The sequence below is a fragment of the Martes martes genome (assembly GCF_963455335.1).
Source record: "Martes martes genome assembly, chromosome: 2".
NCBI lineage: Eukaryota > Metazoa > Chordata > Mammalia > Carnivora > Mustelidae > Martes > Martes martes.
Window position 1 is genome coordinate 180,341,688 of NC_137889.1, and position 144,179 is coordinate 180,485,866.

General features: G+C 45.3%; 1 protein-coding gene and 2 long non-coding RNA genes across 3 annotated transcripts; 1 reads left to right on the forward strand and 2 right to left on the reverse strand.

The window, feature by feature from the left end:
* Positions 1-17,179: 17,179 nt before the first annotated feature.
* On the reverse strand, positions 17,180-70,482 carry USP46 (ubiquitin specific peptidase 46). The gene is made up of 9 exons (XM_080795438.1): positions 70,324-70,482; positions 47,215-47,295; positions 44,510-44,723; positions 42,866-43,095; positions 30,225-30,301; positions 23,698-23,781; positions 21,374-21,571; positions 20,206-20,284; positions 17,180-19,335 (listed from the first exon to the last, which is right to left on the reverse strand). The coding sequence occupies exons 1-9, from the start codon at positions 70,357-70,359 to the stop codon at positions 19,234-19,236; spliced, it is 1,101 nt and encodes a 366-aa protein (XP_080651564.1). The 5' UTR covers positions 70,360-70,482; the 3' UTR covers positions 17,180-19,233.
* Positions 70,483-103,528: 33,046 nt separating this feature from the next.
* LOC308338807 lies at positions 103,529-105,623 on the forward strand. Its single transcript, XR_013966435.1, has 3 exons — positions 103,529-103,597; positions 103,879-104,011; positions 104,809-105,623. It is a non-coding gene; the product is annotated as an uncharacterized lncRNA (long non-coding RNA).
* Positions 105,624-110,748: 5,125 nt separating this feature from the next.
* Positions 110,749-113,985, reverse strand: LOC308338808. The gene is made up of 3 exons (XR_013966436.1): positions 113,870-113,985; positions 112,841-112,979; positions 110,749-110,855 (listed from the first exon to the last, which is right to left on the reverse strand). It is a non-coding gene; the product is annotated as an uncharacterized lncRNA (long non-coding RNA).
* Positions 113,986-144,179: the final 30,194 nt, after the last annotated feature.

The following is a 144,179-nucleotide window of genomic DNA, read 5'->3' on the forward strand; positions in this document are numbered from 1 at the left end:
ATTGCCAAAGAAGTTAGGACTCGGATACTTTAGGACTCGGATACTTCTTTTTGGGAGATACATTCAATCCTATGCAAAGGAATAACCACTTACATTAGAAAATACAATTGCAGGAAACTGATTTAGAGAGTTTTCTGGGTTTTAAGGATGTACATAGACATACACCAGCTTTCTCTTTGCAGCTAAGAATTAATTACTAGACTCTTTTTTCCCTTCCTGAAATGCCACAGAGAAGAGGAGAGATTTCAGTAGTTCCAACCCACAGTTTATGTATAAACAGAGGAAACAAAGGATTTGTTTCTTTGTGCCTGGCCTTGGAGATATATACAAATTCTTTCAAGCTAGGACTAATTGTTTAGTTTAAAGGTTGATAATTTATTTGCCAAGGAGTCAGAAAATAACCAGAGATTAAAGAACAGCTGTGGATGAATTAATTTTATCCCCAATCACATGAACGAGATCTGGAAATGTACCAGGAGGAAAAGCAAATAAATGAGTTGAAAATCCTCGCCATGTACATCAGACTTAAGCTGATCGTTTTCAATCTGTTTCCCACTGCAAAGCACAATAGCAGCTCAAAACACGGAACACTGACTTTGTGCTTGCCAGCCACTGTTCAAAGCACTCTGCATGCATGAGCTCATGGGATCCCCACCACCATCCTCACCCCCATAGTGCGGAAGAGAATATTGAGGCAGCAGGGAAGTCAGTAACTTGCTCAAGGTCACAGTCACTCAGCAGTAGGGAGGCCAGGATTTGAACCCAGGCACACATCAGAGCACCTGCTTTTAATCAAGATGCAATTTTTAAAGTCTTTTTTATTTCAAAACTATACATATCAGAGTGGTTATTTTTCTGCTAAAGGCAAACATGTTGGGTAATACCCTGCCAGTCTCTACCAAGCACCCACACTTCTAGTCCCTCATCTTCCTACTTTCCAAAATGATCACTGGAGTGTATTTAATGTCTTTCTCCAAAGAATGATAGGTGTAAAAATGTCTCTTATGGCAGGTTATCTCTATTTGCACAGCTAGCTGGGGTATCCAAGGCTCCAGGCATTAGGACAAGATCACGTGAAGGACACCGTCCAAGATCAAAACCAAGAAAATCCAGATTGTGCATTTTGTTGGGCGTGGGGGGAGGATAAGACGAAACTTTAGATGAAAAGAGCCTGAAAAGACACAACCGTTTTTTAAATGATGAACACTAAACAAACTGTAATGGCCAAGGATGGACATTGGGTAATCAACCGATTGTGAAAATACAAGAAAGTGATAGCAGGAAAAGGCAGCAGAGGGGGTCCCTCAGGGAAAGGAGGGACAGTGATAAGGATGGGGCCCATGGAGGGGTGTCTGGGTGTCTCACAAAGTTCTCTTTCTTGCTTTGGGTATAATTACAAAGCATCGGACTCACTGTATCCCATTACACTGTTCATTGACTTTGTATTGGTATTTTATTCTACCTTAAGCACATTTTAAAATTTTAATAATCATTTAAGCATATTATTTACAAATATAGAGGCAAACACGGGGAGAAATGGTTAGATCATGTGAGGTTAGATTACTTCTGGCGGGCTGCATGATCTATGGGTGATGAACGCCTATATTTCACTGCAAATCTTTGGACGCTGATTTCTGCTTAAAACAATAAAGTAATATTTTTTAAGATTTTATTTATTCATTTGAGAGAGAGAGACAGAGCAAAAGCAGGGAGATTTAGGCACAGAGAGAGGAAGAAGCAGACTCCCCACTGAGCACAGAGCCCGACACAGGGGTCCATCCCAGGACCTGGTCCGGATCCTGACCTGAGCCGAAGGCAGACAAGCTTAACCATCTGAGCTACCCAGGCGCCTCAATAAATTAATTTTTAAAAGAAAATAAGCCAGGGGTAGTAAAACCTTACTCATGGGACTGTCAAAAGATTTAATTATGAATATAGAGCGCCCAGAACCCAGTGTCTAGATTATAAAGACACTCACTTCAGTAGGTGGTCATGACAATATTTATTTTCCCACGCCAAACAGCAGGCTGCAGAAATGTGTCCATGATTGCCCAGCCCTGCCTGCCACGTAGTATGCACTCAATAAATATCTACTTATTAAATGAGTATGCGAGTTTCTTTATAAAATTTTAAAATATTTCAATACAAACTTCCTGGCAAGACCTTCCTGGTTATGAACCAGCTAGGAAATGCCACATCATATGAAGGCATTTGCAATTAGCATTAGGGAGGTATTGAAGCAGGGTCTGATTACAACACTTCAAAAGAAGATAGTCCCTTTGCCCCCAGGAGGAGTTGAAAGGGAAAAAAAACTATTTAGATTCTAAATTGCAAACCTAGCATGGACACTAAAATTTAATTATTTAAAATAAGGCGAAAAAATTGCAATCAGTAAATCTCGGTAAAGGTATACGGGTGCTCATTATTCTATTCTTGCAGATTTTCTGGAGGTTTGCAATTTTTTCAGAATAAAAAGGTAAAAGAAATCCCTCAGGCCGCAGTGTCATGAATAGGTTGGAGAAAGCGATCAAGAAGGTTGGTCCCTGAGCACCTGGATGGCTCAGTGGGTTAAGCCTCTGCCTCTGGCTCAGGTCATTGTCTCAGGGTCTTGGGATCGAGCCCCACATCAGGCTCTCTGCTCGGCAGGGAGCCTGTATCCCCCTCTCTCTCTGCCTGCCTCTCTGCCTATTTGTGATCTCTCTCTGTCAAATAAATAAACAAAGTCTAAAAAAAAAAAAAAAAGGAGAAGAAGGTTGGTCCCTGCAAGACAGAAAAGAGGCTTGGACTAGGCATTTGACCATGGATGTGGGGAGACACCTGTGTGGTTAATGTTTGTCTTGGAGGTAAAGGAACGGGCCTGGGGAATGAAGAGACAGAGGTATCTGATGGACATTTGTCATTATCACAAGTCTATATGTCAGTTTCTTTCAGGTTGATCTATTAGCATAATATTATCTCTCAATATATTACAATAACCATTCAAGTCGCCACAAGCATAAATATAATAAGCGTTATCATTAACATAATTATTACAGACTACATACTAATAACTTGTTTCCACTGATGTAACAAATGCTCAAGGATGAACTATAAGCACTGCAGAAGGGGTGACGAGTTAAACGTGGGCTAAGTGGGCACGAGACCCGGAAACGATGCTGCAGAGAGCTGCCGGCTGGGCCTGGGGCACACTCAAGGGGGACAGCCACTGCTCCAGGTGTAGTTGGGGTCTGGATTCCTGTCTCTGACTCCTGGCGCATTTGCCTCTCTCAGAATTTTGGAGCAACCGTCCACTCAGGCTAGAGGAGGTTTATTTAATCATCGTCCCAGCGACGGTCCGACAGACCAACAAGATTATTGAAGAGGCTTTAAAGTCAAAGTAAGGACTGAAGTCATCACTTTCGTGAAGATTTTAAAACAGTTTCTTCTAAAGTCCCACCTGCTCTTTTCCAAGTCCTGCCCTTCAGATTTCAGATCTCTACGTTTTATCTCGGGAATAGCAGCAGGAGAATACATTTTGTGGCATTTGCAATTTAAATCATGTGACTTTGGCAACTGTTAAAAAACAATCCCAAACCAAGGGAAAAGCACTTCAGCAAAAAGACAAGTTTCACAAGTGAACCAGTTGGAAATTCTAGACCCTGGTGAAAGGGTAACAATGGAAAAACACACATTATCAACTTTCAAGCCTCTCTTGGCTGTAGGATACTTGAAAGAATCCCAAACACCAGATGAGGATAGACGTCAAGTGCATTTTACACTGTCTTCCAGAAAATTTAAAATTATGTCTCCAATTACTCCCCTTAGATGATGGTTCCCGGGTCTGTGTGTGTTAAACACACGTGAAACTAAAAAAATCTCTCTGGGCATTCGTAAGCCCAAGGAGTTCTGAAGTTCAGTGTTAGCTCTTGTCCAAGAGGTTTAATAAAGGGCGCCTGGCTGGCTCGGTCGGTACAGCACGTGATGCTTGATCTCGGGGGTCTTGAGTTCGAGTCCCATGTGGGGCAAAGAGATTTCTTAAAATCTTACTACAAGTTTGCTTATAATAGCAAGTAAAGAACCTAAATGCCCTTTAAATAAGTTATGGTACATTATGTTATACAATTATATGCAATTTTTTTAATGAAGTAATTCTCATATAGAAAGTTCTTCAAGACAATTGAGTTGGGTGAAAACAAGCTGCAGAATAATGTTTAATAACATTTAAGTTTTCAAAGTCAAAAGCAAACACACATGCATGTTTATACATTTACGTGCATATATATGTGCGTTAATGCAAGAAAAGGTCTGGAAGGGCCTTCTAATACCTCTCATTACTAGCTACCTTCGGGGAAGGAAACGCAGTTGGAAAAGGGGACTCAGTTTTTACCCTATTTTACCAGGTAGTTTTGAATTTTTAACTGTAATTGTGATTTGTGTATTACTTATGTAAGTTGAGCATACAAAAAATAAATATCAAATGCTCTTTATTTTAAAAATAACTCAGTTTTGGGGCGCCTGGGTGGCTCAGTGGGTTAAGCCTCTGCCTTTGGCCCAGGTCATGATCTCAAGGTCCTGGGATCGAGCCCCACATCGGGCTCTCTGCTCAGCGGGGAGACTGCTTCCCCCTCTCTCTCTCTGCCTGCCTCTCTGCCCACTTGTGATCTCTCTGTCAAATAAATAAATACAATCTTTTAAAAAAAATTATTTAAAAAAACCCCTCAGTTTTTTGGTGTTTTTTTTTTTTTTTTTTTTCCCAAAGAAAAGGTAAACACGTTGCAGGACTGGAGCTAGGGGGAAGCCTGGTGTTTCAGAATGAAGAAAAAACAACCCAGGGGGCCATCCCTACAGGGCTCTGAAAAGGGGCTGCGAAATTCCTACTGATCTGGAGCAGCTGATAGGCTGGGCCAGTCTTCAGTGGCCGGGCAGCCTGCGTGACTGTCCCTTTGGGCCCAGGAGAGATAGCAGTGTCTGTGAGTCCGGCCACCGCAAGGCTGCTGAGCCCCACGTGCAGCTAGCAAGCCCTTTGTCCTTTTGTCCTTTTGTCCTTTCGCAAGTGCAGAAACGGGGCTTTTGGAGAAAACGCTGACTGATTTAGACCTCAGCAGCCCGAACAGCTCCCAGGGGGCAAAAATGTGTCCTAAAGCTGCTTGCAGACGAAGTTCACTCAAAGTGCAGGAATGATGATGACTCGATGTTCTCAGCTCCTCCTGCTCTCTCATTGGCTGGCCGGAACCTTGCGCATCTATGCCCAGACCCTGATCTGCTGACTTTGTTGCCCTAAAGGAAAAGAAGATAGGAAACACTAATCTTATGTTCTCTGACATCAAGTCTCTGCTCTTTAGGCTTAAAATACATGAGGCAGGGAAAGTGGGGAGGGAGAGGGTGAGAGTGGGGGGCACGCATTCTTGCTAGCAGGAGTAGCTTCATTATTAACCTGTTTGGGCCTCGAAGTGTTCCTCATCTATAAACGCAATGTAAAACCTAAGGTATGAGTGTTTTATTTATTAAAACAAAAGGTTTACATGAAAGAAACCAAAACACACATACACCAACCTTAGAAGCAGGCCGCAGCAGACACAAAACATGAGCTAGTGTCTCTCGGAGAAGTGATCAGACCTCAAAAGAGTGAAAGAAGTAATCTAAATGGCGTTGGGGCACCTGGGTGGCTCAGTCGGTTAAGCCTCTGCCTTCGGCTCAGGTCAGGATCTCAGGGTCCTGGGATCAGGCCCCACATAGGGCTCCCTGCTCAGCGGGGAGTCTGCTTCCCCCTCTCCCTCCACCCCTGCACTCTCACCCTGCCCCCTCCGCACTCATGCTCTCTTGCGTGTGCTCTCTCTATCTCAAATAAATAAATAAATAAAATGTTTTTTAAAAAATCTAAATGGTGTTAGCATAGTCTTACTTCTTATCTTAAATTAATCCAGGCGTCTTCATCTGTTTCTATTTTAAGTATGTTCCTCGGTTGAAGATTTGACTGGTACCATTGTGTTCAGCTACCCCAGACCTATTCATGAATTAATAATGACAAAATAACAACTAATAATTTCTGAACACTTATAACATCGAATGTATTGAATGCACTGAACACGAAGGCAAGGGTTGTGTTACGTGTCTGATATACTTCATCTCATTTAATCCTCATGACTCTTACACATAAGTACTATTATCATCATCATCCCCATTTTACAGATAAGGAAACTGAGACTGACCAAGAATACACCAGTGGTAAGTGGCAGAGCCTATATCCTCATTCATGTTAATTTGATTTCAAAATTAGTGTTCTTCACTGCTGTGTTACTTATGGAAAATCTATTCTTTCAATGAACCAAGCTGGGTTCTGAACCACCTCACCATTTGCACCTGGAATTCAAACCAGGTGGCTTTGGTGGTATCAGAACAAAGCTTCATAAGTGTCAGCCTCAGTTTCCCCATCCCTCGATGGGAATGATACTACTAGACCCCCGTGTCATGGGGTTGTTATGGGAACCCAAGGAGGTAACCCATGTAATGTGTTTAGCGTACTATCTCACACATAGAAATTGCTCAATAAATATGTAATACAAATAACTAGTACTTGCAAAAGACTACCAGTAGACTGTAGTTGAACTGATTTACCAGTATAGCCAGTAAACACCTTGCAGAAATAGGGTTTGAGTCATGGGATACTGAACAGAGAGGGAGAAGGTCTGATAGAAGGACTGAAGGAGCCATGAGAATTAAGCCCACCTACTCGATGATTTTACTTGGCACTGGAACCCCACCCCGGGCGGGGGGGGGGGGGACAGAATGGGCTGGCTACTTTGGCCTCCTTTCTATCCTCTGACCAACAGTGCTATTTTAGTGAAACAGAGTTAAAATGAGCTCAATCCTATTCGAAAGTTGCTAGGAGAGTAGATCTTAAAAGTTCTCACAACAAAAAAACAGAGCAAAACACGGTAACTCTTTGAGGTGATGGCTGTTAACTAAGGTAATTGCGGTAATTATTTTGCCATATATATGGACGTCATATCATGACCTTGTACGCTTTAAATGGATACAACGTTATATGTCAATTACATCTCCATAAAGATGGCAAAAAAAAAAAAAAATCAGCTCAATGTGCTTTTTAAAGGGGGAGAAAGCCATGAAAGGGCAGTTTTAAATACTGAAAGATGTTTGGGTAAGGAAATAAAGGAAGTCTTACCTTTTGAGACTTATTTATTTAAAGAGACAGAGAGAGAGTTGAGAGAGAGAGAGGTCATGCATGAAGGGGAGGGGCAGACAGAGGGAGAGAAAGAATCTCAAACAGACCCCGCTGTTGAGCTTGGAGCCCGACATGGGGCTCTATTCCAGGACCCTGAGATCATGACCTGAGCCAAAGCCAAGAGTCTGATGCTTAACCAACTGAGCCACCCAGGCGCTCCATGGAAGCCTTACCTTTTGAATACCAGATTGGTAGTTTTCAAACCGAAATCCATGAAACCCTGTTTTAGGGGTTCCAGAAACGTTTTCATTAGGATTTCACTTTTTAAAAATAGAACTTGGTTTAATAATCAACAGACATACTCCAGTGTGTTTTAAATCAAATTTAAATTCAGGGGTGCCTGGGTGGCTCAGTGGATTAAAGCCTCTGCCTTAGGCTCAGGTCATGATCCCAGGGTCCCGGGATCGAGCCCTGCATCGGGCTCTCTGCTCAGCAGGGAGCCTGCTTCCCTTCCTCTCTCTCTGCCTGCCTCTCTGCTTACTTGTGATCTCTGTCTGTCAAATAAATAAATACATTTTTTTTTAATTTTTTAAATTCATTGGAGACTTCCAACTGAGTTGACTTGGCAGGTTAGCTTGTTTTTATGAAGATTTCAAAAATAAAAGTTCTCCACTCTCTCTCTTTACTGAAAAGAATCCTGGAATTTGCAAGGCAGTTTTTAAAAAAACAACAGAAAAACAATAAAACAAAATATTATTTGTATATATATATATATCTGTGTGAACTTGGATTTTCTTAATTCTGTGTGAGCAAAACCAAATTCATAGCTGGGAGCTGAGACCTATAAAACACTGCCACTTTCAAAACATCATGGTCATCAATAGCCTCCTCATTGTTCTCCCTCATCATATAAAGTTAGCTTATAAAATGTACATTAATAAAATGTGACATAAAATACTATGTACACCCTTAGTAAGGTTCTACATAAGATTTTGTTTATCAAAGAAGATCGTGCTACTAAATGAAAAGTTTTTTTAGAGAGAGAGGACAAGCAGGCAAAGGGAGAGAGAGAAGCAGGCTCCCTGTCAAGCAAGGAGCCTAATGCGGGACTCCATTCCAGGACCCCAGGATCACAACCGGAGCCTAAGGCAGCTGCTCGGCTGACTGAGCCACCTAGGCATCCCCTAGATGAAAGGTTTGAAAACCTCAGCCTTAGCTCATTTGGACAACGGGGTGGGGAGGGTGAAGCTCCATTCCTAAGACCCTCAGGTTTTTGCTCTAGCCCTGATGGCTAAGACCACCTGTTTCTCTTGCCCTGCCCAGAACCCTGCAGCTCTGAGGCCCTGTCAGCGGGCAGAGGTGGAAATGAGATTTGGAACACTAACATGGAGCTTGTGGCCCTTTCCTGCTCCAAGGGTCCACCACACGCAATGGTGGCTGTTCTTCAATGCCAAGGGGACCTCCGCCAACCCCTCCTTCCTTTCTCTAGGTCATACCAGCTTGGAAAGCAAAGCAAGCAAGTCTTGTTAAGATCTTAGGGCTTCCTTGTCTCAGCTTTGGAAAATTTGCACTGCTAACTGGGAACTTCCTTTCTGCTTTGGCATTCCTCGATTTAATCTATTAACCAATGAAATCTGTTCATGACATGCCAGGAGGGAAAATACCAACAAGAAAGGGCGGAGACAAATACAAATACTGAGCCTGGCCCCTTCCCTCTGGGAAAATTCCAGAAAGATAAGGGGTAGATGGAAAGGTAGACAACCTAGAAGAGAAGGCATATGGGACAGATGTGAGCTGTAAAACTTTGCACTTCTTAATTTTTTTTTGAAGTAGGCTCTACACCCAACATGGAGCCCAACGTGGGGTTTGAACTGATGACCCTGAGATCCAGACCTGACCTGAGATCAAGAGTCAGATGCTTAACTGACTGGGCCACCTACATGCCCCAAAACTTTGCACTTTTGCTTAAATATTTGTAAGACTATGCTCTATAATCTCGATTAGTTTACAACTGATAGAAGAGCCATTACTGATATTCATTATAATTTTCCAAATAAATGTGGTAATCTTCAAACACCTCAGCTTCATTTTCATTATATTTCATGTGATTTAGCCACTATGCAAGTTAAGACTACTTCAACCATAAAATCTCTGTAGTACAAAAATGCTTCCACTTTATGCAGAAACATTTCCCCGGCTCAAGGAATGACACATCATTTCTTTATTTTATTTTATTTTATTTTTTACTTTTCAGCGTAACAGAATTCATTGTTTATGCACCACATCCAGTGCTCCATGCAGTACGTGCCCTTCATAATACCCACCACCTGGCTCCCCCAACCTCCCACCCCCCTGCCCCTTCAAACCCTTCAGGTTGTCTTTCAGAGTCCATAGTCTCTCATGGTTCATCTCCCCCTCCAATTTCCCTCAACTCCCTTCTCCTCTCCCATCTCCCTCCATGTTATTTGTTATGCTCCACAAATAAGTGAAGCCATATGATAACTGATTCTCTCTGCTTAACTTATTTCACTCAGCATAATCTCTTCCAGTCCTGTCCATGTTGATACAAAAGTTGGGTATTCGTCCTTTCTGATGGAGGCATAATACTCCGTAGTGTATATGGACCACATCTTCCTTATCCATTCATCCGTTGAAAGGCATCTTGGTTCTTTCCACAGTTTGGCGACCGTGGCCATTGCTGCTATAAACACTGGGGTACAGATGGCCCTTCTTTTCACTACATCTTTGTCTTTGGGGTAAATACCCAGTAGTGCAATTTCAGGGTCATAGGGAAGCTCTATTTTTAATTTCTTAAGGAATCTCCACACTGTTCTCCAAAGTGGCTACACCAACTTGCATTCCCACCAACAGTGAAGAGGGTTCCCCTTTCTCCACATCCTCTCCAACACACGTTGTTTCCTGTCTTGCTAATTTTGGCCATTCTAACTGGTGTAAGGTGATATCTCAATGTGGTTTTCATTTGAATCTCCCTGATGGCTAGTGATGATGAACATTTTTTCATGTGTCTGATAGCCATTTGTATGTCTTCATTGGAGAAGTGTCTGTTCTGTTTTCTGCCCATTTTTTGACATGATTATCTGTTTTGTGTGTGTTGAGTTTATGACACATCATTTCAAACTAGAGGGCTTTGAAATGCCCTTTTGTCATTTAGATACCCAGAGGAGTTGGAGGCCTCTGAGTTTTGGTCACTTTGGAGAGCAACCTGAAGATTCTATCCTTCTAATACAAGATCGGCTGTAATTACCTGTTGAAGACGAGTTGCGGGTTCGTGCAGGTCCAGTACTCTGTTCCCTAGACTTTCTTATCATACAGTTTAAATATGTGTGTGTGTGTGTGTGTGCGCGCGCGCGTGTGTTTATGTATATAATCTGCTCTCCCTGAAATCGAGTTTAGAATAGATCCTGTCAGTCAACTTCCTCTAAATCTTAGTGTGACAGAAGTCACACACTAACCAGCCATCCCTAAGGAAAATAACCACCGTCTCTCCCTGATCCCTTCGGCTCTGTTTTGCAACTTTTCTTCTTGGATGTGTTTCTCACATGTGCCTCATTCCATCATTCCCAGTTCCTGTTCTCTAATGTCACTATAGACTTTCTGTCCGTTCATCACTCCCTCGCATATCTAAATGGAGAAGAGAATAATCCTGAGCCTAACGTAATTAAAATTCTATGATCTATCCTATAGTTTGGAGTCAGCGGACATAATTACAAATACACGCCTCTAGCAAGAATAATGGAAGTCTGCTCCAAAATGCAAAACGATTTCCCAGAAATTCAAAAATAACAAATGAATCCCTAACTCAGTATCACTCTTACAGAGGTCTTCTAGCCTGGGTGCACAAAAACCAAGAGCTTGTGAAGAATTTTAACCAAATTGTGGGGGCCCCTGGGGGGGCTCAGTCGGTTAAGCATCTGCCTTTGGCTTGGGTCATGATCCTGGGGTCCCGGGATCGAGCCTTAGTTGGGCTCCCTGCTTCTTCCTCTCCCTCTGCCCCTCCCCCGCTTCGGTGTGCATGCTCTCTTTCGTTCTCTCTCAAATACATAAATAAAATCTTTCAGAATTTTAACCAAATTGCGAATAGCGGAGCGGGGGGAGAACAGTATGTTTGCCCTTAAGCAAAACTGTGAAGATTAAAGTTATGCCTTGTCATCTTAGCTGGCTTGCTGTGGGGCACTCTCCCTATCACCTTCCAGAATACCAAAGAAGCTGTCAGATGTTTCACTTAACTTCACTTTGTATCAGTTCCTTGATGATGCCATTTTCTACCCCTTTCTTCTATTCTTCTTCTGCCTGCCTGTAGCATGAACGAGCTAAATGGGACCTGCAGTCAACTGTCCTCCACTCTTCTTAGGTTCTACCCCTCAAGCCCCGGCGTGGTATCAAGCACTTGTTTTTGCTCCAAGACCTCTCCTAGACGTGAAGTTTCGGAAGGGAAAGGGACAAAGGAGAGAAGAAATGATCTCTTTGAAGACAGAGAGTGTCCCTTTCACGTCTGAAGCTTCATGCCTGTCAGAGGTCTTTATTAATGGTACAAGACCTACCATACTTTCCAGCAGTTTCTGCACTTCACAATCCTGTTCTAACTTCATTTTACAGGTTAGGAAAACCTGAGTCCAGATTTATCCAAAGCTCCTTGTAAGAAGCCTCCCTTGGCATCCAGACCAACACCACCATCCCCCCCGGGGCAGGAGTCTCCATAGATCAGCTAGGTACCAGTGACAACCTTGAACGTGTGTGGCTCATTTTTCTTCCAGCCATGAGCATAGCAGATCCGGGCTGACCCCAGGAAGTGGCTTATCTCTCAGTCTAGCGCACTCCTCTGTGGCTGCTCTCCAGCTGTACCAAATGGGAACACAGCAGTGGTTGAGCAAACCGTGTTTGATGTTCGTAGCGGTGAGACCACACATGGTGGGGAAGCACGGGGCATCCCAGTGCTCCATGAACCTGCAGAGAGAACCTACGGATTGCGGCTTCGGTTTGGTCATTTGGGGGACGGCCCGAGGAAGAGGGCTTAGCTCCGGATTGGGTGCTGTCCGGAAGTGGGGATAACTCTCCGATCGTCGCTGACACTGTAGCTCAGCTGGGACCGAGGAGAGCACAGCTAAGGCCATCACTGGTAAAGTGGGGGCAGGGACTCAGGTTGGTGGGAGGGAGGAATGTTGGGCAGTCTGTGGTCTACAGGGACCTTGTTTTCGCCTGTGCTTAGATAAAACTCCAAAGGGGTCTTGTTTTGTGTCACTGCATCACAGCATGACCTTGACCGAGGTTGGTGTTCCGTGACATTGCTTACGTCCAGCTGGAGAACACCGCAGGCCAGCAGGAGCACTGGGTTAACCACATCCAGAACGTGGCTGTCGTGAGCTAGTTCCCACCTGCCGGGGCTGTTTTTCTTGTTCTCTGCTCTGTTTGGTCTTGTCTTTCAGGCCTGGGGGATGTGGGGAGGATCAGGTCAGAGGAAGCAGGAGAGCACGCTGCCCCAGGTCCTCATCACAGACACGAGCTCCTCTAGGCTTTCCATTGTTTCTGGACGTTGTGTTTTTATCCCCCTCGAGGACCTTGCAGAAGGGCCCCTTTGCCAAATACCATGCATTAGCACCTCTAGTGTTTTGGGGGTTCACTGGGGTTCAGCTAACCCTGCAGGGCAGACGTAGGTTGGGCCAGGAGCCGCAGTGAGATGCAGGCTAGAAGCTAGAACCTGAGTCCCCTCCTCTAAGGCCTCTGAGAGCCCCATGCTCTGCACAGATTCCCACTTGAGGGCGGATTCTGAGGTGAGTTTGCTCTGCATAAACTTTGGCTTCTCCAAGAATGTAACTTAGAGCCAGAGCCATCAGTGAACATCCAGGAAGAGGGATCCTCTCCAGCCCACAGCCTTTCCCCCTCCTTCTGCTGACTCCTCAGACCAGCACAGATGACCTACATTCGCTGGCAACTCATCCTTATTTTTGTTCCCTGGCCTTTGGGGGGAGGGGGTGGGGGTGGGGCTGAAGGGATGGAAAAATATGCAGAAGCAACTTTTCAGTTTTTCAAATAATCCTGGGGGAGGGGGAAAGAGAAGGAGTCTTCACACAGATTTCATAACCCATTAGAAAATATTTCTCTACCCCTCAGCGTGGGATAGAGGCAATTCTCAACCTGGAGACGAGCTCTCCGGGAAAGAGACTGAGCTTGCTTCAGGAGGGACGAAGACTCACTCTTAAATTGTTCCCGTGTTTATTTTCAGTTACCTTAGCACAGAATGTTCTCTCAGGCAAGGTCTACTAAGACACTCTTTAATACAAACACAGTTGAGTTGGATCAGAGGAGAACTTGCTTAAATACATAGAAATGGTGGCTTCAGCTATTAAAATGTTTTGCCTCCTGCCAAGTCAGATCTACAGCTCCGTTTTCTTCTCCAAACTCTGTACGATGAGGAGGAGGTAAGAACAAAATAGGGCTTCAACCCACAGCACAAGTGCCCAACCTCTCTCGGGAGAGCCTCGGCGGAACCCCCCACGGAAGCCGTGCGCTCAGTCGAGGGAGGGGAGAAAGCGAAGATGCAGCCACGTAACTCACAACACAGACAGGATACCCCCGGGTCGTTAATAAATACTTTATTATGAACCACCGTGTGGGAAATGAGCACAAAATTAGGAATTCTTTTTACAACATTGAATGTCGCTTCTGACTCTGGTGTCTCGCAACCAAAATGAAGCTTCTCATTTGTAAGCTCCTCACGTGCTTTGTTCAAAGCACTTTTAAAACATAGGGGAACTCCAAAAGGGGAACACAGGTTGGTTAAGTCCATAAAGTCATTTAGTCACATAGCTTAGAAACGCTCATGCCCAGACTGGTTTGGCTAACGTTTGGACAGGCTGTTAATTATTTGGTAACAATGTAAAAGGATTGTTTATTTTATTCATAAAACCCTCTGTTAAGACTTTCAATATTCTGGCTCTTCTGACATGAAATTAAGAGGCAAAATGTTCAAGGCCATTGTTACAATGTAACAGATTTACACTGTTTTTTAAAAATGGGCTGTCCCTTGGAGAAGCAGGCAAGGACTCAAGTGGGACTCCAAGAGGGGGTCCCAAGGGAGAAAGGGACCGGCGTCCTTTATCTAACTGCCCGTCTGCTCCGCGAGACCCCGGCCAAACTGTGCTCAGCTGTGAATTCCCCTCAGACACAGTATTTCCGTTTAAATTTCTTTTCCAGAGACACTTTTCTTTTTTTCCTGAGGTAAACAATGAGAAAGGGGGTCCTGTCTGCTCCCCTTTGTTGTCCCCTGACTCCCAACAAATCTGGCACATAATAGGTGCTGAACAGTCACTTCATGAGAAATCTCTCCACTTGGAGCATCTCTAGGACAAGTCTAAGTGGTCTGTCTTTAGTACCATCCCTGGTCAAAATCTTCCCTCAGGGGGAAAACGACTTCAATTTTTATGTTCATGTAAACAGAAGGTAAAGGCAGGCTTCCTACTGTTAAAGGTATTTAGGTGTCAATGTACAGAAACAGAGGATAAATGGAGAACACATCTAATTCCCCAGAAATGGGTTCTGCTGGTGGGGACACACCTATCCTGCACACCCCACTTAACCAATGGGCAGAACCAGGCCTAGAAAAGAGCCTTTCCTAAGGTCCTCCCTTCCTACAACACTCCTGGCGGCCCCTGGCGACCTCCCAGTTCAGTTGGGTTCAGCTGACTTGCCCCCGAGCGGAGACGGACGGAAATTGTTCTGTGGGTTTTTAGTTCCCATCATTGGGCCCAAGCAGATGCATTCAGATGAGGAGCTCCTGCCCACACGCGGACCCCCTGAAGGGACTGGCCTGCAGCGGGAGGGTGGTGGGGGGTGGGTGGCATATGGGGGCAAGCCTAGAGCATCTTAACAGCAAGCCTGAGTCTCGGGAAGGAGACAACATGCTGCCCCCCACCTGGCAGGCCCCTATAGGGAGTGGGGTGCATCCCGCTGAGGGGCCCCACAGCTCAGAAACCTCCAGAAACCCCAGGCTGGCTGTCAGTACAAGAGGGCCAGGATCACACCCCCACTCGGGCCTGGAAGTCAGAGGCTGGAAGCCGCATTCTTATATGGGGAATGGATCTTCTATTTCATAACTGGTAAAAGGAGATTTTTATATGCAGAGCTCTAGCTAAGGAATTCACTGTGATGTCTAATATACCTGATCCCCCCCGCCATTTTTTTTTTCCCCCTGAGAGCCTCAATTTGCTATTTCCCAAATACAGGTTTCTGGATTACTTCTGTTGATCTGTTTGTTTGTTTGTTTTTTTAAACTCAGAAACGACCAAGTTACCTTCAGAACACCGACTTTATCAACCTTGACAGTAGCACTGCAATTATATATCACCAACGACCAGAAGGTTCTTTACATTTCCACTGCTTCGAAATTAAGTTTGGAATGATTACCGGGGCAGGAGACTTGCCAATAACTCCCATTTTATAAAAGGGGTTTTAAGTCCATGTGTATAACATTACCAAGATATAATTCTCTAGGAAGAGAATTCCTATTACATTTATTTTTTTGCAAACAATTTTAGACGCAGGGTGTTTAACTGATTGAACTTTCACAAGATTGACGTTATTGCTTAAAGTGCTTGAATTGGTTACATTAAAAGAAAATTAAGGTACAGATTATTTTAAATAAAAACTAAACTTTCTTTTCTTTAGCAACAAAATCAAATGAATGCCACACAAATGCAGTAACTACTTTGGTTACAAAAAAATGAAAGCCAAAAATAAATTAATGTAATACTGGAAAACAGAAATTTAATTAGGCAGAAAAGTGGGAAATAATTTTCTCTGACCCATGCCATTTACATGAGTTATTCACAACAGTGCTCATAAATGCCTTGACCATATAAGAGCAAATGAGGGCAAAACATTTAGTGCACGATATTTTAATACATGTGAATACACAAAGTTGATCAAAATGCAGTTTAAAGATAAAATCCATCTGTAATAAAGCTACACTCCAATAGCTAAAATAAGTCCTAAGCCCCAGTTAGAACATAGTTCGTGGTTAGGCATGCCCGTGAAATTAAGCACATTCATGAAAATAAATGTATAGGGACCATTCCTATCATTTTTCCCCCCTATTTCATCTGAAATCCAAAATATGCCAGGCCGTAATGCCAAATACGACTGGCTTCTGATTCAAGCCAACACCTTCTCGTATTGTTCCTTGGCTCTCTGTGCAGCAGCCCACTGCTGCCTTGGAATGGAAAATGCACCCGTGTAACAGGACTGGGGGTCAGCATTTTGCCAAAATTGGTTTTTAAACAAATGCCTTTTTAGCAAACTGTACCGAAACCTAGGTACTCAGCTAGTAAGTAACCAATAAAGCAAACATGTCTTCTCTCATACAAGTGGGAAACACTGTAACTTATTCTGAAACCGCAGCAGTTAAAAGAATACAGCAGGCCCTCTCACTCCCCACTAGAAAATGACACACAAAACCCCTGCGATTTGAGGGAATATTGCTGAGCCTTTGTGCTATCGTTGACCTCAGAATGGTCGTACACATCTCACACCGTTCTCTGCTTTACACGATGAATGAGGGATGAAAAATGGAAGTGTTTGCATGCTACTGTCTTTACATGAAGTGAAATTATACAGGGGAAATGTAGCTGCCTAGTGTTTGTCTCATTTATTAAAGAGGAAAGAAATGATCAGCTAGCTCTAAAGTTTAAAAATCTGATGGAGTGACTGCGGATAAGTGTGATTTGGTCTTTCTCTAATCTTTTCTTGCCTCACACAACCATTTTAATGCTTTTATATTACCTTCCATACTTGTTCTTTATTCCTAACCTCTATCCAGGAATACTGAATTTTAACCGACCCTTTCAGTTTCTTCTGTTAAGTCACTGGGAAAAACTCTAACACATACAAAAGAAGTAATAGTAGTAATAAAGAAAATGCACTAAATCTATGACTTAGCATTTAGATATTACTACTGTAGGCTTCCAATTGAAAAATTTTTTCTAATAAATTAGCTTCAAGAGTCATTTCAAAGATAATTTTAATAGTTTTTCTTATGAATCAGTTCCAAATATATTAGATATGAACCATCATTTTTTTCTTAAAACTTTGCACCTGCAGTCAAATATATGGGTTATATATAGTACAAACAATTCCTTGTATCAGTCACCTTCAATTGCAAAGTGTCTCTCCTTAAAAACAGAATAAATACTCACCTTCCAGGTAAGTGATTACTGCATGTGTTTCATGGAGGAAAAAAAAAGACAAAATATTTATAAATACGAATTTGCCTCTAAACAAGGCAAGGTATATTTTCGTCACTTGTATAAAACAATAACATGAAGATCACCCTGTTTTTGTCTTCTCCAGTGAAAAGCAAAACGTTTCACTACAAGCATGAACAAATGAAGTGTTGGCATGCTTAGTTAAGTTCTGAGCAATAAACAGTTCAAGATATCTCAAAGACAAGAAATCCAGTTTTCATCTAGATAAAGTGCTATGCTCTCCATTGTTACAAAATGGCCGCTAACATGTTCGATTTCAGTTTTAGTTCACATTATGCCAAACATCTGCATGTTCACTCGCCGATTTATTAGGTAACAAAATAATACGTTCACAGTATGTTAGAGTGTATGGAAGTCACTGGCTTCCCAAAGGAAGCCAAGATCTAGGACCCATAGTTACTTGTAAGAATCCAAAAACCAGCTCGACAGCAAAACACCAAACTGACCCTTTCAATAAAAGGTACCAACACTCGTATGATCTAATAAATACATATATAACAAAAGTGAAAAAGGTAAAAGTAACTCTAGTGAGATGAGGTTCTTCCAGAAAGCGGTCCTGTCAAGCATTCTAGGAGTCTGAGCCAAAGAGACGCCACCATTTTGTTCCTTCCTCCGCCCACCCACTCGCACTTCCTCTGACCCACCTTCACACCCAGCTAACTCCAGTAACCCCTCTTGGGAAGGTTCCACGTCAGCCCCGGGGCTCGTCAGTGCCTGGGCAAACAGCCGGAAACGTGACAAAGCCGACAGCTGGGCAGCAAGGCCGATGGCGGGGAGGGCGCAGCGCCGCCGTCCTCACTGAGCGAGAAGGATGTGGGTGCTGCCCGGCCACGGAGGCTGGGCCGGAAGCAGTGACCGCGGTGTCCCAGCCCTGCGACCACAGACCGCACGACACCGGCAGGCCTGGAGTGACACCCGTGACAACGCTCAGCAGTGCCACAGAGAGGACAGACAGAACTCACGGGACCTCACGGAAGTAGAGGGTCCCTAAAGACAAACAGCGCAGGGTTATTTTCCTGCCGCGTGGTTTTGGTAGAAAGAGAAGAAAAGTAACTTCTCCCTGTCCACGGACGCTTCCTCCTCTGGGCTTCGCCTGCCCTGAGCTCTCTCCCTTCCTAGCCTCGGGGGCTCTCCGGGCTGGGACAGCACAGCCCCGAGCAGGCGCCAGCCACCAACCACCAGCCACCAGGAACAGCTTCTCGTCACCCTGTTCCGCCTGGAGGCTTTGCGTACTGAGGTTACTCACTTTGAAACGTTTTCATTTGCACAAACTTAAAGCTATGATTGCAGCCCCTAAACGGTGAACATCTACCCAATTCTTCTGTCCTTCTGGCGGGAAAGAGGCAGAGCAGCAAACACTGGGTAGCAGTGCGTCTGGGACAAGGGAAAGGAATGCACTGAGACGCGATCCCGGGAGGCATTTAGGCCGTGCGGCAGAGACCCAAACAGACTGCAGACATTCGCTGGAAATGTCACTCGGATTCAGCCAGACACGGCCAGTGGTGGGGTGTTTACCCGATCCTAAAATTAGCAACTGTTACTCATATGAATCTTACTACAATCTGATTGCAGTTAACTCTACCTCAGACTAAAATAAAACCACAAGTAGTGCTGCATGTAAAAAACAAACAAACAAACAAAAAAACCAAAGGGAGAGAAAGTCTAACACAGCCAGACCATCAGACGTGGCGTCCTACCCCTGGTGGGCCGCTGGGGAGGAAAGGGTGCAGGGAAACCACGTAGGAGTGCTTGGAACATTTCCCCCCATTTGAATGAGTCCCGCGGTTCTTTAAGTTATTCTCTTGACTGATAGAATAAAATATATCCAGATTCTGAATTTTTTGATATATCTGATGTCAGGCCATAGAATTCTTCAATAGCTTGGGCATCTATTTTCTGCAACAGAAGAGACACAAAACAATACCACTGTTTAACGTGCGGATGGAGAGAAGGAGAGAAAAGTGAACAGGATGGACAAGAGAATGTAAGGAACACAGTCCTAAAAGCACAACTGGGAACTCTCAGCAGCCACCCGGCAGTGCCCCAGACTTGACAACGGGCCACAGTTAACGTAAATTGCAAATTGTTGAGGAGGAAAGTGACCCTTTAATTTATGAGGCCACCATATGTGGGCACTATTTGAAGAAGCCAGGGCTTCTGCCTTTCAAAGGATAGACCGGGGCGGGGGGGGGGGTCTTGGGGAAAACCTTAATTCCTCAGGTCATCAGAGTTCATTCCCTTTAGTATCACCCTGTGAGCTAAAATGGGCCTCGTCCGAGAGTGGCGTTCTCTCCAGCTAGTACTCCTTTACAACAAAATCAATACACGGAACACTTGAGCGTGATGGAACGATTTTCAGGTCCAACAGACTGAAAAGGTATTTTTAACAATCGATAAAAAGAAAATTTGGTATAATGAAAGAATTCTAATAGAACTTTATTTTTAAGGCTTATTATTTGATCTGTACCAGACAGGGCTTCAGTCGTGGTGGAAAACAGGGCTTACACATAAATATGATTTCAGGGGACACAGAGATCTCACGTCCATGGTGGACCAGTTAACAGGAACACAAGATCAGTGAGCCCCTATCACAGCCCTTTCTCTCTTTCCACAGAGAATGAAGAGCGGCAGAATTTGTTTCAAGAGATACGTAAACTGTTTTAGGGGAAAACAGGCCTGTTGTAGGAAGTGCCCGCTCCCACCCCCACAAACTCCCCCAAACACAGTCTGTGCCCCAGCCCCACTCAGGGTAACCGGCATACCAACCTCTACAATGTCATCATCAAACAACAGCCAGAAGCCATGACTCTTGACAATAGTAATATAATGCCCACGGTTGGGACCGCTGGAAAAGAACAAAAGTTGTCAGGTTAACATTTACTTCTTTAAAAAGACTATGTCGATCTATGTAAGCAGTGATTAACGAGAACAAACTCTCTCCTTGGGACAGTGAACCGGCACAGGTCACGTCTGTGCCCACAGTGGTTTGGCGGAAGTGTAGGGAGGGAGAGTCACAGGGCATGCTATGGGGCACGTGAGGGAATCTTCTGCGAAGATGCAAAGACACGGGTCTTCTGAAGACCCACAGTCCCGTGGGGAAAGCAGATACTCAAACTCGACAGTGACTGGACACCTACTGTGTGCCAGACTGTCTCGAGTCTCAGACAAAAGAGCAGCAATGAAAATAAAGTTCCCACCTTCTCAGGGTAAGGCTTGGCTAGGCAATGAATGAACTAAAATATAACTATTTCAAGGGGTAATGAGGGCCACGAAGAATAAAGCCAGAGTGGGGCGCCGGGGCGGCTCAGTTGGCTAAACTTAGACTGCCTTCGGCTCAGGTCATGATCCTGGAGTCTCAGGATCGAGTCCCGCATTGGGCTCCCTGCTCGGCGGGGAGCCTGCTTCTCCCTCTGACCTTTCCCCTCTCATGCTCTCGCTCTCTCTCTCCCAAATAAATAAATAAAAATAAAATCTTTAAAAAAAAAAAGAAGAAGAAGAAGAAGAAAGCCGGAGTAACAGCATGGGAAGAGACCACACAATCCTGTCCCAGCTGAGGATAGAATCACAAACGGATGAATTTTCAATGGACTTTTCTCCATGCTTCTACCTATAGCTAAGGAATAAAAAAATATTTGCTCAAAAGGACTAAAGGACTTCCAGCAAAACACTCTGCATCTTTATTATCTAGGGGCTTTCTCTCTTACTCTGTTTCTGATTGGGTATAGACTACAAACAGCATAAAGAATATTTTTAAGAGTACATGTAAACAAAAAGAAATTTTTTTAAAAAGTACATTTCAGATTTATTTTGCAGTAAGGAGGAACCCGGAAGACATTCTCGAAAGTACCATCAACACAGAGTCTCACCCCCAGGGAAGGCACAGCTGGGGCTACCTGGGCATGAGCAGAGCCTCCCGCTGGCCCGCAGCCCTCACCTGCCGCAGTGAACCACCACGGCCACCAGGTCGTACATGCGGTCCAGGTTCACGGCGTCGCTGGACGTGTTGAAGAGCCGGAGCTCCAGCGGGAAGACCACCCGGTAAGACAGCTTGGTGTACCTGTGCAGCTGCTCCATGTACTTGAACCGCTTCAGGTGCAGGGCCAAAATCATGGGCAGCTTCTTCACTCTCATCCTAGGGAACCAGGAAACAGACCGTCAGCTGTCCCCCACGGCCGTCAGGGGGACACGAACCCGCTGCCACCACCCCAACGGACAGCAGGAGGGCTCTCATGGGCTCCGGTCCCGCAAACACGGGGACCGCTCGTAAGAACGAGAGGAGTGTGTGTGTAATAAGCCAGCTTCCCCGACTCTCAGCAAACCCGGGCACAGCCGGCCAGGGCAAAGGGCCACGGTGGGTCTCTGCTTCGGTTTGGGCAAAGGAGCCCGTCCTGAGTTTGTACCAGTAAAACCCAGGACATGCGACTCTCTCCATGACTGCCTGCTGCCTTCCAGAAAGGAACAGTCTTTGGACAACCACAGCCCCCTCCACCCCATCTGGAAACAGTGGAGAGGAGGGGGGACAGCTCTTGAGAGAAGCGGGGGGACGGACAAGCAGAAGGCTGAGGTTTGGACTTGCGGGTTCTGAGGACCGGCAGGGACGCTTCCCGACTACACTGCCAGCCACCGGGGAGCCCGGAGCACGAGGCTCACAAGGCATTCCCCAGTGTGGCCCTCGGTGTCGCCCCACCGAAAATGCAGGGGTTGGCTTCGGGTTACTCTCCCCAAAATGGGCTTCCTGGAGCACCGCAGGTGTTCACCGAGCCGGGGTTTTGGGGGGGTGCTGGTGTGGACAGGATTACTTTCTATTTTGAAGTTCTGCTGTGCACGGCATGCTGAAGGGCTGGAGAAATCCTACAGTGAAGGAACTGTTCTCCTTTGTTGGATGCGGCCTTCCCCAAACTTCCATGAACACAGAACGCTTTTTTCCCTAGGTGACCATGAATATTCCTCAGCAAAAAATTCACACAAACAACAGTTTATGCAGGTAACTCTGCTAGAAGAGAGGCCCTTCGGTCACCTTCCAGGACCCCCTTCCTGGGTCCGCGTCAATGCCGTTCAGCTTGTATATGCTGTCAAAGCATATTATTTGAAAAATAATTTTAAAGAGACTACAAATTTTAAGAGACTACTGTTCAGGATTCTACTGAAGTAAAACCCTGTTCATAAAGATAAGAAAATAGTAAGGCCAGCAGAAACGTTAAGAATCATGGGGAACCCCATATTTTGCAATTTTTCAAGAATCATGGGGAACCCCATATTTTATAGGAACACACACTATTTTAACCAATAAAACCTCCAAGGCTGAGCGGGACACATAGTGGGAGGCCTGGGCTGGCCGTGGGCAGACAGATTCTGAGGACAGGAAGTAGAAACGAGCTCGCTGATCACTCCCAAGAGTTCACCACCTCTGCCCTCCATTCCCATCTGCCAGAATGACTGACCTTTCGTGAGTTTTGACGCAATGAGGACAGACGTGCATGTCTGGGGGGCAAGAAGAGCCAGGGAGGCTGGGCACAGGAACTATTTCCACCTCGGCTCTAGACCCTGGGAGGGTTCAGACAGCAGTAACGAGCTGCTATGAGTTATTCTGAATATTCCACAACTACAGGCTGGGTAAGTTTAACTCAAGGGAAAGCCTCACGGGCTAATTAAAACGTCAAGTTTCCTGATATCTGGGGCAGATAACAGAGAAGCCCTGACTACTGTAGACTGTCCAGGGGCTGTAACCGGCGGGTGCTGGTCAAGATAGGCGAGCTTGCATCCAGTATCAGTTCAGAAAGTGAAGACTTCTTATCGCCTATCCATTTAACTGACGCGCTAGCAGGTCCTCCGGTTTCCACATTCAATGATTAACTTTTTTCACCTTCCGCGTCTCTGAATAAGAAGTTCCAACACTTAGGCAATCCCAACAATATTACTAGAGATCTACTAGGTGTTGTATGCCCTGTCCTTTTCATAATCTGACTTTCATCCCAAGAGGATAGTAATTACACTTGATCTCACTCATTTACCCAGCACAGTATCTGGCACATGGCATGCAATAAATATTTGTAAAATGAATGAACGAACAAAGGATCCCACAGTCAGACAAATGGACAAGTCCCCAAGGGAGGCATTCTTATCCTTGTTTCTCCAATGAGGAAGGCAACTAACTTCTCCAAAGCTACTTGGCCACCAGCCCATGAACTGGGATACAAAATCAGACATGGTTCCTTCCCTCAACACAAAGCCACCCTCTGGGCTAAATCCTTCACGTACCTTTTCTGGGCCTCCTGTTTGCTGCAGCACGTTTCACAATAATATTTCTGTTCACTACACAGTGTTTCTGTGTTGCTGAAGTCTCTGCGGAGAAAAATATTTTCCATCTCAAAACGCAGTCCAAAACGTACTTGCTATACACCATGTTTTAAACCCTTTATTACCCGTAGGGTAATTTTTAAAAAATATTTTCCTTATTTCTGAGAGAGAGAGAGTCGAACTTGCACAAAGAGAGGAGAAGCTGAGCAGAGAGCCAGCCTGACCTGGGGCTCGATCCCAGGACTCTGAGATCATGACTTGAGCCGGAGGCAGTCAGTCAACCGACTGAGACACCCAGGCGACCTGTAGGGTAATTTTTAAGTGTGTGGGGAAGAAGTGATGAGAAAAGATCTTTCTGTTGAGTCAGTGCTATGATTGCCATTAGACCATGTCTGCCGGACTGGGTTATGATTTCACCACTGGAGATTTTCAAAGACAGCTTTATTTCATGGGACATGGATGGATATAAATGAGAGTTTCCAATGGATTCGAAAAACAAATCTCAAGGTTTAACAAGACTACCTATACCCCGGCCATTAAAAATTAGGACAGAAAAGTACTCACTACTATAAAAGCCCATTGTTACATTGTAGTCAGGTCCAAAAAAGTCAATCACATAAAATAGAAGGTGACATTATCATGTAATGAAAAACAGTGTATCTCGGGTGATCTGTATTTTCAAAGGGCACAAAGGTAAAGATAATGGTATTTAAACCATATACAACTGCCCTTAGATTGAACTAAGAAAATCCCTAATTACCAGGAGATGCCGGCTTCCTCCAATCCCCTCTCCCCACCCTGCACCTTGGATCCTTTTGAGGACAAATGCCACTGCAACGTTAGATCTGTATTCACCCCATCATGAGGTTTTACTGCACTACTTATGGTTTTCATTTTTTAAATGTCACGGCTTTTCATTCTTTCCCGGTCATTGAGATTCTACTTAACATTCCTGAGGTACTGCTTCAAAGGCTGAGGAGAACATCCAGAATATAATACCCTGGAGTCTAGAGAGAGCCTGTGGTACTTCTTTATACACAGGGAGCGTCCTAGCACCAGAATGATCAGATTTTATTAAAGAGAAAATGTTATTTACATGGTGTTATTGACTCACACACTTACACAGAGCTTATCAAAAGAAACCGTAGATGGCTCATGCATTCGCTACTCAGACATTAAGCGACGGTCCCCTGGGCTTGGTGCAGGGCTCGCAGCAGCGCCTGCTCTTCAGGCTGCCCTCAGTCTGAGAGACACGTGCAAGTGAGCCGGTCACCACAGACAGGGCTCCGGACAGGTTAAAAAAAAAAAAAAAAAAAAAAAAAAACACACTGCATACACTTCTCGCACCTAAAGCCCTCCAGCCGGTCCCCAATACGCTTAGGGATAAAACCAAATACCTTGCCAAGGCCAACAGGCCCTCGGGCTTCAGACCCCTGACTGGTCTTCTGACCCCTCCTACCCTCCCTCCGGAGTGCCACCAAGCCCTTCTGCCTCAGGGCTTCTGCACGTGCCGCTTCCCCAAACAGCTCCTTTCCAGATGTGTCCACGGCTGGCTCCACTTACTGTTCAGAGCTCAGAAAAAATATCACCTCCTGGGAGAAGACTTCTCTGTCTACCTTCTGCAAATCCACCCAGCCTCTACCCTGTTGGCTGTCTTGCTCTCTTCTGAGCACTCAGCACTATCCGAAACTCTCCTCCTATTTACTTGATCGCTTGCCTCCTCTCTCTGCGGCCAGTGGTTCCATCTGTCTCACTCACTGCCACGTCCTCAGCCCCGAGGACAGGCCCAAAGCACCAAGGCACTCCATTTGTGGGCTCAGTGAAGACAGAAGCAGGTGTATCAAGTCCAGGGGAAAGCACCAAGGAAGGAGAAATGAACCTGAACTGGGGTGATGGCCGCCATTTCCACGGGGTGGTGCCGAAGTCACGTTCTGAGGGAAAGTGTGCCGGGTGGGTAACAGTCCAGGAGTCCAGACAGAAGGACTGCTGCCCCACAGGGACATGGAGGCGAGGTACGGATTGTGTCCTAGAAGCTGGCACGGACCCTTTGGCTCTAGAATTCCACTAACAGGTCTCAGCAAGGAAAAGACATAATCAGACAGTGCTTTTTGAGAAATAGCATTTCTGGTAGCACTATGGAGGAAGGACTGGAGGGGCTAAGAGGCAAGAAAACAATTTAGAAGGCAATTAAACTCAACGTGCAGATCTCAGGTGCTTGGGGCCTAACAGAGACTCAGACTTAGCTGAATGAACACAGGCTAACTGTTCAGCGAGGCAACTGAGGCGAATGCTGTTCTTGGCCTACACAGGATTGGGGTGGAGCTGGTGGGGTGGGGGGCAGGAAGGGGGAGAGGAGAGTTTGGGTGACGGTGGAGATGCACATCGTTGGGGATGTCCACTACAGCTGCACCTCTGCGGCTAAAGAACCAGAATCATGAAGGCAAGCCCAGCAGTGAATAAGGAATTAGACACTTTCTACTCTTGTTCTTCAAAGAAAGTTCTCTAAAGTGTTTGCAGACCCAGATAGGTAGAAATATACCAAAGTTAGTATTTACTTGAAAGGACCAATTTACAAGCAACCACCATCCTGCCCCACCCCAGCGGGCTGGAGGCTCACCGCCCCCCCCCCCAATCCACTCTTTAGAGGGACACGGTAACGCTCCCAGGGCATCTGTGGGTGGAGAATGGGACAACGAGGCTAGGTCAGGAGAAGGGGCTGACCCCAGCAGGTAACTGAGGTACAGCTGCTCTGCCCCACCTCCCAGGAGCCGAGGGGATCCATACACACCGGTAACCTCCTTCCTGGGGCACACCAGTTGGGAAGCTTTGTTCCAAGGCTGCCATCAGCAACACCAGCAGTTCTCCTGGCTGCCCATGAGAATGACCTGGGGAGCTTTCAAAGCAATCTCAGTGCCTGGTCCCTTCCCCTGGCCCACACTCAATTACACAGAAGCTCTCCGGCTGGAGCGGGTGGTTTGCGATACGCTTGGAAGTGTAAGTAGCCACTGTTTCCAGTGCTTTGTCAGCCTTGACATGCACCTGTGCCACCCAGAGATCTCATCAACATGCAGATCCTGGTCTGCTCATTCATTCTTGGGAGAGACCTAAGATGCTGTTCTAATGAGCTCCCGGGGGCGTCAATGATGCTAGCCCACGGACCACTATCTGAGCAGCAGATCTCAAACTTCGGTGGTATTAGAATCACGTAGAAAATTCATTAAAAATAGAGGCCTAGGCTCCCTGAAGTTGAATACAGCCAGGGCCGAACTTGGAAGCAGCCCAAGCGTCCATCGGTAGGTGAGTGGATAAAGACGACGTGGGGTGTGTGTGTGTATCACTCAGCCATAAGAAAGAATGAAATCTTGCTATTTCCAACCACATGGAGCTGGAGAGTATAGTGCTAAGTGACGTAAGTCAGTCAGAGGTGACTTAAAAGAGGCTTCTCTAAGTAAGTAGAAAAGGAACTCGTTTTAGAGAAGATCCATCTTTAAAACAGAGCTACGGGACAGCGAAGCGCTACTTCCCTCCCAGCGGACCTCCCCAGCACCGGGAGAACGGGCACTTTAAATGCGAGGAGGACAAGGCAGGGAGAGTGGTTTCCGAACGAGGCACTTAAAGAGGAGGTTTCTGTGAAGGAGCCGCGGGGAGGGAACTCAGGCGCTGGAGTGAACAGCAAAAAATACCCAGAAGGCTATGGAAGGATAATTAAGATAAACTTCACGAGTCTGAAGTTTCTGCCTGAGGCCATCCTTGAGCTTTTCAAAAAGAAGAAAAGAAAAAACGTCCTCGGTATTCACTTGTGATACAGATGGTTCACCCTGCCTGAGACACGGTCCTGACATTTGAAACGTGAGGATTCTAGTTCAGTTTCCGTAGCCCTGTATCCTGCCTGGAACCACTATTTATTTCATCATTCCTCTGGGACAAAAGCTGGGAAACCATAATGGAATTAATCATCTGGAAGGAGGTGGCAGAGACCTTACATTCAAATCCTACAATTTTAGCTCGATTTTTAACTTCTTTTTCGCCACCAAAATGAAAGAAAGATAACATATGACACCAGAAGACAAATGCAGACATGGTAAGAAGAAAATTCACAGTTCTAATTTTAAAAACAAACCCTTAAGAATGCAAACCAAACTGAACCATGAAAGGGGTCCCCCCCCCCCCAAATGACTGTACTCATCCCTTTTCTTTTGCCTCAGATGGAAAACGCTAATGGGTCACCCAGGCATCACTGATTCCCGGGCCTTTCTCAGCACTTTGTTCTTCTGGGATAGGTTAGAAAGCGGCCACTCCCAGCCCTGCACCCTGGGAGTGTGAGGGTGAGTGGCAACACCCAGCCCAGACCAGTCTTCCTATTGGAGAGGTGAGATCTCGGGCACCTGTGAGGGCAGGTGTAGGTCAGTCAGTCAAATCGAATGTAGTTTAAAAAGCATCCAGGGGCGCCTGGATAGCTCAGTCCATTGAGTGTCCAACTCTTGGTTCGGCTTAGGTCATGATCTCTTGTCCGTGCTTGGGGGGAGTCTATGAGATTCTTTCTCTCCCCCGCCCTCTGCCCCTTCCCCTGCTCACTTGCTCTCTCTGGAATAAATGAATAAATCTTGAAAAATATTAAACATTTAAAAATTTTTTAAAAAAAGGCATTCCACCAAAGCTCTTTTGTACTCTCCTACCCCAGCTTCAACATCTTCAAATGTCCCCAGCCTGCCTTCATCACGTAGGCATGACCAATACACACATTTCTCAAATCCACTAATCAATCAATCAATCAATCAAGGTAACATAAATCTGAGTTACATTTCTTCATAACAAGTTTCCCCAAAGATTAAAATCATAATTCACTAGTAAGCCCTCTACCTGGCTGACAGATCTCAAAGCTACAGCCACTGCCAGCCATCTGTCCTTTGGAGCAGCCCAGGAATTTCTTAGAAGGGAGGAGAAGCAGTCAACCTAACCAAATTCTCCCTAACACCAACTCGTTTGGGGGAAAAACAAAAACAAAAACAAAAAACAACGGTGAGGGAATAGGCAAGTAGTATCTTTCCTCCCATTTTTTCACGTGCAACTGAAGTTGGTAAAACCATGGCTTTTTCCACTCCCTGTGATCATTAGACCTTGGGGAAATCAAAGATGGCTTCCTGTCACAGGACTATCAGGAACCCACGCTTACACAGAATCTTCCAGAACAAAGGCCACCCTGGCCTACAAAACACTTTGCCAACAAAGAGTTAACACACTCGTCCTAGACACCTGGACCTGAGGCACTTGGACACATGGGCTGGTGCGCCACACCCACAGAAACGTGGGGTAACTAGCTCATCAGTGTGGGGAGCTGAGGGGGCCCTGGGAAACCAGGGAGCAATCAGTGCCCCCAACACCCACTCACGCAACACGACAGCAGGCGCACGAGCCAAGAAGCTCTTCCGTGTCGGCATTGGTGCCATCGCCCCGCAAGACGACGTTCTAACAGCCAACCACCACCGCCAGTCCCCTTAAGCTCTCCTTCTGAAAGGTTCCAAGTAACCTGAACTCCTGAAATGACACTTCTGTCACCCAATCGCCATTGATAAAGATCCACTGTGCCTCATCAGACACTAGACAATGTCCAAGCTATGGTACCTTAAGCAACGGGAGGCCGGCCCTGACCATGAGGTACCCCCCTGGCATCCCCACAACCAAGCACTCTGGAGACCTATTTAATGTCCTTCAGGGCACCGATCGTCGCCTGTGGAGTCCTCCTAGGCTATAAGGGCTGTGAGAGCCTCAACGTGTCTGAGGCTTGCTCTCCATGCCCAGTGCCTAGAGCAGGGCTGGGCTGCTTCTGAGCCCTCACGAAAGCAGGGTGGGGGTCGGGGGTTGCGGGGGTGGAAAGGGAAGGGATGGAAGAAGGGAAAAGGGAATCATGTCCCTGCGTCGACTCTGGGCACATTTCCAATGTTCAAGTCAATCCACAATACGCCTGGAAATCCTGGGCACGTGGCGTTCTGCGCTCTGGGTTCCGTACCTTCTCTCGGTCCAGACGAGGAGGCATATCTTTCCATCACTCATCTCCACAGAACACTGAAAGATGGAGGAACAGACGGTTCCCCCACTGGTTCTCAACTCAAAAGTATGTAATTTTTCAAATTAGCTTAGAAAGAGTAATGGGAGGCATGGGTAGCGTGTGTTAATCATGTGTGTCAGAGACGAAGAGGAGAGAGAGAGACACTGATGGAAGCCAGAGCCCACATCTGTATTAAAGATTAAAATTTATTTTTAAACTTCAGGACTAATGACTTGATCCTCTTTCTTCTCAGCACGATCCTTCTTCTCTAGACCACACATACTTATTTTTAATCTCTCGGGAAAGAAGAAATAGAAAATAATAGGATTATATGGGTTTAACTGAAAGGAAGATTACCTCCCGAGGAAATACAGTATTTTCCCCCCACGTATTTACTGGCCTGATCAAAAGCGCAGATCATGGTCAGAATTCATGAGGTTACCTCAGACAGTGGGTAATAGATGTATTCTGCTCCACATCGACAGAAAGGTCAAGAAAATCTTCATCTTTGCTACTAACCTGAAGCAAAGAAAAAAGGGAAAAAAAGGATTAGGTACAAAATACATAATAGATACAGTAGATAAAATTCTGAACGCTTACAGGCAACTAAAACCCAAAACCGCAGGCATAGTCATGCGTGGTTTTGGATGCTCACTGACAACAACTTACACTGAAAACAACCCCATCTAGAGAAAGCCCCAAATTCTCAATGTACCTGTATTCCTGTTCCAGCTTTCTTTCAGAACTTTCAATAATTAACACTCAACCAGATTTCGCTTCCTCTCCATTCATTTTCCCCATCGTTTCAAAGTAGGAAGGATCAGACAAAACACCCATAGACCCCAAACTGGCAGAAGGAGAAAAAAATGGAAAAAAAGACAAGAGACTTCTAAAACTCCCTACTCTGATGGCCGACCTCTGCGAGGCCATGGGTGGCGCCTTCAGCCAGTCCCCTGAAAACACTCGCTCAGGAGTGCGTGGGGCCAGGGAGATAACGGGGGCCGGGCTGGAGGTTACACTGGCTGCAGGTGCACCTGTCCCCTCCCCGAGCTGGGGAATGGCCTTCATCTGGCCTTCACGGCAGAGCCCTGGGCTGTCTACAATCAGCGGGAGCGGAGCTGGCCTGGAGCGCTGGCTCACGCGGGCCACCCTACGGCCGACTGCCTCGGAAGCCGGCTCATGGGCCCAGCTGTGCCTCGGCACCCACAGGTTCACTGGCAAGCCTGGCGTTTTACTTCCTTGCAGTGGGAGGGACAGATTAATTCAGCAATGACCTTGAAGTGCTCAATCAATTGGCAGGAAAGTGAGAAAACACTCCTTTAAGTGGGACAACTACCCTATGACCCGATACTCCACTGTTAGGTCATTTTCTAAAGAAATACTCAGAACGCAATAACAATCTGTTATACTTTCATTACTGCACACAAGAGAGGGTGCGGAGACACACTTTCCAGTTCCATCCCCTGTCTCTGCCACTTAAGCACTGAATGACCGCAGGCCAGTTACTCAGCCCTGCTGTGCCTCAGTCTCCTCATCTATAAAGTGGGGATAGTAAAAGTAGCTATTCCATCAGGTTGTTGTAAAGATAAAATAATACATGTAAGGTGCTTTCAAAAGTGAACACTCAGTAAGTTGGGGAGGGGTATAAACATTTTAATGGCCTCAAATGAGCCAAGAGCTGGGAATGGTTTACTACGGGGTGGTATTGCATCATATTAAATTAATAAGTAGGCTAAACATCCTTACAGAAGCGACTTCCAGTTTTGTATAAAAAAGGCATGTATACATTTACACACACATACACACACTTCGTCATTCTGCAACCACCCCCCCTTTTTTTTTTTGTAAATGGCACTTGTTACTGCTATTGTAGAATGCGTGAAAGGCCCCAATCTTCGCCACTGCCACACTGGCTTCTTTGCTGTAGGACTTTACAGATCCTCTCATCAAGAGATGTGTTTCTCAACCTGATTCTGAGTTCAGCCATATGACCTGCTTTGGCCAGTGGGATGTTAGAGGACATGTCACAAGCAGAAGCTTGAACAGGCACTTACGAAACTGCTCTCTTGCATTTCTGTTGTCACCATAAGACAGACAAGCCCAAGCTAGCCCACTGTGTGTGTGTGTGTTTTTAAAGATTTTATTTATTTGAGAAAGTGTGTGCCTAAGAGGTGGGAAGGTGGGGCAGGCAGAGGGAGAAACAGATTCCCCACTGAGCAGGAAGCCCGATGTGGGGCTCAATCTCAGGATCCCCAAGATCATGACTGGAGCCAAAGGCTGCTGCTCAACCGACTGAGCCTCCCAAGGGCCCCCAGGGCTGGTCCGCTATTCCCAGGAAGAAGATGAGAGACCCATGAAAGAGAGCTGTTCTCACCAGGGTGCCCCAGCCAAGCCCGGTCTAGAGCAAAATGCCTAGGCAGCCTGCAGATACGGGAGTGAGCCTGCTGAAATACTAACACATAAATTCAGCACAGGTCCAGCCTAGACCAGGGGGCCCTCGGCCACCCCAGAGTTGAAGGAACTGTAATAAATGACACTGATTTAAGTCTCAGGGTTTTGGGGTGGTTTGTAACAAAGCAACAGATAACCAATACAATGACTTCATATTATAAATGTCTCACTTGTATTATTTTACTGTCTGACTCTCCCTCACTAAAATGAAAGACTGGCTCCGGTAATGACTAAGATCTTGCCATTCCTACACTCCTCCAGAAAGCTATGAAACTCAGCTACCTGTAAATACAAGTAGCTACCTGAAGGTGCTGGAGAACAAACACAGACGGGGAGTGCATACCGGGAGGAGAAGAGCTGCACAGAGTAAGTTCATGGTTTCACAGCCTTTAACTGGGCATCTGGAGGGGAACAAATGCAGTCTGTCTGGTCTTGGAACCAGAAAACTAAGTCTGGAAAACCATATCTATGGGCCACAGGGGTTGGAATCTCAGCGGGTATTCCCAACTCTGTCTGCCCATGCTTCTGGTTGCCCACTCAACCACCTACGCACAGAGTAGACTCAGCAACTCAGCCAGAGACGAAAGGGCTGACCCAAGGGTCAAGCTGCTGCCTAAGAAACAGATTTGTAGTTTGAGCCCACCCAAGATGAACTGCCTGTCAGGACTCAAGAAAACGTAACACTCACTGAAGAAAAATAACAGAACCCAGAGTTGTCTCAAGTTTTACATCCTCAGTGGCCTAGATAACATTCAAACTTATAAAATGTGTGAAGAACCAGGAAAAATGGGAGACAGTCTTTTACTTTTTTAATTAACACAGAATGCATTATTTGTTTCGGGGTACAGGGCTGTGATTCATCAGTCTTATAGAATACCCAGTGCTCATTACACCACGTACCCTCCCCAGTGTCCATCACCCAGTTAATGGGAGATATTCTTAAGACAACTGAAACCAGTCCTCAGAGGATGCAGTTGTTGAAATTAGCAGACACAATTATTTTTTTAGCAGATAAGAAATCTCAGTAGAGAAATAGAAAAAAAAAGAAAGAAAGAAAGAAAAAAGAATGAAATGGAAATTCCAGAAGTAAAAAATTAATATACCAGATGTACTTGACAATGAACTGCAGATGACAAAGGAAAGAAAAAGTGGACTTAAAGACAAATCGACAGAAAATTATCCAAGGAGAATAAAGGAAAAAAGAAATAAAAATTAACAGATACTCAGAAAACTGTTAGAAAATACCATATTTATAACTGGAGTCTCAGAAGAGGAAAGAGAATAGGGCAGAAAAGCTATTTGGAAAATAATGGTGAACTATTTCCTAGTTTGGTGACATACATACATTTGTAGGTTCGAGATCCTCAACAAACACCAGGTAGGATAAATACAAAGAAGGTTAGCCAAGGTACATCATAATCCAACTGTGACAAGTCAAGAGTAAAAAGCAAATCTTAAAAACATTGAGAGAAGAATGATGTATAACAAAAGAATGGTTCAAGTGGGAGCTGATGTTGCATCAGAAATCATGGGGGGCAGAGACAGAAGGACAACATCTTTAATGTGCCAAAAGAAAAAACTGTCAATAGGCCATAAATTGATCCTTCAAGAATGGAGACAAAATAAGGAGAATTCATTATTAAAACACCTGCACTGCAAATAAAACGTTAAAGGATGGGGCGCCTGGGTGGCTCAGTGGGTTAAAGCCTCTGCCTTCGGCTCGGGTCATGATCCCAGGGTCCTGGGATCGAGCCCCACATCGGGCTCTCTGCTCTGCAGGGAGCCTGCTTCCCCCTCTCTCTCTGCCTGCCTCTCTGCCTACTTGTGATTTCTGTCTGTCAAATAAATAAATAAAAAAATCTTAAAAAAAAAAAAAAAAAAAAAAAAAAAAAAAAAAAAAAAACGTTAAAGGAAGTTCTTCAAGCCAAAGGGAAATGATTCCAGATGGAAATCCAGATCCTCAGGAAAGAAACAATAGTAATTTTGACACTGCCCTGTGGGGTTTGTAATATACATAAATGTAATACATACAACAGCTACAGCGTAAAGATACAGTAAGGCAGGGACAGCCAGAAGGAATATGCACCTGTATGGTTACAAGCTGTTTTATAGGAAACAGTGACATTATTAACTGTACGTGGACCATGAAGAGTAAGGAATGTATATTGTGATCTCTAGACAAACACCCAAACAATACACACACAAATACATATTAAGAGGAAGACTAAAATGGAATTGTTTATACAAATATATATGTATGTATATTTATACAAATATATATGTATATATGTTAATATTTTTTCAAAAAAAGGAGGAGGAACATAAAAACAAAAAATGAGGGGAAATGAATAGAAAACAAATAATAAAGTGGGAGCCCCAAACCCACCCATACCAGTAACTACATTAAACATTAATGGAATAAACATGAGTGGTAGCCTGAGGCTTGCAACAGAGATTATTGGCTGGGTACACGGGATCATTCTGGGGTAACAGAAATGTTTTAAATGTTTTAATACTGGAATATGGATTCCAATAAAAATTAGAAAAAACTGGATTATGATGATAGCTATACAACTCACCAAATTACTTTAAAAACTACTGAAAGGATGAACTTTATGGCATATAAGCTATACATCAATAAAGCTGTTTTTTTTTTTAAAGTAAGAGGGGCGCTGGGGTGGCTCAGTCAGTTGAGTGACCGATTCAGGATTTTGGCTCAGGTCGGGATCTCATGGGTTGTGAGACTGAACCCTGTGTGGTCTTGTCAGGCTCCACACTCAGTGGGGAATCTGTGATTCTTTCTCCTCCCCATCCCCCAACTCATGCTCTAAGATAAAGAAATCTTAAAAAAAAAAAAAAAGGCGGTGCACCTGGGTGGATGGCTCAGTCAGCTGAGCGGCTAACTCCTGATTTTGGCCCAGGTCATGGTCTCAGGGTCCTGGGATCCAGCCCTGCATTGGGCTCCGTGCTCCGTGGAGAGTCTGCTTCAGGAGTCTCTCTCCCTCTCTCTGTCCCTCCCCCTGCTCTCTCTCTCTCTTAAATAATCTTAAAAAAAAAAAAAAAAGGTAAAAGGTTCATGAAGCAAAAACTGACAGAATTAGAGGAAGAAATAAAATTATCCCACAATTGTAGTTAAGTTTTTTTTAAGGTTTATTTGTTTGAGAGAGAGACACGGCATGAGCAGGAGGGGCAGAGGGACAAAGATTCTCAAGCAGACTCCTCGCTGAGCGTGGACCCCAACAACGGGCTCAGTCTCACGACCTGAGCTGAAACCAAGAGTCCAGATGCATAATCAACTGCACCCCCCAGGTGCCCCCCACAATCACAGTTAGGTTATTTTAATACCTCTTTCTCAGCAACTAACAGAAAGACCAGGGGGAAATCAAGGAAAACACGGGAAATCTACAGAGTATATATTCTGTTCAACCCTGGGGTTCTCAGCAAGGGAAACTTTTCCTTCCGAGGGACATGTGGCAATGTCTGGACACATTTCCACTGTCACCTCCTGGGGGCTGCTACTGGCGTCTAGTAGGTACGCTAGATGTTGCTAAGCATCCTATGATGGGCAAGAACACACAACAAAGAATGATCTGACTTTAAACAGTTAAGAGTTCCAAGGTTGAGAGACCTTGTTTTAAAGTACACTTACTGGAATAATCCATGTGTTGGGATATAAAACATGTCACCATAAATTTTAAAAGACTGAAACAATACAGAATATATTCCCTAGCCACACAGAATTAAATCTGAAGTCGATCAAATTAAGCTATCTAGGAAAATCCCAAATAACTGCAAGTTAAAGAACATACTTCTAAGTAATACATGGATCATGGGAAAAAAGCACAAGAAAAATTAGAAAACATTTTGAACCAATGACAAAGAAAAATCAGAATTTGTGGGATGCGGCTAAAGCAGTGCTTAAAGGAAAATGTGTAGCTTTAAATGTGCATATTTGGTAAACAGAAGAGCAGGGACTACCTTTTCTGTTTTTTTGTTTTTTGTTTTAAGATTTTATTTATTTATTTATTTATTTAACAGAGAGCAAGAGAGCACAAGTAGGCAGAGCAGCAGGCAGAGGGAGAGGGAGAAGCAGGCTCTCTGCTGAGCAGGGAGCCCGATGTGGGGCTCGATCCCAGGACCCTGGGATCATGACCAGCCGAAGGCAGTCACTAAATCGACTAAGCCACCCAGGCGCCCCTTCTGTTTGTTTTAAATGCTATATCCCTTGTGCATAAAATAATTTCCAGCATTTAGTGGGGACCCAATAAATATGTACTAAATGCATGACCGTGTAACTGAACAAATGGAAAGATTTCTAATAGCCAATGGTGGCATCTGATAGCAGAAGTATAAATGATTTTCTTTTTATACATTCCTGTGTCCGATTTGTAAAAGATAATCCATAGGTATTGTATTTTTTAATGAGTAAAACTTTTTAAACCTAAATGGTCCTTCTCTAGGAGAAAATAAAAGGACCAGAGCCAACTGAAGTCCTATATAACTTAGACAGCGAGGATCAGGTTCTAGGAAAGCTTTTACCGGAAGGGTGCAAAGACAAAGAAACATTGTCTCCTGCTGGACACACATCTTTTCTCTTCTTAATTATTCTAGGGAAGGGAAAAAGGTACAAACCTAATTAACTGAATGAAAAAAGTTACTGTAACTTCCCCTAGTGCCCAATGTAAACTGCTTCCAGAATTCAGAGTGTGAGCAAACACCGCTCAGGGAGATCACCCCCTTGGCAGATTTGAACCCAGGGCTCTAAACCCTTCCATTAGGATTTTTCTCTCCCCCTGACTCAGAATGATACAGTCAAAAACAACAGGTGATCGAGCAATTTTTTTTCCTATTTCTTTTTTGCCTTTCTGTCTCCCCAGAAAGCTGCCAGATAATGAAACCATTTTCTTCCCACACACAAGGATCTCATTCTGGTCTAAGTGAAAATACAGCTTGTCTCCAAGGAAACATATATGTCACTAAGACTCCAATACTCTCAGCAAGCAAGGACTACGTCTTATTCTTTCTTCTCTCCAGTTCTGGGCATGGAGTTCTCCCAAAACTAGCTTAAAAGGTATCTAGGAAAATTTAGTGACCTTACCTGTTCTTCCTTTTATTTAATTAATTACAAATCAACTAATAGGACAAATCAGTATGTGGGACATACATACAAATCACGAGCTCTCCGAGGTCCTGAGTAATTAACATCGTATTCAAATGTGCTTCGAATCCTTCGACTCCTTTCCTTGGCTCAGCAGAAAAGGTGGCCAGGCGGCTGTTGCACAATGATCAGCCGGGAACTGAAAATGTGCTGTCTCAGAGCAGTGTGACAGAGCAGTGGGCTTAGGAAGGCGGGAATAACAGCCCACCTGAGGGACTCAGAGTCAAGGCTTAGTGATCTTACCCGGGCACATCACTTGTCCCCATTCCTCGTCTCTAAAGGGCTCAGAAGCTCTACTAAATCCATTTTAACCTCTGCAAATGCAGCAAGGAGGAGCTGTACAATTGGCACTTAATAAAGCAGCTCCTTAGACCGACTTTGGCTCCAGTGATAGATTTAAATGTGCCTTAAAGCCTCCGGGAAGCACTAAAAGCCACAGGTTTGCAAAGCAGAAACTCAGCTTACATGGAAAGGGGGGAAATTAACAACAACCACCACAACAGAATTAAGCTCCAAGTGGCCCCGCAAATCTTAGGAACCATGTGAGGAACAGCCGAAGGAGCACCGAGGCTAGGCTGGGAAGTCCCCATGCTGCAATCCTGAAGCGCCTGATCAAGGTTACATGGGCAAGTGCGCACTGAATTACCCCCTTAAAATAGTCTCTGCAAGTGTATTGCAGAGTGAAACTGTTCGTCTCCATAAATCGCTCGGTTGACATTTGCACTGCAATCACAAGCAACATTTACAAAGGGTGAGACCAAGAAGAAAAAAATTCATGTTTCCGGAAAGCATGAAGGCTGGCACAAAGAGCTTTGCACAACTGCAGAACTGGCGGGTGAGGTGGCTACAGTGGCAAGGCTCCTTGCTCCCCCAGGGGCTAATGTGCAGCTCAGGACCTCGCGCAGCGGAATCCCACTGCGAGATGCACGCTGCCACAGAAGCACCATCTAAAGGCTGTTCACCTTGGGCCGGACATTACTCAAGGGGGGGACCCATACTTCTCACCCTGTGAAGGAAAACTTAAATGTTAGGTCTTCTTTTACGCTAAGTCCTCAAAAACAGCCTGCCGGCTATGTATTTTCTTCGAAAGTAGCGGGCCTGCCTAACAATTAGGGCTTTCTAAAAATGGAATGCTTCGCCAGGAGATTGAGTTCCCCATCTCTGGCCAGAGGACAGCAGATGCTGGTGACCGACTGGCTAGGATGTCACAGAAGGGACGCAGGCACTGGCAGGGAAGGATTGGATGACTCCTAGGAACCCATCCAGTTAAAGGATCTAAGAAATGGAGGTGATGACCTAAGTAGCTCCCGAGAAAACTCCTGCCTCAAGTCTAATCCCTTGAAGAGACAAAAAAATACAGGGGCGCCCGGGGGGCTCAGTTGGTTAAGCATCCGCCTTCAGCTCTGGTCATGATCCCAGCATCCTGGGATCAAGCCCCATGATGGACTCCCTGCTCAGCGGGGAGTCTGCATCTCCCTCTGCCTTTCCCTCGCTCATGCTCTCTTTCTTTCAAACAAATAAAATCTTAAAAAAAATTAAAAATTACAGGTTTTTCAGAGTGTGCCATCCTCCATAAAGACGGACTCATACATTTGTTCTTACTTCCACAAAGCAAGTATTTTTAATGGCTGGAATCCCGTTATAACAAGCAGCAGAGGGAGAGGGAGAAGCCCTGAGATCACGACCTGAGCTGAAGGCAGATACTTAACTGGCTGAGCCACCCAGGTGCCGCACCATCACCCCGAAGTTAGGTTTCGGAGTGACTCTCTGGGCCCAGGCGTCACATGGGATCCTCCAGGAAAGTAACAGGATGGTGAGAGTTTCTGCCACACAACTATTTGAGGGCGCATTAATTGCATTTGTTGGGATCGAATAACCTGTTCACAGATAAAAAAAGAAACTACAGGTGTGACTAAGCCTCTCGTGTGAGCCTTCCTGAAAACTCCTACCGAGTTTTCCACGGGATGGCTTTAGAAACCACGTTAATTTCCATGACAGCCGAAAGGACGGCCCAGCTACACCGTCTGCTGTGGGTTTCCTGGCCGGCCACAGAAACGGACCGCCCCAGCGTGCTGGCTCCCGTGCCACAACCTCACAAGGGGACGCCACCGCTCCTTCACACCGTTTTACAATGGTCGTGACAGAACTCACTATTCCTTTTGTTGTTAAGGTCTGCCTTCCACGTCAAAGTTCCAGAAAGGCAAGGGTCTCGCTGCATCCTCGGTATCCGTGCTTTTACGCAGCAGGTTGAGGCGGGGTGGGGGGAGGGGCACTTACAGAACGAAATTAAGACTCAGCTCCACGGCCACCATATTACCCAAAGTGAAGCCATCTAAGAATAGTAGGTAGAGACAACAATGTGGAGAAATAATGATCATACACTCCATGTGTGAAACAGGGCAAGAAGTTTTCTGATAAGCTACCACAGGACCTAAAAAAATATATATAGAGAAAAAAAAATATATATATATAGATTTATGTACACTGGATTATATGAACTGGAATGTTCATAGCAGCATTGCTCATGGCTGCCCCAAACCGGAAACAACCAAACATCCACCAACAGTGAGATGAACTAGTGGACTGGCCCCTATTCATGCGTGGACTACTATACAGCAATGAAAACGAATGCCTGCATCCCCCAACAGCACAACTGAATCTCACAAGGGACACTCGACAGAAAAGCAAAACCAAAACACAGTACACAAAGAATACATATTGTATTATTTCACTTACATGAAGACAAAAAACAAGCCAAACTGAATGATGCATTTGAGTTGCAAGTTCATCAAATACTCAATAAAATAAGTCGCAAGTTCACCAAATGTTCAAAGAACAGACAGACTGTTATGAGTTGGACAGGAGAGTAACACGGAGGAGGCAAGAGAAAGGGCAGAAAATCCAGCAAGAAGTTACTGCAATTCAGCTGAGACTGGCAGTCAGAGCTGCAGGGGGAGGGTGGCTGAGCCAGGGCGTGAGCAGTGGGCACTGAGAGAGGCGGAGGGTGGAGAAGAGATAAGACACACAGAACCTGACGACGGAGCAGATTCGAGAGCTGAGGTGAAGACGGTGCCAAGGAACGAATCCCTTATTAAAAAGAGGGAAGAAAGAAGAAAAAAAAAAAGACTATAAATCTGCAAATTATAGTATTTACAATATAGACCTGATTTTGATGTTTCAAAGGGAGTGAAGTTGGGCTAAAAATACATTCAGTATCAAGAAGAATAAAAAACTGCAATGGATTTAAAACACATTAAATGCTAAAAGTCACGAGTTCATCACAAAACAATAGAACAGAAGAAGGAAAAGGAGGTGAAGTAGTCCACGAGGTCTAGCGATGCTGGGGAAGTGGTGAAAAAACATTAACTAAGGCAAAGATGTATACGGCAGTCTCTAGAGTAAACGCTAAAAGGATCTGGAACTAACAGTACCGCAGATGCCCAAATAAATAAATAAATAAATAGTGTCACGGGTACAAAAGAAGGCAAGAAAGGAAAAATAATATAAAACAGGAGGTTAAATACAGACAGAGTAGGACGGCAGAAACATACTGCCATTTTACCGTACCTGTTAATGCCACGGGATGCTTCCAGAATGTGGGAAATTCTACAGGACAAACATGATTTCTTCAATAACTAAACTGCAAGGAAAAAAGGAAGGGAGGGGGAGCAGTGGGCGGTAACTTCTAGACTGAGACAGAACTGGCGGGAGGCAGTGTGTGAATGATGTTTAGATCCTTATGTGAATGAACCAACTGCTAAAAAAGAAAAACGGCATAATCAGAAAAACCTGAACACTAAGTGAAGAGCGATGTAAAGGAATTATTTTTAGGTGTGATAATGGTAAAGTACTTTTGTTTAAAAAAAAAAAAAGATGTCTTACCTTTTAGAGATCTCTAACAAAGTGGTGAAGAAACTATAAATGAAATGATGAGTTTTCTGAGATTTGCTTAAAAATGACCAGGTTGGCAAGGGTGGGGGAGGGGGCATGAAACAAGAAATGATCGAGATGGGCCGGCGTGTTAACAGTCGTAGTAATGCCCATATGGGATTTACTCTACTCTTCTACTTCTGTACTCATTTGGATTTTACCGGAATATAAAATATAAAGGGACAGAAGGAAAAATCTCTAGATAGAAAAGTATGTGTAGAAAATGTTTTGGCAGGATGTATCTCAAAATGTTCAAGCGGTTCTCTCTGGGCAAATGTGATCACAATTTTTAGAAAATGTTACAAATTCATCATCTCTGGGTGGGGAGATCACTGGTAAACCTTTACTCTCTTTTTTTCTCTTTTTGCTTAGCTATGTTTTCTAGCTGTTTCTACAATGAACAAATCAGGACGTTGATTCAAAAACTGTTTAAAAGGACAGGAGAAAGACTGCCAAAAAAACAAAGAGCCTCCCACTCAAATCCACATTTCTTAATCATTTCCGGGTCCTAGTTTCTTTGCAGAAACTAATGAGAGGTACTCTTCTCCCTCCTCCAGAAAGATGCACATAATCCTACAGAATTTTTCTGAGCGATGTGAAGAAACGGAGAGACTGCTAATGAACTCAGAGACTTGCTATGTTGTTAGTAGTTACAGTACATAATAAGAGCTGACAATTTATTGCATATTTGCTATGTGCCAAGCACTGGCACACAGGCTCTGTTTGCTTTCCAACTATTAACTCATTTCATCCTCCCAAACGACTCGATGACATAGGTGCTCTCATGGTACCCAATTTACAGATGAGGAGAGTGAAGACAGAGAGGCCAAGTAATAAATATGCCCAGGGTCCCATAACTAAGGCACGGCACAATCGGCATACGAACCTAGTAAGCCTGGCTCTAAAGTGGGCTTTTAACCACCAAATGATGAGGCCACTCACAGGGTTAAATCAAAGACACCAAGCAAACGTGACATCCTGAGTCATTCGTGCTCTGGAGACCGTGTCTTTGAATTCAACTACAGGAAGAGCCTACTGTGTGCCAGACTCATCCAAACACATGAGCCCCCCCACACCCCTCCCAGGCCCTGGCAACAGCACTGGGAGGGACTCGCCCGCACGCCCAGGGAACTGTGGCGGAATCAAAAGCCAAGCCCGACTTCCAACGTCAAGTTCACCAACCCACGGCTGATTCCTTTAAGTAGGGGGGATGGTTTAGTCTACGTCTCACATGACCTCTGAGTGACCAAAACCTTTTCAAGGTAACTGGTGAAGGTCAATTCACGGACCCTCCAATTTGCCCATGACGCACAGCAATTCAGTTTTTGAGATTGTGCCCTCATCCGTCTGCTTTAGCCAGCTGAGACACCCTGGATGGGGACACGCTTCCCAAAGTTTGCCCCCGGGGCTCACAGACATCAGCAGAATCGTCTGCATCTGCTTCAGACAACTGCCAGGTGCTACAGCCCACAGCACACTCATGCCCAACAGAGCCTGGACAAACAGGCACATGCCAGCTCCACGAACACCCTCCCAGTGCTTACAGTTTCACAGTTCAAGCATCGAGTTTCATTGGTCAGCGTTCCCTGAAAGATCTCATGGACCCAGGTGAGTTCCGGTTTATTACTCTCTGCAGGTTCATTCATGTTGCCATTTTTTAACTTTCCGTTTTGTTTTTCCTGTTTCTTCTCTTCCTGCAGGATATCCGCAATGGTGTTTAGCAAATAATTTAAAAACTCATGAGCATCCTGCTGCATGTAGTTATCAAAGAGATCTGGAAAAGAGAAGGTTATTAGTTCGATCTCCGGTTCTTGAAAAGCAAACACAAAACGCTTCATTTTACGCGCACACTTCAATTTTTATACTGAAATGTCAACTGGACGGGTATCACATAGAGCCATCTCCATTCTGCAACTTTAATGGGTAAACTTTGGAAGAATTTTTGTTCTTTATCCTTTTTTCTACCACCCACCAAGAACTACACTTCCCCTAGCTCCCTAAAGTCATCCCATATATAAAATGCAACCAGAATTTTTATCCTACAGGAAACCCCAGAAATTACTTCATACACTCCCTGATAAAATATCAATACTTAATATGATGTGACCACCAACGATCCATTATTCATTCTGTAATTTATCTAGAGCAACTGGGGTCTCTTCCCAAAGATCATCTTACACCCTGGCCCAGACGGGAAGCAGCTTAAAGGAAACACATATGGGAGATGGGGGATCCCTGTATCTGACAGAGTCTGAAACCAAATACAAAGGATTCCAGAAGCCTACTGCTGCTCCCTGCCATAAGGACAAACAATCAGGAGGCGAACGCAGCTGGAAAACTTCATTATTAATCATGTTCGCGACGAGACTCGGGAGTGCTCTGCTTCCTGCTCAGATTATTTTTATTCTGGTACATATAAACTACAACAACTTTAAAAGACAGCAATCAAATTAAATGAGACTTTATAAAACAAACATCTGATTAACTGTGCAAGTCTGCTGCAGTAAGGCTGGAATCTAGGATAAACACAAGTTGCTGTATCAACTATTTCTAGTCGTAGAAATTACCAATGCGAAGCTTCCGGAACAAGCTCATCTCTACTACCACTTTTCCCGAAAAGGAAGATAGAAAAACCAGGGGGAAAAAAAAATCAGGTGACAACAGGACATTTTTATAACATAAAGATACCAATTTAATATCCTTCAATTGTCTTAGGCAAAAGTCAGAGGTATTATTTTTAAAACAGCAAGGCTCTGATTAGAAAATATACTTCTACTTTAATCACTTATGACAAGTTTATATGAGTACTATTTTATTCAATTATTGCATCAACCTATGTATTCCTATCAAGCGTTCTGCTTACAAGGCTGCCTTGGGCAATTTCTCTCTCACAAAGGTCCTACCCAGAAAAAACAACTCCCAAGGTGGAACAAATAAAAAACCATTCCAAAATGGAATGATAAATCTGAATGTATACGCATGTTTTTTATGCAGTTTTATTTTATGTTAACAGGGTGGAAATGGAGAATTACATCTTCTTTTTAAAAAAAAAAAAAAGTGATTTTCGAGTTGGCCAGACTTTTTTTTTTCCCTTTCAAAAAAAAAAAAAAAAAGGCAGAGGGGAAAGTTCTTTGGGGGAGCCACAGAACGATGAATTCGTATTTCGGACCCTTAAACCCAGGACTCACCGTTCTCTTTTCTCAGCCGCGAGATGAACTTCTTTGGTGGGATCACGCCAACCTTCTTCTTCTGCGTGGCGATGCTGTGGAAGAGGTCTGCCAGGCACGTCAGTAAGTTTTCCTTCTTTTTTTGCTGGGCCTTGTAGGCCAGCACATTCTCCCGGAACGGCCGGCAGAAGTACAAGGCCTGCAGCACGGAGTTACAGTAGCACGTGTTTCCGAACTGCCGAGGGACAACAGGGGCGCTTCAGCTCACGGTCCGCGGAAGCCCACCCTCCGGGACCCGCCCAGATCCCCCAGGGCAGCGTCCTGCTCCCCACGTGAGAGACTAGCAAACCACTCGCCGCACCCGGGACTAATCTGAGCACCAGGGAAAGGAATGAAATTTACATCCACCTGGGGCCTCTCCGGCCCATAAAAGTCCCTAAAATGATATGAGCTTCGATTTAAAAAAAAAAAAAAAAAAAAAAAAAACCAACTAAGGAGACCTTGTGGTGCTTAAAAAGGGCGGGGGGTGGGGGTACATAATATGGCGACCCAGGCAAGTAGCTAAGAGAGGTCCCATTGCAACACATGGAAACCATTAGGACAGAAAATAAAAATCCACATCAGAAAGAAACCCAGGAACTAGGAACCATTTGCTCAGATGAAACAACCTTAACTCCACGGGAACTTAATTTAGTTCTTCTCCGTCAAGATTCTAAGGCCCCTGTGCATCGCTTCAGAACGCAGGTCCTCACTGACTCCAGAGCAACGGAGGCAAAGAGGGGTGCCCCCTAGGTCATCCCATCAGCCTCTTCCCCTCCAGCTCCTAAGTCACCCTCTGTCTGGTTTCTGCCAAGATGGCAAGTGTCCCAACACGACAGCACTCGGTTCCTGGTCTCCTACGTACTCACACGAGGACCCACGCCATAATATTTTGTTCCTCTCAAGAACCACGGACACTCAGATTATGATCAAAGAGGGAAAATGCCATCGCCTCACTGATTTTCCATAGTCTGCGACTCCATGGCAGAACACAGCCAGGACTATCGCTATCCCTTCAGAGTTTTCCACACAGAGGAAAACGAAAAGGGAAAAATATAAAGAAATCACAAGATTAATAACATAGATTTCAAGACGCTGCGTAAGACTAAAATAGAACATGAACATCTTCTCAAGACTGGTTGTTGGCTGGTGTGCCATTTTCCCAAGAGTGAAACAGATGCTCCGCCATACTTAATGTGACATTTCTACGTGTGCTAAGATAGAACATTTCCTATTTTTACATACTTTAATCTACTTTGACACAATTATGTAACAGGAGACAAACCTCTTTTTAAAGAGAAGCTGGAACTTTCATGAATTACCATTCGAAGTGAACATAAATGAAGCTATTAATACATTTAATCTCACAACGCTTCCACAAACTAGGAAATGGCCTTCATTCTTTTCTCTCCATTCGTATATTCCCTAGCAAAGGCAGAATTTCTTACAACTTGAGTAACTATCTTCACAGAGCTAAGCAGAGGCCTGTGCATAATGACTAGAAAAAGCTAATAAAATTAGGAGTCAGTGTTTCGCCCACACAACGCCCCATATTCCTGTGCATCCTCTGCCCTTCGACTCACTGCCTCGCCCGGACCTAGACACTCTTCAGTAACACTTGGCGCCGAGCCAGGGGATGACTCCCGGGAAAGAAAAGGAACTAACATTCATGGAGTGTCCACCGTGTGTTTCAGACTCCTGTCAGGATCTTCACCAGGAGCTCTCACCGATCCTTCACTATAACCCACGAAATAGAGGTTGCATGGTCTCCACTTTACAGCTGGGGAAATGGAGGCTCAGAGAGGCCAAGTGACTTGCTTGAGACTACACAGCTGGTAAACAGCATGGGCACGATTTAGACTCGGTGGGTATTACTTCGAAGCCAACATTCTTTCCATGAGCCACACGTGGCAGTCACTCACTGAGAACATTTCCAGCTTCCCCAGTGGAAATTACCACTTGCGACACGTGGGTATGGGCAGGTTCTGCTCAGAGCCGTTGTTCCTGAAAACCGGGTACTTAGGAGTTAACACCTGGTGTGTGGAAAACCTCCATGCCAGAGGGGGAAGGATCGGGTGAGGAAGAAAGCTCACAAGGGTAGCGGGTAATATGGCCTTAGTACTTAGGATCAACTTACCAAGGAAGCAGAGCCTGCCAAGCGTGGCCACACACAAGGGAGCCACTGCCGAGCACCGACAAAATGGGGCCAAGGAATTTGCGATCCACGGGTCCCAGTTCTCCCCTCATGACCCACCCCTGTTTTAAGTACCACCATCAACTTATATGGTTAAACAGTTACTGGGGATGAGCTGGTAACACCTTTAACACTCTGGCTGTACTGATGTGGACTGAAACAGAGACTGCCCAAGTAGCTCGTCCAGATGATACAAGCTGATCTGGACATAAAGTCTAACAAAACTGCTCCGAAAGTTATGTGTACAAAGGAAATCGTGTAGGGGGGGGGGGGAATGAGAATCCAACCCAACAAGGCAATAATTACACCCTTTTTCTTGGACAACTGACACTTTTAAAAACTGGACTAAACTTCTCCCTTCCCAACATGTGCCATTCCTAGGAACTAAGGCACAGGAACAATTATTTAAAAGTTGGTAGTAAGGAAAACTACCATTAAGTTGCTTCAAATGCTCTCAAACATTTGATAAAAATAATAATTTTTGAATACTTACGTTGACCAATCCAAAGTAGTGTTCATTGATTGGAAACTGCTCTGGACCAATGTCTTTTTCCAGAGCAGAGGCATTGGTGCCCTGAAAGAGAAAAAGAAAAGTTCTGTTGTAGGTAAAATGGACAACAGACCCTCCTCTGTTGATCCCTGGGTCCTCATGGTGGTTGGTGATGTTCGTGCTAGGAAAAAACATGTCAGACGTAAATCAGCAAATGAATTAATAATGTCAGCCTAATTCTTCCCCTCATCCAACCTAATCATCCCTTCAAACCTGATCTACTTGGTGGCTTCGATGATCTTCTAACAGGAAAGTTGGTCTGATCGGCAAAGAAGCAAACTATCATTAAGAACTTGTGAATAAAACATGTTTAAGCTCGACAGCTTTTATAATACTTAGTGGTCTAAAGATTCATATCATCACTCTCGAAGTCCATTTCTCCTTTCTGATGAAGACTTACTGTGCACCCACTATGGGCCAGGCACTGTTCTAGGCAGTGGCACTGCAACAGTGAATGAAACAGACAAGGAAGCCCACTCTCACGGAGCTCACATTTTAGCGGATGAAGATAGCCGGAAAGAAAAAGCAAATACGCTAGGCAATACGCTGGAAAGTGGTGAGTGCCGAGACGAAAAAATAAATTCGGAAATGAGGGTGTGGACCTCAGGGAGAAGTATGGAGGCAGGGTGGAGTGTGGACAGTTGACGCTTTCAATGGAGTGGTCAGGGGTGGGGCGGTGGGGGAGAGCCTTACCTGGGAAAGTGAAATGTCCAAGGAATATCGTGAATAAGGGAGCAATACCCTTTAAAACCCAACACTTCCCAAATGCATCAAATTGGTAAGTCAAGTTTAATGCTCCAACAAGACAGTGGGAAGTTACTGGGCAGTCCCACTATGTGCCAGGGACTGTGCTATTGACTCTCACAACGATCCTACAGGTAAGTACTATCATAACCCCCATTTAATAGGAACATAAAGTTTACAAGTTAAAAATCTGCCCAAGGACCACAGTCTATAAATGGCAGAGCTGGGACCTGAACCCAGGAGTCACAGTTGGGAGTCCACGATCTTAACAAATGCTAGGAGAGCAACCACATCGAACAAACTGCTAAGGGCCAAGTGTTTTCCCATGTCTCCTAGGTCCATGATATGGCCCACCACTCTGAATTCCTTTTCCTATCTTCTGAGACTTTGAGTTCGGTGGTCATCTGTGTGTTCAACAGTTTCACTGTGTGTGTGTGTGTGTGTGTGTGTGTAGATTTCACCACCTTTCATAATAATGCAACCCCATATATAATGCCAAATCTTTTTTTTTTTTTTTTTATTTGACAGACAGAGATCACAAGCAGGCCAAGAGGCAGGCAGAGAGAGAGGGGGAAGCAGGCTCCCTGCTCAGCAGAGATCCTGACATGGGGCTTGATCCCAGGACGCTGAGATCATGACCTGAGCCGAAGGCAGAGGCTTAACCCACTGAGCCACCCAGGCGCCCCAATGCCGAATCTTTTAAATAATGTTTAGCATATTATAGCAGGATTTTATGGCATAGACAAAATCACTAACAACTTTCAAAAAAGCTCCAACTCAATCATAAATCAATACAAATAATGCATATTAAATACCCCCACAGCCATATCGGAAGCAGCATTAGAATATATGGCTTAGAGCCCAGGAGGAATGTCAGATATAAAAGTACAGCACACGAGACAGAGCTCATTAAATCCCCCTTTACGAGGCAGCCATATATTCAAGTTGATCCGTGCTTTTTGCTATTCAGGAATTCTTGGATCGAGTCTGCTTCTTTCAACCTATCTTAATACTTTCCCATTGGAGGGGGAGTTGGGGAGGTGATCATTCATACGGAGGGCAAAGTTTAAGAGAAAAAACCTATTCAAAACAACTGTCCTTCTGAGGCCCACGCCTCCCAGTGCTTGCATGGCCCTTCCTGTCTCCTCCCCTGGCTGACCCACTCACAGAAGACCCACCTTTACCGTCATCTCCTGCCATCATCGGGGTGGTCTCCATCCCCATGTGGGGGAGCAGTCCCACAGTCCGCTCTCTCTGTAACTAGCTGTCCTGTTTTCTAGCGGTCTTTTCTTCCACTCCACTCTCGCACCTCGCTCCCAGAGACGTCCTCCGGATCTGCTCGCCACCCTGACGTCAACTCAGGCTCAGCTCTGGCTGCCGGCTTCCTGAGGCATCCCAGCACCACAGCGCCATGTGCTCCCCAGAACCTCTCACTCCCCTTCTTTCTTATTCAGCTTAGAGCCCAGGGATCATGACTTCCACGGCTCTTACAAACAACCTACACCTTGTCCTTCAGGCACACCACCTAGGGAAAACTAACCCAGCAAGAATGAAACTGTCCACCTTCTCTGAACACACACCCCCACACAGATGTGCAATGCTAGTGGGGGTCACACAGCCAAGCTGGCTGGATTCACCCGAATTCACCCAAGTGGTCCTGAACAGGTCCCACTTCGAACAATGTCTCTTCAGGGCACTCATTCTCCACACCACGACGACAATTTCCAACTTTCCCAGAGCTCATCAAAACTTCCACATCCCCTAGATCTCCTCTGTGCCGCTCCCTGGCCTCCAACTCAATACAGGAAAAAAAAAAATTAACTGAATTAAATTAAACCAGCAGGGAGGAACTCCCTTAATTTCACTCCCAAACCTTCCAACCCGTGTCCCTCTGTTAATGAAGGAGACCTCTCTCTTGTCCAAGCTGATGTCTCCTCTACGGTTAGATCCTTCCCATCAGAATTGAACATGCCTGTTGTAAAGGCTCGTGGCAGGTGTTTACACCATGTCATTTCTGCCCCGGGCTCTGAAGGTCAACGTGAAGAATTTAGCATGCCTCGGTGCCTCTCCCAGTAAAAATACATGCACGCACACTCTCCCACACCTCTCCCCCAGTGACCTTCCCCAGTGTCACCATCCCATTACAGCTCTTCTTTAAAGAACTCTCTATTCTGAAACGACAAACGAGTCAGATAGAACATCTAAGATTTGTTTTAAATAATCCAGTGGTGAGGAGCACCTGAACAGCTCAGCCGGTTAAGCGTCTGCCTTCGGCTCTGGCCATGATCCTAAGGTCCTGGGATGAAGCCCTGCTCAGCGGGGAGCCTTCTTCTCCCACTCCCTCTGCCCCTCCACCCAGCTTGTGCACTCTCTCTTATGCCTGCACACGCTCTCAAATAAATAAATAAATAAATAAATAAAAACTTTAAAAACAAAAACAAAAAAATCCAGTGCTGAGGTGGGGAGACGTGGGGATACAATTTCGTTGTTGAAGCTGAGTGCTGGGTAGTGGGGCTTCTTACACCATTCCGTTTACACGTCAACATGTACGCATACAGGGGGCGCCTGGGTGGCTCAGTGGGTTAAGCCTCTGTCTTCAGCTCAGGTCATGGTCTCAGGGTCCTGGGATTGAGTCCCGAATCGAGCTCTTTGCTCAGCAGGGAGCCTGCTTCCCCCTCTCTTTCTGCCTGCCTCTCTGCCTACTTGTGATATCTGTCAAGTAAATAAATAAAATCTTTAAAAAAAAAAAATGTACGTATACAGGCAGGGTAATGGTCCTTTGAAGAGTCCATGTTCTAATTTCCAGAACTTGTGGTTATATTTCCTTAACGGCAAAGGGAAATTCGGGTTGTAGATGGAATTTAATTTGCCAGTTGGCTGACCTTAAGATAGCGGGACTGTCCCGGATTCTCTTGGTGGGTCCAAAGTGATCACAACCAACCTTAAAAGTGGGAGACGGAAGCAGAATGATAGATCGGAGTGATGCCATGTGTGAAGACTCCATTGGCCTTTGCCAATCTCAAAGATGAAGGAAGGGGGCTAGGAGCCGAGGAACCCAGGCAACCTCTAGAAACTGGAAAAGGGAAGACACAGTCTCTGCTAGAGCCTCCAGGCAGGATTCACCCCGTACGACCTTCATGTTTGCTCAGGGAGGCCCACTGCAGAGCTCTGACCTCCATAACCGCAAAATGGTAAATCCGGATTGTTTAAGGCACTGAGTTATGGTAATTTGCGACAGCAGCAATAGGACACTAATACAATTTGTTAGAGATTGTCCGTAATACTCTTGAAGGGTTGTCTCTCTTTCCTCACCTCCACATCTCTCGTCTGGATTCTACCCCCACTTCATCCCTGCTGTGCTCCAAACACTGCCAACTCCAGGGCACACTTTGAGTGGCTGGCCTTCTCCAGGCACTGAGGCCTCTTCTCCATGCCGCTCTCTAGGGTCTGGGCAATAACCACTCATGGGACCTCAAGCAGCAGCTACCATTTCCAACTTCATCTTCATCCCAGAAAACTTACTTCTGAGCTCATTCAGACTGGATGAGTACAGACATTTCCAATGGCTTGAGGCGCTCCCAATCAGTCTACTCCAAACTAGGGCTTCCCTTACTCCTTCCCCCCAAATCCAACCCTTTCCTGGTGTTTCCTCACAGAGTAAATGACAATGCTGCCTGCTTTCTGGCCAAGACTAGATCTAGCCTGGGGGCCTTCCCTGACCCACCCACCCTGTCTTTGGGTTCTCTCTCCTTCCATCTCTCAGGGCCATTTGCTTCTCTTTAATCTCCTGTCATTGCCAGCAAGGCCAGGCCACCAGCATCTGTCACCGGAGTTATGACAGCGTCCAAAGTGGCCGCCAACACCCATGTACCACCTCTAACCCCACATCAACATGGCAGCATGAGTATTCTCTGTAAATACAAATCTACTCTAAAACCACCAACTCCCCCCTGCTGTCTCTGGGGTCAGCTCTGGCCACCCACGACTTGGCCACGACAGCCTTCATTCCTTTCCTCACATGCCTCAGCACACCTCAAATTCCGTCCCCCCCACCCCATCTGAAGGCTCTTCCCCAGCCTCTTCACCAGCTGTACCCCATCATCGCTCTCAGGGAATTCCTCACTGACCACCCCCAGGCTCCGGGAGTGCCTGTCATGGAAAGGAGAACGGCCCCTCAACGATGTCTGCACCCTCATCCCTGGAGCTGTGAATCTGTGACCCCACGGGGCAAATAGGATTGTGCAGGTATGATTAATTTAAGGATCCTGAGATGGAAAGATGACCTGGATTATCTGGGTGGGCCCGGCGTAACCACAAGGTCCACAGAGGAAGGAGACAAGAGTCAAGAGTCAGTGCCGAGACTCGCCAACAGAAGCGGAGCTCCGAGAGGGGATGTGCAGATGCGGGAAGGGCCGTGGGCAGTGGAAAAGGCAAGTGGATACAGCCCCCCTTAGGGTCTCTGGAAGGTGTGCAGCCTGGCTGACACCTTGATTTCAGGACTTTTGACCTTGGAGCTCTAAGAGCATACATGTGTCATTTGAAACTACTAAGTATGTGGTGATTTTTCACAGCAGCAATAGGAAATTTCCACCACATAAGCCCTGCCTCCCACGTGGGGCACCCGTATGGCATCCCTACCTAGCTGCGAGGGAGGCTGGCAAGGGTGGTCTTCACCTGAGCAGCCATGACTAGCTAACATTAGAAATGGAAAATGGAGGGGCACCTGGGGGGCTCAGTCAGTTAAGCGTCTGCCTTCTGTTCAGGTCATGATCTCAGGGTCCTGGGATGGAGCCCCACACTGGGCTCTCTGCATAGTGGGGAGCCTGCTTCCCTCTCCCTCTGCCTGCCTCTTTGTCTACTTGTGATCTCTCTGTCAAATAAATAAATAAAATCTTTAATAAAAAATAGAAATGGAAGATGGATAATGAGGGAACAACTAGCAAGCAATGTCTCAGAGGGTCCTTGTGGCAAGGTCTGTAACAGAAAACAAGCTGGAAACAATCTGAACTGGTTAAAAAGTTACAGTGAACCATATGACGGAGTCCCATGCAGCTATTTAAAAAGTAAAGTTAACAGGCACCTGGGTGGCTCAGTCGCTTAAGCATCCAACTCTTGGTTTTAGCTCAGGTCATGATCTCAAGGTTGTGGGATCAAGCCCCGTGTCGGGCTCTGCCCTGAGCTCATAATCTGCTTACGATTCTCTCTCGCTCCCTTGCGTGTGCTTGCTCTCTGTCTCTCCCTAATAAATAAATCTTAAAAAACAAAACAAAACAGTAAAGTTGCCACACAGGTACTGCTATGAAAACCTGTCCAAGATACAGTAGTAAGTTAAAGCATGTTAGAGAGCGACGATGCGTAGGCCGATACTGGAAATGTAGCTCATTTCATCAATAGACGCCGAGCCCTGCTTTGTGCCCAGCACTCGACCTGAGGCCCACACGTGAACACAGTCGACCAGGCCTGCCTACGCTCACCGCCCCTGCACTAAAGGGAGCCCCTTCCAGAATACCGCAGAAATCATTCATGTCTTCCCCAGGGCCTAGGCGCGGGGCTGGGGGATCACTAAGGGGCTTTTCAGGTTCTCTTCTCAGCCATTTACATGTTTTACGCTGAGCATGTATTATTTTTGTCATACAAAAAGTTTAATAAAAATTAGCAAACTAATATCCAGCAGACCAGGTATCTAAAGCCCACAGCACATAATTCAGAGTGCATTTGGCCATTTTCTTCCTCCCAGTAGGAATTTGCCTTTGGTGTTGGTCACTCTCCTCTGTTGGCCTCGGTTTCCTGGCTGAGAGGGGAGGGAGGCTGGTGTCCAGCCCATCTGACCGCTCCAGGGGCAGGGAGAGTCAAGCAGAACCCAGGCTGTCATCAGCACTATGTCAACGGCAAGGCAGCCTACAAAGCCGGGAGCCTGCGTTCCTGCTCGCACCCCGCGCAGAAGCACAAAAGACGGAGTGGGAGGCACGGAGGGTAATTGCTCCAAGGCCAGATGCTGAACAAAAAACCCAATCTGTTGTGGTAAATCACAGGGTCTGGAGGTATGGAAGCACAAAGATCTTATTTCCATCAGTAAAAAATTTGGTGGCCTTTGAAAAACAATGTGCCACACTTTATTAAAAATAGAATCTGGGCTGGGACAAGTTCCAACAAGAAGACTGTAATGTTAGCTCTTCAGAGCCCTTCTGAGAGCAATTCTGCGACTGCCGAGGGGGGCTACAAAATCAGCAAATAAACAACAACAACCGGGAAGGGTGAATCGTAGATGCCTCAGATGCACAGAGAAAAGGTGTTTCTTTTCAAAGCTGTTTTAAAAGCAGTTTATAAGGAAAGCATATTAGAACGTCTTCCACGGGGGGATAAAAAAGACACAGAATCTCGCCCCAGAGAATGATACAATCAGAACGAGGTCTATAAAAGCAGATGAGACTATCGCCATCATATGGGAGTGCCTGAGCAGAAAACGGCAGAGACCAGGAAGCGTCCCTGGAGATCAGCTAGACCCATTTCACAGACAAAAAAAAAACCAAGGCCCAGAGAAGTAAGCCTCCTTGCCCAAGATCACCTCAGGACAGCCCATTTCTTTGCATCCTAGGATAGGCAGCCTCGCTCGAGTTTGCACAAAGAAGGGACACACACACAAAAGGCCAAAAACAACATGTAAGGATTTTCTGAGTACTCAGAGAACAAGCCCTTAATAATAAGCCAAGGGTTAAAATATATGACAAAGTGAATGTTGTTGGCTGAAAACACATTTTTAGGTCTCTGTTCAAAAGGCCATTCTACTTATCAAGTTAAGTTTTCAAAGTACAAACATACACCAAGAACGAGCTTTCACAAGGACTAGTAGTTCCTGACTTCTGGTGACTGAAGGTCATTCTCACAGCCTCCCAGAGAGAGTGAAACAAAAATGAGGTGACACAGCCTGAGAGCTCAGGATGAGTCAGGAGCCACCTGCCACAATTTAGGGATGGTTACGGAGGAGTTGCATAATTAGCCATCATAACAACAAAAGATAACACACACCATCCTTACTACGCCCGTCACTGCCGTCAGGACGGGACATGTATTTTACTCCTTTCACCGTCACCTCACCATTTAACTATACGAGGTGAATGCCATTATTGTCCCCATTTCAAGGTAAGAGGACTGGGACCTAGAGACGGTAGGGAACTTTATCCAAGTTCGTACAGCCAAGTGTGGCGAACTGGGTTTGAATTCACCCCAGGACGCTCCCGACCACGAAACCATTCTGACTCTCAAGGAGGGTCAGGAGAATCCCAGAATGGCAGAAGGAAAACTTGAAGAGGTCACGAAGACACAAACTCCTAACTCCAAGGCACCCCATGAAATAGCCACAGTGAGCAGCACACCTGACCTTTTCTGTAAAATCTCTACAGGACACTGCAACCTGTTTAAAGCAAATGTACAACGGAGGCTGGAAGTCAGGAAAAACTTGGGATGTAGTCAATAGGAAAACGGATTTTTTTTTTTTTTGCCCCAAATGGTTTTAAGCTCTGTGAACCTTTAGCCAAGCAGGAGAAGAAAATAATATTAAGTTTAACAAGGTAAAAAGAGAAAACAGCATCAAAAAGTAGAAATGAGGGGACCTGGATGGCTCAATCCGTTAAAGTGTCTGCCTTTGGCTCGGGTCACGATCCCAGCCCTGCCATCAGACTCCCCGCTCACCAGAGAGCCCGCTCCCCCCTCTGTCCCTCTCCCCTACTGTGCTCTCTCGCTCTCTCAAAAATAAATAAAATCTTTAAAATAAAATAGAAATGAGTTCTAAGGGGTAAAACACTTTATACCTAATAATGAAATAATGTGCGATCTTACTGCTCTACCTTGTAAATTTTTAGTTACTGACAGTTATATAAGGAAAACAATGTAATAGAAAAAGAACCTACCACAAGAACGCGTAACAAAATACATTTTTTTAGACTTTTTTTTTTTTTTAAAGTAACCTCTCACACCCACCGTGGGTCTCAAACCCACAACCCCTGAGATCAAGAGTCACAGGCTCCAGCGGAGCCTGGGTGGCCGAGTCAGTGGAGCATCCAACTCTTGATTTTGGCTCAGGTCATGATCTCAGGGTTGTGAGATCGAGCCCCACAGCGAGCAACACGCTCAGTGTGGAACTCCTTGGGTTCTCCTTCTTTCTTTGTCCCTCCCCCCACTCATGCGCGCACTCTCGTTCTCTCTCTCTCGTTCCAAAAAAAAAAGTCACACGCTCCAGACTGAGCCAGCCAGGCACCCCAAAATGTGTTATTAATACAGCTCACTCAATTCTCAGTGTTAAGATTATGACAGGGTGAGGGGGTGGGGGAGGGGGAGAGGATTGGTATGAATTATATATCAGGAAATTTTCCTTTTTTTTTTTTTAAATCCAAAGGAAGCTGTGAGCTATCTGTCATACCTCTAAAAAATAGAAACGCAGGCTGTAATTCTGAACAAAATATCCACTGTGCCTCTAAAAGACAGAAATGCAGGCTCAGAACCACCGTAGCCACTTCCCTGGCCCTTGAGCTACAGCCCCCACTTTCCCTTCTCCGGCTGCCTTCTCCTTGCCAGTTTGCTTCGATGCCGCTTCTTCAAAGCTACCTTCCTTGACCGCTCTCTCACAGAACCCTGTATGGAGCTTCATAAAACCTATCATGATTTGTAATGACATCCTGGTGATTATTTAACATGTTTTCCCACTGAACCACAGGTTGGGAAGTGATGGTCCATGGACCAAATCCCGCACAGCTAATTTTTTAAATAAAGTTGCACTGGCGCACGGTCACGACTGTCCACTGATTTACTGCAGCTACTTTCACAATAGTGGAGTGGTTGTGACAGAGATACTGTGGCCCAAAAAGCCCAATATATCTATCTACCATCTAGCCCTTGACCAAAAAGTCTGGTGATCTCTACACGAGACCATAACCTCCATGAGGACAGGCTCTATCAAGTCTGGTTGGTTTACCAGGACCTAACAGAGCCTCTGGCATGTAATAAGGCACCGACATCAATCTGCCGACTGAGTAATGTGGCAAACGGGGGGAAGGGGGTAAGTGGCATGGGCCACGCATTCAGAGACTGCACATCTATACATTCCCTTCCTCTCGTCTGCTCTCGTCCACCCCAAGCCAGATTACACTTACGATCCCTGTTCTACTCCCGAAGAAAGGGAGAGAACCTGCTCACCTTCGCTCTGCCTGTAAAGGCAGAGACGCCACTCTAACGTAGGCCATTCGGATTCCGAGCCCAGGCCCCTGACAGCCAGTCAGGGGAGAGGATCTTCTCATTCATATTTTTAGTAATTCCCGAGCTGCAGATCCAGGGACTAGGCAGAGAGCCAGAGCTGCCTCGGAGCGCGTGGTCCCTGGCTCTCGATCACTCATACCCTTGTCACCTAATCCCTGGGGGCGTGGCAGCCCAAGGTGGCTACGGATGTCCCTCCTGCTCAGACATCACCCAGTCCCAGGGAGCAACACTGAACAAAACTCTCCATTCAGAAAAATCATTCCCGGGGACTCCCCAGCCCCATTTCATAGCTAAGGGAAATGAGGTTAATGGCAGTTGAGGACCTGGCCAAGGTCAGGTATTCATATGAGGCAGAGGTCTGCTGTGAACCCAGGATCTGAACACCGTCACGCTGCGACCCCAGCTCCCGGTGCAAGAGTGCTCGGCCGCCTCCCGGGCCTCTCCAGGCCTTCCCCAGGGGCCGTCTTCCACAAGACGGCAGTTAAAGTACATTTCCACCCTGCGCCACGGTATCGGCCGTTTCCATGCCTTACAGGATACTGGGTAGGGAGAAAGAAGTGAAAAAAAAAAAAATCTCAACATGACTTCATTTAATGATCATAACATAGAAACAAAGACGTCTGCTGCTGAAGAAAGATGACCCTGGGATACATAATGATCCCCAGTCATCACGGGAAGGGACATTAAAGAGCAGCCAGAGACTCTGGTTTGTAAAACAGCTCTCCACATGCCAGCGACAGCGTAAAAAAGTCCTCATGCAAAGAGAAAATTTCAACTCAAAAGCAGAACAAAGGATCCTGGTCGGTGTCTATCTTCTGGCTGAGGGGGAGAAAAAGGAAATTTCACCCACAGTCACTGAACTCAGTGTGCTACAAGCAAAAACTCCTTCCCAGTCCAACGTTCTACAACAAAGCCACCAAGAACGCCACCCTGCTTATGAGGTCTCCGCAGCTCCTACTTTACCCCGGAGCCCCTGCTGTCACATCACTCCCCAGGAAAGCGGCATGGGAAGGCCCAGGCTCCCAGCAAAGCCCCAGGTCAAAGAGGACAGCTCTGCAAATTTGACTTACATGGGGATTTTGAGCGTTCTCCACCCACCCAACGCCCTCTAGTAATTCAAGCTCAAGGTCTTCATCAATGAAACACCAGGACACCAGCACCCCATCACAGTATGGGAGAACGCAAGGTGTTAGTGTAGCCGGATGGGTTTGCGCGGCACCCCTGCCCTCTGGATCAGTCCTGCACCATCACACGTATTTCACCCTAATGGAATGAAAGCATCTAGTACTGACTGTGAAATAGAAAACATAAAATTCGGGGCACCAGGGATGCCTGGGTGGCTCAGTTGGTTAAGCGGCTGCCTTCAGCTCAGGTCATGATCCCAATGTCCTGGGATCGAGTCCCACATCAGGCTCCTGGCTCCGCATGGAGCCTGCTTCTCCCTCTGCCACTCTGTCTGCCTGTGCTCACTCTCTCCCTCTCTGACAAATAAATAAATAAAATCTTAAAAAAAAAAAAAAAATTCGGGGCACCTGGGTGGCTCTGCCAGTTAAGCGTCTGCCTTTGGATCAGGTCAAGATCTCAGGGTCCTAGGATAGAGCCTCCATCAGGGTCCTTGCTCTGCAGGGAGCCTGCTTCTCCCTCTGCTTGTGCTTGCTCGCTCTCTGACAAATAAATAAAGTAAGTCTTTAAAAAAAAAAAAAATAGAAAACTCTGTGCTCTCTTCTCTCTTCCCCAAACAGGGTGGCAATGGGAGAAAAGAGACGAGTCAGGAATTCTTTACAGCAATATCACTCAAGGTATTATTACTGCCATGAGCTAAGTTCAGAAACTAAGAACAGGTAAGACGAATGGATAGAGTAATTTTGTATCTGTCAAGTTTAATCATAAAAAAGAGGGGTTTGTGTGCTTATGTATCTTGGGAGTTTTTAACTTCATTTTGCTAATAATTCTTTTTTATTGTATTTTACAAAAATACCAGTCTGTGACAGATTGAAAGGCAAAGTAAAACTGGTCCTTCCCTACAGACTTGGAAAATAATTGCCAACAACAAAACAGCTAAATGAAATGGAGCTTGTTTTCCCGAACATGTGAACTGCTGCTCAACCTCCCTTTTAAGGAGAGGAACACACACAAGCGTGCGAGGACACCATTCTCCCCCTGACTGGCAGAGACCACAAGGGTTCTGGAGAGCACGCGGCTTTGGCAAGGCTGTGGGTAACGAGTCGCACGTATTGCTGCTGGTAGAGGGCAATTTGGCGAAATCCATCCAAGTTACAAATGCAAATCCATTTCTAAGAAGTGAGGTGACAGCTCTATCCCCACACGTGAAAATGATATGTGGACATATGGATGGATAGATGTTCCCTATAGCCTTGTTTGTAAAAGCCAGAGACTGGAAAACTACCTTTCTGCCCATTGTGGGGGGCTGGTTAAGCCAGGACAGTACATTCAAGGAACTGAATACTCGGCAAGCCATTAGAAAAGAATGAGGTCACTCTTCCCAGCCTAGCTCCGCCCACCTCCAAGGCACAGAAAGCAAGGGGCAGATCAGGATAGACCCGCACAGGCTAAAAGCACTGCCTGTGTTTTTTAAAAACTACGAGAGAAATAAACATATCTGCTTCTACACGCATAAGATACCAATGAACGGAAGCAGAGGGAACTGCGAGGAGAAACCGTGCAGAGGCAAGGATTGGATGGTGCGTATATCGTCAACATTATAGCCTTCTGCACAGTTGGAAATTCCTGCAGTGGGAACTCATCTTTTTCAAAACTTTAAGTTTTTTTTTTTTTTTTTTTTTCTTCCAGAAGAAACGGTGCTTAGGGGCACCTGCATGGCTCAGTTGGTGAAGCGTCTGCCTTTGGCTCAGGTCATGATCCCAGGGTCCTGGGATGGAGCCCCGTGGAGGGCTCCCTGCTTGCCACCTGCTGTGCGGGAAGTCTGCTTCTCCCTGGGCCCCCTCCTTGGCTTGTGCAGGTGCACGCGTACTCACACTCCTTCTCTCTCCCTCTCTCTCAAATAAATAAGTAAATAAAATCTCAAAAAAAAGAAAAAGAAACTGAGCTTAGCTACTTCATGTGTTTCTCAGCTAGGAACATCGAACTGTGTGTGCCAGGTAATACAAGAGTCTGTTAGATGCCTATGAGATGGCGAAAAGTCCACCTACGTGATGTGCCCTCATCATCAGAAAAGGGGAAAACACAGTATCTTACTGATGATTACAAAAGTTTTGCCAGACGCCATCAGCTCCTTGTCTACCATCGACATTTCAGTAGGAAATCACAGCTTCTTCCTCCTTCCATCCCCTCTGCGCTTGCCCCACCCCGTCGACTGGAAGTGCCCCGCGGAGCTCCTCTTCTCTTCTCTTCTCACGCTGCTCCCAGCAGGAGGGGGTTCCTCACATCTCAAACTCAGAGAGGCTGAGTCACCTGGCCCCTGTCTGGAAAGCTACAGAGTGGGAGCATCAACACTAGAACCTGAGACCTTGGACACCAGGGCACTTTCTGCTACATCGTTTGGACTCCAGTGCGAGTGCAAAAGCCAGGGGCACTAGAAGAAAACACTAGTAGAATGGTCAGGTCCTGGGTAAGCACCAGACATTAATGATTCCATTTTAGCCCCACAATGCCCCAGGGAGGGAAGTTCTCCTGTCACCCCCATGTTACGGGTGACAAGCGGTGTCTCTGGGAGTGGGAACAACGGCAACTCTCACACCCAACCCACAGCAGCGGGGGACGTCCAACCAGATCTCCTCCACAGGCTAACGGGCCTCCCAAGGAAGCTGACCAACCTGTCTTCTACTAACTAGTGTAACAGTGTTCCTCCAGGGGTGCCTGGCAGGCTCAGTCGGTAGAGCATAAGACTCCTGACCTTGGGGTCATGAGTTCGAGACCCACGGTGGACAACGAGATTACTTACCAACGGGGGGGAGGGGAGGGCTCGTCAAATAGCCAGTTAATTGAACCCGCCATGAAGAACCTCTTATCTGAGCCAATGCCTCCCCAAACTAGAACCCATGAATCCCAGAGGGAGGTGACATCATCTTAGGTAGTTCAAGTATGAACACTTCCAACTCTAGCAATTCTGTGTCTTTTTACTGACTTACTGACATACAGCACTACATTAGTTTCAGGTGTACACCAGAATGATTCTGGTATTTCCATCTCTAGCAATTGTGTTTTTGATATGCATTAGAAAAGCATATAACTAGCTCATCAAACCCATTACCTCACAGATGTCTTAGCACAAAACGAGGCCAGATTAAACGAAGTTCAACAGATTTAAGGAAAACTACTATGACATTCAAGTGATTCAAAGACATAGGGAAAAAGTGCGAATAAAAAGAGTGAAGGTTGGGAATGGGAAGAAACTGCAGCATTCAATACACACCAGTTCTGAAGATCACTTTTTTATTTTTATTTGCCCTCCCGCTGTAGGCCACACTGCCTCTCTCAGGTGGATAAGGCAGTATCCCCAATAAATAAAGTGCCCTGAAATGCTGCATTTAAATGGCTGTGTCCTTTGGCAGCTTAACCTTGGGCTGACCCTAGGCCTGGTCTGTGCTGAATAACTCTGCCTGTACCTACAGTAGATCAGTAATACCCAGTAACCACTTGGAGTACATCCCTCCACACTTTGAGAAGTGTCTGACTTGGGGAATAAATCAAAGGGCCTCCCTACTGTCCTATCATCTGCTACAGTGCAGAGCTGAGTGGGAGAGAGCTGTGGGGCTCTGCCTAGGCCCATTCTTTTCCACCACGAACCAGTGAGAAGGGAACCCCCCGCTTCCTAGCACCTGCACTCAGAACCACACCGCAAGGTGAATTTTGCCTCTGCTTGTGCCTAACCCCCACCCCCATCCCACTCCTCCCAAAATGCCCACTAACTGCAGACACCCGGTCAAAATGAAAGCAGAATTCCAATAAACCAGGGAGTCTCAGAGGTCGGTGTGTTGTCCTTCCCAGTGTTCGGTGTATCCGTAAACTACTTCAGCTTATTGGTAGCTTTTCCTAAATCTGTTCAATTTCTTTTAACAATAGCTTTGTGCTTTGAGCAAACTGAAGGAAACCATTAATTCCCTAAAAGAATGAGGACTACAAAACATAATGTGTGTGAGAGCATCGCAGTTCACAAAATGCTTTCACAGGCAGCACAATCTCCTTTGAGTCTCCCCAAAAATGCTGTGCAAAAGGTATTTTATCACCTGCCTCTTTGTGTTCTAAAGAGATGAAGAAACGGGCTTCGAGATCTACCTAGCAGGATTCCAAATCCCTAACTCTGTGCACTTGAAAGCTGTAGGGAAGAAAGAAGTCGGTCTCTTTTTTTCCCCTTGGGACTTGCTGTTCTAAGTGTGCTCCCCAAGCTGGGAGAACCTGGCCGTGCTAGAAATGCAGAATCTCATCCCCCACTCCAGACCCACTGAATCTGACTCTGCATTTTAACAAGGTCCCCAGGTAATTCCTGCGGACAGTGACATCTGACGAGCACTGCCTTTGGGCACGGCAACTCTTCCATTCTAGCTCGCTACAGCCCCTCACTCCTTCTCCTGTAATCCTTGGTTGAGCAGCTGGCACAGAAGTGCCAGGCCCTGTGCCAAACGTCCTGTCCTTGCCGAGCTGCCCGTCTAACACCGTGGATTCTCAGCTTCAGAGGCTTATCGAAATCAGCTGTGGCATTTAAAAAAAATAAAAATCACAGGTCCCTAAAACCCACCCCAGAGCTACCTACACCCTGTCCAGCCAGAGGCTCTGGGGCTGGGGCCACAGAAGCCACACACCAAAAAAGCTCCGTGTCATGCAACCATGTCGGGGGCCCATTTGGCAACACCCAGGAAAGCCGCAGCCAGGCGCATCCTCGGAGCAGCTCTTCTGTTTCAAGGCCTCCGTCCTGGAGAAATGAAGGCACGTGTGCAATTCACTGCAGCACCGTTTCCAGAGAAACACACTGCCTTTCTGAAAGAACGTCAAAAAGCAACTGGGCGAACGGGAAAACGCCCTAAGTCCAGCCCTGGACCCGGAAACGGGCACAAGTTCACCAAAGCCAACTTCAGTTCACCAAAGCGTGAATGACGTACCTTGAACAGAGAGGCCAGGACAGCGCAGTAAGGCAGCCCAGATGCACTCTCGGCGCTCCGTGAATGCACCGTCTCACTTCTGGTCTGTAACCTTCTCACTGTACCTTTTCACCTCCTTGTTACCGTTCTCTCAGCCTCTAGCTTCCATTCCTGCCCTCCCGCTCTGGACTTGTCCTTCAGTCCTCCCGGTTTTCCCCTGCGTCCTCCCTTTGCCTGTTTTCAGACAGAAGCCACACTGCCATCCTGACTCTCAAGCCCGGGAAAACTGTCCCCTGAGTCCCTGGATTAAAAACCACCGAGCCCCATAAACACAGGAAAAGATGTCCGGCCTTGTTAGTAAATAGGAAAGCAAACATTTTAAGTCACCAGGATACCCTTTCATACCCATCAGCCTGGCAAAACGTCAGACTCAGGATACCGGGCGTCTGCAAGCCCGCAGAGCAGCTGGCGCTCCCCAGTGCCGCTGGTGGGATGCACATTGGCGCACATGCTCTGGAGAGCGACCTGGCAATGTACTAAGAGCTGAAGATGCCCCTTCCCTTGGATCCAGCAATTTCTCCTCGAGGCAGGTCCCACAGAGAAACTTCAAACAGAGGCATAGGGAGACAAGTTCAAAGCTGTCATGACAAACACAAAACATGGTAAACCCAAGTGCTACTCAACAATAAAATCAATACCAAAAAATTAACAATGCGTTATATGTTGGCTAACTGAATTGATATTAAAAAAAAAAATAAAATGAATACTTGGGAGCAGATTCGTGACGGAAGCTCAGATAGCAGTGAATAACCCAGAATTACACACATTCCAATGGATAAATCTCAAAGCCATAACTGAAGGAAAAGCAAACGGAGAAGGAGCTGTTCAGTATCAGAGAGCGTGTTTCGAACAGGAGAAAATTACAATGTATCCGGCTGATGGACAGATAAATATCTAGTTGAAGTCTATAAACGTCAAGTTTGGAACAGCGGTCACTGTCCAGAGGAAGGGGGGTGAGATGAGGACGTGTTCGCTTGGGCTTGTACTGCTTTCTTTCTTCACTGGGTGGTGGATGGAAACACACGGGTGGTGCCCTCTCTTATTCTCTGTATTCTTGTGTGTGTCTGAAATCTATCACCACCCAGGAAGAGTCCCAAGTCCAAACTACTTTTAAGCATGATTAGGCTCTGAAAGCGGCATCAGAACTGGATGCTCGGAAGACTGGACCAAGAGGTGGAAAGTGAAGCTCTGAGAACCGACAGGGTTTCTTCCACACTTACAAAACATCCAGCACAAACCACCGTTCTTCAAACCGTAGTAAAATTGCATGTCAAGGACTTACGACATACCCCAATTTCTTGGCAACAAGAAACATTCCAAGAAGCCTTTAATGACAGGGTTGATTGTTGATACAGAATTTATTTCTCTCAAAAAAGTATTTGCTCATTCATTTGGGGGTGGCTTTTTCTCTTAAAGGATCATCAGGCCTTTCAAACCCTTAGATTAGCATTTGGTTTCACCTCAAGCAAAGACATTATAAGAATGTGCATTAAAATAGGCCAGAAACATTACATCTACTAAAAGACACCGAACTCTTCCAGTCCCTTTGTTTTGGGCTGGCTCCATGAATAGGTTTGAGATAAAGCCACTAGGAGACTCCTTTCTGATGATACCACAGAATTACACACTATCATAAAGCCTCAAGTCATCTGAATGAACTAGACACAGCAGGCTGGGGAGAAAAGGACATGAAAACTACAGAAATTTCTCTTAAATGCTAAGAAGACCAAAACTGAAAATTACTTTCAATTACAAGCCAAAATACCAAAATTCCACATTAGTCAAAAAAATAAGTAGGTTTTATTGTATGGGTGAACTGGATAAAAAGTTGATATCTAGAAAATAATATTACAATCTTTCATGCTAACTAAATACTGGCATTCAACTTTGTTTTCCTCTAGATTCCAAGAAAAAACAAAGAAAAAGCTATAGGCCTAATTGTCAGGTCCTGACCCAACACAAACATCTACATGTTACACCAAGAGACCAGAAGAAGAGAATTTTTCTTTAAACATCAGCCCACCCCACCCCAGGCTACAATTTTTAAAATCTGATGACTATCACAGTAGACCCTCACACATGACTTTAACCACTCCCAGATGATACGTTAAACCAAGCTTACAGTCTCCAATTATCTTCAAAAATGGGAAGCAACAGTAACAGTACTAGAGGAAGAGACAAATTATATCTCCTCCCAAGTTATAAGATGTACATACTTTTTTAATAGTTTTAAAAATTTTTTCCAACTAGTCTCAAAATACTGCCTCAGGTGATTGACTTAACAAGATAAAACAATCTCTATAAAATCCTCTAGCTTTGTTTCAAATTTTTACTAATTCTACTTACCCTTCATATCAGGGAAACTTCTTTTATTTAAAACAATTCAAATATGGCACTCACTGTGGTATCCAATAATATCCTGGGACTGTTCAAGGAATACTAAATTGCTAATATCTGGTATATTTGACAGTTTTAAATAAGGTGGTTAGGTCCTTAAATGGTTGAGTCAATTAAGGAATTTTTTTTTTTTTTACACTTTAAATATATGCCAAGTGTGTATGTCAATAAAGCAGTTAAAAAAGAAATTATAGTGCTTGGTTCATGACATAGTGTGTTGAGGAGTTTCAAAGTGAAGAGATGACAGGTCAGTGTCCATCTAGGGACTGGAACTTCTCCCTTGGTTTGCGGTGCTGGTGAGGCCAAGGCCCACCATTCCGTCCTCACAGGACATTCTGCCCTCCACAAGACTTCCCATCTGTGTGCTGGAACTTTTCGTCAGTCAATGGTAAGTAGGTGCCACTGGCCCAAAGACAACTGAGAGAGAAAGTGAACCCACAGGCCAGAGAGACCCCTTCTGCCCCCACCCTGGGTGCACCCTCTTTTGATTTCCCAAAGCCTGTATCCTTCCATGAGCTTCTGACAGCAGCATCGTCAGGGATGGACCGTGGATCAACTCACTGACCTCTAGAACACCTGGTCCCTCCCACATCATCAGACTTTTCACAAAGTGCCTTGAATTATCTTTCAGATGCTTGCCCCATCTTAGGAAGGAGCTTTTTTTTATAAAGACTCTAAGAAATACTGTTCACTAAGAAGCTTTGGACAGCCCCCCAAAACACATCAGCTTTACAAGGTGAGAAAGACTTGGATCCCAAGAAAGACAACAATTTGTCCAATGTTACCATTACGCTCATGCTTAACTGAAGACAGGCACTGGGACAGATGCCCGTTCTAAGGTACATTGACTAGATTCATGTCCTCATATAAAACAAAAAATAACCGAACTTGGACCAAATGCAAAGTATACTAAAGAAACACCTGCTATGGTACCAGCCTTTTCACTGTACTACTTCTGAGACTCTGCGGCACCTTCAGCTGTGCAGGTAAATGCACCTTACTGAAACTGTTCAGTCTTTACCAATGTCACACCCACGAAATAAGAAACTGCTGGGACTCACCTCATTCATTTATGGAGCACCTGCCCATAGTACATGCCGACACTAACGCAGCAGGTCCTCAACAAACGGTTGCTTATGGGAACAAAAACGTAGTCGATCTGACACCCAGCATTTTCTCTATGGTACATCTTACAGCACTATTAACAAATGAAATGAAGATTCGATGATTCAGACCAATTTGCATTGGTACGAGTCTAGAGGACACATCTGGTTTCTCCTAGCAAAGGCTTCCTCTAGAGAAAATTTCTCAAGCTCTTCAACCTGAAATCTTACAAGGGGGGTAAGGGGGTGAAACCAAAAAACTTTCCATTTGCAAGGTGATTAATAGGCAGTTAAATCCATTGATCTGGACAAAAATCAGAGGATTACCAACAAGAGACATTTCCTCATGCTTGGTAGCAGCTAGTACATTTTAAAAATTACAACACACTAGCCAAACAAGCTTTACTATCTCGGAAGCAGACACACTGTGTGGCTACAGCTGACACGAGCGAGTTGATCAAGAACCACGGCGGCAGGATTTCACACGAACGTAAAACTCAGACAAATCAGTAGGAACCAGCATTAACACTCCCAGGGGACAATAAAACCTCAGTGTATAAGGAGACAAGCCGAGGAATGTGGATCTTTTCCAACACTCCCGTATCTAAACCAGGCAGGAGAAGTATGAGGGAAAGAGAAGGGGTTCATTCCTCAATCACATAAAGGATCTGCTACAAGTTTTGTTTCTGCTCGGTTGGGTCCTTTCTTGTCTGGCAGAGGAAACAAGTCCGCTGTTCCAAGCTAGGTTTTGGCTTGTTCAAGTCTCACCTAGGAGGACGGTACCTCTTAACACCCTTTCTGGACACATCTGCCTGGTTAAAACACGCCAAACCAGCTGCGTAGAAGAAAATGCAATTGCCACTTGCTCCTTCTACAACTACGCAAACCAGCCAGGACCTAATCATGTTAGGAGTGGAAAAGACCAAGGAGAGCCCCAGAGAGAAAGTATAACCAGTCTACAGAGATTCAGAAAAGACCTACCTGGAAACAATTCATCATCCAGGGAAGAACCTAAGGAGGGGTCTGGCGCAAATGTACATCTGATCAGGTGAAAAGACAGTCTCCTCATCCCCAAGCCTTCTCCCGTGGGAAGTGAGACTGGGAGGGGCAGGGCTGACCTGAGCAGGCTTTTCTAAGGGGTGGGGTTAAGGATTCTCAGCCCAGCCTTTGCCTCTTGCCCTTTGGCTTGGTTTGCATAAATGAACGTGGGCTTGTTTATATTATTGGCTGCTTCCAAGAGCCTATCATCCTCATTATTCTTTAAGCCACACTGGAAGGTGACATACTAATGAGAAAGATGTTAATAATAAGAGCTAGCCCTCACTGAATGCTTGCGATGTACTAGGCCCTATGGTACAGAAGCTCATTTAATACAACAGCCTAATGAGGGAGGAAACCACAGTCATCCCATTTTTCTAGGTGAGGAAAGTAAGACAGCAACTTGTTCAAGGACAAAAAGCTGGTACATGTTCGAACCAGAACTTGCACTTGCTCAAGACAGTGTCCAGCTAGGAACAGAAAACTCCCTACTTGGGAATTATCACCCGGGTGACCATCGTAACTTTGGTGCTGCTTCAGGGACTCCACACGAGGTGTCAACTCTGCAGACACAGTACTGATGTCTTCCCTGCTGCCTGCCTCCCTGAGTTTTGCTGGAACCTGGTTGTGCCATTCTGCCCAGGTGTGCCAAGAAGCCCCAGCCGCACGGGGCGGGGGGGGGGGGGGGGGGGGAGGCAACTAGATGCTGGCTTCCTCTTGGGACCTGTGAGCTCTTAAGTCCCCAGGCTATTTCACTACAGAGGGGCATCACCGCACCGAGGCAGGAAAGGAACACCACCAAGAGCTAGGACTGTGCCTCACTGGCCCGGCAGCCTGAGGCCACACAGCAGGCAGGAGGGAGGATCAGAGCTGCTCCGGTTTCCCGGTGGCCCTCACCAACTGGTCTAAGCAAAACCGGGAATCAAGGCATCACCCTTTCGCTGCACCAAGCCAATGTTAATGCCACTCGACAGGAAGGAGCAGGAGACCTGTCTCTGTGTGAAGGAAGGAAGGGAGAGGAAACGGAACTCCTCCAGGAGCCACCCACCGTATCTAACTGGTCCTGCACCAGTACCTTTGCAGCTCTCATTCCGGGAAGCCCCAGAATTTGCTCTGCGGGCGGTCCTGAGAACTGAAGCTAGCGCCAGTGGGTCCTGACTGCACTCCTGAGCAAACACATGGCTCCTGAATGCTCCTTTGCCCTGTGTGCTAATCTTGCAAGAGAATGTGGGACATAAGATTTAAAAAGCTGTGCCATGGGGGAAGGGTAGCCAGATCACCTTACCCCAGGGCTTCTCAATCTTGCCTTCTCAGATTCCCTTCAGGGGCCTGTATGAGAGCTTCAAGGGAGGTTTTCCCCAAACTGGCATTAAATGAACACGTGTTCCAGCCGGGGGAGGGGCCCTTTGATGGAGGGGAAGGGGGCCCCCGGAGAGTGGAGGCAAAGCACACACACTCTCACCCTGCGCGGGAGGGCCATTGCCTTATTCCAGGGGGGCAAGCTGAGCTTCCCAAAGCTCTGACAAGTGGGGGTGCCAGCAGGGTACACCCTGGGAACCCAAGGGCTGGAGGCTGTGCCTGCAAACACTGAAAAGGAAGGGAGAGCAGCAATGGGAGAAAACCAAGTTAAAGTGAGCACCGCATCACGGACCCAGCCCCACCAGAGCCCGAAGACGTCCCCTTGCTGCGACCACGCTCACCAGCCTCGGAGGGGTCTGCAGCAGATCAGGCAAGATAACCCTGGGGACCTCCTCCACGCCCAAAGACGGCCCCGCCCTCAGGGCCTCCAAATGTTACCGCCAAATAACCTTGTCCCTCTTTCACAGGTGGAGAAATTGAGGCGTCCAAAGCAAATTACCGTGCTTCCCAAACCAGGTAGAAGTTCACTTCTCCAACCACAATTCTGCACTTCTTTCCAGCTTTATTACATTTCAAATTTCTCCAGATACACCGACTGCCTTTGCAAAAGTGAATTTTAAATATAGTTTAAGGAGTGAACTCAAAATGAGACGAGGGCGGTCAGGGAGACCCGTAGGGCTTTATCTACCGCAAGGCGGGATGGGTTCCCCCCCATTCCCAGCTTTTCCCCCCAACCCCCTCCCCCGAGGACGCCTCCACCGCAGCCCGAGGGCGGAGGCAAGGCGGCGCGCCCGGGCACCGGCGGGCGGGCTCCCGGGTCCCGGGGCTGGGAGGGGGGCGGGGGATCGGGCCCCTCCCCCGGCCGCCCCGGGGGGCTGAGGCCCCCCCGCCGGGCGCGGGGGCCGGGAACTTCTGGCCGCGCCGCGCGGACCCCGGCGCCCCCCGCCCCCACCCCGGCGCCCGGCGGGTGGGCGGCCCGGGCTTCCCTTTCTTCGCCTCGCCGCGCCTCGGGCGCGATCCCCGAGGCGGCGGCGGCCGCCACTCACCATATTACAGATGGAGGCGATGTTTCGGACAGTCATTAGTCTAAAGGTTGCAGCGATCCCGCACCGCCATCTTTATAAGGTGAAAACAGGACTGTCCATGGTGGAGCGCTCGCGGGGAGGCCGGGCGGCGGCGGGGCGGCGGGGCGGCGGCGGCGGGGAGGCGGCCTGGGGTCCGGCTGGCAGTTTGGCTGGGAGAGGGAGGCCGGGAGGGAGGAGGAGGAGGTGGAGGAGGAGGTGGAGGAGGAGGAGGTGGAGGAGGCGGGGAGGGCGGGGAAGGCGGGGAGGCGGGAGGGAGAGCGGAGGGGCGGGGAGTGGCGGAGCGAGGGAGCCTGGGCCGCGGCCGGCGGCGCGGGGAGGAGGGGCGGCCCGAGCGCGCCGCGTGCAGCCCGCGCTCCGAGTGCTCCCGCCGCGCGCCCGGCCCCCGCCCCGCCCCCGCCGCTCCTCCGCCCGCGCCCCGGGTCCCCCTTCCCCCGCCCCGGCGCCCCGGCCCGGCCTCTCTCGTCGCCTATTTCCTGCTTCACCCTCTTTGGGCCGGTGCGCGGGGCCAGGCCCTCGCTCGCGTGGCTGCAGCAGCCGCGCCTCGCGCGTCCCCCGGACCGTCCCCGACGCGGGGGCGCCCGCTGCCAGGGGCCCGCGGGGAGCCGGGGACGGCCTCGGGCGCGGGGCGACTCCGGGGGTGGGGGGGGGACGCGGCTTCTGCGGCCCGCGGGCCGGGGAAGGCGGGCGCCGCGGAGAGGGCCAGCGGGGCCCCGAGGCCGTTTCCCGTCTAAGCTTTTTCCTTCCTGCCGCTCGTCCGCCAGCGGCCCCGGTTTTTCATCTGGGGCGAGTGAAGACGGCAAAGGGCAGAGCTGATTACGTCCAACTTTTCGTTCCTCCCCGCGGTTGCAGCCAGATGGCACCGGCGGGGACCCAAGGAGTAAATGGGGTCAGGACGCGGGGTTGTCGGAGAGCCCTGGCCTGCAGCGGGCCGCCTGCCTGGTAGAGGGCGCCGGGAGGAGAGAGGAATCTGGGTCTGGGCGGAGGCCAGCCGCGGCGCGCTCGGGCAGTGTGTGGCAGTAGCAGGTACAAAAGAGAAGTCTGAATCCTGGAGGAGGATTAGAGACCGTCCAAGGAGCGATTGGAATCCGGATACACCGAGAACCAAACTTTTCCGCATCAAGAAAGCAGACCTCTCCGGGACCCAACCTCTTTAGGTCTTGAGAAGGTGCTACATCGGTGTAGACGCATTTCCCGCATAAAAGCTCGTGGCTTCTGGCTCAAAGTGCCAGTCTACACGGTTCAGCCAATTTGTTCAGCTGTACTGGGGGAGCCCATTCCCGAACGTGAAACAATTCTACAAAGTTGCAGTTCAGTGCTTTCAGCAGAGGTTGTACAAGTAGAACCCGTGATAATTCGTAAACCGATAGATACACTTAATGACAAATTGAATGTGAAGAGAAACTCATTGAAGGTAGTTTTTTCCTAACCAAGGCTAACATACTGGGAAAACATCATGCTTCCTATCCTCCCTTATGTATGAAGTGTTCATTTGTGTCAGGTAATGTGAGCCATTGATTGCTGATATCTCCAGAACCTGGGTGTAAAGAAAAGACAACTGCTGAGTGACAGTCCCTGGGGTCATGGTGGCTTTGTATATTTCAATGGATTTAAGGAATAATACTCCCGCTTATGTTAAGTCATTCAGCCAACGCCTTCTTTCCCAAAACGTACTGATGGATATTAGTTAACTATCGTTTTCTTGCCACTGTCAGTCTTGATGTTCTTTACACTCGTGACCTTCCATTGCCACGGTCACATCAAATGATTAATATTGTCTTTGGCAGATAGATAAAAGAAGGCTTCCAGGGTCAGGTGTCTTACCTCCATGGGGTCACCCACATGCTACAAATGAAGTGGGTCTGCTAAGTTGGCCAAGCACCATGGGAGAGTGGAGGGTAGCAAGACACCCAATATAGCGTCTGGTCCAATAAGAGGCCTAGAGAGGTTTTCAGACTTGAACAAAGTCACAAAACAAGTTCAGGAGCAAACCCGAGTCTAAAACTCAGGCTTCGGGCCTCAGTTTCACAGACATCCCTTTCTAAAGGCATTAATCCAAAGCCTTCAATGATACGGAAATTTTGTACCATAATAGAGTTCCGTATTTCTGCCAATGTCGGCACAGTGGCTTGCAAAGTCCATAAGATTGAAAACACCGCTGACACAATGAAAATTGGACATCACCTGATTACTGAGTGCTACATCAGCACGTTCAAAGGGTATTTTGCATACCTTCTAACAGCCTATAGCCTAAAACTGAAGTGTTCAATATAGACTAACACCCAGATTGAAACTCGGGCAGTGACTTACACACACAACAAATCAATGAACACAGCAGGTCTTGTCAGGCTCGTGAATAATTAAATACATTTTTACACTACTACAAGGTTAGTATTCACAGGTCCAAATTGGAAAAAGCATCAGCTGAAGACGAAGAGCCTAACCCCAGCTTCACTCAACATTTGGAGGAAATAAGAGGCAAAGTCATAAAAATGTTGACACGTTAATGAGAGAACAGGGAGGAAATGTATTTCACACGTGTGGGCCAGCTAGTAGAAAGGTATAGAGTCAAAACTGAGAAAAGCAGGCAAATGGAAAGTTGGGATACAAGCTAGCACTGGACAACCTAAAGAAATTTGAGGGAGGCAGTCACAGGTGGTATGCCCCTTGCCGCATGAAGCGCGGTTCGAGAACCTGCAGCATTGACCTCACCGGGGAGGCTGTTAGAAGTGTGGCCTCTGAGGTCCCAGCCCATACCTATTAGATGAGACTCTGTATATGACGTGTGAGGAACACTGCTCCAGCCAATCACTCGTGATGGCATTCTCAGTTTTTGCTTGCCTGGTTTCCAGATGCTACTTTGGGCAGCTGTCCCTTTTTCAAAACCTATGGTTCAGGTATGGCCGACCCTGCCCTCTACTTCCAGGGGAAGGCACGTGATCCAGGCCTGGCCAATGGGAGGACCTCTATGGTCCAGCCACGGTGATTGACTCCACAAGGAGAACGTAGTATAAGCTGAGCTAGCGGGGGTGCTGGTGGGCCTTTAGAGAAACAAGCACCCCACTTCCTGAGTTCGCCGAAGTGGTAGGATAAAATCCAGAGTTTCCATATTTCCACCACCTGAGATCCAAGCCAACAGAGAAAAATGGAACTGAGGAATGGAAGAGCGACCCGAATATCATTCATCTCACTGCTGCCAGGTTTACATTCCGGACTCCCGCGGCTCAAGCCACTGAAGTCCTTGTTTTCTTTGGTCAGTTCCGGCTGAGTGTCTGCTGGCAATTAGAAGAATCCTCATAGCCAGTGTCTTCCTCTCCCCCAAATTAATTAGGTTCAGTCTGAGTTCATGTTACCCTTTCCTATCCTCTCTACAAACTAAACCAATATTTCAAGGTCTTCCTTCAGATCTGCCTCCTCCGTGAGGTCTTCCAGATTCCTTCCCTCCACTCACCATCACATCATAGCCAAAGAACCGCTATATCCAGGTGGTTCCACACTCTCCCCTCCTGTTCCTACCAGTTTCGTGTCTTTCTCTCTCCCACTACTCCTCTTTGCTTGCTGACACTACTCAGCATTCAGACAAACTGAGATGCCCTTGTTAGATGTTCTTACAGCATCACCTATCCTCCCTTCGTGGACCTTGTAAATATGTCTATGCCGTATCTTGTACAGTATGGAGGCTGGATCCAGACTGCCTGGACCAGCTGTATGACCTTGGACAAGTTTCTTAACCTCTCTGTGCTGCAATTTCTTCTCTATGAAACGAAGATAGTAAGAGTTCAATAGAATGTGACTGCATTAATTTATTTAAGGACTAAAAATATGCCTGGCACATACTTGTCACTAGATAGAATAGCGGCTATTATTATGCCCGTGATTATTTGATTAATATCTGATTCTCAGCCCTTACCAGACATAACGAGTCTGAGAGCCAGCCCTGTTTTCACTCACCATTTTACACCTAAAGAAAGACACACTGCCTTATCCGTAGGAGGAGGCAAGAGAGTGAACGTTAAATTTTTGAACAATTTTGCCTCTCCAAGTGGCCTGGAAGCTCCTGGAGAGAAAGAAGCTTGTCTTGGGCATTTGTGAAAAATCTCACCAGGTCTCAGGCACTGTGCCTGGCACATTCTTTCCTTTCTTTTTTCCCTCATGGCCAAATAGGTTATTGCAGCTCATTTGATATGTAAATGCTAGTAAACATTTGGCCCTGGGGAAAATATTTTGCAGGCTGTCGAGTTTGCAACCAAAGCAGTTTCTGTGGATGATATTTCAAGGGGTGCCTGGGTGGCTCAGGGGGTTAAAGCCTCTGCCTTCGGCTCAGGTCATGATTCTCAGGGTCCTGGGATCGAGCCCCACATCAGGCTCTCTGCTCCGGGAGCTTGCTTCCCCCTCCCTCTCTGCCTGCCTGTCTGTCTACTTGTGATCTCTGTCTATCAAATAAATAAATAAAATCTTAAAAAAAAAAAAATTCCGTAAGGAACTTTATGGCAGCCTTCTTCCTTTTCATCACGCATCAGACACCTGTTTACGAAACACATACCTTGTGCCTAAAGCTGTGTGAGCCACTGGTGATCCTAGGATAAAAGAAGGCAGCCCCGGTTTTATACTAGTTGATTTCTACTGCAGTGTTCATTAGCATTGTTCATGGCTGTCTTTGCTACTTTTTGCATGCAATTAGTAACATAAGGCTAAGCTAACTTTGGGAGTGAACATCAAATTAGAGTTCCTGTAAGAGGGACACTACCTCGAAGCTCCTGAGTGTATTCAGGGGTAGTTAAGAATCTCTAAGCCTTTGGAACAACTGGCTTATTTTGAAGTGGCAATTGAAATGCCATGGACAGATTTTGAAGCTAAGTTGGAACATGATTAGATTCTTATTTGCTTAGACATTTTGATTAACTGAAAAAAAGCTGGCTACCAACCAGGGAAAAAAGGTTGAAGGAGCAAAAGCACTCTTTGTGAGGCCAGTTAGAAATCTGGGGCAAGAGAGTCCCAGAGTTGTCAGTAGCCTGGGTTTACTTTAGGAGCAGCAGTGGGGAAACAGAAGTGGACCAACTGAAGACCTTTTTTGGAGACAGTGGGCTGAAGTGGTTGACAAGGATGAGACAAAGATGAGTCCCAAGTTTCCAACTGGAATGAAAAAGAGTATCTTTGTGGGGGTGGGGGAGCGAAGTGCAGAGGGAGAGGAAGAGAGGGAATCTTAGGCAGGCTCCATGCGCAGCGCAGAGCCCCAGGTGGGGCTCGATCTCACAACCCTGAGATCATGACCTGAGCCAAAATCAAGACTCTGACACTTAACACACTGAGCTCCCCAAGACTCCCCAAGAATGTTATTTTTTTACCATAGGGAAGGCTGAAGGAGAAGGTTCAGGTGTTGACAGTTGGAAAGAAGTGAGATTATTTCATAGGTGTTAAGTTTCAGGTAACCATGATAAACCTGAATTATATCAAGTCTGGGGCTCAGAAGCTATGCGTGGATTGGAAATACATCTAATATTAGTTAATATATAGGAGCTAGCACAGGACATGCAGTTATGGATGAAATTGCCTAAGGAGCATGTGTAGAGTGGGAATAGACAAGGGGAAGGTCACGAGGGGCTCCACCATGCCAGGATCAGGTGGAGGAAGAAGATCCAAAGAAAACTAATGGAAAGCTAGGAAAAGGAAAAGCAAACAGGTGTGCAACACTGCAAAAGCCAAAGAGGATTCCCAGGTGGAGGGCGCAGTCAGATGCATCAGATGCAGCTAAGAGCTCAAGGAAGAGAAATAATAACAGTGACAATGTTCGGTCCTTGAGCAAGGCTTTAAGATGCATTTAAGCCTTCTGACAACCCTTTGAGGAAGGCAATATTATCATCCCCATTTCAGAGGAAACTGAGGCTCAGAGCGTTCCGTAATCTGCCCCATCCCTCTAAATATCCTCTCAGCAAAGCTTATTACTCAGGAGTCCTTCGAATTCTCTCCAGGGCAGTTTGCAGGGGGCAGCTAGGATAGAACATCTATAGGAACGGGCTGGTAAGTGAAAGGGAAGGAAGAAGACAGTAAAGATGTTTGACTTTGAAGGGAAAGAGACAGGGTGGTAGAGGCTTGACATGCCTAAAAGTACTTTGAAGGGGTGGCTCTCTGCCTGGTCTGCAACGTCATGGCTAACCTGGCTCTGCCCCGCTTCTTCCAAGTTTTAAACCAAACAAGTATGTCATCCTTATGCCCTGCTCCCAGGTCCTCAGGCTTGTGACGCCCCTCAGCCCACCCTCAGCCAGTTCTTCTTCCTTCTAGTGCAAGTTCACTCATTCCTCAAAACTCAGCTCAAACCTTGCTTCCCGGGGAAGCCTTCTCAGTCTCATCTTCCCTCGCTAAGTTTTTATCAAAGGTCACTTTTTGTATTTCTCTGCAAGCCTCAAATTCCTGGCACAATGCCAAGCACCCAACAAGAGGCTCTCTCTTTGCAGGTAATTATTTTAAGTGAAACACTTGGCTCGCTTGCTCAGAACCATTTTACTCCCGGTCCTGCTCTCCTGGTGGTTTTCTCTTTTCTCCACGTTCTGATCTGAATTCTATAGAACTGACAGTCTTCAGGGGGAGGGGGAGGGCGGGGCTTGGAAGGGAAGTGCGCTGTAAGGAAGCTGAAGCAAATGAGCCTCCCTTGGAAAAGATTTTCTAGAGAGGGCCCCCTGGGTAGCTCAGTCAGTTAAGTGTCTGTCTTCAACTTGGGTCGTGATCTCAGGGTCCTGGGACCTGCTCAGCAGGGAGCCTGCTTCTCCCTCTCCTCTCTACTTGTTCTCTCTCCCAAACAAATAGAATCTTAAAAAAGAAAGAAAGAAAAGAAATGAGATTTTCTAGAGAGATTTGGTGATAAAGAGAGGTCTCGGATGCTCTAAGAGAGGCAAGATAATCAGTTGAAGGTTTGATCATATTATCTGTCCCTTTTATCATGATTATTAGTGCGGGGAGACCCTGAGTATGTTTGTCATCAGAGAATGAGCTAGTGAACCTAGCAGTGAGGCTGGATGAAGGTAGTTATTAGTAGGGTAGAGGGGCAGATCAGGAGCCCTAGAGCTTTGGAAAGAAACAAGTCCACCCATTATGTTGAGGAAATTAACAGGAAATAGCCTCCATCTTCTCCATAAAGTAGGCAGGAAGGAATACAAGCTCCATGGTCACTCGAAGAGGTTTTGACTGCTTTGTCCACTGCTATATCCCTAGAATAGTAAGACATATAGTAGGTGTTCAATAAATACTTGTTGAATGGGGATATGATTGCAAGTGTTTGAAAGAAGATTGGAAAACCTCCAAGTAGAGACTCTCCAGGTAAGGTGAATAGTTCTTCTATAGCCGGATCAGCAATAGAACGGGCTCTCCTTGGGGGCGTTTACAGTCCTTCCATATCCACAAACACTATTTTCAATAAAGGGAATGTAGATCTTTTTGCCAAATTATACCCTCATGCCCTTAGCGGCCCACATGCGATCATCTCCATCATTTTAATAAACCCCATTGCCACCTGGTGGGAGGGCAGGGATTCACACGTGGCCCCTGGAAGGAGTTTTCCCTTCAGGGGGCAGTGCCTGTAATTGCCCTCTTCGGTCCTGCCCTTCTAGACAGTTGGCAACCACTGGAAATAAGATACGACTGTCCTGAACTCTCTGTTTAGCTTTGTGCCCAGCGTTGGGGGGGCGGGAGGGGGGGCTGGTTAAGGCTCAACTCTTGCATTTCTTCTTAGAAAACAGAGGCCGGGTTAAGGATGCCACTGACAAGGCCAGTGAGCGGCATGCTCCTGGTGGAGGCCGTGCCGCTCTGTGCCTTGTAAAGTTCCATATACACCCTATCCATCACTCACCATCGGGATGACCCCAAAGAGGTAGACTGTAAGCGACTGACTGGCTTAGAAGGCTGTAGTCATTGAGTAAGCCCTTCAAGATCTGCACGAGCTAGGCAAATGGATTCAAAAGTTTCAAGAATACTACTTAATTCAAATAATTACAAATGGTTTATGCTGTTTCGTTGGTATTCTGGTTCATTTGGAACCTTTGTAACGATGATACTGTAGATGTTTTAATTTTAGGCACGCTACGCTCATTGCTGTGTGGACTTTAAAAAAAAAAAAAAAGGGCAATTCAAGATAGTGTACTTTTTACTCCCCGCCCCCCAGGGAGAGGGGTTAATTACGAGCCATTTGGTCAAAGTCAGTGTTCTAAAATAATGAGCTTCAGCACCAGCTGTTACAGAGTCCTACAGGTTATTATAACTTTTAAAAGAGCTGTTGTTATTTTTGACTATGCAGAAACCATCACATTTTTCTGTTTTTAATATTGTTCACTAAAACATGCCTTCAGAAAGGGGGCTTAAGTCTTAAGGGAATTGTCACAAAGCAGACACACCCATGCAAATGCCACGCAGGTGAAGGAAGAGAACGTTACAGCATCCCTGAAGCCCTTCCCCACGCTCCTCCAGATTCCTGACCCCTCTTTGCCAGGCGTAAGCCCTAACATGACTTCTAACACCCGCACTTAGTTTTGCCTGGGTCCTGTGTGTGTGTGTGTGTGTGTGTGTGTGTGTGTGTGGATGGGTGAGTGCACGCGTGTGTGAGATGTAGCCTTTTTGCCTGGTTTCTTTTGCTCAATATCATGTTTAGGCAATTCAGCCACGTTGCTCAGAGAAGCTGTGGTTCCTTAGTTCATATTGCTGTGTAGTATTCCGTCGTCTGAAGAGCCAATAGTCTGTTTACAAATTCAACACTGCCAGGTATTTGGGTTTTTTTCTCACTGGAAGCTATGACCAGAAATGCTCCCATGAGCATTCTTTCTGTGTCCTCTGGCGTACACATGCACACATCTCCACTGGGCATATACTAAGGCATGAGATGCTGTCATTGGGCATGCGCGTGTTCAACCTGGGCAGATAATGCCAAACACGTTTTCTAAAATGGTCCAGTTGGTGCTCCCACTACCAGAGTATCAGGTCCCGAGGCCCCACATCCTCCCCATACCTGGTACTAGCTTTTTAACTTTAGCCATTTTTAATTTTAGTCGTTTTGGCGAGTGTGTATATAAATATATATAAATTAATAAATATAAATAAATATTCACTTATTTATATAAATATATATTTTTATATATTGTGTATATGTATTTATGTAATTGTGTGTGTGTATATATATTTTTGAAGATTTTTTATTTATTCATTTGACAGACAGAGATCACAAGTAGGCAGAGAGAGAGAGGAGGAAGCAGGCTCCCCGCAGAGCAGAGAGCCCGATGTGGAGCTCGATCCCAGGACCGTGGGACCATGACCTGAGCCAAAGGCAGAGTCTTTAACCCACTGAGCCACCCAAGCACCCCTGTGTGTATATTTTTATATAGTTGTGTACATACAGTTGTGTGTGTATATAGCTATATTTCATGGTGGTATTAGAGTACTGTATTTTAATAAATAACTAATTGTGTTTTCTTTTATAGCAGAACAGGGAGAGCCATGTACGATTTCATAAAAATCATTACAATGTTTTTGGTAATGAGTGCACATCAGCCTGTTTCCTCTTCCGCCCACCTCAGTGATCAGTCCATGTCCCAGCTAATACAAAAACAATGATATTGAGGTGTGACCCGTCCATCTGACCCATCTAGCCAACAAAAGGATTCACCTGATATCTTCTTGAAACAAAACAAGGTAGAGAAAGAAATAGTCAATAGCTGTAAGCAATAACAGAAAAACCACCAAATTTTTAAAAAACAAGTATGAGCGACAGAAGAACTGACCATTACAGTTAGTCATCTCATTCAACCAAGTTAAAGCCAAGAGAGGTTAAATGAGAACCCAGATCCACTGCAACAGAGCCAGAAGTAGAATTTAGGTCCATACACCTTTAGCCTTTTATAGGATACCCAGAATTTTAGTCCATGGACTGACTTTTTGAAATCTGAAATTCTTTAAATTTAATTTCCCAAAGTTCAGATTAATTTTGTAAGTGCACTAAGTTAACCATGAAAAAGACCACTCTGTCTGGTTTTTTTTTTTTTTTTAAGATTTTTATTTATTTATTTGAGAGACAGAGTATGTGGTGGCAAGGGGGAGGGGCAGAAGGGAGAAGCCGACTCCCCGATCCCAGGACCCTGAGGTCATGACCTGAGCCGAAGGCAGACGCCTGACCAACTGGGCCACCCAGGCACTGCCCACTATGTCTTGTTAAAGAAAGTTCAGCTGAGAAAATTGAAAGATCTAATTGGCTTTATTTCAGAATGAGGAGTCAGCAGCATCCCATCTAACAAACAGGAGGCTGTTCCAAGGAGTTGTATAAAATGGAAGACTTCGATAGGCAGACCAGTGTGGGACCAAGAAGTTAACTAGCAGAAGAAAAGGAAGGATGGTTTCAGGCAAGGTCACCTTCCATTGGTGGGGTTGGGCAGGAAACGAATGGTAGGGAGACTTAGGCAGATCAGTAGGGCTGATCTGGAAATTCCAACCGATGAGTTTAAAATCCAGAGAAGCCTAAACTGCAGTTAGGTTAGACACGAAGTCTTGGCAACTCCTTTTGGGGCCTGGTGGTTCTTTTTAACGGTTCCCCTCTCTTGCTCCAACTCTCAGCCTGAGAGATGTGATCGAAACTCAAGGCATTAACACCACTCTCAGCTGCCGCTCTAGTTCTCGAAGCTTTCATTCATCCTGGGTTTTTCTGACTCTCTGTGGCACTCTCAGGTCATGACTTCAGGCTCACAATTTTGTAGTTGGTCATTCTCTTTGTTCCTTTGTTGTCATTCCAGCCTTAGGGAGATCGTTTGCTTGGTGGCTGCAGACATGCATTTAAAGCTCTCAGGAGAATACAGCACACCAGGGAGATCACTGTACCTATAAGCAGGATAATTCCCAACACTTGGAGTGCACTTTGGGGCCACAGTCCCCAAGACCGAACCCATCAAAGAATGATCCCATCAAAGAAATCACGCTATTAAGCCAAGGGGCTTGCTCGGAAATCTTACATTAACCGAGTTGCAGCTTTCCCAGAAGTGTTAATCCAGGTACAACAGGTTCTGGGCGCCACAGCTCAGACACCTCCCTACTCGCAACAGCTTCAGCCAGACAGTCCAAGGATCTTTGCTGGGCAGCTGGCGTCTTAGCAGCAGAATCTGCAGGGTCTCCAAGAGTGAAGGAGAGTTTTCTAGTCATACGCTCATTTCTATTTACTCCTAAACCCGGGGTCAGTGTTTTAGCAAATATAGGAAGAAATAAAGAATATTTATAAATATTTATATTTATTATACATATATATATAACATATATATTTTATATATTTATTTATAAAGAAATAAACCTAAAATAAAAAGTCATCTTGAGTGCCTTGCAAAGATGGGTGCTGCTGGTGAGCTCTCTCAGGGAGTGGGGCAGGACCTGGTCTAGATTATCATGGGAACAGAAGAGTCAGAATGTGCTAAGATTCACAAGGGGAAATGTGTCTAACTGGATGCATACTTCTAAGTGGGGGATGGGGGAGGGGGGATTGGGGATTGACATTGAGAATTGACAAGAAATTGGTCCCAGGGAGGACCTCTTGCATCATGACAAATCTAGAGATCTGAGAGTTTACCCCACCCCCACCCCCTGCCCCTTAGCAATGGCATGAGGGATACAATGAGAAGTATTATCTCTCCAGGCCAATGCCAGAGTAAAGAAAAGAGAAAGAAGAAAGGGTTTTCATGTTTAGTTCAAGTATGAGCTCTTGATCGGGCGTCTTGGGTGAAGGCAGTCTACTTCAATGTCAGCCACTTCTCTTCCTTGTCAATTCAATTTGTAGGTCTGCATCATCTGCCTGGGGCCAGATGTCAGGCAGAGTGTTCTTTATCAGTGAGACATGTCCCCAAGGCTCAACGTGTTCTAGTTTTGCAGTAGAGTGTGGTCAGGAGCACTTGGGATGATCCCTTCCAATGAGGCACAACGAGGCTGTCCTCTGATGGCTCTAGACTGTGACTAACAGGATCCCTTAAAATGGGATCCAGAAAAGCTTCTTTAATCCTTTGATGATATGCTTAAGCAGGAGACATCAGCATAAGCCTTACTGTAGGTGGTCATTTGAGCATGAAAGTTGTATATCTTCCGCAGAAGGTTATATACCAATAGACATCGATCTGCCAGTGACTATCGTGTGTGGAGGAGCTTTCCCCAAGGGAGTGCTGTGACTAGTCAGCAAGACCAAAGACAAAACCGTGGCCATGGAAATCCAGTGGTTTGTGCAAGTGTTGACATTCTAAATTTAAGGCTCTCCTTAGTTCTCTCAACTTTGCCTGATATTGAAGGGTGGCAGGACAGTGGTAATCCCAAGAGGTTGGCAGGGTGTTGGTTAAGGCTCAGATGACTGGTCCTGTGAAGTGGGTGCCTTGATCCCTGGAGATTATAGAAGGTAAAGCCCAAGTGGGAAACATACTTTCCAACAGTTTCTAGACCACTATGAGGACATCAGCCTTGTGGCAGGGGAGGGCTTCAGCACACGTGGAAAACACACATATGGTCACAAGGACACATTGATCACCCATACCAAGTGGCAGTTGAATGAAGTCCAGGTGCGGGCATTCTGAGGGTCCAGAGGGAAGAGACCTGAGGCTACTTGGGACAAAAAGAGTTTGCCAGGGTTGGGGCCGTGGCAGGTCAGACACGTCTGGTAGGCTGTTTTTGCAATTTTACAGAAGTGTCCCTACCAATATCTATTTATAATTTGGGTCATCGTAAATGTCCTAAGGTGGGGGGAGGGAATACGGAAGCTGAAAAACGGACTTAGGTTTAGGCCCAGCTGTTTGTTTCATTCATAGCCATTGGTCACCCATCTCCATTTCTCTGATTCTGGTGCAGAGTGTTGCCATGTTACCAGGACAGCAGGATAGCAAACATCTGGCAACGAAGAGCCATTTTTTGCAGAAACAGAACGGACTTCATCCACATGTGCCACAATCTCATGCCTCTGCCTTTGCAGGAGAGGCAGCCGGGACATCCCCTGGTACTCCGTGCATTCAGGGTCAGCCTTAATTTTGACGACAGCAATTTCAGAAGTTAAGAGAATAGCAAAATGGTAGTAAGAAGATCATTTACTTTCTGCCCATTTTTGATTGGTGGTTCCGGAAGATGCAAGAAAACCTCGCTGGTCTCCGTAACATTCTAAAATCACAGATGAGGGGCGCCTGCGTGGCTCAGTGGGTTAAAACCTCTGCCTTTGGCTCAGGTCATGATCCCAGGGTCCTGGGATCGAGCACCACAGCGGGCTCTCTCCTCAGCAGGGAGCCTGCTTCCCCCCCCCCCGCCCCGCCTGCCTCTCTGCCTGCTTGTGATTTCTCTCTGTCAAATAAATAAAATCTTTAAAAAAAAAAAAAAAAAAGTAAAATCACAGATGACTCCAGGGGCACCTGGGTGGCTCAGCTGGTTAAGCATCTGCCTTCGGCTCAGGTCATGATCCCAGGGTCCTGGGATCCAGCCCTGCACTGGACTCCCGTGTCAGTGGGGGGTCTGCTTCTTGCTCTGCTTCTTTCTCTCTGCCCCTCTTCCCCTGCTCATGTTCTCTCTCTGTCTCAGATAAATAAAATCTTTCAAAAAAAAAATCAACTTAAAAAAATAAAAATACTAAAAATAAAATGAAATCAAAGAGGACTCCAAAGGCATCCCAGCTATTCATATTGATTCTAACAGTATCTGTTTCTGGGACCCGTGGGTGGCTTAGTCAGTTAAGCGGCTACCTTCGGTTCAGGTCAGGATCCCAAGGTGCCAGGATCAAGTCCCACATCAGGCTCCCTGCTCGGTAGGGAGACTGCTTCTCCCTCTGCCTGCCACTCTCCCTGCTTGTACTCTTGTGCACTCTCTCTCTCTAGTAAATAAATACATAAATAAATAAAATCTTTAGAAGAACAACAGCAACATGTGTTTCTGGTAACTGGCATACTCAGGTTAACCATGGAGCTCTGCTGGTTGGGTGGACTGGGCTTGTGAGAGGTTTCCCTTTCCCAGCAGGTCATACTCAGTAATAACAGCACAGCCAGCCTGAAAATTTCCTTTTTCGCCTCTGCTGTATGACGCGTTAACAAACCAGAGTAGATTATGCTTCGTTAAAGGGCTATCTCCCAAGTCAGGACGAGGCGTCAGGATGTGGCACCTTCTACCCCAGCCGGGAGGCTCATCTTCCTCAGGCAGAGGTCACAAGACAGCCCGATCAAGGGTGTTGCCACATTGAAGATGCAGATTAGGTGGTGAAAGCGGAGGGATCTCAGGAAAGTCATCCGTCTACTTGGAGTCAGTTCAGAGTGAAGACGACTTGGGACAAAGTGTGAAGTTTCCAGATAAACACCATTTCCTAGGGTCAGATCTGCGGCCACCTGGGCTCACCCCGCAGCTGCAGCTCTGGCTTGAAGGCAGCGGGGCTGGGCACCGGCCACTGACTCGCGCACACGGTCACGGGCACGTCTATTGCCGTGTTCCTGCAAGAGCATCCACAAGTCCACAACACTGTCCTTCACTTGTAGGTCTCAGAAATTCCTGAATTAGCTTGGTTCTTTCTGGAGACAGCCGAACTGCTTCCAAACTTTGCTGGTGACTTAGGTACTGAATGATGTCTAGAGATCATTGTAGTTTTGCCTTCGAGACTTGGTGCCCCTTTTCACCTAACTGTTATAGCAAATAGAGGACCCCTCTTTTGTGACTAAGCACGGCCAGAGGTCATCTACATATTACAAAAGGTTTCCCAGGGAACTGGAGGGTCCTTAAATCTCGGTGACATTACTTGAGAGAAATAAGAGGGGGCCTCAGTTACCCGTTGAGGACTAAGTATCTAGATAGAATGTCAGTCATTTCCTGTAAAGCCTAACAGATACTGGCTGATGATGTCTCCGCTGAACAGAGGAGCACAGCAGTGGCCTGGGCGTCAGGTAGAACTCGTGGAGTAAGGGTGTTTGGGCTGGGGATGACTGGGAAACCGGAAGAACCATCTCATTCAGAGCTCTCAGATCTGGAGCCAATTGCCCTCCCTGCCCATTAGGCTTCAGGATTGACAAAATCGACAGGAACTAGCACTGGGAATGTCTTCTAGTGTGTATGAGTATGAGGCCTTGCAAGGGCTTAGACTTGAAGGGACATTGACGTAATGTAGGGAGAGGTTTACCTCTCACTGTCTGAATCTTTATGGGTTCTGTACCTCTTGTTCTTCCAATGAAAATATTAGAAGCCCACAGATTTGGGGGCTCCTCCATTCAATTCAGGGACTTTTGTTGGAATTCTTCCTCTTCTGTGTCAAGGACAGACTCCAAGGAACATAATAGATCAGGTTCAGGTTGGTCAGGAAATTCTGAGGTGAAGTCTCCATTGAAGGCAAAATGTATTAGCCCTTTTCATTCAGAAAGGAGATCCCTACCTAATATATTGTCTAGAACGGACTGACACACCAAAAAGGAATGTTTTTCATTAAAAGGCCCGAGTCATTTGTACTGGTAGAGAGAAAAATTCTGTCTGAACTTCATCGGAAACCCCTCACCCCCAACGATGGAAACCTCCTTTTTACCTTGAGGGATTTGTCATCTTGAGCGTGGGGTTTAGGGTAGAAAGTATAACTCCAGTATCTATTAAAATTTGCCAAGGTTTCCCATTAATTTTAACTTCAGTTTTCCCCTTGGCTATTTAAGAGAGTTTCTGGTAATGGTTTAGCAGAGAAGCCCTCAGAGTCCCTTGAACTGTGAACTGTGAACTGAGGGGCTCTCCTTTGCAGGTAAATATGAGGGCATTTCAGAAGAATTTGCCTGGGCGCCTGGGTGACTCAGTCGGTCGAGTGTCTGCCTTCAGCTCAGGTCATGATCTTGGGGTCCTGGGATCGAGCCCTGCGTCAGGCTCTCCGCTCAATGGGGAGTCTGCTTCTCTCTCTCTCTGTTCTCCTTCTCTCAAATAAATGAACAAAATCTTTTTTAAAAAAATTTAAAAAAGGAAAGAAAAGAATTTGCCTAGGACCTTTGAGGACAACCTCTTTTCCAGTGCCCCCATCGATGACAGCTGTGACCTTGATCTTTGGACCAGTGTTTTGATAATGACCCTCAGGAAGGTGCAGGGCTGGAGGCCCCGCTGTTGCTTTGGGTGTCTGCCCTTGGAGCTGTAAAGCTAATAGCTTGGCAGCTTTTTGTTTGCAATCTTGCCCCAGGGTCCTCTCCAAATGCTCTGCTCTGGTCATGAGCTCACTCAGACTCGAGGCCTCCCAACCTGTTTTCTGCCTTTGTATTGAACCACTAATCTCGGGAGATAATCCACCTACAAAGAGGGCAGCCAGAGCAGGCTGGGTGGCCTTATTTATTGCTTGGAACCCCAAATGCCGTAGAAAATGCTCTACACACAGGCTTTAAAGTCTGCCAGAGAGTTACGTTGTTTTGTTGTTGTTTGCAAGTTTACATAACAGATCAAACAGGATGCTCAGGGAAGAGTCTAGGAGGGGCTTATAAAAGCGTGGCTGCTATTTGGTGAGCTTTTGCTGGTCCCTGAGCTGCTGAAGGCCAAGGATCTTGAACATCATCTTTAGGGTTTTGCCGTCTTGCTTCCTGCATCCATTTTTGGGCTTCACCAGATCGCACCAACATCCGTGCAAGCTGATAGAGAGCAGGTAGCCCAGGGTCACAGCCCCTGATGATGACTCTAAATTCTTCTAACAATTTGGGGTTCCTCTCTAGGCATAGGGCATTCTTTATGGCCCTTAGTTCTGTCTTTGGCTAAGGTGTGCAGGGTACCTGAGGGGGTTCACCTGTGGCCTCAAAGTTTTATTTTAAAAGGAAACTGTCTCTTGGTCTCTTCAGAATGGAAGGGCAGTTCAGAAAGACCATTAGTAAAATGTGGGTACTCTAAAAAAGGACGGAATGGGGGGAGTGGTAGAGGTCACATCAGTCTCATTGTTTTTTTTTGTTTAAGGTACTTCCTGTGGCTTTAAGTTTTTTTAGAAAAGATTTTATTTATTTATTTGATGCAGAGAGAGAGAGAACAAGCAGGGGGAGTAGCAGGCAGAGAGAGGGAGAAGCAGACTCCCCACTGAGCACGGAGCCCGATGCGGGACTCAGTCCCAGGACTCTGGGATCATGACCCCAGTGGAAGGCAGTCGCTCAACCAACTGAGCCACCCAGGCGCCCCCAGACTATAGTTCTTAAACATAAAATTAGCAGGTGTGCTGGAAGGTGGTGCGCTCAATGCTTTGGATATAAAGGATCCGATTTCTTTTTTTTTTTTTTTTTTTAAGATTTTTATTTATTTATTTGACAGAGAGAGAGGCAGGCAGAGAGAGAGAGGAGGAAGCAGGCTCCCTGCTGAGCAGAGAGCTCGATACGGGGCTCGATCCCAGGACCCTGGGATCATGACCTGAGCTGAAGGCAGAGGCTTTAACCCACTGAGCCACGCGATGCCCCAAGGATCCCGTTTCTTAATTTAGCTAGGTCTTTGGATTTCCTGGAGCCCAGCTAATACCAAAGGGGGTCTATCATGGGAATCTTCTTGGGCTGGCACATGCTCTCACCTCCTTTAAATGCTATCTGTGCCCACCAACTTTTTTGACTTCTGAGATTCCTATAGCAATTAGCCCTCATTGAATATTCCCCTGAGGCCTTCCACTGGACCCCATCTAGCCCAAATGGGACCCAGTGTGGCCCTGGGCCCAGTCCAACTCTGGTCAGTAATAACCACCAACACCGTGTGGAATCTGGGGACTGGGGAAAGATTGGAACCAGCAGACCCCAAAGAAGTGCAGACTGTTTCCAGACAGCTGCCACCAGCAGGTCTTGGTGTGGGATCTGGGGGTGGAATCAAGGGCTGGGGTTTCGGATAAAACAGGGAACTGTGGAATGTCAGACCAGGAGCTCAAAGAGAAAGGCGCTCAGAACTGAGAACTTACCAACAGTCCTTGGGAATAGGATGAGAACACGAAGGGTTTGTGGGCGCCACGCTAGAAGTTCTCTTCAATTCACCACTGCCACCAAATCTGTTAAAGAACAAAATTCAGGGCCCTGGGTGGTTCAGTGGGTTAAGCCTCTGCCTTCGGCTCAGGTCATGATCACAGGGTCCTGGGATCAAGCCCCACATCGGGCTCTCTGCTCAGTGGGGAGCCTGCTTCCCCCTCTATCTCTGCCTACCTCTCTGCCTACCTCTCTGCCTACTTGTGATCTCTCTCTGTCAAATAAATAAATAAAAATCTTAAAAAAAAAAAAGAACAAAATTCAACGGAGTAAATTAAAACATCCAATTGGATTTATTCAAATTTTCACAAACCGGGCAGCATCCCACAGAATGTTCCAAGGGACTGTGGAAAATGGAGTGCTTGGGTATTATGCACAACTGGGGCAGGACAAGAGAGTTATTTACAAAGAAAAAAAAAAAAAAAGAACGGTTTCAGGGGTTTCAGGGAAGGCGGCCTTCCCTTAGGGGGAAGAACAGGGGATCTTAAGCAGATTACCTCACTAGTGCTGATCAGGAAATTCCAGACCGAGTTTAAAATTCCACTCATAGGAGAGGCCAAAACTGCAGTAGGTATTAAGGTATTAAGTCTTTGTGGGGCTTAACATAAGGGACTCCATTTTGGACCCATTGTTTCTTTTGAACAGTCCAAAGGCTGTAATTATATCGCCATGCTTTCTCTCTCCGACTAATTAGAAGACAACTTGACACTGAAATCTAATCCCAGCAGGACGTGTTATCTGGCTATCACTCTTGAGAAAGACAAAAGCAGTCTGTCTAAATTCCCACTACCTTCTCTTCCTGCACGTCAAGCCTTAGAGTTTTCATAAAGCAATCCACATCAATACTCAGCTCTGTTTTCCTATGAGGATTCGAGAAGGGGGGCTAGCTCCATAATGGGATCGCTTCCTTGTAGGAAGATGTCGCCACTGACCCATAATCAATAGAGCGTGAACTTTTGAGTTATGGCTCTGCGCTGATCTGAATGCATCCATCCAGAGCTTCTAGATGACAAGTGGCACACAGCTGCAAACTTCTAGCCTCTGGCCAGTGACCAGAATAGAGCTAACTTATCCCTGTAAGGTTTATGATTTGAATCTCTGCTAATGGCATCAGCAAACTGGCTTTAGGCTCTAACTTGTACTCATCTTGATGTGATGATGATGTGGGAAATATCAGTTCTCGTCTATTTCATTGTGGTATTAATTTATAGTACAGTATCCCCTAAATCAAAAGCCCCAAAATGGTGGCCCACAGACATTTTTAGTTTAAAATCCATTCGAATTAATGCCAACATTTGAAATCTAGAGAGTTCACGTGCACATTCAGATTCACATTCACATTCACGTGCACATTCACGTGTGTCCCTCACTCACCAGTCTATCTTGGCCTCGTCACTCCTTTATGCTACCTTCCTGCCCACCCCCCCATCCCAGCACTGGAGTTTATGACGATGCCGTAATCAAATGGCCTCAAGCCCAGGTTTCTGCCTGGAGGCAACAATTCCAGACATGGGCAACAATTAGAAGAATCTGGTTCCCTGCAGGATTGTGCAACCGTGACCCCTGCCACGCCGTTCGTTGGCAGGATACTGGCACAACACAGAACTTCGCTGCACACACTGGGAATTTCTTTCATCCAGAGAGATCCAGGATTTGTGTTATGCTCTAGGACCCTGATCCCCATTCTTTTTTCCAAAGTACGTGGGCAGAAAAATGCAGAGTGAGGGGGGCTTTGACGTTCTCTAATGTGCAAAAAAGATTCGACAAATAGGCAACTTTGTTTCTTCTTTCAAACATCTGTATTTTTTCCTCCCATGTGTCCCTGCATTCGACAGTGCTATTTAAAACTCCATAAACAAAGGCCAATGAAATTACAAAAATGAATCATCATTTTTATGGAAAACCAACTAAACAAATGTTTGGCTTAAAATGTCAGGCATTAGGGGACTTTAATAAGATACTGAGAGTGAGTTCCCTAGAGGAGATGAGCGATTCAAAAATAGAACACAGGAGAACAGTGCTAACTGAGACTTAAAATACGAATGGCGCACCACGTCCTGATGGAGGAAGGAGCCATGTTACCTGAGCAGATGACACAGATCCTGAGGTAGGAGTCTCTGGGGCCCAGGCACAGCAGCTGTGTGGGATCTGAGGCTGTGGATATGAGCAGCACTGGTCATGGGAATCTACAGGAGAAATTAGTTCAGTGCCATGTTGAACCACACCAGATGGGATTTAAGGCCATAAAAGTTTCCCAGAATTCTAATAACAAGGAGTTGTCAGAAACTAGATTGTGGGGGCACCTGGGTGACTCAGTGGGTTAAGCCTCTGCCTTCAGCTCAGGTCATGATCTCAGGGCCCTGGGACTGAGCCCTGCATCAGGCTCTCTGCTCGGCAGGGAGGGGCCTGCTTCCCCCCTCTCTCTCTGCCTGCTGCTCTGCCTACTTGTGGTCAAATAAATATATAAAATCTTTAAAAAAAAAAAAAAAAAAGAACCTAGATTGTCACAACCATGGAATAGCACGGCAGGGAGGCCGACAGTGTATAGCATTATTCTTATCAGCTGGGCCTTCCTTGAAGGAACTAGGTGTGTGTTTGTTTGTTTTTAAAGATTTTATTTATTTATTTGACAGAGAGAGAGAGAGAGAGAGCAGGGAGAGCAGCCTGCAGAAGAAGACGGAGGGACAGAGGAGACACCCCACTGAGCAGGGAGCCCCACGTGGGCTCGATCCCAGGACCCCGAGATCATGACCTGAGCTGAAAGCAGATGCTTAACTGACTGAGCCACCCAGGTGCCCCAAGGGAAAGTTGTTCTTTACAGAAGTCTAGCTAATAAACTAGAAGAAATTATTTCTGAAGAATTTCTAATTACTATTTTATAGCTACTAATGGGATAAAGAACTGAAGACATTCAGTAAAGGATGATGGCCAACTTTGTAAGAATCCCAGGGACACCACCCAGACCCACCAAGGAAGCCTAGAAGAACGGCACAACTGTGCCACTAGGTGCCTCATGATGTGATACACTAGGAAGTAGGAAGTTTTCTTGCCCCTAACATTCAACTCAGATCTCATCAAGCCCGTTTACAGAAAATAAAGAACCAAGTTAAATGACACCAAAGGGAAGCGAGAAGGCAAATCCAGAATGTAAGTCATTTTCCAGGACAAATGACCCAGTTTCTAGAACAAAGCAGTGGTCAGGTGAGGAAGAGGATTGTTCTAGAATAAAAGAGATTTAAAGACATAACCAAATAGATTCTGTTTGGATTCTGAATGGAAGAAGCTAAGCGTAGGGCTCCTGGGTGGCTCAGTTGGTTAAGCGACCGACTCTTGATTTTGGCTTGAGTCAAAGGTATGCTTGAAATTTTCCACAATAAAAAGTTTTTTAAAAAATACCTTTTAGGGCAACAGGGTGGCTCGGTTGGTTAGGCGACTGCCTTCAGCTCGGGTCATGATTCTGGAGTTCCGGGATCCAGTCCAGCATCGGGATCCCTGCGCGGCAGGGAGTCTGCTTCTCCCTCTGACCCTCCCCCTTCTCATGATCTCTCTCTCTCTCTCTCAGATAAATAAATAAAATCTTATAAATAAATAAATAAATAATTAAAAAATACCTTTTACTGTAGGCACTCACTCTTTAGGCTAGGAAGTCAAGAAGCTGAGGTTATTATTACTTGGGAATTAACATTCCTTTCGAGTGATAACTCCCCTATAAACACCCCGGGAAGGGCATTTGAAAGTCAAAACTCAGTTTTCATCTCCAGAAATCTATTTTTTCCCCACTCACGGCCCAAAAAACAGCAGCGGTGGATTTTCCTCACCCACATTACTCCCTGCTATAATAGCTTAATGAGACGCACAGGGTAAATGGAACTCCATTTGCTGCTTTAGCTGCTTGAGAACCATTAAAAGACCCTTAAAAGCATCACTCATGTATTAAGTGAAAGAAAACTCATCATTAAATTAAGGGAAAACAACTCTTCCCACTCAGGAGTTTTTGGCAGTGCAAAATACACTAAATAATGAAAAGTGTTGAAGCAAAAATGGTTGTACTTTGTTGTAGCATATTTCTAGAGCACAGGGAGAGCTCTCTTAGAGATCTACAACGTACCCTCCTCTTCGTCACCGAAAAAAAATGGCTTCAGATTAGGAATTTAAATTTCCTGAATCAAAAAGTACTCTAATTAATGATCTGGGCACCCTTGTAAATTCTGAGCTCAATACTGTAAAGATCTGTGCAGTCCTTTAATTCGGCTCTCGCTGCCTTTAAAGCTAAATTTGGCAGCTTCCCTCACTCGAGGGTAGCTAATTAACACCCACAACACAACTCTCTTGGCCAGGATTCCTTCGAATGCCTATCTCCAACCCACCAGACATCGTTTAGGATATTATCCTAGGCTGTTTTGAGTAATTCTGGGATATTTCCAACTTTATTTTTTAAAACATCTTATCCAATGGCCGACCATGGGTTTTATGGCTTTCCTGTAAATGTCAAGTGCCACTGAAGTCAAGTTTGAAGGGCACCCAGCAGAGTTTCTCAGAATGGGTTCTGGTAATACCCTCAGCTGAATCGCCTGGTGTGTTAAAAAACAAAACAAAACAGAATCCTGGGTCCCCTCTCTAGCCTGCTAAATCTAGTCTCTCTGCTGATAGAGCCTAGATTTCTATACCTTAAGGAAGAGTGCCAGAGTGGTTCTTCCACACCATTTGATGGCCAAGTTTTCAAGCATGGGGGTTTCCCCCAAGTCTCTGAGAAAAACAGGAGAGGGCGACAATTGAACCAGCAGCAGGAGGAAGCAGTCGGCCAGCACGTGGAACACTGCAAGACAGCTGGGCCTGGTTTCTTCAAAGAGTCAACATCATATCCATCAACTGATAAATTACAAAATGCGGTTTATCCCTTCAAGCCCATATTATTCAGGCATCAGAAGGAATGAAGGAGTCCAGCACTGCATAGCACTGCTCTTGTCTGTTGGGCCTTGGAAACATTATGGTAAGTAAAAAAAAAAGCCAGACACCAAATACCACATGTTGTGTGATTCCATTTACGTGAAATGCCCTAAATAGGCAAATCCGTAGAGACGGGAAGTAGATTAGAGGTTGCCAGAAGACGTGGGGAGGGAGGGCGGGGGAGTGACTGCTAGCAGATCAATTTCATTTTGGAATGATGAAAATGTTCTGGAATTAGGTAATGGGGATGATTGCCCAAGTCTATGATTATACTAAAACCCACTGAACTGTATACCTTAAAAGGGTGAATTTTATGGCCTCTGAATTGTATGTCAAACACTGTTAATAAAAAAGTTGAAGTTGATAAAGTTAATTCCCATATCAGGACTCAGAGAATGGAGGTCTCCCCAGTGGACTGGCCCTCATCACGAATCAAAACCTGGGCCAACCTGTACATGCAGGAAGCACCTGTCAAAGAAACCTTACCCCAACATACACCCAACATATACCCAACAAACACCCACTGCTTGACAGGCATTGTACTCCTCCAGTCCGCAGGCTTTTTTCCCTTGAATAGGGGACATCAATCTTGTTACTCAATTGTTTGTGTTTAGTCATTTGACAAAGGTGTGGGGGGGGGCACTTTTTTTCTTGACTAAAAGAGGCTTAAAAGAAATGGGAAATATAACCAAATACAGTGAGTAGACCTTGTTTGGATCTTGATCCAACAGACAATTTTAGACAATGAGATAATTTGAACATGGATTGGAAATATTGTTTCTTTTCTTAGCAATCATACTGGCATTATTAGGTATGATTATACCTTTTCTTTTGAGATGAATACTGAGATACTTAGGGGTGAAATAACATGATATCTTGGGTTTTCTTTAAAATGATTTGACAACATATTCTGCAAAATGAGTGTTTTTGGTTGATAGTCGTGGGCTGAAAAATAAATACACAGGGATATGTTGAATTTTATCTTTGCGCATAGTTGGATATTTTCATGATGAGTTAAGAATAAAGGAACTCCAAATTATCTTCATTTGTTTTGATTCCAAGAATTTCAGTTCAGTTTGTATGTATGGTTAAATACTCCAGGGGTTAGAATGAAATTGAAGGGCAAATATTAGAGGTAGGTCTTTAGTTTTGAGCTTTTCAGCAGGAAAAGGCCAGAGGGAGAATTTTGAATACTTCCTTGAATTCAGAGAAATGGAATGGACAAAACAGAAAGGCCCTGGGCTCAAAGTTCCTTGGTCATTTTATAAAAGAAAAACCCTATTGAAATTGTGTCCTCAAAAGCCTTTTGAAGTTCTAAGAGGATAAAATTGTTAACTAAATATATAGCTGATACATTAAGCAACAAATTATATTTCACATCAAAATATATTTGTGTCTAATATCCTGGGCTCAACATTTTATTGTGTAGCACTTCCTATGGGAATCTATTGCTTCAGAACTGAATTTTACTCTTATAATCTTACTAGAGATATTTACTTGCCTTAAAGATCTGTGACTGTATACACACACACACACACACACACACATATAACTTAATATTATATATATATGTCATATAATATTATTATATACATATAACTTCATGCTGAATCTTTGACCAGGGAATTCATCGAAATTAACCCATCTCTCTTAGGGATCCTGCCATCTGTCTTCAGACACTAATTTCAGTAGGGCCCGGGAGGGTGACCTATCTGCTTCAAAATCAGAATCCCACATTCTTCTCCAGTGTCACCTGGCCTGATTGAGAACCCTCTTGCCGCAGGGTAATTAGGATTTGAAAAAAACATTGACTAGGAAACATTCTATCTGGACATCAAAAATCTTGGCCCCGTAAATGTTTGAGAGATTCTTTTCAGGATATTGAAACTGATTCTTTCCAGGAGATTGGTTGCAGTGCCCTCTCTATGAAGATCCGTGGAGGAATTTCTTTCAGAAATATGTGCGCTTCTCTTGAGCATCTGATTGGTTTCTATTTTCTGATTTTTGCGTCAGCTGCCAGGCAGCTCAGGGCAGGACTTTTGGCTTTCTTCCAGCAAGTGTATAGAGCCTCCTGGACAATATTGTGTGTACGAGCCCCCATGTTGCAATTTCCTCACCGTTTTCTTAAAACTCATTGCAATGCATTCTTACAGACTGCAGTTAATTCCTCTTTGGACTAAAATGGGGGGATAAACAATAAATAAACAAATTATAAATAAGCAAATACAAAAACAAATACAAAAAGTATTACAAATACATTACGAGTTGCTTTTAAGTATTTGGTTAAGAGTTTCCCTTTTAACAGGTACTACTTCCTTCTTCTGCGCGTGGGTGTCTGGCTTCGTTCTGAACGTTTGCCACCTGTCAACGAGCTGGGTTTACTACAAAACGTGAGGAAAGGAAAGAGGGCAAGACTCGGAGAGCTTCGGTGCATCATTGAGGGATGATTGTTTTCCAGCTACATTGGGGGAAAACAAAAAGGCAACACGAAAACGTGGCTTCCGAGATGGTCTGAGATTAATGTGTTTGTGTGCAAATGGGAAAAAAGAAGACCATGTGGAATGTGTCCCATCCCAAACAGGGTGGAGAAAAGCAGTGTCAGATTGTTGCCTGATCACTCCCAGCAGCCTTTTTATCCAGAGGGCTTGGTGGCTGTTGGGAGAGGGCAGGCAATGGATCTTTTTTTTTTTTTTCTTAAGATTTTATTTATTTAATTTAGAGAGAGAGCATGAGCAGGGGGAGGGGCCGAAGGAGAGGAAGAGAATCACAAGCTGACTCCCCGTTGAACATGAAGTCCAAAGCAGGGCTTGATCTCATGAGCCTGAGATCATGACCTGAGCCAAAATCAAGAGTCAGATGCCTAACCGACTGAGCCACCCAGGTACCCCTGGCAATCGACCGTTTTTGTTTGAGGTTTTGGTTCTCAGGGAAGCTTTCTCTAGGTTGACCCATCATTTCTGCATCTCTAAAACCAATCTCATGTTACATAGGGGAGATTCCTGGGGCTGAAAACCAAGCTTCTCCACACCTGCCCTCCAAACTTGGCTGGGACCCTCTGCCCAGTTCAGGTAACTGGGTCCATCTTCTAGTGACCTAACTGGTCACTTACAGTACCGCCCATTCTTACCAAGCTCTTCCGAGTCACGTGTTGGGTCTCAGCATGGTGACTCAGGACCCCCTCTCTTTCTCTAGTCCTAGAGTCAGACAGAAAGGGCACTGTGGCAGGAACTCAAACACTGGAAACCAGCTTCTGCCTCTCCCTGGGTTTCAGTACACAGCTGGTGCATCTTCTGGGGCAAGTTATCACCTGTCCCGGGTCTCAGTTTCTACATGTATAAGATGAGATCATAACATCACATATTTCTCAGCATTCATATGAGGCTTCAAGGAGGCAATATGTGTCAGAAACATAGAACAGCATCTGGTCCACAATCATAGGCATGCAGTGAAAGCTGGCCATGATTCTGATGAGTCAGCAAGAAGGCTCAGTGGTACGAACATGGAATTTTCTCCTTAGCTATGCTGTGCTGGGGATGTTACTGAAGGAGAACAGGGCGTACGTACCTTTCCCCCAAGCATGCCAGCCTCATGGTGGATTTATAACGCAGCTCCTGGAGCCCAGTTTAGGTTCCGGGCCCAGTAGGGGTTCTACGGTATGTTCGCATGGTTGCGTATTTTTGTTTGATGCATAAAAGTAAGATGTTCTTGCATTCTTTTTCTTAAGAAGACAACTCTGCACCAGACACAGATCACCCTCATGCAGGCGAGGACTCTTGAGGTAGGCATTACTATGATGGCATTTTGTACCTGAGGGAACCAAAGCTCGGAGAGGTTGAGGAGATCGCTCAGGCATATGGACCTAGTAAGTGGCAGAGCAAGGTCTGAACCCACGTGGTCTGACTTCAGAGGGTAGATTCTCCACTCTTGGTCTACGCTATTTCCCTCTAAAGATGAATGAGGAAACTAAAGGAAATACACAGGAGATCGTTTAAAAATTTGAGAGTTTCAGGGGCACCTAGGTGGCTCAGTCGGTTAAGCATCCAACTCTTAGTTTTGGTTCAGGTCCTGATCTCAGGGTCATGAGATCGAGCCCCATGTCAGGTTCTGCGCTCAGTGTGGACTCTGCTTGAGGTTCTCTCTTTCCCCCTCCCCCTGACCTTCCCCCTCCTAAAACGGATAAATAAATCTTCAAAAAAAAAAAATGGATTTGAGAATTAAAAAAAAAAAAAAAGTAAAAGATGAAGACGACGACGATGACAAAGATGATGATCATTCAAATCATCTGAGTTCAGGTCTCCCAAAGTCTGGCTGCACCTGCTATCAAGTCCTATTATGTCTCTGGTGTCCCCACTACATGGCCACACGAGTGCTGACAGCAGGGAGATTGACGGGTGGGTATAGACTTATAGATAGGACTGTACATGTTAAAAAGATTGATTTAAAACCCTGTCATTTGCTGGGGCACCTGGGTGGCTCAGTCGGTTAAGCCTCTGCCTTCGGCTCAGGTCATGATCTCAGGGTCCTGGGATCAAACCCCATGTCTGGCTCCCTGCTAAGCAGGGAGTCTGCTTCTCCCTCTCCTTCTGCCCCTCCCCCTGCTTGTTCTCACTCTCTCTCAAATAAATAAGTAAATAATCCTTAAAAAATTTAAAAATAAATAAAACTGTCATTTGCTGAGATGAGCCACCTTTGCTCTAAAAGAAAGAGTATAAATGTTCTGACCTGTCTTTAGAATGGCAAGAATGTTTACATCCCAACCTGAAGAGGTAGCTCTCTCTCCAAAAAACCGCCTTCTTCACCTTGCTGTTGAATCAAATTTCACCCTACTCCCTGCTTTTGCAGATGAATTGTTGCACGGAATGTTTTGGCCCTGGGCTATGTTGCCCCCTCTGTTTGCGCAGGTGGCTTTTTGTGGCCCTACTCTATGAGGAGCCCACGGGTTCCCAGAGCTGAGCCCATTAAGTAAGTCTTTGCAGAAATTGCATTCCCCAGCTCAGCAGAACACATTTTGCCACGAATTTAAAAAAGCCTCTCTATAGGTAACTGTCACGCTTGCTTCGGTGAAGGAAAAAAATCGCCAAAACTTAGAAAAGAATGGAATGCAACAACCAATATACAAAAACATCAGTTCTTAAGAGCAAATCCTTGATGCTTAGGGGCAACTAAGATGCCATCCAAGGCGTCCAAATGGCTCTGCAGTTACCTCTGATGAGTCCAGGTGACTCTCTTAGTACGCCTAACCCCCCTTTCAGTCTGCAGCCCCTGTACCCAGACAGGAGATGGAGGGCAGACTGTCATATTGAGACACAGGGTAGACATGAGAGCACCAAAGGCATCATAAGGGAGATCCTGATGTTTTCTTCGTCTGATTTCAGAAGGTGGTGGCTGGTGCCCAGGCTGTTCCTGGCCCTTAATTCAGTGAGTGTCCCTAACTGTGGGAGGTATGAGCAATCCTTCTTGAAAAGTGCTATCCAGTTGTCCCTTGACCAACACAGGTTTGAACCACCCAGGTCTGCTTATATGCAGATTTTATTTTTTTTATAAATATAGTACAGTCCTATGAATCTATTTTCTCTTCCTTACAATTTTCTTAATAGCATTTTTTTCTCTAGCTGAATTTAAAGAACACAGTATATTAAACTCATGACACATAAAATGTGTGTTAATGGACTGTTAAGGTTATTGGTAAGATTTCCAGTCAACAGAAGGCTATTAGTAGTTAAGTTTTGGGGGAGTTGAAAGTTATCTGTGGATTTTTGACTGCTGGGTTCAGTGCCTCTAACTCCCACGTTGTTCAAAGGTCAACTCTACTTTGTTCTGATATCATGTTCATACAAGTGTTTACAGAAGGCAAAAGTAGGCTTCTTTTATTCCCTGTAATGAAAGTGATGATTAATTTTCTGATTATAAACGGTACAGGCTCATTGTAAAGAATTTGAATAATTCTGAAATATTTAAAGGAAAATAATACACGAAGTCCCACCACCTTGAGAGAACCACCATTAACAGTAACGATCTTTGCATGAGGACACACAGACTATAATATGTGTGTATATGGATATAGATACAGTATACAGATATTAGATACTTGGGATTACAAGATACGTGTGGTTTTATCATAGACATTTTCTCTCTCCTCCTCAACCCCTCCCCACCACCCTCTGTCCTCCAGATAATCATACTAAGGATATGTTGTGCTTGTAGATGCTAAGTCTTGAGGGGATACATAGGAGTTAAGGAACAAAGGAGGAGAGGTGATAGGGAGTCCAGACAAGGAAATCAGCACATGCAAAGGCAAGGAAGCAAGAGCTCTTAGTGCAGTGCTTCTAGAAACTTCAGTGTGCATACAAGTGACGTTGGTTGAAATGCAGGTTATGAATCAGCAGATCAGAGGTGGGGCCCGAGATTCTTTATTTCTAATGAGCTTTCGGTGAGGTCCATGCTGTTGGCTCACACTTTGATCTAAATTGCTGTGCTAATGCAATATAGTATCTACCAGTCACCTGTGACTATTTAAATTTAAATTAAAGGTAAATAAAAACGAAAAATCAGTTCCTTCATTGAACTAGTCTCATGTCAAATACGGACTAGCTAGCTACCTGTGGCCGCCATACTGGACAGCGCCATTATAGAACATTTTCATTATCACAGAGAGTTGTATGGAACAGTGCTGGCCAGAGCATCCGGGGAGCTCCAAATAGTTCAGTATGGCTGGAATCGTAACAGGTGTGTGCGGTGGGGGGAGGCAGAAAGACAGACAGGGAATTGGTCTTGGTCCTGGTGGCAGTGAGGAGCCATTTAAGGATTTCCAATGGAGATGACAGCTGTGTGGAGGTTGTACTAGGGCGGGAAGACTGGAGGCAGGGAGGCTGAGTGGAGGCTGGTGCCGTGGGCCAGAAAGTAGATGATGTGAGCTAGAACTAAAGTAACAGGGAGTGGGTAGGACAGGGGAGACTCATGGAATGATCTACGGAAAGAACTGACTGACTAGAAGGAAGTGAGGAAGGAGGATGTTGAGAATGGGAGGAGGCCGCAGAGAGAGGACATCATTTGGGCTCAGTTCTGGACAGCTGGGCTGAGGAACTGTTATTCTTCAAGAGGACACAGAAGAGAAGTGTGGGGTTGGAAGAAGAGAATGAACTGTGCTCGAGACAAGCTGATTTTGTGGTGTCTCTGCTCTTCCAGATGAAGATGCGAGCAGGATTTGTGGGTATTTGGTACTTAAAGCCAGGGAGAGAGGTTTAGACTGAGGGAGCCCCTTTGAGCTGGAGGGGATCTGGGGTGAGAGAGGCCAGGCAGGCTGGGAGTCCTTCATGGGCATCCTAGCTCTGCCACAGTTGTGCAGTCTGGGACAGTCACTCAGATTTTCTTGGCCTCAGTTTATGATCTCTAAACTGATGTTAATGGTATTTTTATGTAAAAGATTGAATTCTATGACTTGTTCATAAGTGTTCCTTCAGTGTTGCTAACAATAGCCTTGTTATGGGCCTTGCAAAATTGTCTTATGAATTAGAGCCGGCATGTGTAAAGTGCCTGATACTCCGGAAATAACTTTTATTATTGTCATTCCCGGGAAGTTGGTCAGCAAGAGTGTACAGAGTAAAAAGAGAAGAGAGCTGAGAAGGAACGTCCCCGGAACCTACACTTGAAAAGGGAGGACAAAAGAGGAAGAAGGAGGGGCCACATGTGTAGGAGGAAAAGCAGGGATGAGTGGAGACTCGGAAACCAGAGGGAAGGAGGAATCAAGGAGGGAGCAGTCAGTTATGTCCGATGCCACAGAGAGGCTAGGAGGTCTCACTGAGAGGTCGCTGGTGGCCTTGGAGAGCAGTTTCAGGGGATGGGGAAGAAGAGAGTCAGACTATCCTGACCTAGAGGGCTGAATGAGGCTGAGGCAATGGAGGCCTACGTCAGCGTGGTCTTTCTGAAGGTCTTTTGGGAAGGGGAGGACAGTGTGGCATCTGGGGACTGGGGCATATTTGATGGAGGGAACGTTTATTCAGGTTGAAAGTGATAGCGTGGGTATATATGGAGAAACTAAGAGCCAGAGAGAAGTGAGAAACAAGACAGGGAGGGGAAAATACCCCCAAATAACAGGTAGCTTGTGAGGCTGAGGGAAGCTGGGAGGAGTGGAGGCTAGAGCCCAGGGGCTGGGATTTATTTAATGGTGGTTGAAGAGAGATGTACCGGTTTATGGAGGTGGGAGTTCCGGGAAACATGAAGGCAGTACCCGCCCATCAGGTCTCCTGTGCTTTTCCACCTGGCTCCCTGGTCCTCTAGGTCGAGCTAAATTATCTCAGGCCGGACAGATTTCTCTCAAATAATCAGGTCAAATAATCATAAAGAAATGATTCCATTTTCTTTAACCTGAATTAGAAGCATTTTTCACAACAAACATAGATGACCCTGAATTTAACTCCAAAACCAGTTATACAATGAGTTAATTTCACTCCATCATCTCTGTATTAATTGTAATTGTTTTTTTTAATAGTTGAGAAGACATTTTTCCTCTACCCCAAACAAATGGTTTTTCCCATTTCAAATGAACTACAGTTGTCATTTGCCCAGAGGTGTGAAGTCCTCAGACTGAGGTGGATTTCTCCCAAGTTCAAGTGAAACCTTACTGTCATTCTTCCATGACCTCACCCAGTGTTCATCACCTGGCTCGGGAGGAAGACATTCTGCACAACCACTCCCACGCCCGCTAGGTGGCTGCTGAATTCCTAAGTTCATAGGTGGCTGCTGAATTCCTAAGTTCATCTCTTTGCTGACAATTCTTCCCAGGCAGTTAACTTGTCCACATTCATTGCCATAACTGAAGGAAGGTAATACCTTTCTGCTACCCAGAGGGACTATAACTAGAACAGATTCAAAACTAGAGACATGATTAGAAGACTCTGAAGGTTAAAAGGACAGCAACGTGATGCGCCCTCTGCCACTTTAACTCATTTTACATTCATCTTACGAATATCCACAAAGTAGGGAGTGGCTGGCTGCCGGGACTTAATAAAATTTACTCTAGGGTCCTGGAATCAAGCCCTGCATCCGACTCCCTGCTCAGTGGGAAGCCTGCTTCTCTCTCTCCTGCTCTCCCTGCTTGTGTTCCCTCTTGCTGTCAATCTGTGTGTGTCAAAAAAAATAAATAAAATCTTTTAAAAAAATAAAATTTATTCCATTTCTTCTCCTCAGCAAACGCATCTTAATGACTCCCAAACCACACCCTACCTCAGATCCTATTATTTTCCCTCCTAAAAACTGCCTGTCATTGTTCTTTGCGCACCTTACCAGGGCCTCCAGCATTGTCTGGCCCCTGTGCAGCCTCATCTCAGGCCACTCTGCTCCTACATCCTTAAATTCCATTTATACTTTTGGGTCCTAAAAAGTCAAGTGCTTTCCTGTTCTTTGGGCCTCCTGACCCCCAACCACACGGGAGAAGGCCTGTCCTGATCAGACAGTCAAATGTAAATGCCATTGGTTTCCCATCCGACTCCACACACCTGGGGAGAGCCAGTGTGGTAGTGTTTTGAGGGGCTCTACTTTTTAATAAGACTTTTGGGGTTGAAATCCCAGATCCACCACTTGCTAGCTACTCTGTCACCTCGGAAAGCTACTCCGCGTGTCTGTTTCCCCATTTAAAATGTGGGCCTGAGAAAAGATACTTTGAAGGCTAAATCTGTTAACAAATGGCAAATTTTTGGGACTGTAATCGGAGTTCTCTTATTTTCGCATATACTCCGATTTTTTCCCACTTGTTTGTCAAGTCTGACACTGTCACCTAAGGAAGGTTTATGGCGCTCCCCAAGCCCCTGCCGTTTAAGGTCCACTTACTGAGCTCGGCTGATGAATGCACAATGGTCCCTTGGGATTTAGGAGGGGCCCTGCGTGAGCGTGGTCAAAGAGACGCGGTCCCGCTTCTCTTGGAGCTTACGGTTCAGCAGGACAGACTCGAAACACACGCCGGGCTGGTCTAGTCGTGGGAAAGGGACTCTCTGGGTCCTGGCCCAGGCCTAGAGTGACCGTGAACCCGCTCCCTCCCCCAGGAGGGACCCCGAGGAAGGCACCCTACCCGCGAGAACCAGAACCACGAGGGCCAAGGGGAGGCGCCAGGACTCCGGATTCGGAGTAGGATGCTCCGCGCAGGCTTAGCTCGTCCTCCAGCCGCGGAAGAGCCCGAAGGACCTGGGCGGGCCGAGGACGGCGGGCGCCAATAGCCGGGCCCGCCCCGCCCCGCCTCGCCCCGCCCCCGGTCGGAGGCTTCCCGGGATAGGCTGCCCGAAGCTCCGCCTCCTGCCCGCCACGCGGTAGTCCTGGTGGCCTAGCGGACGTGCGGGTCTCTGCGCCGTCCGCGTCCCGCGGAGGTGAGTGGTGAGTGCGCGCGGGTGCGGCGGGGTGGGCGCCCGGCCTGCGAGCCAGGGTGGGGCTGGGCTCGCCCCGCGTCCCCTCCAGCTTTGCCCGCCCGGAGCTCCGCTGCTCCCGGCGGCCAGAACCGAGGGGTAGAGCAGTTTCCTCCGAGGCCCGCGGGGCGGGCGGCCTAGTCCGTCCCGGGGCTGCGCGAGGCACAGGCGCCGCGCGGAGCCGCCCGCAGGCTTCCCCGCGCCCGGGGCCGCCGCCCTAACAACCTCGCGCTTTGCTCCCCCAGGGCGCCGCCGCGGCCGCCTCGTAGCGGGTTCGGGGCCGGCCCGCCTGTGCCCGCGGGAGCCCGGCCCGACCCGGGGACCGGAGAGTTTGTCACCGACGTGTGCGGGGCTGCGTGGGCTGAGTTCTACGCGCAGGTAGGTCCCCGTCCTGGAGAGAAATGCCAGGACCCAGGCCCGGAGCACGTGGCCCGTGGCGACCGGGGTACCCACGTGTTCGGCTCAGTGGACCCCAGATTGGCGCTTCGGATAGGGAGAATGCGCGTTCCCGGGCTCCCCCCGCACAGCAGCTGCTTCGGGTGGGTTTTCAGACTTGTACAAGAAAGCGCTGTGATCCAGGGGATAGATGAGAGGAGTGCAGGGATCCTAGGGAACCCTTTAGAAAACCCAACCGGCCCTTTCCTGTGCCCTTTTAAGGCTGACGTAGTGCCTTAAGAGGCTAACACAGAAGGGTAAAGTAAGTCTCCATAAAACCCAGGGAAGAGATCGTAGAACTCCTCTTTGGATCCTGTCTGGAGTCACAACTGAACCAGAGGGAAATTTTCTTTTGGTTCAAGCACCCTGGTGATTTTAAGATTTTATTGATCTGAGAGGGAGCATGGAGCTAGCGATGGAGAGCACGGGTCAGCAGCATGGGGGTGGGGGGGCAGAGGAAGAGGGAGAACCAGACTCCTTGCTGAGCAGGGAGCCCAACTCCCTGCTCCATCCCAGGCCCCGGAGATCATGACCTGAGCCCAAGGCAAATGCTTAACCTACCGAGCTACCCAAGACCTCCTTCGTGATATTTTTATACAGTTCCTAGTACAGTGATGAATTTAAACCTAACCGTAGTTTGAGGATACCTCCAGAGATGCTGATCTTTGAAGGTGGGGAAAAAAGTCTACACAAGATGTTTTCTGTTTGAAAGGTCATTTGGAATTTTTTCTTCTTTATAGGTTGAAAACTACAGGCACAAGTGGTGGAAGCTGGAATATTCCAATGCTGGTATTTTTATTGACTTACACCAATTCTGCAGTTTAGAGTACACACACGCCTCTAATGAGGTCAGGTACTCCTCCACACTTGGAGCAGCCATGTGTCCAGCATGCCCTTCGCAGGTGTTAGCAACAGGACAGTGTTGGTGGTGATCAGGCAGCATAGCAGGTGTTTTTTTATTTCCATCTTGTCCTTTAGTTCTGGCAACTCTGTGAGGTCGGAACTATTCTCTCGTTTTACAGATGAAGCAACAAACAGGTTAGGTACTGACTCAAGGTCCCACCACGTGTGTAGCCCTGAACAAGGGTCCTCATGTAACTTTCTGGCCATGTGGCCTCCTGGAAAGTCACTTCTCTCTCTCGGCATTTAACGTTCTAGTGGTACCATAGTAATACTGAAACAGCTGAGGCCAGTTTGGTCAGGGGAGACCACAGTTAGAGCTGTTAAGAATATAAGGTCTTCTTACTATTTAATTACATCAGATCTACGGAAGTCACCCAGAATTTGGCAGAAAGGGGGCATCTGTCCGCATGTTAGGTGTTTTTGATGAATGAGCATAAGGAGCTGTGAGAGGGGATTTAAAGGATACAGTGGTGCTAGATTGTTCAAATCTGAAAATCTTGAAGGTGATGGGGAAGTTTTCCTGTGGGAAGAAATGAGACAGTGTAGCAAGATGAACAGAGCCTAGTATGTGTTAATTGTTTGTCATGACCAGCCCTGAATGTCTGCAAATACCTCATTTTCCAGAAGTTTTCAATAAAGATATTTAATATTCACCTTGGAGTCACTCTTAATGCTTATTTCATAACATTGTGCCAGCCTTTTCTTTTAAACTTCATTTACACTTGCATATGACACTAAAATCCAGCCTCGGGATTATTTTTCAGATCATCTATTAAACAAATACGTGAGAAGGCCATAATTGCTAGAGGAGAGGAAAGTAAGGAAGGGAGAGAGGAACTACGTGTATGTGCGCTGTGAGTACAAGACGTGAGCTCAGGGCTGGCCAAGGAGGACCGGGACTGGGATCTGGAGATGCTGTGGTTCTCTGTGTATTTGGGTGAAGAACATTTCAGGCAGAGTGAAAACAAAAGGCCCCGAGAGAGAAGTGTGTAAAGGTTTTGGGGGGAAGCAAAGTGAAAGTGAAGAGAAATGAATGCTTATATGCAGGCTAAGATGGTATTTCATAACCTTCTGGCCTCCCAGGTCTCTGAATGCTGTAATGTTAACCTAGAAACGTTCCCTAGCACCCATACTCTTTCCTGCTCTTACCCAACCTCTCTGGGGCCACTATCATCTCTCCCCTCACACCCCCCCCCCCATTAGTGCTCTTGTTCTAGAAATCCCTAGCATCCTATAACAGCCTTGTCATACTTAAAAGTCTAGTCAGTGGTTACCTGACTGCCCTGCCCCTACTCTACTGAAGTCCATCTTGATTTCTTTCTTTTTTTTTTTTTGAAGATTTTATTTATTTATTTAACAGAGAGTCGGGGAAGCAGGCTCCCCGCTGAGCAGAGAGCCCGATGTGGGGCATGATCCCAGGACCCTAAGATGACCTGAGCAGAAGGCAGAGGCTTAACCCACTGAGCCACCCAGGTGCCCCCCCACCATCTTGGTTTCTATCATATTCCTAGGGGCTAATCAAGCTCCTGCCATAATAATGATTCTGGTATATTTGAGCCCTAAGCCCATCATGAGTATACTACAAGGGGCAGTATCATTTATAATTAAGCCTAATATCAATAATATTGGTTGAATTATATATGGCACTCAAGTGAGTGGCTTACAGCCAGTAAGAACACTAGAAGCACAACACTAAACCTAGGTTCAAGCTCCCACCCTTCCGTGTGATCTTAGACCAGTTACTTGGCCACAGTCTCTTGCTAATCGTCATAGTTTCAAGTTGACTATACATAGTAATTACCTGGTGAGTAGTAAGCGCTCCATAAATGTCATTCATTGGTAGTACTATAGGATCATTTCTATAATATTGTATGGTCCTTGTAAGAAAATGACAGTGCTGCTGTTTAGTATCTCTATACCAAAATGCTGGCTTTGGTTTCCATACAGTAACTAGAGCATGTATCATGGGCCGAGTACTGCTGTAGGTTTTGTGACCATATCAGTGAATAAAACAGACAAAAGTCCATGAATACTGGTGGAACTGATCCGTTGATGGGGTCCGCCATTGTAAAGACCTGTGAGGCTTCCTTGCTCAGTGTAGGAACTAGTTAGCAAGGTGGAGGATGGCGGTGGAGGGGTGCCGGGTGGTTAGAAGGACAAAAGGCCTGTATGAGGTGACTTCAAGTGCTAAGTGGGAAAAGGGAAAGAAGAATGGAGAGTCCTAAGCTTCCACTGGGGCTGCAGCCCCAAGTTCTGGTAAAACATGGTATCAACAGTGGTTCAGGGATAAGGGGCCAAGGGAACCACTGTTTTCTAGCCACTGTCTCAGGGTGTGAATAGCGAACACGCTTGCCAAGAATAACCACTGGTGTCACCAACCGCTGCCACTGCCCGTAGAAGAGTCACCTTGGCCGGCCATTGGTCCTCCCCCCTCTCCTCCCACTACCAAACCTCGACCAGTACAGCCCAGTTTACACTTTGGTTTTTCAGTTTTTTGTTGCTTTTTTTTTTTTTTTTTAATATCTTATGTATTTGTCAGAGAGCAAGCACAAGCAGGGGGAGTGGCATGCAGAGGGAGAAGCAGACTTCCCCACTGAGAAAGGAGCCGGATGTGGGACTGGATCCCAGGACGCTGGGATCATGACCTGAACGGAAGGCAACCGCTTAACCAACTGAGCCACCCGGGTGCCCCCCAGTAGAAAGGGTTTTGGTGCTAAAAAGTTCTAAGTCCATTAGACTAAACATAGCAGGTAGAAGATGGAAGCAGTCTTAAGTCAGATAAGGGGGAAAAAGAAAAAAAGGACACTACTTTTTTTTTCCTACTTTTTTTTTTTTCTGAACTCCTTCAGAGTTCAGAATTTAGAACTATAGATACTAGAACCGTGCTTCCCGATATGGCCAAGTCACAAGTCACATGGGGCTATTTAAGTTTAAATCAAAACTGAATAGAGGTGCCTGGGTGGCTCAGGGGGTTAAGCCTCTGCCCTGGGCTCAGGTCATGATCTCAGGGTCCTGGGATTGAGCCCCGCATCAGGCTCTCTGCTCAGCAGGGAGCCTGCTTCCTCCTCTCTCTCTGCCTGCTTCTCTGCCTACTTGTGATTTCTCTGTATCAAATAAATGCAGTATTTTAAAACTGAGTAAAATGAAAAAATTCAGCTCCTTGGTTGCATGAGCCACGCTTCAAATGCTCAGTGGTCTCCTGTGGCTAGAAGCTACTGTACCAGACAACAGATACAGGACATCTCCATTACTATAGAAAGTTTCAGGGGCGCCTGGGTGGCTCAGTTGGTTAAGCGACTGCCTTTAGCTCAGGTCATGATACTGGAGTCCCGGGATCAAGTCCGGAATCGAGCTCCCAGTCCCATGGGGAGTCTGCTTCTCCCTCTGGCCTCCTTGCTCACGCTCTATCTCACTGTCTCTCTCTCAAATAAATAAATAAAATATTAAAAAAAAAAAAGAAAAGTAAGTTTCATTGGCAATACTGTTCCCGAGGTTTTGCAGAAGAGAAAAACCTATGGCATAGTAGACCGAATAATGACTTCCAAATATAATCAGGTCCTAATTTCAAACCTGTGTTAGCTTATTTGAAAAAGGGTCTTCCCAGATGTGATTAGGTCACGGTTCTTGAGATGGGAAGATTATCCCGGATAATCTCTGAGCCCGAAATCTAATCACAAGTGCCTTTATTTAATTAATCTATTCAGCAGACCCAGCTTGAAGCCCAACTGCAGGGCTTGAACTCAAAACTGAGTTCTGAGCTGAGACCTGAGCTGAGATTGCGAGTCAGATGCTTAACCAGCTGAGTCACCCGGGTGCCCCAGGAGTGCCTTTATGAGAGGGAGGCAGAAGGAGAGTCCATGCTCAAGGGAGAAGGCCCTGAGAAGACCCAAGAAAGATCTGATTTTGGCCTCGAAGATTATGGAGTAATACAGCTTCAGGCTAGGGGTAGGTGGCAGCCACCAGAAGTTCCGGAAGACTCCAGAAATACACTTTCCCCCACCCCCCAGCCCCACCTTGAGAATGTGCATTTGATTTGACCCCGGGAATCTGATTTCTGGCCTCCAAAATTGTGAGAGAACAAATTTCTGATGTTTTAAGCCACCACGTTTGTACTAATTTGATAGAGAGCCTAGCAGCCTCTGATAACTGATACAGATGGAAAGCTTAAGATCACAAATACAGCTGGAGCTGGAATCCCACCACACTGCCTCCTACAGGATTTTTATTAGTGCCTTATGGGTGTGCAAGTGGGGGTAGATCTTATCTATTTATTAGTCAATTTTTTAAAAAAAATTCAGAGGTATGGCAATGAAGTTAAACTTTATTTAGATTTAAATCATGAGATTTGCGAGCATGTGGCTAAAATACCGAGGATTAGCAAAAACCCCGTAAAACAACACAGATGATCAAAACTAATATAAAAAAATCATTTAGGGTTTATTAGGATGTCAATTTATGGTTTACTTATGTATACTTCCAGTAAATTTCATTTGCACAGTACAAAGCACCTCCAAAGATCAAGTTGTAAAAATTTAGTAATGAAAACAAATTAATACAATATGAAAACCATTATTCTAATTGTAACTTTTGCCTTATGGGCCATACAGCTTTGGCCAGCAGGATCCCAGAGGTAATACAGACCATTAAAAATGAGACATTTTTTCCATAACAACCTCAATTAGTTTTGGCTTATGTTCCATAAAATGCAGACTTGAATTTTTGGGGGTCTTTTTAAAACAACAAAAAACCTGAATATTATAACTAATAAAACTAGTCTTTTCAGAGACACCACCACAGGGCTCTGACTTCAGTCCTACACAATAATTTCCGGTGTGTCTAAGTTGAAACATACCAATACTGAATGATGACAGTATCCTACCACAGACTGGGAAGGAAACGGGCACAAACACAGGTTTCTGAATGAGAAGTTCATCCTCATTGAACTCAAAATCTCTTCTTATGGGAAGGAACAGCACATTACCAACTAGCTCCTTAAAATGCCAATGTTCATGGACAACAATATCTGAAATTGTTTTCTAGGTTTACCAAAATGTGTATGAAATCATGTTTCACCTATTACTTCTGTATCTCAAGTCTGATGTCTATTAGCAATGCTTTTTTTGTTAGTGTTTCAGCAAAACTACCAGTTGACTTGACCATAATGTACTTAAAGCTACTGGTGGCCAAGGTAGTGCCTTCCCTTCGAAGAATGCTTATTAGAGCTCATGCGTAGGATAGGACTACCACACTCAGTAAATACACATGGAAAATGTGAAGGTCAAAACTCAGCTCCTTGTTACTGATGAAAAGACTGTGTCTGTTGTTGTTAATGTGTTGCTAATGGCAGTGAAACTCTCCCAAGGCACGGCATCTCATTCTCCTGGTGAAGGAAGTTAGCAACAAAATGGAGCTCCATTTGTCTACCTTTTGTACCAAATTCCAGACCCAAAGAATTTATATATAAAAATCTACTTAAAATTGAGATTTAGGAGGCGGCTGGCTGGATCATCAGCTAAGGGCTCCTTCTGCTCAGGTCATGATCTTGGGATCAAGTTGGACAGCTGGCTCCCTGCTCAGTGAGGGGGTGGGGAGGGTGGGCTACTTCTCCCTCCTCCCTCTCTCCCCTCCTTATGTGCTCTCTCTCTCTCAAATAATTCTGATTTCTTTCTTGATGACAGATTTGAATACCTATTTCCATGTCTGAGCTCAATTTCCCACTACAAAAAGTCTCATTATTACAAGTCTGAATATCTCTGCCTAAAGATGGCCATTCTTACCTTTCTTGAAATATCTCCATACAGAGTACCAATGATCTCCAGCATCCTGTTGAAAGTTTAACTGCTCAGCCTGTAGGTAACGTACTGATTATTCAAATGAGCTCACCCTGAAGAAACAAGGTAGAAATTTTAACTCCCGTGATGAGTTTGCTAGGTTCCTAATAAACCTAATAAACGCTCTCTGCTTTGTCACACTCAACTCTACGGGTTTGACTCCGCTCAACTCATATACCTACGAAGCCAAGGGAACATGTCTGAAGAAGCTCAGCTCATTTTAGATTCAGACAGAAGTTTCACCAAGACCAGTGAAACTAAACTGTAGGATTGTGCCCTGAATATATGCCCAAGTGGCAGGTTCACGTGCAGCTCTGGTTTTGTTTGGCCTCTGCAGGATCATCAACCACCACGGAATGAGATACAATCCTCCTAGCAACGTTCCTCATGTGCAAGTTTTCTTTCAGCATGAGTCTGTTTCTTTGTCTAAATTTCACGTTTTGACCATTTTTCTTGCATTAATTGACTATGTGAATGAACCAAATTTCTGACCCTCTCATTGTTTTCATGTGTTCTGTGGGCAGTGGGACAGCCCTTCCCACATCATCATGGATATCATCTCTGCCTTCTTTAAACTTTCTGTGCCAGTCAAAAACTCCCGCTCTTGACATTACTTCTTTACCATAAACTACTGTTAACATCTCAAGTGTCTGACTTGCAGACTTATTTAACTTTACACAAAGCTTAATAGGAACTCATTACTCTAAATAATGGTCACTCATTTTTATGGTGGAAAAAAAGAATAATTCTACTTACATCTACTCAAAGTTAGCTGGCAACCTTGAAAGCACGGTTGTGGGCAGCTAAACGTGTTCTATCCGGGCAACAATCATTCCTCTGATTTCACAAGAAATGAATTTCATTTCACAGTGAAAAATTTGTCCAAATTAAAACACAAGAGTGCAAATGATTTTTGGAGGAGTTGCTGAAAATTTCAGCATCATACCATCTCACCTTCAATGCCTTCTATTTTCCCATGTACAAAAGGGGAGAAAATAAATTGGCATTTTCTTACTTGTCAAATGGCTAAGAAAATGATATTTGAAATACATGAACTATATGCAAGGAGCATTTAGCCTCCCCCCCCCCAAAAAAAACCCCTAAGATAAAATCCATCCTAATAACAGTATGGAAGCTGCCATCCATCTTGCCTGTATGTTTAGAAAGAGCTAGTTTGAAATTATATTTTTCCTAATGATATTGATTGATAGGGAGGCCAAATGCAAGATACCAAAATAGTTCATTTCCAAATACATAACAAGAGGATGGATGCTGTTGTCTCCAGCCTATGTAACACAATGTATGTGCTTGGGTATCTGGGAGTTCTGGACACATACTACCTAGTGTATTCAGAGTTTAAAACACACATACATTGAAAAATAGCATCTAGTAAGCTTTGAACATGAATTCTTTTCATTTAGTTTTCAAATCAAAATTTGAAAAGGGTTTCACAAATTATGTTTGTACAACACAGATTCTGGAATTAAAATTAAGACAAGGTTTTCCAATGACTAGTTGCAACTTTAGCGTGTATTTATTGATGAGTTTTGCTTCTTGTGTGGTGAAGTATATACACCATAAACTATTTCTGTAAAAGATTTTATTTATTATTTTGAGAGTGAGAGAGAGCGCGCACAAGCAGGGGGAGCAGCAGGCTGAGGGAGAAGGAGAAGCAGGCTTCTTGCTGAGCAGGGACCCGGATGCGGGACTCGATCCCAGGGCCACGGGAACATGACCTACGCCAAAGGTCGCTTAACTGACTGAGCCACCCAGGTGCTCCCATAAACAATTTTTAAGTGTGTAATTCAGAGGCATTACTTACATTCACAATGTTATGCAACCATCACATTTCCAGAATTTTTCCATCATCCCAAACAGAAATTCTGTATCTATTAAACAGTTAACTCCCCATTCTCTCCTCTCCCTAAATCCTGGTAACCCCTATTACTTTCTGTCTCTTATAATTTGACTACACTAAGTAGCTCACAGAAGTGGAATCATACAGTATCCGTCTTTGATTCTGGCTTATTTCACTTACCATGTTTTCAAGGTTCTCCTATGTTGCACCAGGTAATGCTGACTCCTGTTCTAAGGGCGACGAGTACTCCGTTGCATGTATATACCACATTTTGTTATCCATCATCTCTGCATGTATTGGGGCTGTTTCCACCTTTTGGCTATTGGGAATAATGTTACTATGAACATGGGTGTACAAGTAACCTTGCGTCCCTGCTTTCAATGTTCTGGGGTTTACGTCGAGAGCAGAATTGCTGGACCAGATGCTAACTCTGTGCATAACTTTTTGAGAACCCATCACACTTTCCCACAGCAGCTAAACCGTTTTACGTGCCCACCAGCAGCGCACAAGGGTTCCCAGCTCTCCATCCATTTCCTCACCAAGACTTGTCACTTTCTACGTGAAAGTTCAGGAGTCTACAGGTGTCTACATGCTTTGGGATTCTCCTTTGCCTCCCCCGCCCCCTACTTTTCTGGCAGTGCTTTTCCTTCACTGAAACACAGAGTCAGGCTCAAGACGTTTACTATTAAGTATAAAGTACTTGAAGGTAATTTTGTGGTTTTTGACAAGTGCAAGAACTCAGTACATACTGCCATGCTCCCTTACTGCAGAAATCTGCATTTCCTTTTTAGGAGGTGAATAGGGCTGCTTTTAAGGGTCTGCATTAAAAACGAAGTTCAAAATCTAAGCGTGGCTCCACTCGAACTCTCCGTAAATTAGCCCGTGCTAAAAAAAGGGGGGGGGGCTGGCACACTTAAGTAGGGCGGCTAATCTCTACAAGCATGGTATACTGGACGTACCGCATGCACTAAAAAGTGTGTTCGCAATACAACCACAAGTTCACTATTTTTAACCCAAATGTCCCCTTCAAGGTTGCATACAACACAGGTGGGGTGAGCGGCCGTACCCGGCAGGGCCTAATCGGGTCGCGGTCCCCTACCCCTGGGTCCTTCTGCCAAGTGACAGCAGGGCCGCTCTGCCGGCTGGCAGAGAGAAGGCGGGTGTAGGCGAGGTCTAGCCCGAGAACCCAAAGCCCGGGCCGCGCCTCACCTCCGCCTCCGGCACAGCTGCTCCAAGACTGACCGCACCCGGCGGACGCCTCTAGGCGTCGGAGGAACCCGACCGCCAAACCAAGCACCGGCGAACACCCGCACCCTCGCGAGACCGCGGAGAGGCTCCCACAAACCGCGAGAACACAGGCAGACGCGTTGTGCCAATCAGAGAATGGGGGCGGTCCTGAGCGCATTCAATTGGTTAAACACGGGAAAGCTCGCGTCGCATTGGCATCTTTTCTGGCCCGAACTCCACCCCCTTGGCCCGGATCCCCGCCCCCTTCAGTGGCCCCGCCTCTAAGCCGAGCGGGTAGCGGGGAGGCGCTGGGTTCCGGTTGCTGTAACTCCCGCCCCCCGAAGAGCCCTAACCTGTTTCTCACCTGTGGCCCCGTAGGAACAGATCGCGCTCAGGTTCTGACATGTACTGTCGTATTCCTAACCGCAGCCATTTACTCTGTGGTCCACGGGACCCAGCCTTAGGCAGGGAAGTGGTTTTACGTGTGCTTGGAAGAAGGCAGGGTTGCTTGGACCTTGCCAAATTAAGATGTTTCCCTTAAAACTGCCTAATCTGAATACCTTATATCTTGCTCTGCATAGTATGCAATGAGCAGTGACTTTGTTGTCCGTTTGATTTGGAACAAATCATTAAGTCATCAAAATAGCCCCAGTGAAGTCGCTACTGTTACTTCCATTTTTCAAGTGAGGAAGGAAGGCGCAGAGGGATTTAGTGACTTGAAGTTCTGTTTCTTCTCTAAAAATCAGCTATCCTCTGTCCTTGTCAGCCCTATTGCCCTACTTTAATTCAGGCCCTCATAATCGCTTGCCTGGATTACTTCTACAAACACTTCCTTAGCTCCTCTCCTTGCTATCCTCGACAAAGCCAGGGATTAATCTTTCTAATGCACATCTAATCCTGTCTCTCAAATCATTCTCAAGTCTCTCAAATGGCAAATCCTTCTGTGGCCCCATATTGCTCATAGCTTCTGGCAGAAGCTGCTTTTTATTGAAATATTACATATGTACATATAAGTACACAAATTATAAATGAAATTTCACAAATGGATCACACCAGCAACCAGGTCAAGAAACAGAACATGGTTAACCAGCATCCCCAAAGTGCTTCCTTCCAATCACTAACCACTTCCCCCCCACCCCAGGGTTACCCACTATCCTTAGAATTCTAAGTCTTGAGTAGACTAGCAGCCTTGTGTTTGTTGTACATGATGAACGGGACCAGTATAGCACACACTCTTTTATGTCTAGTTTCTTTAACTCACTGTTACGTTCATTAGGTTCATCCATATGTCGACTCCACTTATAGCCAGTTCATGAGGATTGCTGTATTGCTGTATTGCATTCCACCGTGTGAATATACCACATTTTATTTATCAAGTCAATTGTTGATAACACTGAAATAGGTGTATATCTTGGACCTACTAAAAATATTGTGGTGAACATTGTAATAGAGATCTTTCAATGAACATGATGAATCATGAATGCATTTCTCTTGGATATTTACCTGGAAATGGAATTGTTGGGTCATAGGTTATGCCATGTTCAAATTTGGATATTTTAATACAGTTTTCCAAAGTGTGCCAGTTAGACTCCTATCAGCAAAGTAAGACAGCTTTGGTTGTTCCATATTCTTATCAATACTTGGGATTTTCCATCTGTTTTCATTTGGCTATTTTGGTAGGAGATGATTGTGTCTTGTGTGATTTTAATTTGCCTCTCCCTTGATAGTTAATGAAGTTGAGCACTTTTTCACATTTATTAGTTGTTTAGAAATAACTTTATTTAGTGTCTGTTGAAATTTTGCTCGTTTTTGTGAGCTGTTCTTTTCGTTTGTATTTTTGCTAATATTTTATTATAATTTTCAAATATTTAGCAGAGTTTTTTTTTTTTTTAAGATTTTATTTATTTCAGAGAAAGAGAGTGTGTGAGCTCAGGGAGGGCAGAAGGGGAGGATGGAGGAAAGAATCTGAAGTAGACTCCACACTGAGTACAGAGCCCGATATGGGGCTGGACCTGGGGCTCCATTTGGGGCTCAATCTGGGTTCCATCCAGGGCTCAGTCCCACAACCGAGCCCCAAAACTGTGAGATCATGAGCTGAGCTGAAACCAAGAGTTGGACGCTTAAATGACTGAGCCACCCAGGTGCCCCAAATACTTATCAAAGTTTAAAGAATTTTATAGTAAACACACATAAACTCACCATATAGATTCTAAGAATAACATTTTATAAAACTTGCTTTGTTACATTTCTATCCTTTTATCCACTTTAATATTGTTGCATTTCACATTACACAGGTCCTGTATGTAATTTAGTCTGCATATCACTAACTGAAATTCAATGTCTAAGGTTTCTTTTTTTTTTTTTTTTTTTTTAAAGGAAGATTTTTTTTTTTTTTTTAAGATTTTATTTATTTATTTGACAGACAGAGATCGCAAGTAGGCAGAGAGGCAGGCAGAGAGAGGGGAAAGCAGGCTCCCCGCTGAGCAGAGAGCCAGACGCGGGGCTCGATCCCAGGACCCTGGGATCATGACCTGAGCGGAAGGCAGAGGCTTAACCCACTGAGCCACCCTGGCGCCCCCTAAGGTTTCTTTTGATGTACAACTTCAACGACATTAAATCCACAAATCTTCTTTGTACATCTGCTGAGTTTTGAGCACATGAGTCTTGAGTTCCATGCCTCCTCCCAGTCAATCTTCATTTCCACTTTTCTGGGGGCTACCCCTATTCTAATTTGTTCTCCACTGTTCAGCTTTATGTGTTTCAAAATTTCGTATTCCTGGAATTATACAGTGTATACTATATTTCTGATTCCATGCTTTCGCATGTGTCAGCAATCCACTTCTTTTAATTGATGAGTCATATTCCCCTGGACAGATATGCTGTGTCTGTTTATGCATTATAAGAGGATTTTTTCAATATGCATCCTGTGTCAGGTCTATATGTGGCAAATATCTTCTCCCATTCTGGGTTTCTTTTCATTCTTTTAATGAATGAAGTCTTCTGAGGAAAAAAAATCTTAATTTTAATATTCCATTGTGTCAATTTTTATGGTGAGTGTTTCTGATTTAAGAAGTCTGTGTTTACTCCAGGTTATTAAGATTTCTCTTCTGTATTCCTCTAAAAATTTGACTATTGTAATTTGCTCCATTTAGAACAGTAATCCATTTGGAATCAATTGTTGTAGATGGTGGGATATAGAAGTGGACCCAGATGCCTTTGTTCCCATGTGGATAACCAGTGAATCCAACATGTTCATTTAAAAGCTCATTCCGGGGACACCTGGGTGGCTCAGATGATTAGGCATCTGCCTTCAGCTCAGGTCATGATCCCATGGTCCTGGGATCGAGCCCTGCATCTGGCTCCCTGCTCGAGCGGGGAGTCTGCTTCTCCCTCTCTCTCCCCATTGTCCCCCCTGCTAGTGCTCTCTCGATCTCCCTGTCAGATAAATAAATAAAATCTTTAAAAAAATTTAAAAAAAAAAGCTCATTCCGCCTATTTGCAGTTGTCATAAATCAGGTGGCCATCTATGTGTAGACTAGTTCCCACCTCTGTTTTGTTTGATAGATTGGTTTTGTCTATCTTTGCATCAATCAGTCTCCATTACTATTTGCTTGATAGGAACCCTTGAGAGTGCATCCCTGAACTGAATATTTAATTTTGTTCACTTTGAATCGAAACATCCAGGTAGCTAGGGCTCACCAGATTAGCACAGATACAGAACATTTCCATCCTCACAGGAAGGTCTGCTGACAGCACTGCCTGAGAAGGCATCTAGAGTTCTATACCAGGTACTTCAAATTACAGCCACCGGCCAGCTTCTGTTGATTGCTGGGCTGTTCTTCAAAAATATCTGGGTAAACATCTTATTTTAGAAATTCAGAACACACCTTCCCACATGTAGGTAAGACACCCATTTCTTTTGATCTTGCAGTGTTAGCCATGAAAATATTATTGCAGGTGTGGGAGAGCTTAATGCTTTGGGAGACATTTACTATGATCAGACGCCATAAAATATGTAGCCCCAAATCATAGGAAAAGATTCCTGCTGTAGGACCATTACATGGAGTTTATTATCCATTCTGGTCCAAGTTTACCCCGAATTCTCTCTGGGAGGCCTTTTCTGGGCTATCTCTAGCTGTGTTCAAGAGAGTTTGCCCTCTGACCGCAGATCAGATCTGTATCCTGTGTGTGAGGAATTCTTCAAACCATTTAATCGTGTTTATTTCATCAGACACTGAAGTCTTGTGCCATAAAAAGATACATATGATAATCGTACATATTATTGAGCACCTACTCTGCAAGGTGCCCCAAGCTGGGCCCTGGAGAGACCCTAGGACAGATCATAGATAATACTTACCATTGAGCATCTACTGTAGCCCACCCACTTGCACTTGTTATTTTTAATGATCATAATGACACTACAAGGTAAATATTGCTAACTTATTTTACAAGTGACAAAGCTAAATTTTTGGGGGGAGGTCAAATTTCTGCAGCTAATAAGCGCTAGAGCTGAGTTTTAAGCTTTGAATCCCCAACCTCCTTCCCACCTCCATGAGACACATCAGACCTCAAATGGGGCTCTGTTTCCTCTCAAGGCACACCTTGTCTAGTAAAGGAGATAAACACAGAGTGACCACAACCCACAGGAGAACAGACACTACAAAAGAGAAAGGGAGGTGCATGAAACCAACCTGTGGGAAGTGAGCCACGTTGCCCAGCAGCTTGGTCTTATGAACGTGTACTGAAATCCCTTATTCTTCCCGAAGTCCTTCTAGAATGATCTGGGAAAGCAACAACCTGCCCTCTTGCCGTCCTCATTCTTCATCCAGGTTTTCCCTGACCCTGTGTCTAAGAAGGAGGCATTGGTAACAAGTGGTCAGTGGCCTCTTTAGGAGTACAACGCTCCAATGATCACCTCAGAACCAGAATCTCCGAGCACCTCCAGAGCAAACATTGGAGTCCATGTGGAAGAGGGACATGCAAGGATGGGCCCGTTAAGGAAACTCTCAATGTGAATATGGCGGCTGGGTCTCTAGTGCTGCCTTGGGCCCTAAGGCTGAGGACCACATCCTAGGTGTTATGGGTTGAATTCTGTCCCCCCTCTACACCTAAAATGTATATATCGAAGTCCTAACCTCCAGTATCTTAGAATGTGACCTTATCCGGAATGTGATCGTATAGGGTCATCGCAAAAGTAAATTGGTTAAGATGAGGTCATACTAACATAGAGGAAGACCCTCATCTAATATGACATCAGGGGAGGTTTGGACCCAGACACACACACACACACACACACACACACACACACACACACACACACAGGGAGAACACTATATGAACATGGAGGTGAAAACGGAGATGTTTCTACAAATCAAGAAATGCCAGAGATGTCTAGAAACCTACTGGAAGCTGTGGGAGAGGCCTGGCACAGATTTATCCTTTTTTAAAAAAAAAATTTTTATTTATTTTTTTAAATTTCTTTTTGGTGTTCCAGAATTCACTGTTTATGCACCATACCCAGTGCTCCATGCAATACGTGCCCTCCATAATACCCACCACCAGGCTCACCCAACCCCCACTCCTCTCCCCTCCCAAACCCTCAGGTTGTTTCTCAGAGTTCACAGTCTCTCATGGTTCGTCTCCCCCTCCGGTTTCCCCCAACTCCCTTCTCCTCTCCATCTCCCCATGTCCTCTGTGTTATGCCTTATGCTCCACAAATAAGCAAAACCATATGATAATTGACTATCTCTGCTTGACTTACTTCACTCAGCATAATCTCCTCCAGTCCTGTCCATGTTCATAAAAAAGTTGGGTATTCATCCTTTCTGATGGAGGCGTAATACTCTATAGTATATCCTTACAGTCCTCAGAAGAAGCCAATCCTGTCAATTCCTTCATCTTGGATGTCCAACCACCAGAACTGTGAGACACTAAATTTCTGTTCTTTAAGTCTCCCAGTTTGTGGTACTTTGTTATGGCGGCCTTAGCAAATACACTAGAGAAGGCAAAGGACTAAGGTAGCAGGAATCTGCACCCCGAGGGCCTTATGGAGCACAGCTTCCCCATCAGCCTTGGAGCAGATATAAACGTCGGCCTGGTTTTAGACACTCATACTCGCCCTCTCTCAGTTGCATCCAATCCAATCCTAATGGACACTCGGGAAAGACCAAACTCCTTATCATGACATATTCTGCCCATCAAGATTCAGCCCCTGCCTCTTTTTTCTGCCCTGCCCCTCCTGACCCCACATAATTCAGTCATATAGCACTACTCCCAGACCCCTCCCTTAACCTCTTTCCTCGGCGCATACTTCTCCCTCTCCTGATTATATCTTTCTTACCCCTCTCCGCCCATGTTCTTTCTCATCCTTCTTGACTTGGCCATCTCTTACCTTGGGTTTTACATCCTCCAGAATTCCTTCCTGGACCTCACTAGGGTCAGTTTCTGATCTCATGCTCCCCTGCTTCCCGCCATCACAATGTGTATCCATTATGTTGTAGATTGTGAACTACTTTTGGAGTTCAGTGCCTGGGCTGTCATAAATGCTCATTAGGGGCACCTGGGTGGCTCAGTGGGTTAAGGCCTCTGCCTTCGGCTCGGGTCGTGGTCCTGAGGTCCTGGGATGGAGCCCCGCATCAGGCTCTCTGCTCAGCGGGGAGCCTGCTTCCTCCTCCCTGCCTGCTTCTCTGCCTACTTGTGATCTCTGTCTGTCAAGTAAATAAATGAAATCTTTTTTAAAAAAATGCTCATTAAATCTTTGCTCAATGGTGACGAATCACTAGGAGTTTTCCTTATCCTATCTATGGGATGATGTGTTTCAATTCTCTAAATAACAAATTCATTTAGGTTTTTTTGTTTTGTTTTGTTTTGTTTTTAAGACTAGACCAACAATAAACAAGATGACTATGAAATGAAGCATCTGCTTTTGGCCTTTTCTTTTCCCTTTAGGCATGTGTAGCTTTAAAAATCTTTTTTATTATTTAAGTATAATTGACATACAATGTTATATTAGTTTCAGGTGCATGATATAGGGATCTAACAATTCTATTGATTACACAGTGCTCACCGTGATACGTGTACTACCATCTGTCACCACACAATGTTATTAATGTTATTACAGTATGAGTGACTTTATTCCCTATGCTGTACATTCCATCTCCTTGACTTATTTATTTTATAACCAATATTGGCTTTTAGACAACATGAAAGCAGTGGGGTCTTTAGAACCTCCTGTGAACTTGAAAATCTTCCGTGTCTCTGCCATTCAAAACGGTAGCCACTAGCCAGATGGTTATTTAAATTCAAATTTCATTCTATTCAAAATGCAGCTCCTCAGTATGGTAGCTTGAACAATGGCCTCCAAATATATCCACATCCTTATCTCCAGACCCTGTGAATTTCAACTTACATTGTAGACGTGCTTGAACTAAAGACTCGAGCTGGAGAAATTATCCTGGACTATCTGAGTGGTCTGTAAATGTAATTACAGGTGTCCTTATAAGAAAGAAACCGAGAGTGACTAGATGGCAGAACAAAGAAAGCAATGCTACAGCTAACGTTATGCTGCTGGCTTTGAAGACGGAGGAGGGAAGCCTGGAATGAAGCTCTGGAATTGGGAAAAGGCAAAGAAATGGGTTGTTCCTGGGGCATCTAGGTGGCTCAGTCGGTTAAGCATCTGCCTTTGGCTTGGGTTGTGATCCCAGGGTCTCGGGCTTGAGCCCCAGGTCAGGCTCCCTGCTCGGTGGGGAGTCTGCTTCTCTTGCTCTCCCTGCTGTGTGCTCGCTCTCTCTTTTGCTTTTGCTCCTCTCTGTCAAGTAAATAAATAAAATCTTTTTTAAAAAGTGGGTTGTTTCCTAGACACTACAAAAGAAGTGTGGGCCTGCAGACACCTTAATGTCATCCCAGTGAAACTGATTTCAAACTGTAAGACAACAAACATATGTTGTTTTAAGCCACCAAGTATGTGGTCATTTGTGACAGTGGTCCCAGGAAATTCATACCCACAGTAGTGCTGGTCACATTTCAGGAGCAAGCTTCTAGACAGTGCAGTTCTAGAATCTTCCTCTTGGGGAGAAAGTACATGTGACAGATCTCCTAGCCTGTACATCTTTCAAAATTGAGAAGAATTCTAAATATGAGCAACTTGCTACTTGATTCCAATATGAATATATGATACAGCCCTCTTGCATAGGAAAACCAAGCCAAGAAAGCTTACTTGTCTTCGGCTCAAACACAGGATCACGACTGTAACTCAAAGCCTTTCTCTGATACTGTGATCCATCGCTTGTAGTGGAGACAGATTTAAAAGTCCTCATTTACCTCATGAAAATCGATACCAAAAAGACATGATTCCATTCAATTTGTCTTCCTCTTCAGAACCCCCCAAGCATTATCAAGTCAGAAAAAAACTAGACCTCTCTTGACAAGGGTCACTTCACGACAATGGTGATTTTGGCGTCTCAGTTTCGTCTGGTGTGTCCATGAGCGGTCCAGGCAGGAGCCCCTCAAAGGTGTGAGGGTGAAGGGGGCTCACCTCTCTGGTCCTTGCTGCCAAAGGCTCCCCATGATAGGCTTCCCAGCCCTGCGCTGCCGCCAATGGTGGCTTCGTGCCTCTACCTGGCTGCGCACGTGCGAAGGTTCTATGACAGCCAATAGTGAGGAAAGGAACAGAGCAACCTTCTTTGAAAATGGCATGGGGGAGAAAAACCCCTACCAGACAAGGTCTATGAAGGCAATTTTGAAACCACCCTGAACCACAGTCCTTCACAAGAACACTCTAAACCTAGTTGGAGAAGGCAGTTCACAGCCCACTCCTGGCAACTGATTTTGTTTGAATTATATTATTGTTGTAAACACAAAATTTGGCCATTTTAACTGTTTTTCAGCATCAGGACCATTCACAATGCTGTACAACCGTCACCGCCATCCGTTTCCAGAAATTTTACATCTTCCCAAACTGAAACTCTGTACCCATGAAATAATAACTCCCCACCCGCCTTCCTCCCAGCCCCTGGTAACCTCTGCTCTACTTTCCGTCTCTATGAATTAGACTATTCTAGGGACTTCATGAAAGTGGAATCATGCCGTGTTTATCCTTTTGTGTCTGGCTTATTTCACTCCGCGTGATGTCTTCCAGGTGCACACACACTATGGTATCTATCAGACTTTCATTCCTTTTTCAGGCCAAATAATAGTCCATTGTGTGTACGCAGCACATTTTCTTCATCCATTCACATGCATCAATGGGCACTGGGTTGTTTCCATCTTTTCACTACTGTGAATAATACTGCTATGAAAGTTGGTGTGCACACTGGGGTGTGTGTGTTTGTGTGTGTGTGTATCTTAAATAAATATATATTTGTATATGTATTTATTTATATATATTTTTATATATTTTTTCAAAGAGTGAAGCTTGTCTTTATTTATTTATTTATCTATTTTTAATCTTTTAAAAAGATTTTATGTATTTGTCAGAGAGAGAGAGCACAAGCAGGGCAAGCAGCAGGCAGGGGTAGTGGGAGAAGCTCCCACTGAGCAGGGAGCCTGACGCAGGACTCGATTCCAGGACCCTAGGATTATGACCCGAGCGGAAGGCAGATGTTTAACTGACTGAACCATCCAGGCGTCCCCACACTGGTATATTTTAATAGTAGCCTACACAAACCTAGTAACCAGAATTTGTACAGTGGAAGAAATAGGTTTAAAATCTCCCCCAAATTAGTGGTTATAAAACTTGGTCGTACATTTGAGTCACCTGGGGCTCTTTAGTAAATGCCCAATGCCCATACTGTACCCCAGACTAATTGTATCAGATTACCTGGGAATGGGACCCAGGAATCAGTAAATTTGTAAATCTTACCAGTCAATTCCAATGGGCAGCCAAGCTTGAGAATTAGTGCCTTGAACAGTTCACTAGTAAACGTGTTTTCATCGAAAGCTCATTTCCTTTCCCTAGAATCTCTAAATCACACTTGGGTTTTCCTCTACATTCAAATCCAACTTAGCTGAATTAAAGTCATTTTTATATTTTCAAGATGTGCTAAGCCAAAGCATTGAACTTTGTAATTTAAGTTTAAGTGGGAGGGAAATCTCAGCTCTACTTATTATTATTAAGGGAATGTTTGCTCCTATCAGAGACAAGATGAATATATTCAAATATGTTAAAAAAACACTTTTAAGCAATTTGATCCAATAATGAAACACATTCTCCTTAACTTCAGGCCTAAAGACTTATTATGCCCACTGACACAATGGTTTGCTATTGCTTTGGAAATGCCATGTTAATGTAATTAAACATGAAAAGAGAAAAGCACCATTATTTGCAGATGCTGCAAGCGATATTTCTAGAAAATCCAGGAATTAGCTTAAAAATATTCTGTATATATAAATATAGGCTAATGGCAATAAATATAGGAAAAGTCAATAAGATCCTTGTATAACCAGTCATAGCCAGCTGAAAAATAAGAGATCTAATTTTTAACAGTGACAAAGATATAACATACTTAAAACAACAAAAGATGTAGTATATATTTATTTGTACAGTAATAAACCATATTGGGTGATGCTTCAGAGACTGGCCTAGAGAGAAGGCTGCCGGGTGCTAATCCTGGCTTCCATTCTTAGTAGGAACTAGGAAGTTATTTAGCTCTCTTCAGTTCTTCCGACTGTAACACGGGATCATAATAATGCTTACCTCATAGAGCAGGGAAAATCACATGAGTTAAAAATGTAAAAGTGCTGGGGCGCCTGGGTGGCTCAGTAGCTGGGCGTCTGCCTTTGGCTCAGGTCATGATCCCAGGGTCCTGGGATCGAGCACCGCATCGGGATCCCTGCTCGGCGGGAAGCCTGCTTCTCCCTCACCCACTCCCCCTGCCTGTGTTCCCTCTCTGTGTCTCTTTAAAAAAAAAAAAAAATGTAAAAGTGCTTAAAACAGTCCCTCTACATAGTAAGTATCATTTCAGTGCTAGCTTTTAACTTTATTACTGGCAGTCTTTTGAAAAAGGAATCACATAGATGGAGAGCTATAGCATATTCTTAAATAGAGTGTGCTTACAGGCAGAAAGGAAGGAGGGAGACAGAAGAGAAATAAACATTGCTATTAAGAAGTAAGTTCTAAAACTTGATGCTAAATATTTTTATGTCTGTTTTCTCTATTTAATTTGTAATTGCATACCTGTATTTAAGGTATGCATTTTTTTCTCTCTGCAATTCCAATTAAATATATAGAGAACGATAAAGATAAAGTATTTTAAAAAATTCGTATGGAAAAATAAATGGATTAGAAGATAAAAATTACCCGGAAGAGGAGATGAGGGCTGTTGTCAGATTTTACAATCTATTATGGAGCAATTTCAGAATAGTAATAGGATAATAGGACTCTACTTAATGAATAAGAATCCAGAAAGAGACACTGCACCAAATTAAAAAAGAAACAGAAAACTTGGATGTATATGATTTTTCAAAATCAAAAAGATAAAGAAAATGAATGAATATATTTTGATAATTGATTAGAAATATGAAAAATGAGTAGTCCATAGATAAGAATTTTTTTAAAATTAATTAATTTATTTTAATAAACATATAATGTATTTTTATCCCCAGGGGTACAGGTCTGTGAATCGCCAGGTTTACACATTTCACAGCACTCATCATAACACATCATAGATAAGAAATTTTTTAAAGCTTAAATTCATGGAGAATTATTAATTAGTGAATAATTTTTGAAACAATTTTTCTGTGGAAGAAAAGTCAATTTCTCTGTGCTTTGAAGAACTCAATAGAAAAGGTCTAGAATATCTGAATATATATTACAGCTTTAAAGATCTGCAAGATGGGGGCCCCCTGGGTGGTTCAGTGAGTGAAGCATCTGACTCTTGATTTTTAGCTCAGGTCATGACTTGAGGGTCCTAAGATCGAGCCCCGCATCAGGCTCTATGCTGGGTGTGGAGCCTGCTTAGGATTCTCTCTCTCTCTCCCCCTTTGTCCCTCTCCCTGACCCTCCTCTCTCCACACACTATTTCTCTCTCTCTAAAACAAAACAAAACAAAACAAAACAAAACAAAACAAAACAAAAAACAAGAAAAAAAAATCTATAAAATGGAAAATGGAAGCACCATAGCAGAACAGGAGGTTTAAAAATCATGTAGGACACAAAGTAACCCATCACTTCTCTTTACCCTCACTTCTATTGTCCTCAGGGCAGACTCTCTTACCTTGACCTCTGAAGTAGCCCCTCCTCCAGCGGGTCTCTCTGCTTCCACTCTTTCCTTCCCCAAACTCCATTCTCTGCAAAACAGGCCAAGTGATTCTGTTTTAAACGATCATTGCTTTTTCAAAGCACGGAAATGAAATTCACATCCCTCGTCTGGCTTCCAGGACGCAGGATCACTCCCACGCGGCTTCAGCGCCTGAACCGCCCCACCCGAACCTTTATACCGGATGCTTCCTCGGCCTGGAACTCGCTTCCTGGCCCCCATCTCTACAAGGCTGGGTCCTTCTTGTCTTTTAGGCCTCAGTTTAGATGTTTCTTCCTCCAAGAAATCTTATCTGGGACCCCAGTTTAAAGTAAATAAAAACTAACATTTATAGATTGTTTCTTTTTTTTAATATGTCAGGCATATTTCTGACACTTGATGTGTAAAACTCATACTATCTCACAAAGACCCAATGAGATAGATTTTATTATCATTATCCCCATCTTACAGTAATGAAACTGAATCCCAGCAAAGGTCTGCAAAATGCTGATAGAACTACAAGACAGTAGCTCATCAGAGACTTGACTTTATTGCCCTACGGCTTATAAGGTAGTCTGCCAGCTACTCGCGATCACATCACTCTGTTTTTAGTTTTACTTTTTCGAAGTGTGATTTTTTTTTGCTTGTTTGTTTTTCTTCTCTTGATGGAATAGAAGCCTTATGTCTGTCTTATTCACTGTCGTGTGTCCAGGACCAAGAACAACAGCTAGCGCGTAGTAAGTACTCAACAAATGTTTGTACTCAACAAATGTTTGTTGAATGAATAGATAAGTAGGCAAACAACAAGAAATTATTTAACTTGATGAAGAAAACAAACAGGATTACAAAAGGAGAAAAGGATCTTTTTTTTTTTTTTTTTGAGACAGACTGCCTGTGCCCATGAGTAGGGGGTGAGGGGCAGAGGGAGAGAGAGAGGGAGGGGGAGAATCTCAAGCAGACTCCCCACTGAGTGCGGAGCCTGACACAGCTCGACTGGGGACTTGATCTCACGACCTGAGCCAAAATCAAGTGTCAGATGCTTAATTGACGGAGGCACCCAAGTGCCCCAAAAGGATCATTTTAAAATTCTCATTCAAAATTTCCTACTCTTAATTTTTCTTTCTTTCTTTCTTGTTAGATTTTATTTATTTATTTGACAGAGATTGAGATCACAAGCAGGCAGAGAGGCAGGCAGAAGCGGGTAGGGGGGTAAGCAGGCTCCCCGCCGAGCAGAGATCCCTATGCGGGGCTCAATCCCAGCACCCCGAGACCGTGACCCGAGCTGAAGGCAGAGGCGCAACCCACTGAGCCACCTGGGCGCCCTGAACGTTCCTACTCTTTCTTTAATGCTGCGCTCTTTAAAGGCTATAGCACGCAGTCTCCTCCATTCATCCTGGAGGGAAAGGGAAGGTCTGGGTAGCGCAAAGCCTCGGAGTGAGAGACACTCAGCCTTCTTCAGACTGGGAGCTTGGATAAGGGAAGCCTCTCAGAGGTACTATGTAAACTGAGACCTCAGTGGCTAGAACTCAAGCTACGTGAACATGAGGATGGGTGGGCAGCATGGGCGGCCCTCTGCCACCTTCTAGAGCAAAGATCCCAAGGCAAGAACAAACTTGGAGGATTAATGCAGCAGATCATACTGGGGTTCACAGGCCACTTGCAGAGTTTGGATTTTATGCTAATTATGAGGCAAAGCCCTTGGAGACTTGCAGTAGGGGAATTATGTGATAGTGTTTATTTATTTCTTGAGTCTCCTTTGCCTAAAGCACAACGAATGAATTTTGGGATGGGGGGTCAAGATTAGACCCCAAGAGTGAGGAGGGTTGCAGCCATCCAGGGTAGAGGACTCTATGGCTGGAACTGGAGTGATGCTGGCTGGTATTGGGATTATAGGAGGGCAACAGAGTTGGAAGAATTTGCCGATGGGCTGATGAATGGCATGTGTTGGGTAGAGGGAAAGGAGGAGGAAGGAACCCAGGCATACCTCCTTGTATTGTGCTGTACGGTTTACCGTGGCTTTTACCAAGTGAAGGTTTGTGGCAGTCCTGTGTGGAACACGTCTGTCAGCGCCATCTTTCCAACAGCCTTTGCTCACCTCATGTCTTTGTGTCACATTTTGGCAATTCTCTCAATATTTCAACATTTTCATTATTATTGTATTTGTAACAGTGATCTGTGATCAGTGATTATGACTCACTGAAAGCTCACTTGATCTTGGCCAAGAGGCCGAGAAGCAATGACGCACTGAAGAGGGCTCAGATGATGGTTAACATATTTTGGCAAACAAGTAATTTTAAATGAAGGCATGTACGCTTTTTTAGACATAGTGCTTATCACACAATTGATTAATAGACCACAGCAGAGTGTAAGCATAACTTATATACACACTGGGAAACCAAACAATACATTTGATTTATTTTACGGCAATATTCACTTCATTGCGGTGGTCTGGAACCGAACTCACAATATCTCCACAGTGTGCTTGTGGCTGAAGACCCTCTGACTTCTGGCTTGAGCAGCGGGGTGGACAGTGTCATTGTGCATGGAGAGAAAGAAAACTGGAGAAGAAACAATGTTTGGGGAAGGAATTGGGGGTTAAGCTTGGCCATATAGAGAGGCCTATGAAGAATCCAGCAAGAGATGACAGTAAGTATGGATACATGAGTTTAGAGTTGAGTGGAGAAATCAGGGTATGAAATACAGATGTGGGAATCACTGGCACGTAGACACTATTTAAAGCCACAGTGTCAGGCAGAGGACACTGGTCGAGGTTATTACATAGATAGAGAGGGACAGAGGGCCTAGAACCACACCCAGGACACACTAACACTTAGAGAAAGAGCACAGGAGGATTGGCCAAGGGGTACCTAATGGGAGGAGAAAACCAGGAGAATATATGTTTTGGTTAGGGTTCTATGGAGAAATGAACCAATAGGACACACACACACACACACACACGCATACACGCGCGCGCGCGCACACACACACACACATTTATTACAGGAATTGGCTCACATTATTAGAGCCCAGCAAGCCCCAGCATCTGCAGAGTGAGTTGAAAAATTGGAGATCAAGGACAGCTGATGGTTTAGCTTCAGTCCAAGTCCAAAGCCTTGAGAAGAACCAGGTGAGCTGATTGTGGAGTTCCCATCTGAAGGCCAGCGGGCTTAAGGTCCAGGAAAATCTGGTATTTTAGTTCAAGTCTGAAGGCAAGAAAAAAGTTGATGTCCCAATTTGAGGGCAGTCAGGCAGGAGAAATTCTTGCTCATGGAAGAGGCAGGCCTTTTGTTCTATTCAGGCCTACTGACATCAGGGAGAAAATTTTACTTTACGTAGTCCACTGGTTTAAATGTTAATCTTCTCCAAAACATGCTCACAGAAACATCCAGAATAATGTTTGACCAAATATCTGGTGACCCCATGGCCCATCAAATTGACACATAAATTAACCATCATAGGGTGACTCAGGGAGTATTTGAAAAGAGAAAGTGGCCAACTATTAAGAATGGCACTGGGAGATCTGTTAAGAACTTAGTAGGACCACTGACTTGGCAAGATGGAGGACATCAGTGTCCTTGATGTGACTAATCTCATTGGTGGACAGAAGTGTCAATGGAGAGGGCTGAGAGAAGAAAGTGAAGCTCAGACAGTGACAGGTTCAAGGGTGCTTCATCAGAAGAGAGGGAAGGCAAAGTGTCGGTAACCATAGGGGTAGGTTGGTGAGATAATCGCCCATTGGTCTAATTTCTTCCACTTCTCCATGAAGGATGAGGCAAAGTCATCAAATGGGAATGTGTATTTGTTTGGGAAGAGAGTATGAGATTATTCTGAGGAAAGAGGAGAAGAGAAAATAAGATATAAGTGTTCAGGAAAGTAGAAACTATAGAATTGCTAAGCAATGTTAATTTTGGATTTGTGATTGTGAACTTAGTGAGACCTGGCAACTCATTTAGGCATTAGATTCTAGCAATGCTCTGGTGCAGGTATGAGCCAGGAGTAGGTGGATGGTTTGGGGTAGCATGGGGAGGAGTGGGGTAGGGAGGTCGGGGAGGGGAAGTGGTAAGGTAAGGGTTGAGGGTCAGCAGAGCTGGCACTGACCAGATAAGTGTAATGGAGGGAAAGAACATAAGAGAAAAGAATGTGAGCAATATTGAATTTTATCATAAGCTAAGATTTGTTTACTGAGAAAATCATCCATACTTTTCTTAACAATTACTTTTATTACATGTTTACCCACAGTTGTTATTACTATATGCTATGTGTTTTTTTTTTAATGTTGAGTGGGCATCCTCTTAATCTTTGATTTTTGCAGATCTCTAGGTTTGAAAATCACAGTCTACAAAATTGTTGCAAAGTAATAACGCAACTGTTCCCCCTGAAATATTCCTTTTTAGGAGTACTGACTTCTGGTTTGATGGCTACATTTAAATACTCTATCTTCTATAAAGTTGCAATGTAATGATCAGAATAGAAAGTATTTGTTCCTCAGTAGTCCATCTACATAACATTAGAATTGAGTGAGGAAATGACTTTATTTCCTTTACGTAATATAAGTGGTTTTCTTGATCACTTCCATTTTGTACTTAGATTATCTAGATCCAGTGATGGATCAACTTTTTTTTTTTTTTTTAAAGATTTTCTTTATTTATTTGACAGAGAGATCACAAGTAGGCAGAAAAGCAGGTGGGGGTGTGTGTGGAGAATGGGGGTAGGGATGGGGGGAAGCAGTCTCCCTGCTGTGCAGAGAGCCTGATGCAGGGCTCTGTCCCCAGACCCTGGGATCATGACCTGAACTGAAGGCAGAGGCTTTAACCCACTGAGCCACCCAAGCGCCTGTATGGGTCAACTTGTAAAGAGGTATCTATATACCTATACATTTATGGTTTATATATACCTATACATATATGATAAAATAGTTTTATTGTTTCAGGAAAATGTATAGATTGATGTGAAAAGTTGGGGTTTAGGAATGGACATCCAGGAAAGAATTCTTGAGGTGTCTTTGGCACAAAAAGGTGGTTTTATTACAGCACAGGGACAGGATCTCTGGACAGAAAGTGCTGCATGGGGTTGTGAGGAGTGGCTGATTATATACTTTCAAGATGGAAGGGGGATAGGGATGGTTTAGATCTCTAAGGAATTTGGAAGCAAGGTTTCCAGACCTTGACAGACTAGCTGTTGTTAGGAAAAGATCATTTATTACTGTCCAGTAAAACCTTAGTCATGAGACTCTTCAGATGTATATCAGTGGGCCATATGCTTGGAGAATGTTTGCTAAAATATCTTGGAGGGTAGAGACAAAGAAGTTTCCAAAGGGATTTTTTACAGGATCTTGGAGGTCAGGCTAATGCCAAACTAAGTTTACATTTTACCTCTAGCAAAGTATTAATATTGAACAGCTAAGCTCCTTGGAGAAGGTCACTCTGCCTGTCCCAAGTGCTTATCAATGGGCTGTAAATTTTAAGGATGTTCAATTTTTTTCTATATTTCTTTTGCCTTTGTTCTCCACATCATGAATGTGTTGGGGAAATCAGTATGAACTAATTTATTTTACCATGTCTAGACACAGAAATATAGGTACCGGTATATTCATGGGTTCACGTACACAGATCCTAGTAGCTGTGGCAATGAGCACATTTTGTGCCCTGATTTTGGTTTCTAAATAACATTATCAGCAAAAGGAACCATGGTTTCTTAGAAAATGACTGGTTCTAAGGCTATGCAGGAAACATATAAGATGAGGCTAGAGCACCGTGATGTTCCAGAACAGAAGTGTTTTACTGAAAACACAGGATAGGCGTATGTCAAAAGGATGTAGGAACCTACTTTGAAGAGCACTCAGAGGCCAAAGTTGGGACAATTTGAGCACTAGGAGAAATGATGGTGTTGCATTACAGCCAAAGAATAATGTGGTTATCCATGAGTCCATATTGATAAAAAATGACTGAAATAAATCTGCCATACAGTAGAATTTAAAGTAATAAATGTAGAAGTAGAAAATCACCATTGAAAGACCACAGTAATAATTGCAACAGGAAAGATCTACCATTGAACGCTACAATTTTGTGAGTTAAACTTTAATGAGAAACAGGACATTTGCATAATACTTCAACTTGGATGTTTTCCATTCATTATAACAAAACTTCTAAAGTGGTACAATTTACAAACAAAACACTTAAAAACAATGTTTTTGGAGAGCCATCCTAATCCTATTTGTAGGTTAAGATGTTCAAATCACTCACTGTTGTTAACAGTCATTCAAAGGATTACTCTTAATCCTAAAAGAATTGATTACAATGGCCCTTGATTTGCGGCATCTTTCACTGAATCTCAGTAAATGTTGATAAATAATCCAGCAAATTGCTAAAACTTGAGCTAGCTAATAAGTAATAAACTCCTTTCCCAACCAAGGTATTGTGTTCTATTGAATAATGACAGATATTTTTCCTATAAGTTTCAAATATAAAAAATGTCTTTGTGTCCATCATTAGTAACTTGAAACTATTTTTCCAGGACTTTCCATCCCCTACAAATTTTACATATGGATGCAGAAAACCTTCTTATCCTTTAACCCAATATTATAGGGTTTAACATATTTCAAAACCACTCATGCTATTTGATAAGACTTCATCTGCCCAACAGACATCTCCTAACATTCCAACAACTGCACTCTTATTTCAGTTTTCCTCATAACTTTATTCCTACTCAACACTGTGGAATTAATGGGCTCAATAAATACTTTTGTGTAGTATTTGTGAGGTTTCTGATATGCCTGAATACTTGAAGGGAAACAAAGCAAGCCAGGACAAGAACTCCCAAATCTAATAATCAACTCTATTCAAAAGTTTTCGAATTTAAATCTGACAAGAGTTAATGCAAAGGTTCAAATCTGCCAGAGGTTCACATTAGCTATACGTGCACCCCGACTTACATGGAACTAAGCAATGCCCATGGTCAACTGTGAGGGCTTGACCTGCATTCGTTCATCTTTACCACAACCCTCTTCACTGTGATTCAACAAACACACCTGTCTTTGTGGAGCTTACAATCTAGCAGGGAACAGACAACAGGCACACAACAGATAATCTAGTTTTGTATTAAACCTCCTTAGCAGTGACCATGAGCACTGAATCCAAGGGTCCGTGGCCATCAACTTTCTCCTAAAATGAAATAAACAAGACTCATTTTTATAGCCAAAAAAGAGGGGTAAGCAGTATTGGCTCGACCCACCCTTTCCTGTTTATCTCCATCTTATGGAAGAAAATGGAGGCGACTGTGAATCTAGATTTCTTTTCCTAACGCTTTCCCTCAATGGCTTTGCACTTCTGCCCCTCTCATATAGCGTCCTACATGCCTCATCTACCATACGATCCACACATCATGCTCGACACCAAAAGTTGCGTGCTTACTTTAATGGTGTCTCTGGTTTCAATGCCAAGAGCTCAGCTGCATTTTGTTTAACATACACAGGAAAGCAACTGATTAGGACTCCTACCCAGGAGGTTTTATTATGGTTTGTACCACTGGACTGGTCTGTTCCTTCAATCTTTTGACATTACTATGAGCAATAATCCTACCTCTAAGGATGTACCCAGAATTACTGGATTATTTTTGCAGGACTTGAAAGAACAATTTTCTCTAGGTTGTCAGTTTGTGAAAATGTTCATCAGGTTGTTTATATTCAACTTTTAAAAAGGAGGTGGGATTCTCACTGCCCGTGCCCCTTAATATAATCACTTCCATTAGGTTCTAGCTCATCTATCCTTCCTGAGTGGTCTCCTTGCAAAACCGAGAAACTACACATATGGAGACGTATACACATTATTTCTGCTGCTTTATGAGAGGCACCAGACACCCTGTTCTGCATCTTGCTCTTGTTTTTGGTAATGATACCCTTTGAGTTTATTCACCTGCCAAATGGGGGAGGATTCAACAGAAAAATGGAAGGACTTCACCATGAGCTGGAGTAGATGACGTGTTCAATACAATGAAATGCTGCCTTGTCCCTACAATCCTCCTCCTTGCCACTGCCCACGGGAGACCAGAAGCCTCCCCCTCACACCAGATACACTTCCCTGTGAGACTGGAGATTAAATGCACACAGATCAAGAGAGCACACCAAACCCTCCCAGTGTCAATGGTTTATAGCTTTCTCCTACAGGGAAATAAAGAGAGTCTTCGGTTCTTAAACATACCAGATTTTAGGTTCAAGTGGCTAGGGGCCTGTGAGTGAACAGACTAATAGGAGGAAACTTTATTATATGGGTACATAGGAGTAGGCCATCCAGGGCAGCTGTCGGAACAGTCAGGGATAAGGTTTTATCTACCAGCTTAATGGGATAGTGGACAGGGTATTCGTAAGGCTTCAGGTGCAAAGTATGGAAGGAGCAGATAGGACTTATTTACACAGTTCTTCGGGTGTCCTGATACCAAGTCAGGCTCCTCCTTTACAAAAGGCTCCCCCGGAGAGGGGCTTAAGACAGCTGAATTCTCAGAAAGGTCTGCTTTACTCATCAAAGAGAAGTTTAAAGTAGGCCTCTTTCCACAGCTGCTGTTTGTTCAGATGTTCTCGGTTTAAAGTGGTCTCTATGCCCTCCTGGTGGGACTAGCCCCCCGAGTTCCTTGTTTGAAACCTGACATGAAGTTTCACGAGCAAGCAGCCCAGTGTACTGCCGTGAAGAGGAGGCTCAGGCTGGAACTTGGGAGGTAAGAGATCCATGAGCAAAAACACAGATCAGGGCAAGGATGAAAAAGCAAAGCACAAATCCAAACATGTGGCCCCAAGAGCCACTGAACCAGTTTCTCACGCCTGAGAATAAGTCAGTCCAATTAAATCATAATTTGCTTGTTGGATGTAGATTGTTGACGTGTTCCTTCACACGGTTCAGATGAAACAGGACTTCTTCTGAGTTATGCTCACCTGGGGGCAGCATCGTTTGCCAGTGATCGTACGTGCTCCTGGTTGAGCAGCTGGTAGATCCAGATGGTGATTCTGGAGTGCAGAGAGCAAACTGCTAGCTCCTGATGGGCGCGCTTCCAAGGGCTACACCATGGCAGCGAGTCTTGTTCTGTGACTTTGGAAATGTTTAGGATTGTTTCTTCTAGATGGGAAGTTCCCGAACTTAGAGAAAGGGTCCTTATTGAATTCGTGTTGTGATAATGGGTGGACTGTCTATGAGGTCTGGTTGGGTGATCTACGTGGTGCTACTTTATTAAGGGGACTGCGTGTGTGATTTGGCTAGGACTTAAAATAGGGTACCGGGTGGGGGCAGGCGCCAGGTGGCCAAGTCCACATGGCCTGACCATTTAGGTGGGAATTCCTTATATACCTTATTACAACGTAAGATAAAAACACCAGGGTTGTTGTCCATGGACAAGGTCAGAGTGAACGTGTGACTCACCAGGCTGGCATGTGGTGCCCAGCATGACCTCTGTCATTACTTACGTTGGCATGTGCACATGTCCACTTACATGGGCCTCTGTCAGGCTGTAGGAGCAAAACAGGTTGCAAATATCTGGTATAGAAGACCTTTTCTTTGATTTTTGGCAGCCATAGAGATTCATGTCTTTACCTAACCAGGTCATTCCAGGATTTGGGGCCACCCATATGTAGTCTTGGGTATTGGGCAGACCAACCAAGGGAAAAGCTGAGCTATTCTGCGTCCCACTTGTGTGGCATGCAAACTAGGAATATTGTCCAGTGACCAGGCAAACATGTGCATCATAATAATCATTATGGACTCATTTAGAACATCTGTAGAAGGTCTGAAGGTACCAGCTGTGGAATCAAACCAGAGTGTCTGATTACAGTACTGTTTTGGTACGTTACCTAGGAAGGGTCCAGTGCCATTTTTATTTTCAATACAAAGAGGAAAATTTCCCTCCAAAAGCTTCATCTGAGTAAATGATAGACCTTGAGCTTCTGTAGAAGTTTCCCAATGCCAAGTAGAGTCATTTTGTCCTCTTGTTTGTGGCTACAGTTCCCTTTTATACACCCACTATAGAGAATGGTTCCACCCGGTACTTGCGTGGGCAGGAACAAAAACTAGTTCAGTTCTTGTGCATTATATAGATGTTGATAAAACCGGCAATCAGATAAATTAGCTAAGGTGTCGGGGTTTGGAAGAGTGGTGGGAATGGGTAATGGGGCTGTGCTAGAATTACTGAAAAAGCACCAAGGGTTAGCTGAAGCAAGACTCTGTTTGAAAGGGAGCCCATAGTGGAAGGACAGAGGGAGAATAGTTTAAGACAAGCAACCTCCAGCCAATCTTTCTGTAAATAAAAGAGGAAGGGTTTTTTTGTTTTTTGTTTTTTTTTCTAAAAGATCTCAGGTCAGAGAATTTTCCAGGTCAGGGAGAAAGGCTTCAAGGGAAGATAAATGAAGAGAACATTCTTGATTCAAGATCTTGGACAAAGCTGCCTCTTTCATGGTGTCATCTGCTCCTGGAGTCTGAGTAGGCTCTGGAAGTCCTCAATTTGCGGTCACTCATAGGGACAGCCTTCTAATTGTTACCGGTGTGATGATCTGGAGCTAGCTTGCGTGTGTCTCATGGGAATCCTGGAAGATTTTAATTTTGATGACAGCGTAGATGGTTAACAGCATTTCCTAAAGTCTTTCCCAGTGAGCTGATCATGCAAGTTTTCTTCTAAAAACTTTGGTGTATACTCCATCTCCTGGTAGAAAGGTATGGCGAGGCTTGTTAGTAAGTGAAGACCGTGTTTTTTTTCACCTGTTGATGATATGCTCCAACAGTTCTTATATATAACTAGTCGACATACTGAATTGTTCATTCAAGGCCCCATATGCTCACCCAATCCAGGAATGCAGGTTTATACATGTCAGCAGGCATGGGGTGACCAAAAAACCATTTCAAAATGGGTCAGTTTTCAGTATTCTGGATCTGGTGTTTCTACCAGGTGAATTCTGTCTCCAGAGGCTTTATGACCTTTGTCACCCAGGGCTTTCAGATGTTCTCAATTTATAGTTTTTATGTCATTCTAGTAGGTTGTTCCTGCCTTCGTGAGAAACGCCAACACTTTCATTGAATGTACCATCAACGCTAAGGTTAAGTTTGATTTCATCACTTGTGCTCAGAGCCCTGTTAAAATATCACCAGGGTGCTTGGACCGAAAGAAAAATTTCCTCTGGTTCAGCTGTGACTCCAGACAGGATCCAAAGAGGAGTTCTACGATCTCTTCCCTGGGTTTTATGGAGACTTACTTTACCCTTCTGTGTTAGCCTCTTAAGGCACTACGTCAGCCTTAAAAGGGCACAGGAAAGGGCCGGTTGGGTTTTCTAAAGGGTTCCCTAGGATCCCTGCACTCCTCTCATCTATCCCCTGGATCACAGCGCTTTCTTGTACAAGTCTGAAAACCCACCCGAAGCAGCTGCTGTGCGGGGGGAGCCCGGGAACGCGCATTCTCCCTATCCGAAGCTCTAGACAATCTGGGGTCCACTGAACCGAACACGTGGGTACCCCGGTCGCCACGGGCCACGTGCTCCGGGCCTGGGTCCTGGCATTTCTCTCCAGGACTGGGACCTACCTGTGCGTAGAGCTCAGCCCACGCAGCCCTGCACACGTCGGTGACAAACTCTCCGGTCCCCGGGTTGGGCCGGGCTCCCGCAGGTGCAGGCGGGCCGGCCCCGAACCCGCTACGAGGTGGCCGCGGCGGCGCTCTGGGGGAGCAAAGCGCAAGGTTGTTAGGGCTGCGGGCCCGGGCACTGGAAACCCTGCGGGCGGCTCCGCGCGGCGTCTGTGCCTCGCGCAGCCCCGGGACGGACTGGGCCGCCCGCCCCGCGGGCCTCGGAGGAGACTGCTCTACCCCTCGGTTCTGGCCGCCGGGAGCAGCGGAGCTCCGGGCGGGCAAAGCTGGAGAGGACTCGGGGCGAGCGCAGCCTCAGCCGGGCCCGCAGGCCGGGCGCCCTCCCCGCCGCAGGGGACCTGAGAGCTGAGCCACACTCACCGCCCCGGTCAGCGACACAAAGAGGTTGGCGACAACCGCCCCGCCAAGACCCCGCCAAGACCCCGCCAGCTGCGCGGGGCTGCAACATGGTTTGGGAGGGTGGCCCGTCCCGGGGAAGGGGAGCGGGGCAGGAGGAGGGGGCGGGGCGAGCAGCCAATCCTTGGGAAGGCAGGGGCGGGGCGGTGGGGAGAGCAACCAATCCTTGGGAAGGGGGTGGGAGGGGGCGGGACCGGCCCTTGGCCCCGACGGTCTCAGCGCCAGGGACTTCTGGCTCTTGCTTCGGCGGGAAGATGAGTCCAGTGGAGCCGGCCATCATTTTTGGAGCCTGAGGGACCCGGCGGGATAATGGCGTCCCTCAGGACTTTCTTGGATCTGGTTCTTTCAGGCCAACGTCCCTTCCTCGGGGACTCTACTGGCGAGCCTTTCACGGTTACCTCCCCCGCTCGACACCTGGGGCACCGCTCTGGGTCATACGCCTCCTAAAATCCCGAGCTGTTCTTTCCCATGCCACATTTTTATTCACATTTGAGCACCTACTATGTGCCATGCACCTTTCTAATCCTCGAATGGATGAAACAAAGGCTTTAGTCTGACATTCTAGTGGAGGAGAAAAATCAAGACGTAAGTAAACCAGTATGTCTTACGCTAAGGAGAAAAACGTCAGTATTTATTACAACTTGAAAAACTGAAGATAGCAAGAAGTCATTCCTGTGAATAGTCATCCCCTCTGCCTCTAAGAAACAAACAAAAATCATAACTGGTGGCAGTGGGCTCTTTTGGAAAGATATTTCACTGCAGAAATGACTAAATATGATAAAAGGCTTTTTAAGGAGTGATGCTTGGTTGGCACCCTGCACGCAGGTAGGGTCCTATTTTGGTCCATATTTGATAACGCAGAGGAAACCAAGATGGGCAAGGACCATTGCCCTGGGGCGCACAGTTCTAGTGGAAGTCACTAGTGAGGGGAAACTTATGGAGAAGAGTAACTGTGGTGGGGATGGAAAAGGGGTCTTCAAACCCTTTAGCTTCCCAGCCCCGGAATGGGCCTGCAGTAGTGGCTTAACCACTAGTCAAACTGCTCCTTGCTAAGGTTGGCTCAGCGCCCCATTGCTAGCTATGTTTATTTCATTGAAATCTCTTTTATTCCCTCTCTTCTTTTTTTTTTTTAAAATTTTTTATTTATTTTCAGCGTAACAGTATTCATTGTTTTTTCACCACACCCAGTGCTCCATGCAATCTGTGCCCTCCCTAATACCCACCACCTGGTTCCCCCACCCTCCCACCCCGCCCCTTCAAAACCCTCAGGTTGTTTTTCAGAGTCCATAGTCTCTCATGGTTCACCTCCCCTTCCAATTTCCCTCAACTCCCTTCTCCTCTCCATCTACCCTTGTCCTCTATATTATTTGTTATGCTCCACCAATAAGTGAAACCATATGATACTTGACTTTCTCTGTTTGACTTATTTCACTCAGCATAATCTCTTCCAGTCCTGTCCATGTTGCTACAAAAGTTGGGTATTCGTCCTTTCTGATGGAGGCATAATACTCCATAGTGTATATGGACCACATCTTCCTTATCCATTCATCCGTTGAAGGGCATCTTGGTTCTTTCCACAGTTTGGCGACCGTGGCCATTGCTGCTATAAACATTGGGGTACAGATGGCCCTTCTTTTCACTACATCTGTATCTTTGGGGTAAATACCCAGCAGTGCAATTGCAGGGTCATAGTATTCCCTCTCTTCTTAAGCTGAAATTTACATTTTATTTTTCCCAAGCTATTTAAACCTAATAAAATATGTATATCTTCAAATTATAGTTAAGGCCAGAGGTGAGAAGAACAGGGATTATGAAATAAAGTGGAAAGAGAAATGGTCAATCATTGGGAGTCATAGCCTTATATGTTTATAGAACCTGTATGTATTGAGAAATTAACATATGCCAAACACTGTGATAGACCTGGAGGGATATAGACAGTGAGGGGGAAAAAAGCCCCAAACATGGACCTTGCCCTGGTGGAAACTTCAGTCTAGTGGGTAAAACAGACATGTAATACAAGAATCACATCAAAAATGCAAAATTAATGCTTAAGAAAAGTTATAATGGAGATCAAAGACTCTGCTTTCTGTTGAAGCAGAAAACTGAAGACGAGTTATGGGGAGGAGAAAACCCTGGGGTATAGTTCCGTGGAGAGGGGAATGCATGTACAGAGCGGGTATTCTAGGAAGGAGCCCCGTGCTTTCATGGAAATGCAAAGGTTACTGTGACTTTTGCACAAAAACCAATGGGTGGGGCATGGAGAGAGACACAGGATAAGGCATGACATAGAGTAGGCTACAATGGGGGGGGGGTGGGTTGTGGCTAGACATGCTGGTCATTGCCAGACCATGCCAGGCCTCGAAGACCATGTTAAACATGCCCATAAGTGATGCTTATTGATAACGTGTTATATAAATGCATGTCAATAAAATGTTGCTGTTTGCAAGGCTGGCATGTGCCAGGCCATTGTGTTAAAGATACAAAGTGTTTGCCTTTATTGAGCAGTTACTACCTGTTCTGTGCTTACATTACTCGACGGAGATGATCTCATTTAATCCTTTCAGCTACCCACTGGGTCCAGTAAGCATGATGAAATTCTTCATTTTGCCCCTGAGGATCCACATATTGCTAATGTTTTGTGAGAACTATTCTACTCCCAGTCCAGGCATATGGCTGGCTGGTGGACATATTAGGGTTTCTAAGCACATTGCAACAGTGTAGCAGCACTGACTCAAGTTCCATCCCAACACTTGTACATAAACGTACAAATTTAGGGAAGGAAACTGAAGTCATAGCTGCAGTGGCCAGATGGTGGACACAGGATGGCAGCACGGAATTCTCAATTTCTGCAGCTTTGAGAGTGCTTTTCTTTCACAGTGATTGCAGTATTTAATTTAGAACCCTTTGAAATCCAGAATTCTATTAAGGCAGCCATATTCGAAGGCCCATGTTGACCGGCTGACCCTATGCAACAGTGCTTGCTGTCTTCTAATGGTTGATTGTATTGGATTTTAAATATTGCTTTTTCTTAAAAGAATTCTTTAAAATGATTACATGCCTCCTATTATGCTTAACATCCAATGTAGTCTATGAAATTACTGTATAAATGATATTTGGTGGGTCGGTTAAATGAATAAGTGTAAGGTATCCAATTGAAAGCACAGCCTAAATGAGCCATTTAATTCTATTAAGGAAAATTGAGTGAAGAGGTAGACCCGCCTCTTCTGCAGCACAATTTTAATGAGGCTGCTTGAGCTGAGTCCTGTTCTATATCAAGAAAGGAACATAAATGCATTCAGGTTCTTTTTCTGGCTCTACCACAGGCTTTGCTATTATACCCAGGGCAAGATGAAACCTGTTAACTTTTTTTTTCATTTGCAAAATGTAGAGAGTGCTTTTAGCCTTTTTCACGGGAGTGGCAGAACTAATGAGCGCCGCAAATGACCTTGACCGGTTTTGTAACTGCAAATGCATTTTTATTGCCATATTTTCACAAAAAATGAAAATCTGCTAGCTCTTTCTTGTCCTGAAGAGTTGATACTAAGCTAAAACTTTAAAATCTGGAATATGTGCTTTATCAGCTGCTCCTCAACATTCCAGTTTCCAAATTTAAACAAAACGAGAATAACATAAATCTTGCAAGTGATAATCAAAACAGTAGAAAGGAAGTGAAAAGAGTTGTCTTGTAAATGGAGGTCTGTTTGTTTTTTCGAAGTTACACTCTTTATTTTCATTAAGATAGGGGTCGGTTCAAGATGTTGGAGGAGTAGGGGACCATAGTTTTGTCTGGTCCCAGGAATTCAGCTAGACAGCTATCAAATCATTCTAAACACCTGCAAACTCAACTGCAGACCTAAGAAAAGGATAGCTGTACTTCTACAAATAGAAAAGTGACCTCTTTCTGCAAGGTAGGAGGTGCAGAGAAATGAATTCCAGGTGATATATGGGAAGATAAAGGGCCGGGGGGAGGGAGGCTCTGCAAGCCAGCACCAGAAAGTGATATAGCAGTGGAGTGCAAAATCAGACCTTGTAGGAGTCTGATCTGGTGAGGATGTCCCTGTCCGAAAGGTGCTCTGATAGTGAAGCAGGGCAGAATCCTAGGTGGGAGAGGGTGGTCTCAGGATCCTCCGGGGTACCTGAGTGTTGCAGAGCTCCCAGGCATCAGAGCCGGGAAGCCAACTAAAATCAGTGAGCTCAGGAGTGGGCTCCCAGCTCAGGGTTGCCATATACGACCACTCTCTGAGCAGGGGCCCAGCAAGCAGAAGAACTGGGGAAATCCCTCCTTCCTCCCCTGTGAGGAGGGTCACTTGCCTGATATACAAATGCTTGGTCACAGGCTGGGGTGGGCACAGAGTGCAGATAGAGACCAGGGAGACAGGTGTGATGGACACTTTTCCCTGAGGGTGCATTGAGGAGTGGGGCCCTGAGCACTCAGCTCTGGGGCTAGAGATTGGGAGGCCGCCATTTTCGTTCTCATCCTCTAAAGCTGTGAGGAAAGCCTTCAGGGAACAAAACCTACAGAGAGCAATCCCAAGAGCAGATTAATTAACCTGGCCCCCAGCAAGGGCATTGTAGTTCCGCCTGGGGCAAAGACACATGAGAATCAGAGCAACAGGCCCCTCCCCCAGAAGAGCAACAAGAACATTCCGCCAAGACCAAATTTACCAGGCCACATAGAACTGAACAACTTCAGTGCTAGGGAGAGATAGCACATAGAATTCATGGGTTTTTTCCCCCCATGGTTCTTTAGTTTTTCAATGTTAATTTTTTTCTCTTTCCTTTTTCAAACAATTTCTTATTTTATCAACTCTTTTTAAAAAATCTTTTTTTTAAATTTTCATTTTTACACTTACATTGTATCCTTTCATTGTATTTAATTTATTTTTTGAATATATGTAAGTTTTCCTTTCTTTACAATTTTGGGATGCAGTTTCCTCTAACAAACAGACCAAAATACACACAGAATCTAGTGCATTGCTCTGTTCTCTTCACCTGTCTCATTACATTCTCTCTCTCTCTCTTTTTCTTATTCTTCTTTTTTCTTTCTTTCTTAAAGTCTTTTTTAATTTTCATCTTCACAGTTACATTCTATCCTTTCAAATATATATACTTGAATATATATATGTATATATATTTGTGTGTGTGTATATATATGTGTGTGTATACATATATATGTGTGTGTGTATATATATATATATATATATATATATATAAAGCTTTTCTTTCTTTACAATTTTTGGGTATAGTTTCTTCTAACAAACAGACCAAAATACACCCAGGATATAGTGTATTGCTCTGTTCTGCTCACCTGTCTGATTATATTCTCTCTCTTTTTCTTCTTCTTTTTTTTTTTCCAGTTTTGGACCTCTTCTGATTTGTTTAGTGTATATTGTTCTGGGGTCATTGTTACCATTTTAGTATTTCTTTCTCTTGTTCATCTTTTCTTCTCTGAATACAATGACAAGATGGAAAAAATCACCTCAAAAAAGAGAATAAAAAGCATTATTAACTGCCAGGGACGTAATCAGTATGGGTATAAGTAAGATGTCAGAACTGGAGTTCAGAATAACGATTATAAAGATACCAGCTGGGCTTGGAAAAAAATAGAAGACACTAGAGAATTCCTTTCTGGAGAAATAAAAAAACTAAAATTGAATCAAGCCAAAATAAAAAAGACTATTAGTGAGATGCCAAAAAAAAAAAAAATATGGAGGTTCTAACTGCTGGGATACATGATGCACAGAGAGAATTAATGATATAGAAGACCAAGTGATGGAGAATAAAGAAGCTGAGAAAAAGAGAGATAAACAATTATTGATCACAAGGGGACAATTCAAGAGATAAGTGATTCTATAAAGCAAAATAATATTAGACTAATTGGAACCACAGAATAAGAGGAGAGAGAGAAAGGCAGAAGGTATATTGGAGAAAATTCTAGCAGGGAGCCTCTCTAATCTGGGAAAGGAAACAGGCATTCAAGTCCAGGATGCATAAAGAACCCCCTCAAAATAAATAAAAATAGGTTAACACACTGACATATAATAGTGACCTCAGAGACA

What these genes read in the sequence shown, in the direction of transcription:
- USP46 (XM_080795438.1), bottom strand. Translation starts at nt 70,359, where the DNA reads ATGACTGTCCGAAACATCGCCTCCATCTGTAATATG. An exon ending in TCGCCTCCATCTGTAATATG is followed by an intron (nt 47,296 to 70,323) that starts GTGAGTGGCGGC and finishes TTTCTCTTTCAG; the next exon opens with GGCACCAATGCCTCTGCTCT. An exon ending in GATGCTTGAACTGTGAAACT is followed by an intron (nt 30,302 to 42,865) that starts GTAAGCACTGGG and finishes TCTTTGCTTCAG; the next exon opens with GTTAGTAGCAAAGATGAAGA.